General features: G+C 37.6%; 1 protein-coding gene across 1 annotated transcript; it reads left to right on the plus strand.

The window, feature by feature from the left end:
- Positions 1-15,283: 15,283 nt before the first annotated feature.
- LOC127431624 (heparan-sulfate 6-O-sulfotransferase 1-B-like) lies at positions 15,284-97,413 on the plus strand. The gene is made up of 2 exons (XM_051682151.1): positions 15,284-16,825; positions 93,930-97,413. Exons 1-2 carry the CDS (start codon positions 16,305-16,307, stop codon positions 94,630-94,632), a joined length of 1,224 nt encoding a protein of 407 aa, XP_051538111.1. The 5' UTR covers positions 15,284-16,304; the 3' UTR covers positions 94,633-97,413.
- The last annotated feature ends 46,766 nt before the right edge of the window (positions 97,414-144,179 follow it).

Here is a 144,179-nt window from a genome sequence, read left to right on the forward strand (position 1 = left end):
TGCTTCAAATGAAAGTTTGTAATGGTGCGATTCACCTCTGAGATGGTTGGTGTGGACAATGGATAAGAACTCTATAATGAAGAATTTTATGAAATCCCTATGAAAGAAATAAATGGTAAAAATAATTCCGAAACGGCTGAAAAAGTGGGTGAGCACTGTTGCGCTCTACTATTGCCCATTCAATAACTACTTCCCCACTGTTTTCACCATGTTCATGAATGATACCTTAAATCTACAGCTTGATGAGAAAAGGTGTGCTATTACTTTTCTAAATAATCAGACTTACAATCTTCTTTTTGCAGATGCTAACACAGGTGAAAAGTTGTATTGACCGAAATTGAAGGAGGGGCTTAAGCAATGTCTTGGGGTCAAAATATCACCTGTGGTGGGCTCTTGGGCTAGTTTTTGACTTCTAAACGTAAAAATCTAAACTTGCTGCAAATTTGCCGCTCGTTATTTTTACATGCAAATGAGCTTGTGATTTGCCGCAAATGTTTGCCAGATGTTTGCAGCTCTTCACCGGTAGTGGTGAACCTCTGGCAAAATTGTCCATTGGCAATAATGGACAATTTGCTGCAAGTTTGCCACAAAGCTTATTTGCATGTGAAAATTATCTGTGGCGAATTTGCGGCAAATTTACAGTGAACTCTCAGTTTTTGTAAGGGGGGTGAATCAAGAGTTTTTCAGAGATGGTGCAAGGAGAAAGTTTGCCTTGTGTACGTGTGATGTGAGAAGGAACGCCAACGGAGTGAGAGGACTAAACAAAGAAGGGACGTATATTCAGCGCTCAGCATGACAAACTGTTTGCCTGGATTCAAAGACTGGACCAAGCCGTCACACAAATTACTCGTTCTTAAAGTTGACTGGCATAAGCAGGGAGCTGCCAACCCGCCAAAGTACTCAGCAACCGAGTTAAGACAGAGCCAAGCAGCATCTGAGATGCCAGGCAATTGCATAAGGCCTTCAGCCTGCTCATTTCCCCATTTTGTGACTCCTTCTGCATCCTGCAAGCCTCACACACACTCGGGTACATGTGAACACTCCTAAAGCAGCTATCTGGGGTCAAATCGTTCATTTTGACAGGCCTGTCTGGTGCCCAAATGATTCAATTATTTATTTAATTATTTATTTTAATTTAGTTTAGGGGCCGCTACAGTTATGCCCTCACAACCCACTCAGAAAATCCTAACAACTGCATAGAAATGCCCAAGCAACCACTTAGAACTTCCTAACAACCACACAGCAATGCCCTGGCAACCGCTCTCAACACCCTAGCATGGTGGAGGCAATTTTGCACAGGTAAGCACCACTCATATTTTCTCCAAAAAATAAATAAAGATCAAGTTGGATTCCTACGATTCCTTTGCATTTGCACCAGTCAAATTCCTTTTGACAGTTTAGAAATTGTAATCTTTTCTTTCCTTGCAGTAACACAGACAGCATTTCAATATTATTTATTTTGTTGAATAACAGCACAAGGTGTTTGTCATTGACCTCCAATGTTATGGCTCAGCACAGATGGCTTTAATTGTGATTTTACAGGCATGATGAGTTTTGCACCTCAAAAAGACAAGTACTTTGGCACTAGAAAATATATGCCCGTGGCTAGCAGAGCATATGCAGACTTATTGGAGTGAAAAGAGCTACCAGGCATTAGGGTATGTGATGAGGTCCACTGTCAACCAATGGACAGCTAAAAGAGTCATATGCTTACTCTGATGAGTAAAAAGTATCACGAGTTCACTTTGTCCTTGAGACAAAGAGAGTCAGAGAAAGACAGTGTGGGTGAAAAGTGAAAGGATGTAATTATCTTTGGGAGAGGGCACCTTCTGAGAGTGATGAACTTATGTGAGATCTCACATATGGAGAGAGGTCTGATTGGCCATGAGCAGAGTGGAGGAGAAAACCTGCACAGGTGTGTTTCTACCAATCTCACAGCCCTTAGGGGGTCAGAGACGAACTACAGCCAGTCAAGAGACACTCTTCAGCATCTTTCCACATGTAACACAAATTACCAACATCTGGCTGTGTGCAAAAAAAGCATTGTCACAGTGTTGCAACATTAGTCCTCCGTGTTGCAACTTTAGTCCTCCATGTTTTCAATTACTCTTTACAGTGATAATTGGAAATATTTCATGGTCTTACAGAGGCCTATATAATTGTAGTATTTCTAAATATCTCATACACCAGGTGGAATGACTCAATAACAGTCTCAAATGTGTGTTTTCAGTGAGACAAACTCTAATTACATTTTGAGAATAACATCAACTTAAATCCTCCTTTAACTTAAAGGTGAAGTGTTTAACTTGTGCTATTTGCGGCACCAAACAAAATTGCAAAAAATAATTATAGATTACGTTCGAAATAGTATACCACCTTTCTTCTCTGTATTATTTCTGCAGTATTTAGTATATCACTGGAAAAAAATGCTTTATGTGGTAACATCTAAAATAACTAGTACGATTCAAGTCAATAATATTATTTAAGATCTCTTAATCAGCCTGACTACATTAGATTACACCAACAAATCAACTTTTAATAGTTAGATCAAGTAGAAATAGCTCCCTAAAGGTATAGTTCACTAAAAAATGAAAATTATTTTCTCACCCTCATACCATTCGAGATGTGCATGACTTTCTTTCTTCTGCTCAACACAAATAAATATTTTTAGAAGAATAATTCAGCTCTGTAATGCAAGTGAATGGGTACCAAAATTTTGATATACTACTCCAGAGTAGGGATGTAACGGTATCATGGTTTCACGATATACCACGGTTTTAAAAAGAGACGATTATCAAACTGTTGACATTTATAATTCATGGTATTGCATTCACGATATTACTTAGTTCCCTATTTGTCGCTTGCCCCGGTCGGGCTCTTGGATGAGACCGCCGGCTCATCTCACGGTGAATTCGACCTCTTATTTGGAGCCCGAGAAGACAATGAGTCATCGAGCGCAGCATCTGAGAGCGGGCTTGTCCTCTCTGACGCGGACGCCTCGACTGGGCTCCCTCCTTCGGGTGTGGTCGCCCATTCTCAAGCCGACGTGGAGAAAATGGACATGCTTACCCGGGCAACCGCGAGCATCGGGCTAGAGTGGAACCCTCCACTCTCCCCTTAACCCTCGCGGCTCGATGATTGGTTCCTGGGCCCAAAGCGCTGCTCACGGCTCCGGTCCCTTTCTTCCCGGAAGTGCATGAGGAGCTGACAAGATCATGGGGGGCACCTTTTACTGCCCGATCCCGATCTTTCAGGTCTCCCACTCTCACTACCCTCGATGGTGGGTATTCGGTGATCCTCCAGGTGGATAAGGCGCTCGCGGTGCACTTGTGCCCGCAGAGTGCTGCCACCTGGCGCGGGCGCCCTAAGCTCCCATCCAGGGCCTGTAGGTTTATGTCGTCCCTGACGGCTAAGGCCTACGGTGTCACTGGACAAGCCGTCTCCGCCCTGCACGCCATGGCTCTCCTGCAAGTTCACCAAGCCAAGGCACTAAAAGAGCTGCACGAGGGTAGTTCTGACCCAGGATTGATGCAGGAAATGCGCTCGGCGACCGGGCAGGCGATGTCCACCCTGGTCCAGGGTCCAGAAGCGCCACCTTTGGCTCAACCTGGTCGAGATGAGAGAGGCCGACAAGGCACGGTTCCTTGACGCCCCCATCTCCCAGGTTAAGCCTATTCGGCGACACCGTCGAGGACTTTGCCCAGCAGTTCTCGGCGGTGAAGCAGTAGATGGAGGCCATTCAACACATCCTGCCCTGGTGCGGCTCAAGACCCCACACCCCATCTGCTCATCGCCAAGGGCATCCTCCTGCAGCAACAGCACTGGCTCCACCGCAGCCTGCCCCCACGGGCCAGCCCCGGCGTGGAGTCCACCGCAGGAAGCAGACAGCACCCGTCTCACGGCCGGCCACCAAGAACCCTAGGAAGGCTTCGAAGTGCCCCTGAGATGGGCGATCCAGGGACGAGGAGATCTGCTTCTACGGAGCCGGTAGACAGACCACTCCATCCCCCGGTGGAGGGCTGGGAGGAGAATATTTGTTTCATTTTTCACCGCTTGCCCAAGAGGCTGCGGTACCCAAAACTTGAACAAAAGAGTGGTTTCCTTGTTCTCTGGGTAACATGTCAGGTGCGCACGGCCATTGTCACAACCGCCATCCACCATCCCATTTCGGCAGGTTTGGTGCTCCAGCGGCGGACCCCCCGCCCCTACGCGCCCAGCTGTGGCACAAACACGCCCACACTGGGTTGGCTCTGACAGACCCCTCCTCGACCAATCTTATGGTGGGTATCACGAGCCAGGTAAGTGCTTCAATGTCCCTGGACTCAGCATGGCCACGGGGCTCGATTACCCACGATGTGGCACCTCAGGCTCCACCCCACCACGAGGTCCCACCCGCCTGTATGTCCGACGTGATTATCCGCTTGGTCCCCCTCGCCCAGTGTTTGGACGCGTGGCTTGTGCTTTCCAACCCATCACGACAGCTGAGCCAGACCGTCTGACTCGGCTAAGTGATTCAGTTTGCCAGGCGCCTGCCTAGGTGCCTGGAGTTCGGTCCGTGTTACTTTCACGTGATCCTGAGACCCCGACCGGGCTATGTGCCCAAGGTCCCCACAACCCCGTTTAGGGATCAGGTGGTGAACCTGAAAGCGCTGCCCCAGGAGGAGGCAGACCCAGCTTTGGCGTTGCTGTGTCCGGTGCGCGCTTTACGCATCTATTTGGATCGTACACAGAGCTTTAGAAGCTCTGAGCAGCTCTTTGTCTGCTTTGGTGGACAGCGGAAAGGAAGCGCTGTCTCCAAACAGAGGATCGCCCACTGGGTCGTTGATGCCATCGTCATGGCATATCATGCCCAGGACGTGTCGCTACAAGCCCACTCTACTAGGAGTGTAGCGGCCTCCTGGGCCCTGACCAGTGGTGCCTCTTTGGCAGACATCTGCAGAGCAGCGGGCTGGGCAACACCCAACACCTTTGCGAGGTTCTATAATCTCCGGGTTGAGCCGGTTGTGTTGTCAGGTCCGAACAAGTAAGTTCCGGGACAGCTGGCCGGGTGTACCACTTGCGCATAGCGCCCTTCCCCTCCCATGAGGTGAAGATGTGTGCATTTGACTCCCAGTCGTGTTCACAAGTTGTGATCCCTGGATGACTTTCCTCCTTTGCGGTTTGCGGAGAAACTCACTGACGGCCCAGTATGTGTACTAACTAGACCCTGTACTGAGGTAGGTGCTCCACATGCAGTGGTTCCCTGAAGGTGACCCCATGTGACATCTTCCGCTAAATCGTTTCTCTGTCAGTAAAATACGTCTTCCTTGGGCAGAGGCCCCTCTGCCCCCGGTCACCATGTTTGTAGAAACTCCTCCCCCCTCAGGTAGGACCTACCATGGGACTTTTCCACATGACATACTTCCGAAAAGACTCGGTCAGACCATGTGATATATTTCCATTCAAAATACACCCCCCTTTTTTTTCTGAGCGGGATGTGGTCTCCGTGGTGTCTTCCCCTTGGGAGTGACGCCCCCCCAATGTAGACATTTATGGCCCCCAGTCGGTTAACAAATTCCACTCTTTTTGGGGAGAAAAAGAGGGAAAGAGGCCATGGCTGGGCTAGCCTGTCCCTATTTTTTTGGGCAGTTGACTCGTTCCCGAAGGACAGTTCGACGCTCATAAGAGTGTTGGGGGAGGTTGCGTGACGGCCTGGTGCGCTGGCTATGAGGCACACAGTGGTCTGCCCATCTCGCACTGCCAGTCCACATAACACAGTTCAGCTAGTTGTGGCATTTTGTATAGGAACCCCTAGTGTCACTACATCAACACAACGTCGAGTGAGTGACAGATAGGGAGCATCCTGGTTACATTCGTAACCTCCGTTCCCTGATGGAGGGAACGAGATGTTGTGTCCCTCTTGCCACACCGCTGAACTACCTGCTGAAATGGCCGGGACCTTGTCTCTGCTCCTCAGCACAAAACCTGAATGAGTGGTTGCATACCAGCTCCTTTTATACCCGTATGTCCGGGGGAGTGGCATGCAAATTCCACTCGCCAATTCCCATTGACCTTTTTTCAAAAAGCAGAGGTGTTCGGGGCTCCCAAGAGTGACCCCTAGTGTCACTACATCAACACAACGTCTCGTTCCCTCCTTCAGGGAACGGAGATTACGAAAGTAACCAGGACGATTTTATTCATTTAAAATCCAAGGAATAAATGTTTCCATTGTAAAAATCAGTTAAATTAAGAGAGAATCGGCTACATTTACGCAACATCATATAAACTTGATCAAATAAATAAATGTCTACATCCTCCTGTTTCACTAAACGGTCACTTTATTTTAAAAGCCACATGCATAGAGAGAAATGCCTAAGCCTGAACCTTTATTTTCCCCTGCCAAGCGGCTGAAGTCTGGGGTGTGGGAATATTTTGGTTATTTAAAAGACCCACAAGGCACCATCAGTGATGGTTAGCCAATAGGTACACTTTGTGGAAAAAGTGTTGGCTCAGGCAGGGAACACTTCAAACCTGAAGAGCCACATCCGTGATCATCCCAAGGATTTTGCGGAGATGAATGTAAGTGAAAATACAGTCTATAGTCTAATAAATTATTAACCCCTTTTCATAACACTCCCATTTCTATGACTTGTGATTTTCTATGATTTCTATAAGTCACGTTTTTGTTCATCATCTGAAAGGTCCTGTGACTTATAGTCTGAAGCGACTTATATACATAATGTATATGTAATTAATGCCAGCCATTCAAATGCACACACATCAAAGCACATAAACACTCAAACAGATGAAAACATCAGTCATAGAGACGGTAGAAGCATTTTAAAGTGGACAACTCAGAAAATTTTGCCTTTATAAAGTACTTTATAAAATATTTTATGCAACCAGTTTAAATATTCTGTCCATCATAACAGCATAGAGGGTGCAAATATCAGAAATATTCACAGATAGACAGTCTCTTATATTAATGAATGAATAGAATACAACAGGCATACTGTTTATTTGTATACAGCATAGATTTACAAATAGGGTGACCAGATTTTTAAAGCCTCAAACCAGGACATTTGTGTGTTTGGGGGGGATGCATTATCATTTTCATATATATACATATATATATATATATATATATATATATATATATAAAACAGCATTTTGCTTTTATTTAGTACTGCCATGAAGATGCTATATTTATGTGGCATGGGGGGGCGTGGTCATGTGTCGGTCTGCGGGAGAGAGAGCAGTAAGGCTCGTCACCTGGCTCATAATTATCTCTAACACCTGTCTCTCATTATAGTGATGGCGGAGGGAGACTTAAAAGGCACGCCAGAGCATCAGAGAAAGGAGAGAGTGACCTTAAGCACAACATCCAGAGCATCTGGGAGTGTGCCACATTTATTTAACATTGTTTTTTTTGTTTTTTTTTGCTCCCAATTTGGAATGCCCAATTCCCAATGTGCTTTTTTTAAGTCCTCGTGGTCGCGTAGTGATTTGCCTCAGTCCGGGTGGCGGAGGACGAATCCCAGTTGCCTCCGCGTCTGAGACAGTCAACCCGCACATCTTATCACATGGCTTGTTGATCATGTTGCCACGGAGACATAGCGCGTGTGGAGGCTTCACGCCACTCACCGCGGCAACCACGCTCAACTCACCAGGTGCCCCACTGAGAACGAACCACATTATAGCGACCACGAAGAGTTTACTCCATGTGACTCTACCCTCCCTAGCAACCAGGCCAATTTGGTTGCTTAGGAGACCTGGCTGGAGTCACTAAGCATGCCCTGGGGTTCGAACTAGTGAGCTAGCGAACTCCAGGGGTGGTAGCCAGCGTATTTTACCACCTTATTTAACATTGTTTATTTATAATGACGGTTACCGTCGTGTGTGTCAGAAAAACTGCCAATTAAAGAACTGACCTTGAACCTGTTTCATTGTCTCCTGACTCCTCCAGTGCCCCGAACTAAGAACATTTTCACAGTGGTACCGAAAACCCGGCTTTGGAGGAGAACACTATTATGGATTCCTCACCGCTGGGCGAAGTCTTCAAGACCCTCACCAGCATCCAGCAGTCACAACATCAGGCCTTCATGGAGGTACGCCGGGAGCAGGAACAATGCTTTCAACTCCTGCTCCAGGCACAAGCGGTTGACCGGCAGGTGCTCCGGAGCTTGATCGCCAGGGAGGAGGCTGGCGCTGCGACCTCCTCGGAGCCTGTTCCACCGGTGGCCCTGACTAAGATGGGGCTGAACGACGATCCGGAGGCCTTCCTCAACCTCTTTGAAAAGACCGCAGAGGTTTGGAGGTGGCCTCCTGATCAGTGGGCGGCCCTCCTGTTGCCCCTGCTCTCCGGGGAGGCACAGCTGGCAGCACAACAACTTCCCGCCACCAGCTTCCTGGATTACAGCCACCTAAGAAAGGCCATCTACCAACGGGTCGGTCGGACCCTGGAGCAGAGTCGACAGCTTTTCCGCTCTTTGTGCTTCGGGAAGGACGGCCGCCCATTCGCTTTTGCGCAGCAGCTCCGTGACGCCTGCCAGAAATGGCTGCTGGTGGGGGGAACCCGCGGCATCGTGGAAGTCGGTGATCTGGTGGTACTGGAGCAGTTCATCTCCCAACTTCTCCGAGGCATGTCCGAGTAGGTCCAGTGCCACCGCCCGGCATCGTTGGAGGAAGCCGTCCAGCGGTTCTGACCCTCCGCTACTACCTGCTGGGGTGGGCCTTCGCCCTCTGTTCCGATCACGCTCCTCTGCAGTGGCTCCACTGCATGAGTGTGCCATGAGTGTCTGGGAGTGTGCCACATTTATTTAACATTGTTTATTTATAACGACGGTTACCATCGTGTGTGTCAGAATAACTGCCAATTAAAGAACTGACCTTGAAACTGCTTCATTGTCTCCTGACTCCTCCAGTGCCCCGAACTAAGAACATTTTCACAATTTGGCATAACAGATACTCACATTCCATTTATGCCACACAAGTCAAAATAGTAACTGAATTTACACAAATGATCCCGTTCAAAAGTTTAAATTCCCTTGGTTCTTAATATGGTGTGGCTTTATGATATAGACATCCAGCTTTTGACACTTAGGACAACTGATGGACTCATACACAACTATTACAAAAGGTGCAAACTTTCATTGATGCTTAAGAAGGCAACACAAGAACCAAAGAGATGCAAACTTTTAAACAGGATGATTTGTATATTTTAGAGTAAATTTTCTGTAATGTAGCTTTTGAAGGGCAGTACTACATGAAAAAAAAAAAAAAAAAAAAAACTTTTATCTCTTATATTTGTATACATTCTAAAAGGGGTGTGAAACTTATATAACAAAAAGGGTATGCAAACTTCTGCACTTAACTGTATATATAGTTTGTGAAAATGTAAATTTTATTTTATATTTTGTTTTTCACGGTTTAACCACATCGCTTTTTAAATGTACATATTCCATGTAGCCTATTATATCCATATGATGTCAACTTGCATGTGTAATTATGAAATGGCTTGACATGTCAGATACTCATTTTAACACAAAATTCACAACATTGTAACCTAAAATTCAAAATACATTCCCCACATCTCAAGTGCTTGTACTATGTAAAAAGTGCAGTGTAGCTGTCTGAATGTGACATTGTCTGATTTAGGCTACCTCCGTGCTCATGGGGAAATAAACATTCACAGTGACAGTAAAACACATCGCTTACGTTTTCACATGCCGCGGCAAGACATGAAACGGCTTCTTTTAGCTCGTTGTTGAAAATACATTTTTGTTTGGCCATTTATAACTTGCGCTGACTGACAGGATGACAAAGAGCACGAGCGCCAAGCACATGACGTCATTGCATGGTTAATCCAATCGTTAATCCAACACGGTGTGATTTTAATGGTTTTAAAAGCCATATCCTTGGCTACCTTTGATTAGAATACTGACTTGACTAAGAAAGCCGCATAGGTGAAAAATAGAGAAATTTTAGGAGAGGGGAAATATGGGACAAAACACAATTATTTCAGAATAAATCGGGACACTAGAAAAAGTGCTTAAATACGGGACTGTCCAGGGTAAAATGGGACGTCTGGCCACCCTAGTTACAAAGCATAGAAATCTGTATTTCCTGAGGTAATTTAATCTTCATAACGTAGCGTGTTATGACTTTTGAGCGTATAAAGGGAAGTCGGGTCTGTGGCAGCTGCTCCCGGTCCTAGTGCCTGCCCAATACAATCTCTGTCAGTGCAATTTATAGAGACGCGAATTATATGTTTTTTCTCTCTCTCTCTCTCTCTCTCTCTCTCTCTCTGAGCTACGCGATTTTGACCAGGTGTGACTTATATTCAGGTGCGACTTTATTTCTGGAAAAACGCCATATCATAAATAAATATTAAACTGCTAATAATTTTAGCAAGGCACTTTAATACCGTGATACTATAAAACCGCTGTATTTTTTGTGAAGGTTATTGTATTATGAACATTTCATACCATTACCCCTACTCCAGAGGTTAAATCTACGTCTTCAGAAGTGATATGATAGATGTGGGTGAGAAAATCAATATTTAAGTCCTTTTTTTACTATAAATTCTTCTCCCTGCCCAGTAGGTGGAGATATGCAGAAAGAATGCAAAGCGCCAAAAACAAAAGAAGAAGAATGTGATAGTAAACGTGAAAGTGAAAACTGGTAGTAAAAAATGACTTAAATATTGATCTTTTTCTCACCCACACTTGTCATATTGCTTCTTAAGATATAGATTTAAGCACTGGAGTCTAATGGATTATTTTTATGCTGCTTTTATGTCTTTTTGGAGCTTCAAAAATTTGGTACCCATTCACTTGCATTGTACAGACAAACAGAGCTGAGCTATTCTTCTAAAAATCTTTGTTGTGTTCAGCAGAAGAAAGAAAGTCATACACATTTGGGATGGCATTAGGGTGAGTACATGAGATGTTGGTGATTGCCGATGATATTGTAGGTGTAATACCGGATACATTTTGTTAAATTGTAATAAATGACATTAAACTAGTGTGCTGTTAATGGGGTTGGGAGTAATGGGATTATGTATTTCAAATACAAAATATTAGTAGCTGTATTCCACAACAATAACAATTGAAACTAAAAAAAAATATTTTGATTACTGAAGAAATGACTGAATTTTATTGTCATTTTTCCATTTAATATTTAGTCTATTCAGTTGGAAAACATTTATCCATATAAATGAAGCAACACAAAGAGTGTTTGAACAGCAGTGAAACACTTTATTAAGATGTGTTACATTCATAAGAGCAAACAGAGAACTAAGTTTGAAGTAAGTTTAGAGCAGCAGAAATAGAAATAAACCTTGTGTGAATTGTCATGTAAACGTTTAGCTTTATGCTAAGCTAAAATGCTATTTCTAGCCATTTTACATGCACCTGTTACCAGACATGATAATTTTTTTTTTTAAATAAAGAAAATACACTAATACATTTTTAACACAAGGCAAAAATGTTATTGTTGATGAGAATTTATTTCCTGTAAAAATATCAAAAAATTCTTAAAACAAGATTAATTTGATCAAAACTAGTTAAAAAATCTACTAGTGCTGAAGAAGTAATCCAAAGTATTTAGATTACATTACTGATATTGATTAATCTAACGGAATATGTTACAAATGACATTTTACAGCATGTATACTGTAATCTGTAGTGGAATACATTTTAAAAGTAAAACTCCCAACCCTGGCTGTAAAAACGCAATACATCTGCTCACTTAGGCATTACTTTAAACTATATAGCAAAGAAGTGATTCTAAATATGCAATTACTAACAAGTGCTCTGGTCTCACGCATAACATTCTAAACAGCTGTGTATGACCTCATGAAGTGTTGAAATAAGATGAAACTAATTAAGCAGCATGATTCCAAACTGCTGTCACCCCATGTAACACACTTACAATGACATGCACAACATCAGATCAGTCAGTAAGAGGGTGTAAAATGCAATGGTACAGGAAGCGTTTCCTGTTCTGTGAATTAGCTATGCAGATGTGCACTGCTCATATCAGTTCGGCAGCCAAAAGCAACATACCTGAGTCTGCTCACAGATGAGTCTGGAAAATGTTTTTCCTGATTAAACAGAAGTTTCCATTTGTGTGGAGATGTGCTGCACATAAACTGAGATATCTGAATGGCTTAATGTCCTGCATATCGATTTGATCTATAGATTAAAATTATTTTATTTATTTACAGATATGCATTTGACAGTGTATTCAAGCTATACATTTTATAAGAATATGAATCCCCTGGTAATCAAACCCATGACCTTGATGTGGTTAGGGGCATGCTCTACCAATTGAGCTACAGGAACTAAATGAACTGCTCGTTTTAAAACAAATAAGGGTTTTGGTGGAAAACTGTATTTTTTATAGTTTATCTTGCATCAGGAAGAACTTTTGTATGTGTGATCTTTCAAAACTACGTGACATGATTGGCAACAATGGTAAATGTGGTTGTTTGGTGACACTAAAAATGCAAACATGCAAAGCACGCATTTGCTGCATAAACTCAACAAACTTTTGAAATATTTCCTCATTTGAACAAATGAATGCAAACCATCTGCATAATGAGGCGTACTGATTTCTAAACAGTCCAAAAGTGACATCAAGCATATTTCATCTTTTTCATTTGGTTTGCCTGGATTTTCCACAGTGATCATCTCTAGATCTAAACACTACTGTGTTTTTTCAATAAGTGAAATAATTATAAGCAGTTTAACTGGGGTTGGGTTACTTTGCCCTTGCTCATTATAGGAACTTGAACCTATTTCTTGCTTCAGTGCTTTCACCCCTAAAGGCAAATAGTAAGGTTAATGCCAGAGATACTCAGACAGTGTTTTGAGGTTAAAGTCAGATGTGAGGAATTACACCAACAACACAAATTGTCCATCTCAGACCCTCTTAAAACAAATTTATTTAAAACCAAGCCCCTAAATCCTCATGCAAAAGCACTGAGAGAAAAAGAAAAAAAAGCATTTCATTGGGTTTGGATAAACAAAGAAAGGTGGAATAGACACCTTTAAGCTATACCTAAGAAATTCTACAAGTTTTATGAAGAGAAAGTTCTATACTGAAAAGGGAAGACAAAAAAGAAATATCATTTTTACTTTGTGGGGAGTCAGATGAGCTCAGGCCACTGAATGTTCTATGGCCTTAGTCATCTATAATGGAAGCTCAATTAGCAGCTATTTTCTGTTTGGAGATTAAAAATGAATGTAGTTTGCACAATCAATTTTCATTATAATCTGTCAGGAAAGGAGCCATATTCTCAAATGGGGTTACTACATTCAATGACTTACTGTAGGCCAGACCAAGAATAGAGTACGTTCTTCCTCTCTTGTCAAATTTTTAAGTGCAATAAATGTAAAATAAATGCATAATCTGTCTAAAAAATGATCAAAGATAACTGCACCATGTCATTGCCATGGATAATTTGATGCTACATTCAGTACCTTATGTTTGAGAAGCTCAATTAATATACACTTTAATGGACTTATGTGTCTGCTGATTAAATATTTGCTAAAAATGAAAGGAGAGAGTTCTTTGAAAGTAAATGTTCACAATCTGTATTATGCATGATTTCGCAAAAAAAAAAAATGTTATCCCATTTTCTCCCAATTTGGAATGTCCAATTCCGACTACTTAGTAAGTCCTTGTGGTGGCGCAATTACTCACCTCAATCTGGGTGGTGGAGGACAAGTCTCAGTTGCCTCTTATCGCATCTTATCACGTGGCTCGCTGTGCAAGACACCGCAGAGACTCACAGCATGTGGAGGCTCATGCTATTCTCCGTGATCCACACACAACTTACCACGTGCCCCATTGATAGCGAGAACCCCTAATCGCGACCACGAGGAGGTTACCCCATGTGACTCTACCCTCCCTAGCAACCGGGCCAATTTGGTTGCTTAGGAGACCTGGCTGGAATTACTCAGCACGCCCTGGATTCGAACTCATGACTCCAGGGCTGGTAGATGATTTAGCAACATTAAAAAATCTGTGATGGCCTCACTACTTTAAAGAATTTCATTTACTTGCTGATGGACTCTCTTACCATAGCAAAACATTGCTTAATATTGCTGATCGCTTCACTGAAGTGAAGAGGGTGAAATCATCTCTCTATTATCAACAAATATGCTCGGGATCAAGCAATACATTTTAGTTGAGCTGACATAGACATTTTACTATAGATACAGCATGTAGTCATCGTAAACTGCACTATGAGGCTGACAAAGGTGTGTTTAAAGCTTACATATTTGTGTTTAAGCTAAAAGGGGTCAAGGTCATGCTTCCTAATGAAATATTAGACTGTCAAATGGAACATGATTAAATGCCTTTATCATGATGGGAATTTATTGATGGCAAAGCAGATTTTAATGGAACACCACTCAGAGACTGCACAGAGTACATGTCTGTGTGGGTTCCCTCACAGTCACGACAGCCACAAGTAACGTGAAGTAGGCTTATTTCTAAGCCTTATTGTCTCTGATACTGTGTTCCGAAATTGAACCTTTAAGACCTAAATATATTGATTTACTTGCACTTAGGCTTAAATTTGCCTGAGATTTAGAAAGCCTCAGTGTTTAAAACCCTTCCTGTTTCATATATCACCCTTGCCCATCAGTCTCTGCCAGTACTTTTATATGTTTAGAGTGCTTTGATAAATAAGATATCCCTGCCAGAACTATAAGATATTTGAGCAGAAAATCAATCAAGCACATAATGCCAGGGGTTCTTATCTCACTCTTTGCAAAAGCAGCTGTTATTTAATCTGCCTTATAATTAACTTTATGAATTGGTTTATAATGCATAGTTATTCGTGATATAGAATTTAAATATGATGTGACAAATCTCCCCCCACTTTTTCTTTTAAAGATAAATTCACCATGAAAACTGACAATGACAGAGTACATGCCCATTGTTGGCCCTCATAACCTTCTGTGTCGCCCCCTATCGGTTCTCAAAGATTTTACAGCACTAAATCTGAATCTCCTCAATTACTACAGGTTTGATGTTTTGGTTCTCGTAGCACATTGTCTTTTTCTTGGCTTTAAAACAATCACTGTGGACTCAGTGCAATGGCATCAAGTGAAAGACTAGTTACATATTTTCACTTATAAATCCACCATCAGTCATCATATAAACAGTCCACACATTTGTATACCTAAAAAAGAAAGATGTTTCTTTATCAGTGTAAAAATATAGCCATATATTTTTTTAAATTACATAATACAAAAGTAATTGTTGCATGAAAGTTTAATGCATTGGCTTTATGACTAGCATTAATTACTGTTAAAAGGAATAAAAAGTTAAACTCAATCAACAACATTTGTTGCATAATGCTGATAACCATTAATTTTTTTTTTCATCTTGTCCCTCCTTTTTGTAAAAAAAAGGGCAAAAATCTGGGTTACAGTGAGGCACTTACAATGGAAGTGAATGGGACCAATCTGTAAACGTAATACAGTAATACCCACTGTTTCAAAAGTATATCCACAAGACATAATTTTGGTGTAATAAAATCACTTACTAATGTTTTCTGTGTAGTTTTATCCAATTTTACAACTTCGTTGCCATGACCGGCATAAACCCCAAAACTATTGTAAAAACGACAATTTAAACAACTTTACAGCTCCTATAATACACATGTTTTAACAGAAGAATTAGTGCTTTTATAAAGTTATAACTTCCCATAAGCATGCAAAAATCAGCCCCAATCACTTCCATTGCAAGTGCGAGTGCCTCACTGTAACCTTGATTATTGATTCTTGCTGTCGAACTTGTATTGAACCTAGAACCCACTACAAATTAATGATTCTCCAAATTACGTTGCAAGCGTGCGCTCCAAACGAAGCATTTAAGTTCCTTTCCTCATAGTTACTTGTGTGAGCTTGATGTGTGTGTTAGTGCGGGCGTGTGCGGGTAAGGGAATGTGGGTGTCGCTCTCGTCGCTGTGTAGAATAATTATATTGAGACAAGAGAGGCATTTTCTGACTGGTGGCTCCAGAAGACTCAACAACTCAAGATTGGAGTGCTGCTGTGCTTTGGTCTGTAATAGGGGTCCCGTTAACGGATTTCATCGGAATTTTCGACAGGTTGTACTAGTGCACAATGTGGATACAATGTATCCAAACATGATACGCTGTCTCCAGATCTGCAATCCTGAACTCTTAAGTGGACCTAGACCTCAATACCTATGATGATGTGTCTATGGAGAGAAGGCAAAGGTGCAAGCCACCAAAGAAGCACCAAGGACTGCCTGTTTGTTGTTGTCTGAGAAATGATAACAAATGAACGACTCAGAAAGGAACATGGTTGAAAGGACCAGTAAATTTCTGTTGATCGTCGTCGGATCAGTGTTCTTCATGCTGATTTTGTATCAGTACGTGGCGCCCGGAGTGATCAACTTAGGCTCCCCGCACGGGTACCTTCTGGGCGAGGAGGACATGACCATTTTCCCCACTCCGGATCCCCACTATGTGAAAAAGTACTACTTCCCAATAAAAGACCTAGAACGCAATATAGATTTTGAAATAAAGGGAGAAGACGTGATTGTGTTTCTCCACATCCAGAAGACCGGTGGGACCACATTTGGAAGGCATCTGGTCCAAAATGTTCGGCTGGAGCTGCCGTGTGATTGTAGACCGGGGCAGAAGAAGTGTACTTGTTACCGTCCAAACCGAAAGGAGACCTGGCTGTTCTCGCGTTTCTCCACCGGCTGGAGTTGCGGGTTGCACGCGGACTGGACCGAGCTCACCAACTGCGTACCGGGAGTTCTCAACAAAAAAGAGAGCAGATCGAAAAAAATGAGGTGAGTTTTATGGCACTTTTTTATTTGGCCCTGTTACATTGATAGCGCCTCCAGCCGTGAGCTCTGGAAATCACAAGGTTTCAGAATATCTCAAATGTTTGCTTCATCGTTGGCCATGTTATGATTACATTGGTGTTTCTTGGAAAATTGACCCAGGTAAACCCCTAGTCGTGAGTGAACAAAACAAACTTCGTGTATCCATTCTCGCGCATTTCAAGTTGTTGTGTTATTGTTACTCGAGAGGAGTTTACATGAGCAATTTTACGTAGAAATGTAATTATGCTGCGTTCCACGGAAATTGTGAATAAACAATCCCCAAAATTAACGCTTTTCTTTTGGTATAACGATCGGAAAACACTACTAATATGTTTTTTTTAGTTAGACACATTTATCCAAATTAACTTTCAGTACACGTATTACGGGACAAGCTCCCCTTGATCGACCTGAGGTAAAGTGTCTTTGGGGCTGTTCAAGACGAACATGTTACTAAAAAGCTAGACGGAGCTAAACAGATAGAACACAACGCAGGTGTCTCGAGACGAGTTTTTAACAGTTTAAGCTCTTTTTGACTCGACGCTCCTGCGCGAGACGCCGAAAAAACAGCAAGATGTGGCGAAACGTCCTTAGACATCCTTCTAGAGCAGTGATTCTCAACCAGCGTGTCGGCACCCACTAGGGGGCCTCAGTACACTTCCAGGGGGGCCTCAAGAGCCCTTAAAATTATTTAACAGATGATAGATTATTACAGTTTTTGTATAATTATTATAATGCAATTTACTGAAAATGCTAAAAATGTAATAACTCCCTTCAACAGCTTGCTTTTTATGAAGAATATACAGTTCTAGACATTTCTGGAATCACAAGTTTTAAGAAAATATCTTCTAATAGATATATTATAATAAAAATATCTAATAGTCCCTTTCCCCTTTCGGGGTTTGAGCCTACACTGTAAAAAAAAAAAAGAAGAAATATGTTAAATTTATGGTAAAATAGCGGTAGCTGTGTTTGCTAGAAATTGAACGTTAAACATACAATGATCATGTTTCAGGCTTTACAGGATTATTATTTTGATGCCTGTATATTTTACTGTTCACTACCATTTATATGATAAACTTCACATACTTACGTTCTGTAACTAAAAAGTCTGCTTTCACTTTAAAAATGAATTGTTAATCACTGTAGTAACGACAGAAGGCCGCATGATGACTTAAAGTTCATCAAGAGTGGCCCTTTCAGGAGCAATAGCTAATACGCGGGTAGTGCACAATAAAAAAAATAAAATAAAAAAATAATAATTTCACTGTAAATTTACCAATATTTTAAATTACTTACATTTTACAGTGTATCTATATGAAAAATAACCATAATTTCCATGAGAATACCATCATTGCTACAGTTATTGTGACTGAAACATCACAATTAATTAATATGCAACTTCCTTCAAACAGTGTAATAAGCTTTCAAAGTCTTTCTTTTTTTATTTATTTTTTATGACAGTGGTGGCTTATACAGAGTTACACAGTTTTATTGTGGTCACAATAATTTTATTTTTTGGTTAATCTTTGTAACAGATGGGCTGCTACAACCTTTCCATTTGTAGCTGAGAGTTTTAACCACAAGGTTTAATCACCCCTACTTTCACCAGTTGAACCCAAAAATGAAGTGGCTCAGTCATGAAGTGGCTCGGTCTGTAATGTTTTAGTAGTTTTATTAACTGCATAGAAATTATATCTTTTATTAGAGGTAGACTGATATATCGGTTTTACCGATTAGTCAATGCCTATAGCTGCAGATAGTACAATGACTAGAAAACCAAAGCAGTTTCAGTTTTTTTCACAAGGAAGCTCTCCAGGGGCCGGTTCACCAGCTATATGTAACCTAAAACTTAGCCTAATTTTGGCATAAATGGGCACTAAGTCACAATTTACACACTACTAAATATTTGAGCATAGGATGTAACCCTACGTATAAACTAAATGTTTACGGAAGCCTCCGACCAGCAGTAAGGAATGGAATAAAAAAGCAGACTTATTTAATGCCATCAATGAGCTCATGTTTTGCTTGACAGGCTTCAGTTCTTTCGACATATATGATGATGTTGGCATTTACACTCATTTATATTTACGGGAGAAAACATTATGTTAAAAACATACTTCTTCAGCATGAAACCGATCCAACGGTGCACTTTCCTGTGTACGCCGCCCGGTGTCAAGTTTCAACATGTACGAAATATATAAAATATTAAAATGAATAAATGTCTATTTTTCCAGCCTGTTGTATAAGTAATTCTATATATATATATATATATATATATATATATATATATATATATATTTCAGATACAGCTATTAAATATTTTTATTTACATAGTCTAAATATACCATTAATTAAATCTTGTTTTATTACATATTGTATTTGAATGGGGATATAATTTATTACAACTGACAGTTACGTGAGTATACAAGGTTTGAACATCAACCGTAACTAGATCAAATTGAAATTCACGGCTTTTTAACACTTCTGTGTAGAAATCTGAAGACTGCTTATTGGATCAATACAGGTTAACGTCATATTATGCGACTACGCATTACTTTACGGAGAGTTTACGACCTACTAGTTAAGTCTTGCCTTAAGAACAGGTGGTGCAACCAAATTAAGCACTGACTTAGTTACAAACTAACTAGTAGTTACTAAGCCCTTAGTGTGAACTTTATGTCCTAACTTACGTGAGAACATACGCACAGCTGGTGCAACCCTACCCAGTTGTGTAACCAGATAACTAGTCAGACACACAATGGGCTGTGTTTTAGCACGTCTTCCTGGAGAGCTGAAATAACAAGCTTATTTCTTAGTATCTTACCATCCTGGACAACTTAAATGCGTCTTTCATGACTTCTCAATGCATCTGGGAATCACTTGCCTTAATGTGATAATGGACATGGTGACTCATGTTTCAGAACAACTGTTTAAGTGAAAAGAGAAAGAAAAAGACATCTTAGAACTTGTTTTACCTTTCACTTTCCCAGGTGGTTTTCAACGGATTCTTTGGCTCTGGTAGGGGGTTTTGGGGAATGACTAAGCATTCCAATGTATTTTTAGCTAATGGCCTGCTAACCTCTTAAACCTTTCATCTTTTTTGTTGATTATAAGATAAAATTGCACTTTACATTAAAGACCTTTTACTGGTTTTGTGAAAACTAATAGATCCACAGGTATTTGTGAAAGATCACAACCATTAGAGCTGAACAGGCACATTCTGTCTGTGGTTGACTAGGCTGATGAAAATTGGGAATTTCATGGATGGTTATGTTCAATCACTGAGAGAGAGGGTTTAAAAGCTGGCCCGTATAGCCTAATAGGTTCCCCGCTGGCTGAGTGCATCACACATGCCTTGACGCACAGGCCTAAGTGACTCGCACTACCAGGAGAGCCATCAGACATTACAAGCTGATCTCAACAGCCCCATGCCATCAGCCACAGCTTCACTTAAATAAGTTGAGCACAATTCACACTCCCCTGCTGTTGACGTGTTTTCAAGATGGAATCGCCATGTGTTCAGTGAATACAAAGTGCTTTATGGTACACAAACAGTTCACAGGATAGAAATGCACAGTTAATATGACCCTGTGCTGACATTAGTAATGTTGAAAATATGTCTGATTATTTTTTTTTTTTTTTAAATCTCTAGTAAAGATTTACTGAAACAATTTCTATGCTGTGAAGAAAATGCTATGTGCTTCAGCTGGAAAATAAATACTTAAAATTAGATGAATATGTTAACTGAGAGATTTTAATATGAGTTTACAACTAATATTCAATCTAAAAGTAATGTTTTAGTAGTTTCAGTAACTACACAGAAATTATATCTTATATTAGAGATATACCGATATATCAGTTTTACTGATTAATCAGTGACGATAATTGCTTTTTGGAACTATCGGCAATCAGCAACAATTAATGCCGATAGTTGCCGATAGTTTTAGTTTTTATCCCTCTGTGTTCCTCTGTGGTCGGCACAGGAAGATTCTACTATTAGAACGTCTTGGTTCTACATTATAACAGCAGCCTCTAGAGGTGAAATAAAAACAATCTCTGACACTTCATGGGGATTTGCTATATCTAAATTTGTCATAATTGACAAAATTCTTCCATATTTTATCCTCACTTCAATTCAAATATAAATTGAAGGGAGGGCATGCAAAGAAAATTGTGACTATATAGAAAAGTGAACAGTCAGTACATGTATTGTGTCAACAACATTATATCTAGTTTATAATAATTAACCTTATACCTCACTAGACCTCGTCTGGTGAAATAGGCCACATATATACAAAACCTTTCATCTGCTGAATATATAGGCTATAAAAAGCCAAATTTGGTAAGTAGCCTACATAAAGGTGCTGTAAGCAATTTTTTTTTTTTTCATGGAAAGGTATCCAAAAAAATAAAAATAAATTAATATTAATGAAATAAGTACTAGACTCTGTAAATAGCAAATAAAAATGTGTCCGCAAGCCACGGACACTGACGCTTTCGACCTGTCAATAATTTTGCACGTTCTCATAGTATTGTAGTTGCAGCGAATTATTGAGGCTTACTTCCATTTGTAAGCCGTGATGTTCAAAATGGTGCTGCTAAATTTGCTGCTGTTGTTTTAGGTAACCGTTTCTGCATGATGTCGTTCTCAATAAAGCTCATTTGTTAACTTTTGAGTGTGTGGTTTTGGAAAGATGGAGCATGGCTAATTCAACGTTTCAGTCTTGTGGAAGTAGAATGGCTGAAATCGCTTACAGCACATTTAACTATAGAGTAGGGCTGGGCGATTATATCGAATATTAACGATATAATCAAGATAATTTTGCTGACGATGTAAAATTGGTCAGTATTGCAATGATTTTAATGTGCTTTCATTTGGCTGTTAAGTTTCATAAAGAGCGCATCAGTAGACTTATTTCACGATCCTTCAGGGCTGCACAATTAAAATAACATCAAAATGGCGAGTTGGTCATATGTGATTATTAATCCACAAAAGGCTGTGATTTAAAGACAGAGAAATGGTCTGTGTGTGATTCAGAACAAACCGGTGATGCGCTGATCTGTGTGCACCTTCATGGGGGCGCTCTCAGATCAGTTCACGTGCATTGTGAAATCAAAGTAATGCAGGTTCAAACATTCGTGCAATTCAAAACATTAGTAACAGTTACAAGTTATTATACAAATCTACAAACGCAGCACAGAATAACAGAAAAGGAGGAGATTACAGCGTTTCATGAAATGCAGAACATTGTTGAAATAAAAGCTCCTTGTGAAGTTGAAGTAAATAATGCTTTTTATTAAGCTACCATGTATCATTGTGTATGAAATATAAATATAAAGTGCATATCAGTGAAAATGATTCAATTTCATTTTCCCTTGTGTTTATTTAATGGAAAACGAATTATTAGATTTTTATTTAATCTACTTGGCCACAGTGGCTGTTTGGATGAAATGATGGTTCATCTGATTAAAAAAAAACAAAACACTTTTGAGCAATTTTCGAGCAAATACATATTTATTGAGATATATATCGAATATCGTCAATAGGCTGAAAAATATTGAGATATAATTTTTTAAGACATATCACCCAGCCCTACTTTAGAGCACTGTAACAGAACCAGGTCTCCGTCATTTAAAAATAAGAGTCCCCAGTGTGTTTTGGGCATGTATATTGTTAAATGTCCCATATTATGCACCAACTCCTAATTTTATTTTTGGTTATTATTGGGATTTTGGTTCGACAATAAACCAATTTTCTTTTTTTTCTTTTTCCTTCTGTAGCATCTATGTCTGTGCCTGTTATAGTAAGGAAAGACAAAAAAAAAAAAAAAAAACCTTTCAGCCGATTAAATGGTTATCAGCCTTTTCCACCATCTTAGTTATCGGTATCGGCAAAATCCTCTGTCAGTCAAACGCTATCTTGTATATCCATTAATCAAAGCTCTGATCTTTTCAGGCTTGCAGAAAATCTTAAAGGGGTCATGACATGCCTTTTTTAAATTATTATTATTATTTTAATATGTTCCTTGAGGTTCACTTATAATATTAGTAAAGCGTTTTGCACAAAATACAGTAATATATTTGTAAAACATGATCATTTTCCACCCTCATTCTGACCCTCTGTCAGAATGAGGGTTTTGGTGCTGCTTTTCCTTTAAGACTTGACGGTAAACGCCCAATGTTTTGATTGGCTCTCTACTCTTGACTGACCTGCTCTCACTTCTTGCCATCTCATTGCAAACTTTTTTGCTTATTACTTCATGAAACATTAACAGAATATGAAAAATAGCACATAGTTATTTACAGCAAAGGATCACGATTAAAACAAGATCAAACACGCCTAAATTATGAATTATGAGCGTTATGAATTTTCTAACGTTATGACTCCTCACTATTCTATATGTATGATGTTTTAACCTATTCCCATTAGGATTATTGTGATCACATTTCATAAGTTATACAGTGGAACTGCCACAGACGAGCGCTGTAATAAGCATCTGTGAATGAGACATGCATGTCCACAATACACACACACATAACACACAAACCACCGACACAATCGCAGTCTGACTGCTAGCATAAATATTACACCATGTATACAGAGATTAGCGTTTGCAATGGGTTTTTTGTTGTTTAATGTTCGTTACATGCTGTTAATTTATCAACTCATTTTGATGTAATGCATTTACATCTGTTTGAAGTGTATTTTTCTCTCTCTGTGAGCAATTCAACAGGATTACCATAAAATCTCATATAAATGAGCACATACAAGGGGTACCGTAAATACGTATATAAATGGGCACACACAAGAATTACCATAAATACTCATATAAATGGGCACCATACAAATAATGCAATTGTGTTGTCATTTATTTCTCATTCAAATCAGCATACATTTGTAATATAGGCACATTTCTGTTTCTAGTTACATCTGGCAAACCTTAAATAGCAGTGGTTAAGAGTTTCTAAGCTTCTAAAGCAGTGGATCTCAACTTTTTATTTTTTTTATTTTTTATTTTCTTATGAATGCCCCGCTACTTCATTCCCTTACCCCAGCCGCACATCAGTAGTCTTATTATTTGCTTAATTTGCTCAATGCAACTTCGATGCATTGCATCATTTGAAAGTTTGGTTAATAAATTCAGCAGGCTTACACATCATGAATGTGAGACTAAACCTTGCGTTTCTTAAATTTAAGCAGATGGAGGGCTATATCTGGGGCCTATAAAATGAAAATGCAAAGACAGAAACTAATAATAAAAGTGGGATTGTTATTATATTTCAAAAATAAGTGAAAAGACCAATACTATTGCATATTTTGTCCCACTGAAATGCTCATTCTACATTACAGCATTGATTTTGTGCTGGATGTTAATTTACTGGTATGAGTAACAGTAAGGTTGTCTTTAACATTTATAAAAAGTAAAAAGTTAACACCTAATTTATGTGACTAAATTATTCTAACAGTGTGACTGAGTTGGAACTCCTTTCATCAGGTTCTTATTGATTCAGATTCTGTCATCTCTTGGAATTTCTGAAGGCAAACAAAATCAGTTATATTTTCTTACACTCAAACAATTTTTTTTTTTAGCCTATTTTGTTTCTAGGATTTATGTATTTCTATTTAATTTTCAAAAACAAAAACAAAAAAAGTGTATTTTGCATTTGCCCTTATGGACATTTTAAATATTAATTTTTTATAGTTTTAACAGTGGTATTTGTAACAAGACCATAGTAAGCACATGGAATCATGGATCATCTTTACTACCGTGGTTAGATGTAACACTCCCCTAATGTAGCCTTTGACAAATTTAATAGAGCTGAAGTAGTGATATGATAATATGTATTGAATCTTTTTCTGCCTATAGTACAGTTAGTGTTACTATAGTAAATTCAAGGGTGGTCATGTAGAATTCTGTGTCATGTAGAATTCAAATGGTTTCCGCATCTCGTACCTTGCTTCCCACAGGTTCTCGCTATGCTGCAATAATCAGAGGTGCGTGTTTAAGAGCTCGAGACTGGTCTGTGAGTAAAAACGCACCTGCTTTGCACCCACACTGCTCTGTCCATTGAGTCGTATCCACCTACCACCTGTGACTTCGCCTGTCTATTTGATGCTGCTAAACCAGATACTTCAGATGTGTCGCTAGACTTCAGAACCAGATGAACCTTGGTACAGGGGCAGTGGTGGCTCAGCAGTTAAGGCTCTGCGTTACTGATCAGAAGGTTGGGAATTCAAGCCCCAGCACTGCCAAGATGCCACTGTTGGGCCCTTGAGCAAGGCCCTTGACCCTATCTGCTCCAGGGGCGCCATATCATGGCTGACCCTGCACTCTGACCCCAGCTTAGCTGGGATATGTGGAAAAAAAAAGAATTTCACTGTATATGTATAATGTGTGATAAATAAATAAAATTGTAATTGTATTGTACAAATGCATACCAACCCGTAAAATGGAGTCTAGATAAACATTTTAATGCAAACAGGAACTTGATGATAAATTTGATTAACATGACTGATAAACACCTCCCATTTGTAACCTAATGCCCCCCTCTCTACTAATTTGCTCTCAGTGCCCCCTGGCATCCTTTGAATGGCCACTGGGGCAGTACCGCCCTCGTCAAATGAGTATATTTTAATAAGTTAGAAAGCAGTTCCAGGTTAAAAGGTTTAAAATTAAAATCGATTATCGTATTGGTCCAGAAATTCAATAGCAGTGCAACACTAGTCGATAGTTTGAGAATATATCATTTATATTTAGTTGCTGGTTGACCACTGATTCTAGTGCTATACTAGCACTGGTGTAATCTCCTTCTCTTTAATGGGTAATATGGTAGAGGCAGTAGCTCGTTATAATTATCATAGTGCACAGTAAAGGTGTATTATCTGTTCTTTCCTTGGGTAATATCTAGATGTCACACAAAAACACATGCACACGTTTGTGTGCTGAAAAGAGATGGAGCAGTTTGAGTCTCGACCAGAAATAGAATAATGTTAGTTTGCCCTTAAAGGAAAATGTTGTAACTGATAGTTAGGATAGGGTCTGTGCTCCACTGAATTAATGTTGCAGCAGGCAGATGGCTGGAGAGGTGCTGTATAAAATTACTGGTCAAGAGGTTGAAATTGACTAATTATAATTGCCTTCATAACTTTTTTTTTGTTTTGTACATGTTACTTCATATCTTGTATTAGTAATACAGGATAGAATATATGTGACGTGAGTTGGTCAGCAGAACAGCTCCAGATAGCCAGCAAAATGTCTAAGCAAACTCAGCATATTGGATTTCACAGTGTGACTGTTTTTGCAAATATAGAAAAAGTACTATATTTTTGCTAGGGTATAGGATGTTCTGGGTTGTTACCAGGGCGTTTCTATGTGGTTGTTAAGTAGGCTTGGGATTGATGCCTTTTTCAAGCACTGATAATCAGTAGATTTTCCAGATGATTATCGATATGCACTCACTGAGCACTTTATTAGGAACACCTTTACACCTACTTATTCATGCAATTATTTAATCAGCCAATCATGTGGAAGCAGTATAATGCATAAAATCATACAGATACGGGTCAGGAGCTTCAGTTAATGTTCACATCAACCATCAGATTGGGGAAAAAATGTGATTTTGCATGATTGTTGGTGCCAGATGGGCTGGTTTGAGTATTTCTGTAACTGCTGACCTCCTGGGATTTTCACACACAACAGTCACTTGAGTTTACTCAGAATGGTGCCAAAAACAAAAAACATCTAGTGACGACAGTTCTGCAGACGGAAATGCCTTGTTGATGAGAATGGTCAACGGAGAATGACCAGACTGGTTCAAGCTAACAGAAAGGCTACGGTAACTCGGATAACCACTCTGTACATTTGTAGTGAGCAGAACAGCATCTCAGAAGGTACAACACTTCGAGTGTTGTGTATATCGGGAGTTTTTTTCAGATATAAATAGGGCTGTTCGTTACATCTTTTCAAACATATTTCTCAACACAACTTTGGTAAAGTGTTAGCGGCAGGGTAAATTAAAGGTGGTCGTGGACCGAACAAGTCTGGTGGACGAATTCTAAACAATTATTTTCTACAAAGGTACGCACACCCCGCCAATGCTCAGCATCCAAATTTTGCAGTGCCACGGAGCGCAACTTGCATAGTTTTCCAATGAATTTGACCCAAATCATTATTGAACGATAAAGATTATTTACTATAGCCATCACTGGATGATATATTTTGAATATGTATCTGTAATATAGCCTACACAATGTATTTTCAGTTACAAGTATGTTAATGGGTAATGGAAATGGGCTGAACTGGAAAACGGGGCAAACACACAGGACCCACTGGACGGGGAACAGGACCGACTGGAACAAGACCAACCAACAGGATGAACTGGAAATGGACAGCACACACGAGGAGACTAAAATAGGCAGAGAAATCTACAGGTTAACAAGACAGGACAGGTGTGACTAATAATGGGCAAACAAGGAGGCGGGGTATGACGTAAGACAGTGAGACATGTGGCAATACAGAAACAAAACAAAGCCACATCCTCTCACAAGACAACAAAACACCCAAATGGCATGAGCGCACACCACCAAGACAATAAGGCGATATACGCCCATGCCAACTGACAAACAAGATGAGAGCATGCATAGCAACGGCAAACAAAGTGATGCCACGCATTCTCACACTAAACGAAACCTGAGCTTACATCGCAAGGCAAACGCCACGCGATACAATGGACGACAAAAACAATACAGGACACCTGTGCGAGAGTTCGGTCACACAAACCCGAAACCTCAGACCGAAGTTACTGAACCTCAGCACAACGTGAAGACAGCTCGTGACCCGGACGTGCAAAGTGAGCGCAACATGCGTCAGCAGTCACGAGAGACAGACTAGGGATGCCCCCGACCAAAGATTATCCTAGTCGACTAGTAGGCGTTAATTTAAGCCATTAGTCGACTAGTCGCACGTTTATGATATTAATTTAATTACTTATATATTTTGGGGGGCATCAGAAAATGGTTTGAGCTCCAGGTCTGAGAAAGAATGTTATAAGTAACATTGCTAACACTGTTCTACATTAAAGAGAAATACTAAACCATAATAATGAGCCTTTAAAATATAAATTTTACAAGCGCACGCACGAAGCGAGCCGCAGCGACATCGGCAAAAGCGGTAATGATTCTGAATGTGTCAGAAAAACCAGCAAGGAGACTGTCTGAACATTTTGTTAATTTATAGAGAGAAATGCACATTAGGGTTTTGCAGACAGACAATGATCTCGGGGATCGACGATGGTCAGAGTGATCGCCAATAGCTGATGCCTTTGACGATGTCAAGACGATATTTGGCTCGCTTTCCCATTAATGTATAAAATTATTATTATTATTATTATTATTATTATTATTATCAAATTAATATTACAAATAATTTGCCCGTAGACACGCACATGTAAAAGGTTCTCACTCTTTCTTTGTTTCTGTCTTTTGAATTTTTTTTTTTTTTACAAGAATAGTATCGTCAACCAGTGCTGTAAATGACCTCTCAGACATCTCAGCTCAGGAGGTGCTTTGAGTTCAGTTCGCAGAGCAGTTCATTGTGAACGCAGCTCTGCAGCCTATATATCTGTGATTAAATCATAAAATAATACAAAAACACATTCACCTCGAACCATGATTTATATTTCAGTGATTATTATCATCATTATAATTATTATGTTTACATTTATAATTGTTTTTATGTCTTCATTTGTGTAAGTAATTTTCCACCTGCATGTTTAGATGGATACTTGCCTGACAGTAATGGAAGGTTAGCTACTTGTATATACGATTTTTTTGATCACTTCATTATTTTATTTGCGTTTTCGTTTCGTTTGGAGTGCAATTTGAATTTAGAAATGTAATTGATTACGTTTTTTAATTAAATTTAACTTTCAATGCAAAATCACTAAAGCAAGTATATTCACCGATCCCTCAGCCCCAGAGTTTCTGATGTAATTGGATATTGCGAGAGAATATATATATATATATATATACGGTGCATCTGGAAAGTATTCACAGTGCTTCACTTTTTCCACATTTTGTTATGTTACAGCCTTATTCCAAAATGGATTAAATTCATTATGTTCCTCAAAATTCTACAAACAATACCCCATAATGACAATGTGAAAGAAGTTTGTTTGAAATCTTTGCAAATTTATTAAAAATAAAAATTTGGAAAGCACATAATTTAGGCTTCTAATTTAAATATTAGCTAATTTTATTATATTGATGCCTCAAAAATATATAGATAAAATTACTTGTCGATCAATAATCAATATATTTATATTTAATGACATCCCTATTGCTCAGGTATTCTGAATGTTTTTTTTTTTTTGGTTTTTTTTAGCACATTGCTCTCTGGTTGGTAGATGGTTGCCTACTGACCCAAATAATTGTTTTTTTAAACCTCTCCCAAGTCTATTTTGTACTCTGGTCCCTAGATATAGCTCAGGTCTCTCCTACTATATAAGTCTATAGGATTATTTTTTATATTTTATCGTTTCTTCAAAAGGCTGCACCATTTGAGTTATCCTTCATGTCTGAAGTGCAAACAGTGCAGTATGGGTTACATGCTGAAGCTAATACTTGGGGTTGGGTATTTTTCAAAACCCCTGACCCAAAGTATGAGCAATAATAATAGTGATGCTTGCCTTCGCAAGCAGCACTAATAATTATGTTTCAGGTTTTGAAGAAGACTCAGTATTCTGCCCTGTGCTTAACCCATCACCCACACACTCTGTTAGTTTTTACCTAAGTACACAGCCATTGACCTCTTTAAGCTGAATCTGTCTGTAACTCCTGGCAACAGACTGTTTTCATCATCTGCATGCCATGAGAGTTGCTTATCTTAACGATTATGCAGGAAATAGCAGTTTAAAGGCCACGGTAGCATCTATAAACCTTTATCATTATCAAACCTCTCCTTCAATAATTAGTGATTATGTTGCATTTATTAATCCATGAATTGTTGTAGTACCACACCTCTCTACTTCCTAAACTAATGTGCAGTTCACAGTGAAGATTTAGTGAAATGCTGCCGGTCACAGATCTTGATCAGGCAGAATGGTGACATACATTTAGAAAGTGCTGCTTTTGTGCCAAAAATGGGTCTCCAGCTCCACTGGGAACTGTTCTGGGATATTATGTCTTGGTAAAGCCTCTCTTTGGCTTGAAATGTTATAAGAAAATTTATTCTGGACATCAGTGCTGATAATCAGTACTGCAGATCTGCAGACTTATTTTCCATCGCAGCTATTATGAAACTAGATCACAAGGCTTGGGTGTTGTGGGTGGTTGCCAGGGAACTACTATGCGTTGCTAAGGTGTTCTGAGTGATTTAATTGCATTGCTGTGGGGTTGCTATGGTGTTGCTAATATGGTGCTGCTTACTGGCCCAGTCAAAAGATCCCACCCCCAAGCCACTATGATGTTCTGGTCCCTAGATATGTTACGGTTCCCTCCTTCTGTGTAACTATGGGATTTTTTTCACCTGTTTTATCTTCTACCAGATGAAAAATCATAAGTCTGATCACTTTGCAAAGTAATAGCACACCTCTTCTCGGCAAACATCATGATTTGAGGTATCATTCATATCCAAAGCACAAATGATGTAAGACATGTTTGTTGAAATCCATAACCCTGAGTACATGAGCAATAGTGTGCAGCCTTAGTTCATTATGAATTGCTTTGATGTAAATATTTAGCCCACTAGAGTGCAGTTCCTATTTTTAAAATACTTTGTGCCTTTTCACCAACATACGGCCATTAAATTAGCTTTCAGTTCAGGATGTACTGCATGATTAATGCACTTTGTGTATTAAAATAGAGGAACACAGAGCAATGGGGCCGAGGGGTCAGGTGGACCCCTAGGATCAGGGGTTATAAATAGTCTCTCAATGGGCGAATCCTCTTCGCCACACTCATGTAATCTTGAAGAAGGTCCATGGCTGGTAATAATTGCGGTGCTGCTTGCAGGATATGATTTACTGTGAGCCAGAGAGACAGGATAGCAGCCTGTGAGGGAACAGGCCAGCGGTAAGCCACTAACTACCTGTCCACTGAGACAAATGAGGACCAAATTCTCCAAGACTTTCCCCTGCTCTTATTTTCTTGTCATGCTCTTTGCCTTCCCCACTGTATCTACTCCCCTTGCTGTTCTCATGCTTTATGGCTTTTCTCTCTCTGTCTTTCTCTGTCAATATAAAGTGTGTTAGTTTATGCATTGCTGGCACTGTGGAATGTATAGCAGGGTGATCTCATTAGTTTACATGTGATATGTTTACATTGACATTTCTGTACATTTTGATAGACACTGAAATGTGCACTGTCAAAGTGTTGACACAAATGTTTTAGTACAACTCCTCCAACACAATCACAGTAATTTATCAGTCAATGGAGAAACTTTGTCGGAGAAAGACAATTTATTTATCAATAAAATCCAGATGGGACTAATTAAAGTAATTTGCATTCTTTGCATTAAATTAAGTCACTACATTAATTAAATGTGATGTCTCTAAAGTTGTTCATAAATAAAAGGTTTACATTTTAGATGCTGTCAATACTTTGATATACTATGTTTCAGTACCTGTCTGAATGAATGAAAATGTAGCTTTACATACACTTTAAATGCTATTAATGATATTCAATAGATATATCAATAATTATGTATTTGTTTTGAAATTGCCTATTTTTTTATTTATTTTTTTATTAGAAGAACCATAATTTCAACCAAATAGCCATTGTAGCCAAGTTGATTCAAAATATTTAATGCATGAATTAAAAATCTAGTTAAAAATCATAATGGGATGTTTAACTTGTGACAGATCCAAAGGTTAGGAATTGTGCAGAACTTTACTTTCACAATGCACGAGAAGAGCTCTGAGAGTGCTGAAAACAGCATACCATGAGCCCCGAACGTGCACACGGAACAGTGCGTAACCCATTCACGCTTTTGTTTAATAATCACCTATGACCATATAGCAATTTTGATGTTATTTTGATTAATTATGCAGCCCTGAAGGATCGTGAAATTAATCTAACGATGCGCTCTTTGGGAAATCATTGCGACACTCACAGTATTGCTTAATTTTACATCGACAGCAAAATCATTGTGATTATATTGTTAATATTCAATGTATATCCCATTCCTAATTCCCTAATTCTCCATTCATCCTGACGAAAGCGTTTTCTTTCTTTTGATGTAAAACTGCACACTTATCACCTACCTGATTGCTTAGTAAAATGATGCCGCCTGCTGTAATACAACTCTTAAGAGCCTTGACAAGTGTGTACTCTAGGGAAAACTAGACTAACTGCAACTACCTGGCATGTAAGTGTAATGTCAATGGTTGGACCCCTTCAAGGCATGAATTTCCTGATGCAGGCATGAAGCTGGATGAACTCTGGTGGCCTGTAGTGGCGGTGAGACACAGGATGTTCGTAGTTTAATTGAATCAGATGTTGTCATGCTGTGAAGGCTCACGGTTCAGTGAGAGCCTTTCAGACGCACTTTGGAGGTAATTGGAGGACATTTCTCTTCAGCCTTACTTGTTCTTTAAGGGATTTATATTAATAAAGGCTTTATCAATGTAACACTGATAATATTCGAATATCACACAGATGTGACACTTTCAGGCCCACCACTTTCCTGGCACAAGGGATAGCATATGCCTCATGGTCTCTGAAGCCTAGTCTCACATAGCCACACTGCTGACATTCAGCATAAAGTCTGGTACACATTGCAGCTTATTATGGCCAAGAACCACCCATTAACCAGACAGGAAGGGGGCATCTAAGCCACAAGCAAAGTGACCAACCAGTATGCTTTTTAATGTGACCTTTAGAGGTGAGTAAATACAAAATCGTAAGTAGCCTAACCCTACAAACACCATTGTGTGCTCTTGTTTACTTGCTAGTAAGTGTCTCAAACAAAACTCTAAATATCTTGCAAAGATTCAATGTCGTAAACTTTGGCAAATCCAGTTATAAAATCTTCCTCTGAAGCACTCATAGCCCTTTTCCTCAGAAATTGTGATGTTCTCATGCTGAGCCTGTGCTCCGCTGGTTCACGGCCGGGACAGTCTGGAGCCTATCGTAAACCGGCCATGCTTTTCCACTGACATGAGAGCTGAATGGTGACATAACGAGTTACTGTCTACATGGTTGTTTCACATGACTGCTTCAAACATAAACAAACACGGTGCATCACAGTGTGTTTGTATACAGCTTTAACTCTTGTTTTTGAGGACAAATTTAAACATGCGGATTAATACAATCCATCGTTATTACATTACTCATCAAGATAGTCAGAGACGACGTCTACGCTAAAGACGACAGGTAATGTAATTACATTATATTGTATGAACTATGGCTTAACTTGCTAAGTTCTGTAAACTGTTACAGTGGAATCATTAACACTGGTGTAGCAGATGGTTGTATTTGGATGTTTTCTCTAGTTTATCTCAGATCTTCGTAATTATCATATCACAAGTAGAGCACTCGTTTCGTCGTGTTACCTGAACGCTTTTGATGTCTGATAATTTTGTGGGGTTTTTATTGTTGTTATAGAGCGAAGAAGTACTACTTGCTGCTGTTGTTGTTTGGAAAAACTTTACCATGGTGAGGATCGGTTCCTACGTAGAGACCAGCAAGCATTTGGGGCCAGTGCAGAACCAGTTTTTCGGCCCCAGAATGGCCTTCTGCAGTGGAAATGCACGGAACAGTTCGAGAATTCGCACTGGCCCAGGAACCCGCACCCAAACCATGTCGGTGGAAAAGGGCTATCATTGTCAGAGGGCTAACTCATTACCATGTATGCACTACCTTCTAAAATCTTTTCCAGCAGACTGGAAAAAAATCAGTCTGTAAACATCTGGAAATTGTGTAAAGAAATGGAAATTGGAAAACTTGGAAAACTTTGAGTGCCACATTACAACGCATGACCAGAGTGGAGCGTGGTAGCAGGGAGAACGCTGAAGCTGACGCTTCACCCTATAGAGTTTAATGTATTGTAGCAACACTAATGCAAGCAAATTTTGTCATCAGCACAGTCAGTGCGGCCTGACTGTGTGCGGCCCAGATTTTCTCGACCTGCGGACATGGCCCTCCCCTGGGAGCATCATCAGCGCATGTACCTGCCAATTGCTGGGTTTCCATTCAAAATGTTTAGCATTTTAAATGCATTTCTAAAAATTCAACTTAAGAAAATACAAATTGTTGCACGTTTCCATCCACTACGTAATGCGCATTATCGTGAGGGAGCCGCCTCGTCATGATGGAGCAGCTGAATGACCTCTCCCTGCATTGGGGACAGTTTTATTTGAAAGATTGGAGCATGTATCTAATTTTATTAAATGCATCCACGAGACACAGCAGAATAAGTGTAATATCTGATATAATGTGGGCTGATATAGCTGCAATGCCCACACACTGCCAGTCTCCGCATACTTGCAGTGCCCGCTCTCAAAACTGTTCTGGCGGATTGTGAGGACCCACTTTATTGACCAGCTGTGGGTTAATCACTTCTGAATGACAAGCACTATGTTTAAAGAATTGTGTGCCAAGGTCAGACCTTTCAGTGGGCTAGTCACATCAAGATATCGCACACTCATAACACATGCATGAATGGTCAAAACACATCATCGTTTTGCGAATAAACTGTTTCCATCACCTTAATGCACATTTTAACTAATGCGAAACTCTAGAAAATCCACCTCCTACTAGCGCACAAAATTTTAAGCGAATTTAGAAAGTTTTTTCACACATAAAGCATTTCCATTCAGTGGGTTTCCATCCAACAATTTTTATGTGCATTATGAAATTGTGCATAAGAAATCCTGAATGGAAATGCTTGATATGCGAATGAAGATTCTAAATTCATTTAAAATGTAATGCGCTAGGAGTAGGTTGATTTTCTAGAGTTTCGCATTAGAAAAAAAAAAAAAAATCTGAAAAGTATTGTTTGAAAGACAATGCTGTCAGTCTGGGGCAATCCGATCCGGAACGCAGAAAGACTAAGTATACCCGGACCTTAAGTCTTTGGTGCTCAGGTGCTTGTAGGCAGCTCAGTATTAAGGTCAGTTGGTCACTGGATGTACCTTGAACCTTGAGATGCTAGCAGTGTCTGTGGCCACACATTGCATGATGGCATAGTGCACAGCCACGTCCCTATGAGCCGGGACAGCCTTAGTGTGTTAATCCAATCAGATCAACTGGGGATTAAAGGCAGTTATCTCCAAAGAAGACCATGGAGTTATGCTTATCTCTTTAGCGATGTGTGCTGGGGCCAAAGCTTCTCTCTCTAATGAGAGGTTCTGTATAGAGTTAGTTCCTTTGTTTATGCGGTGTTATTACATACAAAAGAGAACATACATGATGATGTGACATGTTTTGGGACAGCAGTTTTCACAGAAAGGGTTTAATCAGACCTCAACAAACTTGAAAGTCCTTTCTTAAAATTGAAACTAATGTCCATACCAAACCAAGCAACACTTATATTTCCAGACTAAATCTCATTCAGCATGAAAGCTGAAATTGATGCTTACATATGCGTTGCACTTTTAATGGTAAAAAGTCCTGCTTGAATGCTCTCTGCATTGCCTCAATGATTATATGACTGATCTCCACATCATTTTCTGGGACTCAGTGCTGTATGAAATTGAATTCAGGGAAAGCAAAGACCACAAGCTGGGGATTTAGGACAGCTAATTATTTTATTTCACTAAAGAGAAACATTTTATTAATTCCTCCCTTTTGGGAAAAGCAGGGTTAAACCAAAGGAAACTTACACTGACCTTGCCTCACAGGAATAACACAAAGTTAGAGAAAGCTCATTGGTCGATATGGGGCTATATGCAATTAACTCGGATATGGAAATGGCGAGATGTGATGCGATAAACCTAAGATTGATGTGTCAAATCAATTACAATTGTTTTTAAGTAGATCTATAGCCAGAAAATAATGACACATCAAATATGCATGTCTCCTGTTCTTCCTGGGTGAAATGGATGGATGAATGGATAGATAAAATAAAACAAAATAGGTTTGTCACGATATCAAAATTTAAGTTGTTGGTACCAGTGAAATTTACCAGTGAAATAGTAAATCAGAAGTTCTCAATGCCAGTATACTTTCTCCTGTATTTTTAGGCTAATCCAAATCTGGAAGCCTATCACAAGGCGGTCTAATAATAACTTAGGGGCCTATTATGACAATGACGTGCAATCTGTCCAATTGGACAATCTGTCTTTCTCAAAGGGTGCAAGCAGACTGGAGAGGTCTAGATCATTAAAACACAGTCTTATTAAAAAGGGTGACGAACAAGAGCAGTTTGCCCAGTAGGATTTCATTACTGAATTGTCAAGCTCATATCAACATATGCATGCACACTTAGTGGTGTGGCTTTTTTTTTAATTTATTTTTATTTTTTTTTAATGCTTTTTTTAGACCACGTTGGTCATCATTGGTGAGACTGGACTGCACAGGTTGTCTTAGCCACATCTAGGGCCACACGGAATCTGCTCACTAATTGTGGGGAATATCTGCAGAATACACTGAAATATGTTTAAATGCTTTAAAAAGAGCACAGAGAACTACACTCTAATGGTAGTTGAAAGCATGACCCAATTAGCCCAAGTCTTTTTTTAACCTTTTTGCCACATTCTTGATGCCTGCACAAATATCTGGACAGTAGTGTGCAGAAAAATTCTGTCCCTTGACTGAAACAATAGAAGGAAGAGTGATAAATGAATATGTTTTAAGGAATAGTTCACCTTAAAATGAAAGTTCTGGCATCATTCACTCATATCCTAAAGGTGATGTTCTGTAGGAGGCAGAGTGTTGGCCTCAGTCACCATACACTTTCATTGCATCTTTTTCCCATACAATGTAAGTGAATGTTGACTGAGGCAAACATTCTGCCTTACATCTCATTTTATGTTCCATGGAATAAAGAAAGTCATGTGGGTTTTGAACAACATAAGCGTGAGATCCAGTGAAGGTGTACTATGCCTTTAAGGTGGCAAAAGGATGTGAAGGAACCTGGATATAAGGAAAAGAGGTAGAGAATAAGGACGAACAGGGTTGTTTCAAAGTTCCCAAATGGTTTGTTTAGAGCTGCATAGTTGGCTCTGATACACTGGATTCACTCCTCTGCAGACATACACCTCCTACTGCCTCTAATACGCTCAGACCGTCAACATGCGTACTGTAATTCCAGGCTCCCTCCGGCTGCTTTCTGGCTTTACTGCAAGTCCTGGACACACATCCTGCAATCCTGCAGTGGACTGATTCCTTTTGCATAGCGTAAATCTCCCCACACTGCTGCTAATGCCCTGAGCACTAAGCTTGGAAAGACAGCTCTTCATCAGCCCAGTAGCGGGGCTTCCAAACCACCCCGTGACACAGCTGATTCTCTGCACAAACCACATCTGTTAACCCAAAGTGTAAGATGTTAAATAAAGAAAGGAAAGGCTGAGCATGTGGAAATTGATAATTTGGCACGAGTGTAAAGTGTTTGCTGTTTTTAATTTTTTCCCTATGGTTGCTGAGCAGATGTCTTCACCCAGCGAGAATTAGGTTTCGTGAAATTTGGGCTGGCATTGTAATATTACACATCTGGATGCAATTGTCTGATATTCTGTGCTGATGAATAGGGATTTAAACCAGCACATTTTTTTTTTTTTTTTTTGTATTTTGGTTGCTGGTACTCAGCATGGGATGCTTCTTAAAGGGATAGTTCACCCAAAAATGACAATTCTGTCATCATTTGCTCAGCCCCATGTTGTCCAAAGGTGTCTGACTTTCTTTCCTCCATGGACCACAAAAAGATAAGTAAGGCAGTATATTAGTCTCAGTTGCCATTAACATGCATTTTTTCCATATACAAATAGTGGAAGAAAGATGGATGAGGTAAGTAAATGATGACAGAACTTACATTTTTTTGTTGAACAATCCCTATAAACTCATATTTTTGAGAGGAGGGATTGGGGTCTGGTATGCAAACCACATTGTGGAGATTCCCACCCTCCTGATCTTGAAACAAGCCGAGCCAGAGAGGGAGGGAGGGGAATCAAATTCATGCATAACTGGAGATATTATTACCCATTTATGGACCTATTTATACCTCTGTTGGCCCTGCAGTACACTGAGGGGAAGTGAGGTCACATATGTTGAGATTGCTGCAGGCTGGTTTACATTCTACTGTGCATGTTTTATTAATACCATGATGGAGGTCTTCAGAGTGTAGAGCTCCAGTTTGCATGCAGCGGCTTAGGAGGATGTGGGTGGGAGCAGTTATATGTCTACCTGAACATGGAACAGAAAGGCAATAAGCCATGCTGGGTTTCATTGTAGGGAACTTTGTGGTTTGGATCTGAGGTTTGTTTAGCACCAAGGGTTAGGTTTGAGCTGTGTAAGCGTGCCTAGTGGTTGTTGTTGGTGTTGAGATTGAAAGGGAAAGAAAAAGGGGGATAGAGGGGATTGGTGGAGAAAGAGAGAGAGGGGTGATAGATAAATCCAGACTGTGATGAAAAGACAGGAGATTTACAGTGACCTCCAAAACTGTCTGTGAAGAGTAATTGTGAGAGAAGATTGATGGTCTGTCGCCTCCCTTCAAAATCACAAAACCTGCAAAAACTATCCATCTTTCCATCCATCCATCCATCCATCTAATCATCTCATTTTTGCACTTTCTTTATGACTGCTTTAAATTAACTGTTGACTGAAGCACACTATTTTTCTAGTCATAGATATACATAAGATTTAATATATACACTACCGGTCAAAAGTTTTGAAACACTTGACTGAAATGTTTCACATGATCTTAAAAATCTTTTGATCTGAAGGCATATGCTTAAATGTTTGAAATTAGTTTTGTAGACAAAAATATAATTGTGCCACCATATTAATTTATTTCATTATAAAACTAAAATTTAATTTAAAAAAAAAAAAAAGTTTTTGAAATTGGTGACTTGGACCAAATAATAAAGAAAAGCAGCCAATAAGTGCCCAGCGTAGACAGGAACTCCTTCAGTACTGTTTAAAAAGCATCCCAGGGTGATACCTCAAGAAGTTGGTTGAGAAAATGTCAAGAGTACATGTCTGCAAATTCTAGGCAAAGGGTGACTACTTTGAAGATGCTAAAATATAACACCGTTTTGATTTATTTTGGATTTTGTTTAGTCACAACATAATTCCCATAGTGCCATTTATGTTATTCCATAGTTTTGATGACTTTACTATTATTCTAAACGTGAAAAAAAAAAAAAAAACGTATATATATATATATATATATATATATATATATATATATATATATATATATATATATATTATAATAAAGAGTGAGAGAGAATGAGTAAGTGTTTCAAAACTTTTGACTGGTAGTGTATCTTTCTGTCTAAGAATTGTCAACTGGAAATCATTTTTATATGTTCTACCTTGTTTCACTTGCTTTATTTTTTAAATGAACCACTGACTAAATCATATTTTTTTTTCTAGTCATAAGATTGACATTGCAAATCTTGTTTCCATTGCTCATGAGAGCACATATAATATATATGAAGGTAGCACTTTCCCACACCCAAGATCAGTGGATGTTGGTCGTGTAACTGTTTTGTTTGAATCATTTCTTTAGTTATGAAGATGTCACTCAAAGCTGAATTGTAAAGCATTACAAATGACTCTCTAGTAAACTCTGAATTCCCAAGCTAATATTTTACTTTTGCAATTGGAGAACTTTATCACATTATGAACCTATTTTAAAAGCAAATTTGTTGATGGAAAAGAAACCATCAGTCATTTTTTAGAGGAAGCCTCTCAATAATAAAGGTGAAGCTTTCAACATTTGCTTCCAAGATTGCATATATAAATAAATAAAAAAAGAAAAGCCAGTAAATTACAAGACCATGGATTGTACAAACCCAGAGAGATGAAGTACTGTGTCTGCTGCTTCATCTTCTACTGTCCTGCATTATTCAGCCATTTTCATTTAAATAACTTCGAACACCAAAACATGGCATGGGGCCAATGGTCTCAAGAGCAGTTACGGGATTCAGTACTACTTTATAAAATGCACTTTAATAGAATAAGTGTCATGTCCAACTGAGGATGATATAAGTGACTTGAGGATGCTGATGTTATGGAACACGAGAGAGCCGGTCTCAATATTTTAGATTTGTCGGTGTGTGTGTTTGTTTAATTTACATGGTTTGACCCTTTATGAGTATGTGTGGTTTTTAATATGTCTGGATCTTTATTGCCATTGGGAAAGTGGGAGCTTTTGTGAACTACTCTCTAAATTGACAAGTAGATTGAATTCGCTGAATGGATGATGAAATGCTATTGAAATATAAATTTTTTGCATTAAGGTTGAGCTGCCGGGTAGGGCCGCCCCCTCCCACATTTCCCAGTACTGCTTCACTTAAAGAGGAACTGTCAGAGATTGTTCACTGCACAGCTGTTCCAGAGAAATGGAGAGAGAGAGTTCCCATAAACTGACACATTTCTCATTGGATTAAAGTTCTATTGAAGCTGCTACTTGGAACAAAATTAAAAGAAACAAAAATAACAAACAGTCCCACTGCAATAACATCAAGTCACTCCAGTCTTGTGTTACTAAATGTTCTTTGGTGTTGCCATGTGTTATGTGTGGCTAAAGTTGGGTTAAAGGGGAAATAAAGTATGGGAAGTTGTTAGATTTTTATTGAAGAAATGTTGTCATGAGGAGGCATGTACGCCAGCCCTGTATAACAAGCGCATTAAATGAATTGTTGGAAATGCAAATCCATTTCAACAGCATCTGCAGACTTGACCAGTGCAAACAAATTAAGTTCCACCTGTTTGTTGCAGTGAGCTTGTGCAGGGAATGTGGGCAATTATTCCTTTACAAGCAAACAAAGTGCCTCTGAATGTCTGCAAGCTTTTTCTTTTTCACTCTGGACTAAAAGGAAAGTTAAGACACATAATTTGTCTATCAATCATTTTTTCTCACTCCTTTTCTGTTTCAATAAATAACTGTAATCATTCATTTACTTACAGTTCTGACATGCAGTTTAGTCAGTGTGGACTCCATATTAAAGTTGTTGATGAAACCTTGGCTGTGATGGACAGAAGTATGGTCTATGGTTTTGTGCCTTGGTGTTGAACATTTAATGTTAAAAACACTGAAAATGTTTCCTTTACACAAATTTCCAGTTGCCCAAAAAAATCCGTAATTTTAATGTTTCATCGGTCGATTAGCTGATGAAACTTGTATGCTTTGCACTAACTGAAAAGCCACATGCACTTATTTTTAATGATAGTGTATTTTTGGATATATGTTATTGTTTTTAAGTAACACATTTCTAGTTTCAACATTTTCAGACCTTTGTACTTCAGACCTTTGTTTTGTTGGACAATAAAGCTAGCTTCATACTGTTCCATGGGACCCACATTTGGTTTTTGACCATAGAAAATGGGTAAAATTGAACAGTTTACGCATGGATACATGAGAGCCCCATATCTGTGGCATTTAACCATATAGGGTTTTAAATCTGAAGACACCAAAATAATGTTTGCTCTGAACCAGAATCTAAAAGGATATTAAGATATATTTAATACTTCTAGGCACTTGGAAAAGCAACATAAAAAAAGTTTTTTTTTTTCCCATTTTTGGACTGACAGCATTGGCATATAATGCTACAAGGGTCGATGAATTCAACTGATTTAAGTAACAAACAGACCTACAGTTGCAATCAAAATTATTCAACCCCCCTGACTAGCAATATGGTCTGGTGATGTGAATTAAAACACATCAACTAAAACCTCAGTAAACAGTCAAAGTAAGTTTTTAATACACATTTGAGTGATTTTGAAAAATAACTCTAATTCTTTACACAAATGTCATGTCAAAAATATTCAACCCCCAATGTCAATCATTTGTGGAGCATACTTCACCCTTAATAACATCAAATAAAGGTTTCAGGTAAGTGTCCTCAGGCTTCGGACACCTCTCTATTGGAATCTTTACACATTTTTCATGAGCAAAAGCTTCCAGCTCATTGACATTCTTTGGTTTCTGTGCTGCCACTGCTTCCTTGAAATCCCAACAAAAATGTTCAGTTTAGTGTCATATGCCCATAACACCTTCTTCCAGATCTCCACAGGTCTTTTCAAATTCCTTCTTGAATATTCAAGTCAACATTTCCCTTGGTGAAGTTTTGCTTTCTTCCACACCCAAGAAGGTTGCTGTTGTACCATATTTTTAAAATGTATGAATGGTACTGCCAACTTTGTCTGTTGGAAATTGAAGTGCCTTGAAAATGTACTTTTAGTCATGGCCTTTCTTGTGTAATGACATAATCTACTCTATTAGATTTTATGACAGCTTATTTTTAAATGCATTTTCTTTTTTCTTTTTTTTTCTTTTTTTGCATAGAAATACATTTCTGCTTATGACACTACACTTACATTTTAAAACTTAAAGAAGAGCCAGTGTAGAGTGATGACTTAGTTTTGTTTTAAAACAATTACTTGTGTAGCCTTACATATTTAAGAAACAGCTACATGAAATAGGGGTTGAATAATTATGGCATGGCTGCATTTTTTAAAAATCCTGCTATTTAGAAATATTAGTATAGTCCAGTTTATAGTATAGTCCAGTTTATTTCAGTCATAGATCTCAAATAGACATAAATAGGGGGGAATAATTTTGATTGCAACTGTGCCTATCACTGTGTAAATATAAAATAATGACACTGCCATCTTTATAAGGTTATTTTTTTATCTGTACTTTTGCTCTAAAATTGTAGGCGAAAATTGTCATTTTGACCCCTCTACAAAATAATGGATTACTCCGTAAATATTGATCCATATCATTTAATATTTTGGCTTTCATCATAATTTGTGTTTTTATCTTTCTTTCTTTTTTTTTCTTTTTTTTTTTAAGAAAAAAAAAAATCAGCCTGGGAAGTTTTTTTTTAAATTTGGTTGATTTGACATGGAATAACTCTTAAAAATATGACATGCCAAAAGAAATCTAGTTAACCAGAAACTCAAAACGCTGTTTAGGTTGAAAGTGATGGCATGTCTACCCTTCACAGCCTCGTTTGCAATCGCAAAAAAATGAAATATGGTGTCTAAATAAAGGTTCTTGGGTCTCTCAAAGAAGAAAGGTCATCCTGGTTTTCTAGTTCGAAGGCATACCTTGAATGATTCTTTTATTAGACTGGTTTGGTTGTGAACATTGAGTAAGGTTTAACCTGGGTGAACACAAGCAGATCCAACCATCCATCATTTTAATCAACAGAGTGTGTACACCATAGTACCAAGCACAATTTCCTTAAAACCTCTGACTTGGATCTTTCAAAAGTTTGTTCATTGAAAAAACTGCTGAAGATTTTCCTCTGAAGCACCTCGGCCACTGCTGTGACAGCTCTTTGTAGTACATTGATGTGATTGGAAGCTAAACATGCAGGCTTTCTAGAAGATCAAATGACAGGAGTTCTTCATCCTTCCAGTGTACCATGTTTCCCTTGACTCAGTGCTCACATACTAAAAAGTCACATTTTCTTTTGATTTCTTGTCGTTGCCTCTCTCACTCCATCACTTTTTCTTTCGTCTTGTGTTTTTCTTAGTTTGTGCATGGGGTTTGAAAATGCGAGTAGGTGCAGTGCACGTTAAAGGCCTTGAACTTCAAAGACGCATCATATCTCAGTAAAAGATTTAAAAGTCTCACACATTTTCACTATTAAAAATAATAATAATAATAATAATAATGTGTGTGTGGGTTTACTTTGGGGACATCCTCAAATGTAAAAATGATTCTCAAATAAAGTAAATAAAAATGTAAAAAAAAAAATAATATATATATATATATATAATATATATAATATATATAAAATCTTTTACTGGTAGGGTTAGGGTTATGTTGCATTCACGTCCTGTCGTAATTACTGTTACCAAAAGATGACAACTGAGATTCTACTTGGAGCTGTTCACATCCTCATACTCAGAAATCATTAGTTTCTATGGCAAGGCTCATAACGGCAAAACGGATACTTGTGAAGATTTATTTTTGATTACTTCAAAATTTAGGCTAATCACTACATTAATGAATTTGCCTCTGTGTTCTTGCATAATGTTTTAAGAACAAAGAAAGCACTCCAGGTAACACTGGCTATTATAAAATGGCATATTAAACAGAAATATAGCCTTTTGGTACTTTTTATATGATTTCGCGACGGAGCTTTCATAGAATTCCAAGTTTGGCACATTTTTCACTAGTCAGAATCTCAATATTCTGATTTGCATGCACCATTAGTCTGTAACAATCATTTGTTTCCTTTTCAAGTGTATTTAAATTGTCCATTCATTCCTATAATAGCATAATACTACCAGTTTATGTATGTATCTGTGTGATTGCATACACAGTATGTGTGTACTTGCATTTACTGTTGCAATCAAAATTATTCAACCCCCCGACCAGCAATATATTCTGGTGATGTGAATTAAAACACATCAACTAAAACCTCAATAAACAGTCAAAGTAAATTTTTAATGCACATTTGAGTGATTTTGAGAACAAAGAGTTCAGTTTACCCACATTTTTAAATAAAAAATAACTAATTCTCTCCACAAATGTCATGTCAAAAATATTCCCCCAAAGTCAATCATTTGTGGAGCATCCTTTATCCTTAATAACAGCAAATAAATATTTCAGGTAAGTGTTCTCAGGCTTCGGACACCTCTCTATTAGAATTTTTACAAATTTCTCATGAGCAAAAGCTTCCAGCTCATTGATATTCTTTGGTTTGTGTGCTGCCACTGCTTCTTTGAAATCCCAACAAAGGTTTGCAATGGGATTTTAATGATGGACTGAAAGGGCCATTTAAGGACATTCCACGACCTATTCCTGAACCAGATTTTGGACAGCTTGGATGTATCCTTGGTGTTATTGTCTTGCTGGAAAGTCCAGTGATCACCGAGCTTCAATTTACACACTGAAGGCATCACATTTTTCATGCCAAAATGGCCTGATACCTGAAAGAATCCATGGTGTCAGTCACTTAGTCAGGATAGCCGTTTCCTGCAGCCGCAAAACACCCCCATAACAGGACTGACCCACCTCCATGCTTGACTGTGGGGATGGTGTTGTTCTTGTCATCACCTTGTCATCTTACTCCGTACTGCTGACTCATGGGTTTAAAACTCATTTTCAGTTTAGTGTAATACGTCTATGAAACCTTCTTCCAGGACTCCATAGGTCTTTCCTACTTCTTTCCTATTACTTCTTGATTATTCAAGTCAACATTTCCCTTGGTGAAGTTTTGCTTTCTTCCACACCCAAAGAAGGTTGCTGTTGTACCATATTTAAAAAAAAAAAATTATGAATGGTGCTGTCAGCTTTGTCTATTGGAAATTAAAGTGCCATGGCCTTTCTGGTGTAATGAAATTATCTCCTCTATTAGCTTTTGAGACAGCTTATTTTTAATTGCATTTTTTTGCATAGAAATACATTTTTGCTTACAACGCTAAACTTTAATTTTAAAACTTAAATAAGTGCCTTTGCAGATTGATGACTTAATTTTGTTTTAAAACAATTACTTGTGTAGCCTTACATATTTAAGAAACAGCTACATGCAATAGGGGTTGAATAATTATGGCTGTATTTTTAAAAAATCCTGCTATTTACAAATATTAGGTTATATATTCACACTGTGACTTTGAATGTGTCACTTAACTGATACAGATGTAAAATTTAAAAATTCTGGGTCATCAGAAAAAAGGTGGGGGTGGGGGTGTTAATAATTTCGATTGCAACTGTATCTGTGAATGTATGTGTGAGACAGTAGCAGGTGCCACTGTCGGGGTCCCCGTGCTTGTAAAACACAAGAGGTGATCAGTGATTTATTGTGTCAGTTATCACCTTTTGTTTCCATGTAACTGTTGCCCAGATGGTCTTGCTGTTATCTACACATTGTAAACTACACATTAAAGAGGAGACATTCTAGAACTCCTTATGTGCATACATGCCGTTTTAAATACATGACAGAAATCACATCATACATTCTTGTTATTTTTTGGCATTGTGCATTGCTGAGGCATTTTGTGTGCATTTGGCCTATATTGCTATGCTTAGTGTGTTCCTTAGTGTACATGTATGTGTGCATTTAAGGGTGTATGTATATACACATGTATGTCTTTTTATGTGGGTACATGTGTGATTGTGCTTATGCTGAAGCTGGCAGCTGCATCCTGTCATTATTTACTAGCGTCAGCGTACCCTGTGAGTCTGAGTGATGGCTTTAACCTCCTTTAGCAGGTGTTTAACGGAGGATGAGCCAAAGCCTCCATCACTTTACCTCCAGTTTCATTAAATCCTCAGACCGAAGCTTTTAACAGCAGCTCACAATGGACCGAATAAAGCAGAAATAAAATTTAAGCATCTTTTATGGAAGCAGTGGCCTTTCAAGGCACTGAGAGATGGAAAAAGAGCTCAGCTTGGATTCTTCCTAAGGTTCTGCCTGGAATAGGATTTACAGAGGGCAGATATTTACTTTTTATCAGGTCTGCTTTGAGCTTTTGTTAAGAACATATGTCGTTTCAAATTTTTTTTTTTTTTTTTTTTTTTGACTGCTATGAGTTGAGACCGAGTACATAATTACTATTTACTGTTAATGCAACTTCCAAATTTCCCTGATGTTGTTTTGTGATTTAGGCCATGTCCACACTAATACATTTTAGTTTAACAAAATGCATCCTTTTCTCAACATTTTGGCCTTCCGTCCACACTGAGACAGCTTTTTTGACAGTGAAAAACTGAGCTTTTTTCGAAACGTTCTCTCAAGTGGATACATTTGAGAACGCAGACTTCACGTTGTAGTGTGGACAGGGGAAACAAAGATATCTGAAAACTATGACAAATTTGTTGTCACGTGACGCAGTCATGTGATCTATTCAACCAAAACAATCAAGATGTAGGCCCATGTTGTAGCGGTGTAGTTGAGCCTAATATTCACTTTGATAGCGTTGTTAAAGATAAATGTTACTTTGTACAACCTTCACATTGCATTCCTTCAAAGATGATGGGAAGTTTACTTTGAATTGCTATCCGGCGATGGAACACGAGGACAACTGTGTTTCAGTCCGTACATGGAACGGTGATTTTAAGGGGATTTAAGAGTTTTCATACATTTCAGTGTGGACGAGAAACTTTTGGAAAGCGCTTGATTACGCCAGTGTGGACAGAGAGCGTTTTGAAAACTTAATTTTCAAATTTATCTGTATTAATGTGGACGTAGCCTTAGTCAGTCAGTTAAGATTAATTTATATCACTGCTTGTGCAAACAATGTACTTAACAAGTGCAGCAAATGGAATAATGAGAAATGCATTCAAATTAAAGGTGCTGTAAGCACTTTTTTTTTTTCATGGAAAGGTATGCAAAAAGTTTTCCTACTCCCTGAAAGATATTAATGAAATAAGTGTTATGAGATATCTCGCTGGTCTCTGTAACCACTTTAGACTCCGTAAACAGCAAACAAAATGTGTCCGCGGACAATGATTTTTTCTGCCTGTCAGTCATTTTGTGTGTTTTCGTTATATTGTAGTTGCAGGGAATTATTGAGGCATAATTCATTTTTATGCCATGTTGTTCATAACAGTTGTCAGTTGAGGGCGCTATTTTGCAGCTGTTCTTTTTAACAACCGTTTCTGCTCTCAATAAAGCTCATGTTGATACCTTTGGAGTTCGGGGTTTTGGAAAGAGGGGGCGTGGCTAATCCAACAGCTCAGTCTTGTGGAAGTAGAATGGCTTAAATCGCTTACAGCACCTTTAAATAATAAAAATAATAATAAAAAAATTCCAAACCTGACTTTCTCTTGTGGAACACAAAAGGAGAGATTTTGAAGTATTCAAATGAAATATTGGCATATGGCATATTGGCACATTCATATGTATATTCAGACTGGCTACGCTTGATGTCAGTGTATGCTTTTGTTGTATGGAAAAGAGCAGCATGAAAATTCTTTAAAAAATATCTCTTATTGTGTTCCACGGATGACAGAAAGTCATACAGGTTTGGAATAAATTGTCAGAGTCATTGTATGTGTACTGTTAGTGACTGTATTTTTAGTCCTCTCTGTCTCTGTCCAGCCAAACTCTGAATATACCGATTGGCCCCAAAATTAGAGGTCAGAACAAACCAAAGCCACCATTCACATGCTAACAATGCTATTCAATTTAACAGAGTATCTCATACTAATGGATAGGGTATCGATTATAGTTGTCATGTTAAGAAACGTCCAGGGACAGGCTTCGTTTTAAACACAATTAAAACTCGATGGCTAAAGGGTATTTTCCCTCTTAGCTGTCAATAATCAAATGTTGTTCGTAAATGGGTCTCTGAAAGATAGGAAGTCAATGCAAAACACTTACCATCATGTGGTCTATTGGTAGAACATGTGTGGAGAGTGATTTTCCATTTGTTGTGTTATGCAAATGACCTTTAACGTCTAGTTTACGTTTGTCCTTTAGTTTGACTGGAATAAAAACATGAAATGGTATTTGCAACGCATTTAACTTTCCTAATGTGACGTTTCTTATTAAAAAGAGTAGTGCCTTACTATCCCCAAAGTGAGAAGTGAAATATTGTTTTAAGCTGAATTTATGTAATTGTGTCAGAAGAATTAGGACATAGAGTGATATAAGGAACATGAAACAAGCTCTACTGTATGTACTGCTAAATTTTGACATTTTGATTTTATGGTGTCTTAAAATGCATTTATCCCTGTCTTTTGTTTTTATAGCAAGGCTTTGGTTGGTTTAGCCATGTCTTATTCTTGGTTTCTCTTAATAACATGCTCGTCATACACCCTTAACTGTAAGGATGTAATTAACTCAGACTCATTTCAGTGAGCAGCTTTTTGTGGTCTGCGGCGTGAGCTGGGAACAAAGCTTGACAACTGAGACTCTGGATTAACAAATCACTGTGTCATGATCTATAGCCGAACACTATGATAACATTGGCCATAACGACGTGATGATCAGACATGTTTTTTTTGTTTTTTTTAGGTCAGGCAGGGAGGATAGTGGCAGGTGGCACCATGGTCCAGTGAGACACTTTTGTCCATTTTTACATCATTCTACATGTTCTATGTCTGTTGCTCCAAGAGTTGCGACATCAGTTGTTTTAGAGCCATCTGGATCCACTCACTCTTATCTTGTACATCTCTTTCTTCTGTTGAAAGGTCAGTGGTCACCAGGAATCTGAGCCTGCATGTGGGCTAGAGTGGTTACCACCATCAACATTAGTCCTAGAGGTCAAATGTCAGACATGGGGTTAGTCCCTTAATGGGGATGAAAGCAGAGGTCTTCTTTTATGGCGTGCCGCCTCCTTGTAAGAATAATTTGATTGCTTTTCCAGGTCGGCCGGAGGCATCTTGTTCGTCACTGATGGGGGTCAAAAATGGGTCAACTCCTATAACTGTGATATATCACCTATAGGGTTGTCATGACACCAAAATGTCAGTAGTAATTCATTCAAGTGAAATTTTATGATTTCAGCAAAAATCGCAGTTACAGTAAGGCACTTAATGGAAGTGAATGGGGCCAGTCCATATACACCAAAATGCACACAGTTTCAAAATTATAGCCTCAAGACATAAACATTATACATGTTAATATGATTTTAGTGTGATAATTTGCTTACCACCCCATTTGTGTAACGTTATATCCAATACCGGGATTACAGGGTTTGCTGGCATAATGTTGTCATGACAAGGAACTTATAATATATAAAATATACAGTTAATAAGCAATTTTATCACACTAAAATCATGTTAGCATATATAATGTCTACGTCTTGTGGCTATGTTTATGGTCACTTCCATAGTAAGTGCCTTGTTGTAATCTTTATTTTTATTTTTTTATAGTAAACAAAAGGCAAGTCAGAATATATATATATATATATATATATATATATATATATATATATATATATATATATATATATATATATATAATTTAGTAATCAACATTATGCCAAAAACAAAGCTGTTGATTGAGCTTAACTAGTATTAAAAAAGAAACCATTAGAAAAAATAAACACAGTAGAACACAAATTAAGTAAACAGTGATTACAATTTTTCAGGTATATTTGCAGTAAGTAGTGTGCTTCACAAACATGCGTACAAATATGCAGTGTTCGAAAGCGCACAGGTGCCGGATTAAATCTGTGCTTGGTATTACCGATACTGCATAAAAACTGGTATCATTACTTTTGTGTCAACTGGTGGATGTTCTGGTACTATTGGCATCCCTAATCACCCAGTCTCTGATTTAAAGACCTCATGTATGACCATTACAATTGCAGGTTTAGGTTCCGACTAAGCAAAATTGTTCTGTTAGTTTGCTGCAGTTCTTTGTGGAGACGCCAGCTTACACTCACCTTTTTTTATATTCAGCTTGCTGAGATGAGCTTTGCCATTTAAATCCCATTAGGTTGATTGATTGTTGATCTGTGTTATGGTAAATGGCAGTGTTGGGTTGGTGCCCCTTTTCATAAACTCAGTTTTAAATCTAGCAGAAAGGTTCACGCATCTGTTCATTTTTCATCCCAGCGGCTGGCTGAGGTTCATTGTGGCTGCGGGGACCATATGGGTGAATTACCCAAAAGCCACTGGTTCATCACCTGTTTTTTTTAAAAAAACAACACTGGCTGAGAGTACTTGAGTGGGCAGAGAGAGAAGCAGTGTAGTAAATCAACAGGTGCTGAGAATGTCTCCTCTTCATGAGGAATTCAAGGTGTGTTTGACAATCTCCAAAAATGTCTGTCTACAACTTTTCTGTCTAATAAGTGCTAGCACTGTCTGGGGGCATGTGGGTTTCTTTAATGCGAAAATACAGGACTCTAGTCTTATTCTCAGACAGACCATTAATAGGCCATCTGATTCATATTGTATTTACATTTCAGGGCCGGAAGCACCATAGAAATTGTGGGGGACAAATCCCCCCAATATTTAGAATATTGGTTTATTTAATATGGCTTCTCAATTACCAATTCTTATACATTTACAAAATGACAATGACGAATCATCTGTCTTTATGGAAAAACCTTTTTATAAAACAGTTTTTCAAAACACATTGCTATCTTGATGTCAACTTGAATATTCATTTGGCTTTGGATCGATGCCATTTTCACGTATCGATAATTGGAAGATTTTCCAGATGATTATCTATTTATATTGGGATTTTTTCAGATGTAAATAGGGCTGCCCATTGCCAGGGTTGGGTAGTAACGGAATACATGTAACGGGATTACGCATATAAAATACAAAATTTTAAAAACTGTATTCCACTACAGTTACAATTTAAATAGTTGGTAATCAGAATACAGTTACGTTCAAAAATGATTTTAATTACTGAAGAGATTACTTCGCATTTCATTTTTATTTGTTTAATTTAATATTTAGTCTATTCAATTGGAAAACATTTATCCATATAAAAGATGCAATCCAAGGAATGTTTGAACAGCGGTGAAACACTTTCTTATAATGTGTTATATTCATACGAGCAGACAGAGGGTGCTTTTACACTGTTATTAGTGAAAAGGTTGATATGATGTCATTGAGGAAAAAGATATGGTTGTGTACACTGTGGGGTTTTGCAGAAAGTTTGGAGCAGCAGAAATAGTTAACTTTTTTTAATTGTCATGTGAACATTTAGCTTTATGCTAAGCTATAATGCTATTTCTAGCCATTTTACATACATCTGTTACCAGCCATGATAAAAAATAAATAAATAAATAAATATATATGTGTGTATATATATATATATTTCTTCAGTAAGACCTTTGATATTAGGGCAAAGATATACTGCAAAAAAACGTATTCTTGATGAGAATGGTTTTTGTTTTTCCTGAAAAAAATATAAAAATTATAAAAATAATAATATTTATTTTAATAATTTTATAAATTGTAATTATACATTTACTTTGCATAAGATATGCAGGCTTTTCTCAGAACATTTATATTTATGGTGTATTTTGTTTTAATGTACTGGCAGGTGTTTTTTTTTTTATTTTATTTATTTATTTATTTATTGTTGTTAACTTGTTTATATTCAAAACAAGTAAAAACAAAAATCTGCCAGTGCTGAAGAAGTAATCCAGAGTATTCAGATTATGTTACTGACCTTCAGTAATCTAACAGAATACGTTACAAATTACATTTTACAGCATGTATTCTGTAATCTGTAGTGGAATACATTTTAAAAGTAACCCTCCCAATCCTGCTCGTTGCACAAAAGCCTTTTGTCTTTTCAAACATATTTCTCAACACAACTTTGGTAAAGTGTGAGCGGCAGGGTTAATTCGCGTACTGGATGTGTCTGGCGGACGAAATGGTGCATTCTAAAATTTGAAATAATTGTTTTCTATGAAGGTATGTGTTCACACAACATGGGCTCACCATCTCCAAAGGCTGTTTAAAATTCTGCAGCACCACAGAACTCAACTCGCATAGTTTTCTATTAAATTCGACCCAAATCATTATTAAAAGACATTTAGCCTATTATTTACTCTAGGCATTACTGGATGTTATATTGTGTATAAGTTTCTTTCACAGAGCCTACAGAATGTATTTTCAGTCTTTTGTGGTTTGACAGCTTGAATGTAAATCTATGTAAGGCTACATACAGAGAAATTGCATAATAAACATCACCATTTCTAATCGTTCAGTTTGCAGTTACACCAGTTTCATACACTAACCTGCAAACTTATCAATGTTACTTTAATTCTTAATGAAGTACAATAACCTTCGCAACTTTGGACTGCCATCAGCTCGTAATGTGTGTGATATGCTGCAACTGGCTTCAGTAAATGTTATGTCGCCCCCTTGTGGTCTCCCAAAGATATCACGCTAGACTACATACATTGGAATGACACTGGCAGTGAATTTAAAGCACACAAATTAGGCTTCTAATTTAAATGTCAGCTAATGTTAATATATCAGTGCCTCACAAATGTATTGATAAAATAATATGCCGATCAATAATCAATATATCAATATTTTATAGCATCCTTAGTATTCATCATTCTCTCCAAAACTAAGTAATGCTTTGGACAAGATTTTAATTAGCTTAAGGTGAATTTTGCTTAATAGGCCATGGAAGTAAACTAAAGTTTTGAAAGTTTTATTTTTAAATCAAAATCTGATATCGCAATATCTTTTATGAAAATTTTGTCAAGGGATTCGTTACATATTGCCCTGTTTTGTAGTTAGTAGCAATAAAACTAGATTTCCTTTTGCACAAGCGGAATAATCTGATTTACCCGGCCCTAAATGTCATGGAAAAATATGAACTATGTTTGGTCAATTTAAATGTCTAAGTGGTTGGTACTTTGACAAAATAAACTGCAATATGGAACAGACTTTATGCCGATAGTCAAAGGTCTGGCTACTCAAGACTTATAGGACTGATAAACTGATGGTGATGATGGTTGACTCCCTGCTGCTTGTAATCCAGATTCATAGGTTCATCTTTGTTTGATGTCCCTCGATTCTCAGATTATCCCTGTGGAATCCTGTTAGTACGATGTTCACACTACTAATCTGAGCCTAAAACATGCAGCAGAGATCTCATATTCAAATCCACACACTGCCACCTGCTCATAACGCACTGAGATCACATCTGCGATAGAGGGAAATGGGGAAAAAAAATAATAATTTCATTTGACCTCATCAGATGTCATTTTTCTTCAGTGAATGTTTTACTTGCTGCTTTCTCCTTTTGTCTGTCTCACTGTTTTTTATCTCTCTGATTGAAAAACAGATGTGACATTAAAGAGTACCTATTGTGGTTTTTAAATGTGCCTAATTTTGTTTTAAAGGTCTCATACAATAGATTTACATGCATCCAAGTTCAAACAAGACTTTAATTTGCTCATAATTTAAATTGCAGCATTACCTTTTTTTCCCCTAGTTTCAAAAACAACTCGTTCAATGAGCCGTTCTAAAGGATTCATTCTAAATTCCTTTCAGAGAGCCTTCTCTGCTCTGATTGGTCAGATGTCCCAGTCTGTTGTGATTGGTCTACCGCTTAGTGTAGTGTTTGAGGGCGGGTCAAAGCTGTTTGCGAGCAGCCAATGAAGACCAGAGGTGGGTTTTTTGTTACCAAATTTCATATAGTACAGGAAGTAAGTCTGGAATTACTAACGACTCGTTTCAGGTGTTCAGAGTCGGTTCTTTCTTTTGGGAGTGAATAACTCCATTTGTCGTGCACTTTGATTTTTGAAACTTTGCAGACTTTTTTTACATTCACAACCAGCTATATAACACACTACATGAAAGGTGATATTTGAAAAACCATAATAAATGCTCTTTAATCTGTCACCATCTAGCAACGTCTGTAGGCAAAAACTAGCTAATTTCACAAATCAAACACCATCCTGATCCAGCTGTACTTACTTTCTTAATTTCAATAGGTACTACACCTTACATTTATATAGGTACTTATTTATTACAGGGATGTCAAGTCCTCACGGTGAATCAGAGAGCTTTGATTCTGAATGTGGTTTGATGGCATTTAGGAGAGCAGGGACTAAAAGGACTTTAGTAATAGCAGCATTTATTACTAGATTTTAACATTTTCTCAAGAAAATGTGAGTGGTAATTACCCATGCAAAACTCACCACCACAATGCTTGCTTGATCTGGGTGGTTGCTAGGTTGTTGTCTGGTGGTTGCTAGGGATGTTCTAGGTGGTAGCCCACCCCTAAGTCTCTGTGATATTCTGGTCAAAATATAGCTCTAAGGGATTTTTGCATTCTTTATTGTCCGTCATGTGAGAATTATAAGTCCAATTGCACACACAGTGTGGAACAAGTTTGTGCTGAAGTTTAATACTTAGGGTTAGGGATTTTATCAGACCCCTATAACTTTAGTATGAGCAATATAATATAATATGTTGTACTTTGTTTAAATGATACATGCTGGTCTTTCTCTGTTTGGTTGAAATCGATTTATGACAATTTTTTCTCTCTTTCTTTTACATGTTGCTCATCTCTGCCATTCTACTCAAGGTAAGAACATTTTATATATATATATATATATATATATATATTTTTTTTTTTTTTTTTCAGGCTTATTCTCCCCTTTGATTTTTTCCATCCTATTTCTGTTACTTAGTGGATCGGAGGTATTTAAAATGTCTCTGATCACAGTGCCAATTACAGTGGCCCTTGGGAACACAGGGCCTTCTGTGTCAGTGTGTCTGCCTTGAGACCATATGGGTCTCTGGTTTACTGCCTGTGCATTTGTCTGTCATAAAACACTAAGATTATCTAGTATTCTTTGATGTGGACGACTGTAGACAAACACACATGGTTATGTAATCTGTGTATTTTCCTTAGACTTCTTTCCCTCCTTTTTTCCATTGCTACTTTCCTATTTTGGTTTGATTTTCTCTGATTGGCTAGGATTTTGTTGGAGCATTTTTGTTTTTAGTGAGGGCAAAATAAATCTTGATGTTGGAAATTTGTCGTGGCATGCTGGGTACCCCTGCCCACAGTTAAATCTCATTGGTCAAAAATCTGGCTCCATAGCTGTATAACAAACATGTTTTGATTGGCTGTGATTTCGCCTCACATAGCAGTTTTTGCTTTCAATATGAAAAGTAAAAAGAAAGCTTGTTTTGTTGCGCCTAGTACATGTTAAAGGGATGGTTCACCCAAAATGTTTTATTCTCTCGTCATTTACTCTCCCTCATGCCATCCCAGATGTATAGGACTTTCTTTTTTCTGCTGAACACAAACAAAGATTTTTAGAAGAATATCTTAGCTCTGTAGGTCCATACAATGCAAGTGAATGGTGGCCAGATCTTTGAAGTTCAAAAAAAGCATATAAAGGCAGCATAAATGTAATCCATGTGACTCCAGTGGTTAACCATATCTTTTCTATAATATTCTATAATAATACAGTGACAAACATAGAGTCAGTTTCAAGTGACTCATGTCATCATGATTTATATACATGCATACTGAAGAGATCTGCTTTCATTATATAATACAAAAGACAATGTGGAATCGACATGTTTTTCCACTGGTCAGACTTAAGCAATGTAATTTAAAATTAGTCTGTGTTAACTGCTTTGAATAAGATTGGCTTTCCATAGTTGTTGTCATCAGACAGTGACACCTTCTCTATAGTAAAGAAATTGTTAGATGTTTGTGTGTCTGATATTAGAGTTATTTGCCCTTGAAAACATCTGGGATTAGGCTTGGGAACCTTTCTTTACAAAATACCGGAATCGGATGATCTTCGTGACTTTCGGTTCCGTTATCAGTTCCCCTGCGTACATTTTCCACAGATGCGGCTGGAACGCCGTACTGAAATACTCTGAAAGTGTTTCCAGCAGCACATTTCTGCAGCAGCGCTGCCCTCTAATGGGTCAAAGGCATAAAACACACAAACAAATGACACTTTTGAGGCAGCTCTGTTGAATCTACAGTGTGAAACGGACAGCGCTTCTGGTATGGTCCAGTTCCCGAAAGAACGATTTAGATGAGCCGGTTCTTTTGAATTTACAGCGCGAAACATACAGCACTTCCGGTCTAGTCCGTTATAGTATTAATCTTACACTGATGTGCAAGTTATGAATGTCCAACTCGAAATTAAATAAGAACTGTTGAAGTTTTACAGGCTTGAAGTACAACATTAGACAACAGAACACAGTCTTAACTGTTTCTGGAGCTGTTACTGTTATGTCATGTGACTTTAGACCTGTGAGGCTTTAATCAAGCAGTGCAGTTACTGACCGGTTGTTCATGTGACAATGTTTAATTAAAGATTCACGAGTTTTGTAATACAAGGTATTTTAATGAATGAATGAAATATGCCATCACATTTCTTGATTGATTAGATACAGTCCAGATATAGCCTAGATAAGATCAATTACTGGATTGGATATATGTATCTAAAAAGACAGAAAACACACCTTTTACAAGAATTGTATTACATTTATTTCTGATTTGTTATATCTGCTCTGTAGAAATCTTAAAGGATCTCATCATTTGGCAACCGACTGCAAAGGAGAGTAAATCCAATAAGAATTGCATTTCTCATTTTCAAATAATTCTTCCTCAAAAGTACTAAAATAACTACTGGAATTGTTACTGGAACCGTTAAGGAACTGGAATCATTAAGAGGAATCAGAACCGGAATTGTTAAATTCCTAATGATTCCCATCCCTATCTGGGATATTTGGTTGTAGCAGATAATCATGCCCTTTCATTGCCTGTCCAAGGGTAAATCAAATGATGTCCAATGTCTGAACAAGTTCCTCTGGACGGATATGAGTTCAAGGGTTGCATTCCAACTTGCCCTTCCCTTTACACTCAGCAAATGGTTAAGGGTTTACTTAAAGCAACGACTGTTGTTACTGTGCAAATGGATGCATTTGTTTCATGCAAAACAAGACCAAAAAATAAACAAAGAACAGTGCAGCTGTCCATCATGTCAGGCATCCAAATAGTCTGAGCTGTGTTGTGCATAGGCAGGTTTAGGATTACATCAAGTCAAATGGATTTTGTTTGGCAACTGTTTTCTGATTTGTCGAAAGTTTTAAAAAGACTATGTGTGGAAGTTGAGCACAATATTCATTCTCTTCTAAACTCTTTAAAGACATTTAATGAGAAAGTGTTCACACTTTTCCTACACACCCTTTCTGTTCTTCTTGAAATCAGTAAAGTTACAGTGGAGTTACACCACCATATCTCCACCAAAAGACAGCCCTTTAACTGAGGGATCAAAGCTCCAGAAGTTTTGTCTCTGCCTCACTGAAGCTAAAGATCAGACAATAAGATAGAAAGTGAGATTTTAAGACCAGAAACGGAAAGAATGGAGATCCATTTGCTGGATCTTATTTGACCATTCGCTAAGTTCTGTCCCACTTGGATACCATACCAAATCTTAATAGGTCCCATAGGATTGAACTGGAGCATGATATTCAAGAACATGTGCTCATAAATGAAATGGATGTTATTCTTGTGTGGGCTGAATTTGTGACATGGCAAAGCATATTTATCTGGGCCGCCCCCTTTTTTTTTTTTTTACATGATTAACAACTGTGCAGTCTGTGAATCAGAATGGAGGCAAATGCTTATCAAGCCTTATTTGATAGCGATTATACCTGATAACATTAGTGTAAGTGAACAGAACTGTTCCTTACAGAAATTCTATAACATTCTCTATGGTACTGTGAACTCTTTAGTTACCATCACAATTACTATGACCTGAATCAAATAAGTGAAAAAACGTTAAGTTAATAATATCAGTTTGCCTTAAAGCCAATGTCGGTGTCTTGGCTGATATAGTGGTTCATTTGGGGATTAGGGCTGACACATAGTTTATTCCACAGCATTCTCTTCTCGAAACTTATTTAAAGGATTGGAAAAGAGAAAAATATCCTCCTTAGATACCTTGTGTAGTAATATAAGTGCCCTGGCAACAGTGTTTTAACATATTTTTGGGATAATTTCGGCATAATTCAGTTTAAAACAGTCCAAACACACAGGACTTACATTGACTAACATTAGAAAAGAGCAAAAGCTAGTCAGATAATATGGCAACATTTGCTAGAGTAGGATTGGACAATAACATTTTAACCTACTGAGACCCCCGCATGACTTCTGTGTGCATTTTCCATTTCATTTTTTGATTTGTAACTAGTAGCAGCTAATAAACAAGCAAAAAAAAATAATAATAATTATTTTCTAAAAATTGATGTCCTCGTATGTGGACAGCGGGACTAAGTTGTGAATTTTTTAAGAAATACCAACCTGTAGAAAGTCAGATTTTTTTCATCAAAAAGTTTATTATGTGTCCAGGAGTGTTGGTTATTCATGTTTTTGAGACATTATAGACATTAAAGATGATTTTATACAATTATACAATTCTGAATATATGTACTGATTATCGTTGTCTCATGTCTGCCAAACATGTTGAGTGGTCCAAACATCATCTGCAGCCCGAAACTGAACTTTTGGTTGGATTTTAGGAGTGAGTGCACTTAGCTGCATAGGGAAGCTATAGGATGCACCCTTGCTCCCTATTTAGTGAATGACTTAACCTCCAGTTTGCTGTCTTTCTGCACTGGTCTCATAACAGTTTAAAATGCACCTTATTTTCATCCTAACTCCATATAAAGCCTCTGAAAGCAAATTTTTCAGCTTCTGGATACATTTATTCTCAATGTGAAAATGCAGAGTAAATATATAGGAATTCATTTACTAATGTTAATGAATAGCGCCTTATAGTACAGTGTTAACAAACAAAAATATAAAAGAATTTAGATTAAAATGAAGTGAAATGACCCACAGATTTGTTACTGTGACAAGTTATTCAAAATAATGAACATGTTTTTGAAACATCTGTGAGAAAACTGCTCCACAGCACTCATCCGAGTACTTCATGTTTAGAAGAAGCCTTAATTTTTGTCACACATTATACATTTGCACATATACAGTGAAATTCTCTTCTGCATATTCCAGCAAAGCTGGGGTCAGAGTGCAGGGTCTGCCATGATACAGCGCCGCTGGAGCAGATAGGGTCAAGCGCCTTTGCTCAAGGGCCCAACAGTGGCATCTTGGCGGTGCTGGGGCTTGAACCCCCAACCTTCTGGTCAGTAACCCAGAGCCTTAACTGCTGAGCCACCACTGCATCCATCAGTGTGCCAAAGCACGAAAAATAAACAAAATATTTAAAGCAGCAAATCAAACGAAACTAGAGATGCTACTCTTACAAGGTTTCAGGTTTCATTGAAAAGAAATTTAAGAGGTTCCTTACCAGAGGCACTTTTGTTGCCGCTGCGCCCATAGAAGCAGTTCACGGAAATCAACGCCATGGTGTTAGGTCACATGACTCCATGCGTCAGAAGTTTAACCCTTTAATGACTCCTTAGAGTGTCCTGAACAGTATGTAATGGGTTTAAATGAATTTAAATTATGCGTTGTGTATAGTGAATCCAAAACAGCGAGTCCTCGCATGAGGCCATGGGGTCACACAAGCTTAAAGACAAGGCATTAGAAAAAAGCAAAGGAGCAGTTTCCATCTATTCATCATTCTGTCCAATTCACCATCCGTTCACCTCTCATACTCCCAACTGTTTCTCGATCTTTTGTTGTCTTTTTCTTTGTGTGAAGATATGAAATCTGGTAATTGTAAAGCCCATTTAGCATGATCCATCTGTGATCATCAAGCTCTGTGTCAACTGCAGAGCGGATGAAATATTAGCCTAAACTTTGTGAGAATCAAATAATGATGATGCCTGATAATTGGAATCCTACAAATCAGATCCTTTTTCACTAAAAGAGAATCACATCTTCTGCCGCGCAACCCCTTCAGTCCCTTTGGCTGTGCTTTACAGTTCCCACAATTTTTATTTTAACACTTATTTTTTCCATTTTGTGTTTTGACCATGTTGTCTGGTCATCTTGTTTTTTGTCTTGCCTTCTAAATGAAGTCATTTGTGTTTCTCATTGTTCTTGTTTTTTGTCTGAAATGAGCAGTGCAATCTCTGATGTTTCTTGCTTTCACTCTAAAATGGTTAGTTAATGTAGGACGATTAGGACCTTTAGGGTTATGGGACATAGTTTAATTTGTGACATTTATCACAAACACAATTTGAACCCTGGACATGTGTTTGGCAGCAGTTTAGAAGGCTGTGTAATCAGCGGCTAATTAAAAAATAATCTCAAAGGAACTCCAGCCATTAGTTATGTACTAGAGTTCATAAAGCAGTATTACGAAGGTGTTTCAATAATTAAGGTAAAACAACCTCTCATTTGACTAGATACAAATTGAATTTCAGCTAGTGTTGTGCTCTTTACACATAGAAATCACATCACACTGCACACCTCAACATTTTCACATCTGTTGCATGTTCATGTGCGCTATGAGAGAAACTTGTTTAGGTACAGATGTTCATAAAAACTTGCATTGTTTAGTGCAAAAAATATTGCAAGTTCTTGTGTGAATGTGTGCCACTGTGAACAAGCTTTTCTCATGGCGCTCATGAACGTACAATTGATGTCGAGATTTTCACTGAAAAATTACCTTAAGTCCTATTGTGTGCCTTCAGAAGGCTTGAAATATTACGCACAAGTGAACTAATATTGAACTATGCATGAACTACTTGTATGATATATATATATATATATATATATATATATTTTTAGATTTAATGTGAGGTACTATCCACTACCAAGCTAATTTAAGTAATTTATAAAAATATCTATCCCATAGAAGTCTGCAGGCATTTTAATACATAAAGTATCAAATCCCAAATATCAGATCAATAGGAATAGATCAAATTAAAGGAATAGTTAACCCAAAAATTAAAATTCTCATAATTTATTCACACTCATGACATCCCAGATGTGTATGACTTACTTTCTTCTTCAGAACACAAACATTTTTAGAAGAATACCTCAGCTCTGTAGGTCCAATCAATGCAAGTGAATGGTGACCAAAACTTTGAAGCTCCAAAAATCACATAAAGTCAGTATAAAAGTAATCCATAAGACTCCAGTGTTTTAATCCATGTCTTCTAAAGCTGTTCAATCAGTTTTGGGTAAGAATAGACCAAAATATAACTCCTTTTTCACTATAAATCTTGACATCAGCAGTCTCCTTGGCGATCATGATTTCAAGTTCGATTACACTTCATAGTGCCACCTTGTACTCCGCGCATGCGTCATGTTACGTCCCGTGTTATTTTGTGTACTTTTGCTGCTGTCCATCTGTGGGTGTGGTTCATTTTCTACTAGGAAGTGTAATCGAGCTTGAAATCACGATCATGTGAGGAGTTATATTTTGGTCTGTTCTCACTCAAAACTGATTGAATAGCTTCAGAAGACATGGATTAAACCACTGGATATGGATTACTTTTATGCTGCCTTCATGTGTTTTTTTAGAGCTTCAAAGTTTTGGTCACCATTCACTTGCATTGTATTGATCTATAGAGCTGAGAAGTTCTTCAAAAAATCTTCGTTTGTGTTCAGCAAAAGAAAGAAAGTCAAACACATCTGGGATGGCATGAGGGTTAGTAAATGATGAGAGAATTTTCATTTTTGGATTAACTATTCCTTTAATCTGACCTATTGATTTGATATTTGGGATACAGGTACATTTACATGAGATGTCTTGACACTTTATTTATTGAAATGCCTGCTGACTTCTATATGTTAGCATTTACTGAGAGGGTTCCCAGTCAACTGGTGAGGACAATCTTATTCTAGGGGATTCTGGCACCATATCCCAAGGGAAAAAGGAGGTGAGGGAATAGAAGCCCTGGGGAAACTGTCATTAAACTACAGCGTTCATGGCCCATACGTTTCCATGTCTTATCTTATAAGTGAGCATGTCTCCTACAGGCTTTGCATTTACAGTAACACAGATTAGCTCCAGACATGTTGGATCTAGTCTAATATCCATCGCCCTCATTGGATGCTTCATCTTACCCTTTAGCTCCGTTATCATATAATAGGAATATAGATTAGCCCAGCCTCACTCTGTGCTCATAAAGTGCAAAACATGGCCTCAAGATATGACTGCATTACAGGTTACAGGACTGATGTGGAGAAAACATGCCTCATTGCCTGGGGTAAAGACAGATATAAAAAATGAGACTGATTTATGATTATGTTAAAACTCATTTTAAATGATGCAAGGTGTATGATTGATAAATCTAATTGTGAAGCTGTAGAGATTTGTACCTGTGAGTTGTGAGGTCAGTGTACAGTTGAATAAGTTGAAAGCTGCGGTTGTAGTTCTGCAGAAAGAAAAACATTTTTTTCCCCCCCTTTTTAGTCGGACCATATAACTTAATTTATAAACAGTATTTATAAAATATTTTTATTTAATTATTATATATTTGTATAATTTATTATATTAATAAACATATTTAATATATAATATAATAATTATATTTTATATAATACTATCATATTTATAAGGTTCTATAAAAAATAATATCTTTGTGTTATTGATTATGCTTAATTGAAATATTTCATTAAAATATTATTTACATTATTATCATTATTATTTTATTATTATTAATATAATAATAATAATAATAATAATAATAATAATAATAATAATAATGATAATAATAAAAATTAAGTGGGTAAATTGGAGCAGATAGTGAAGGAAAAGCAGATTATAAGTACCCAGCATACATGGAAACACCTTTAAGAAGTTTTGAATACCTCATGAAGTTGGTTGAGAGAATGCCAAGAGTATGCAAAGCTACAGTGTAATCTAGGCAAAGAGTGGCTACTTTGAAGAAGCTAAATATATATTAATTATATATACTAAAATATATACAGTCCATTCAGAAAGTATTCAGCAGCCCCTTTTTTTCACATTTTGTTATGTTGCAGCCTTATGCCAAAATGCTTTAAATTAGTTTTTGTTTCACATCAATCTACACTCCATTCCCCATAATGACAAAGCAAAACCCAGATTTTTGATAACTGCAAATTTATTAAAAAGAAAAAACTGAAATATCACATTGACATAAGTATTCAGACCCTTTGCTATGACACTTGAAATTTAGCTCAGATGCATCCCATTTCTCTGGATTATCTTTGAGATTTTTCTACACTTTGAATGGAATTCACCTGTGGCAAGTCTATATAAGGTCTCAAAGCTGAAAATGCATATCAGAGCAAAAACCAAGCCATGAGGTCAAAGGAACTGCCTGCAGAGCTCAGAGACAGGATTGTGTAGAGGCACAGATCTGGGGAAGGTAACAAAAATGTTTTAGCTGTATTGAAGTTTCCCTAGACCACAATGGCCTCCATAATTCTTGCATGGAAGAAGTTTGGAACAACCAGGTCTCTTCCTAGAGCTGGCCGGCCGGCCAAACTGAGCAATCGGGGGAGAAGGGACTTGGTAAGAGAGGTGACCAAGAACCTGATGGCCACTCTGGTTGAGCTCCAAAGAACACGTGTAGAGATGGGAGAAACTTGCAGAAGGACAACCGTCACTGCAGCACTCTACCGATCTGGGCTTTATGGCAGAGTGGCCAGACCGAAGCCACTCCTCAGTGCAAGACACATGAAAAAGCACCTATAGGACTCTCGGACTGTGAGAAACAAGATTCTCTGGTCTGATGAAATGAAGATTGAACTGTTTGGCCTCAATTCCAAGTGTCATGTCTGGAGGAAATCAGGCACTGCTCATCACCTGCACAAAACCATCCCAACGGTGAAGCATGGTGGTGGTAGCATCATGCTGTGGGGGTGTTTTTCAGCAGCAGGGACTGGGGGACTGGTCCAGAGTGCTCAGGACCTCAGACTGGGCTGAAGGTCCACCTTCCAACAGGACAATGACCCTAAGCACACAGCCAAGACAATGGAAGAGTGGCTTAGGGATAACTCTGTGAATGTCCTCATTGGCCCTGCCAGAGCCTGGACTTGAACCCAATCGAACATCTCTGGAGAGACCTGAAAATGGCTTTCCACCAGTGGTCCCTATCCAACCTGATAGAGCTTGAGAGGATCTGCAGAGAACAATGTCAGAAAATCCCCAAATCCAGGTGTGCAAAGATTGTCGCATCATACCCAAAAAGACTTGAGGCTGTAATCGCTGTCAAAGGTGCTTCAACTAAGTACTGAGTTAAGGGTCTGAATACTTATATCAATGTGATATTTCAGTTTTTTCTTTTTAATACATTTGTAAAGTTATCAAAAATGTGTCATTATGGGGTATGGAGTGTAGATTGATGTGAAAAAAAAATAAAAATAATTTTAGCATAAGCATAAGGCTGCAACATAACAAAATGTGAAAAAAATGAAGTGGTCTGAATACATTCTGAATGCACTGTACATAAGTTTCAGTCATTCCAGACTGTCCCGATACTTGGTGAAATAACCTTTCCCTCTCTTCAAACTGACTCGAGCATCGTCTCCTCAAAGATCTTACACTGTGTTTGTGTGGATGTTCATTTAACTTTAAGAGATTCTTTTTGGTGACTTTACCTTGACTGTAGATCCCAGGCTGCTTTTTGGAGTAGCCTGCAGAGAACTGTCAATCAAGTTGATTGACAGCGAGTCTATGTTTGCACCTTGTCTTTTGTAGAGGAGACTTTTCCCTCTTTCCATTCATGTGTGCCACTCTCTGTTCCTGCAGTCCATGGCACTAATAAGTCTGTCATGGTGGCCTGTGAAAAGTCACACTGCATGTGTGTGTGCATGTGTGTGTGCTATCATAGAAAAGGTGGCACCTCATTCCTCAAACAAAGACTAAATAAATACAGACCTATGAAGCCTGCAGTGCTGCCTGAATTGAACCCGATGTGACTTCATAACCCCAGTATAGGAGGAAGCACTTACATTTTCAGACTCCTCCACTACTCACGTAGAGGAACCACCATCTCTCTCATATGCTAACTGCTCATAAATGTTAAACGAGCAGCATGTGCCAAACACATACAATACTGCTGTCCTGCCAAGAACAAGTGAATGAATGGGAATGGTTTAGGTTACAATTTGTGTGCATGTGTGTGTGTGTCTGTTGTGGGACCACCTGTGAAACTTGGCAGACTCTCTCTGAATTCAATAAACACAAAGGACATGGAGTTTCTTGAGCTGTGTGGTTATGCAGAGCTGAAACAAAGGAATGAAGCTTTAATTCTTTAGTTTAAGTTTTTTAGGTAGTTCATCCTAAATGAATATTCTTTCATTTACTCACCCTCATGTTGTTCCAAACCAGTAGAATACAAAAACAAGAAATTCCGAAGTATGTACATACTTTCCTTTTCCTTACAATTAAAGTGAATGGCATTTAAGCACTTTTCAACCATCTGGCTCGTTGCGGAATGGCCATGCCGTTCTGTACTAATCCTGGCTCATCGCCACGGTTACAGTGAATTTAGGATTAGAATGGACTGACTGGGCAAATGACCAATCATGAGTCGCCACGTCACTAACCGTCCTGAGTGTCCTGAGTATGGTTAGATAACCCAACCATGAAAATGGTTGAAAAGCACTTACTGTTTTATTTTGAAATCTTTTCATTCTGAGAACTCAGGTCTGATGTGAACTGATGTGTTTTTTTCGCTCACAACAGTGAAGTGCTGGGTGTTCCTGCCAGCACAATAATTTGTTGATGCGCCTCATGGAAATTAAAGTGTGTGTGTGTGTGAGAGAGAGAGAGAGAGAGAGAGATTGAAGGTGTTAATTCACTAGGGCCTTGCATCTCAGCTTCAGGCCTGACTGGTGAGCTCTCTTAGTGGAGGTGACAGGCTGACATGAGGTAAGGGGTCTGACTGTGGCAGGATCTCCACCCCAGAGCTGCTTTGTGGCCCCGGCAAATGCTTCTCATTCTCAGCTGTCATCCGCTGCTCACAGGCAGACTGGAACGCAGGGATCTCCCCCACCCAGAGCCCTGGAGTGCAACATAACGCAGTGCTCCACCCCTTTGCCACCCGTGTGGGTCTTTAGAGCAGGAGACGGAGCACAAGCCTCCTGAGATATTCACAGAGTACACATGAGTCGCCACTTAGATGCTAAAACTGCCCTCTTTTTAAAGCTGATAATGGGGTAAAACCACCCCTCTCTCTCCCCCAGTCAGCCTCTAGAGCTCTGATGAAGTTGCTCGGGTGGTGTGGTTCAATCTCAGAATGCAGTTCTCAAAGGGGATTTGGAAGTGTAGATTTAGGGGCCGTTTACACGGCAAAGTTTTCAACTAAAAACAGAAAACTTTTTATGTGTTTTGGCTGTTCGTTTACACGACAGTGGCATTTTGGGGCCTGAAAACGCAAACTTTTGAAAACTGGTTTCAAAGTGCTAGTTTTTGAAAACGATGCCGTTATCGTCTCCGTGCAAACATACAAAAACTCGAATTTGTGAAAACAATGACGTCATGCGCACGCGAATGACATGTTCAGTCTATAGGCATGCGCGCGAGTACTTAAACAATGGGTGAGACATTCAAAACTACAATGGCGGACTACAGGACTGTATTTGTGCTGCTCAAGATTTTGAGTTTATTAATGCTTCTCCAGCAAAGTGTAGATTTACTGCATCACTACTACGACCAGCGATTGTCATCTTCATTGTTTGTATTCACCGCTCTGCGGAAGAATGCTTATGTGTGCAGGCGCATAGTGTTTCTTTACAAAGTGACATCGCCAACTACTGGCCTGGCATGCATAATACAGCGTTTTTAGTCATTTTCGCGGATCCGTGTGAACGGGGATTGTTTTGACAACATTATCATCTGTTTTCAAAAACGCAAAGGAAAAACTTCCATTTTTAGTACATCGTTGTCGTGTAAATGTACCTTTAGGGATGAATGCTATGACTCATTCATTCTTTATCACACTGACACTCCCAGAATGTAAACACAGAACACTTCCTGATAGCCTTTAACCAATTACCTTGCTATATAAATAGGGATATATAATAGACTTTCATTGTTTTAAATAAAACTACTACATACTTTACCTAAACTACCTTAACTTTCTACTTAAAAAAATAAATAAAAATAAAATAAATATTCACAAACCACTTCATTTTGAAGACTTCCCCTTTATTTTCAGATTTAGCTAACTTCTTGGGACATTTTTCACCAATTTTGTCACCAAAGTAATTTATATTTGACATATACACTCACAGATCACTTTATTAGGAACACTATGGTAAATTCTAGAGACTGTTGTGCGTGAAAATCTCAGGAGATCAACAGTTACAGAAATATTTAAACTAGTCTGTCTGGCACCAACAATCATGCCATGGTCGAAATCATTGAGATCAAATTTTCCCCCCATTCTGATGGCTGATGTGAACATTAACTGAAGCTCCTGACCCGTATTTGCATGATTTTATGCATTGCACTGCTGCCACATGATTGGCTGATTAGATAATCGCATGAATATGTAGGTGTTCCGGTGTTCCTAATAAAGTAATCAGTAAGTCTCTCTCTCTCATATATATATATATATATATATATATATATATATATATATATATACAGGTGCATCTCAATAAATTAGAATGTCGTGGAAAAGTTCATTTATTTCAGTAATTCAACTCAAATTGTGAAACTCGTGTATTAAATAAATTCAAAGCACACAGACTGAAGTAGTTTAAGTCTTTGGCTCTTTTAATTGTGATGATTTTGGCTCACATTTAACAAAAACCCACCAATTCACTCTCTCAAAAAATTAGAATATGGTGGCATGCCAATCAGCTAATCAACTCAAAACACCTGCAAAGGTTTCCTGAGCCTTCAAAATGGTCTCTCAGTTTGGTTCACTAGGCTACACAATCATGGGGAAGACTGCTGATCTGACAGTTGTCCAGAAGACAATCATTGACACCCTTCACAAGGAGGGTAAGCCACAAACATTCATTGCCAAAGAAGCTGGCTGTTCACAGAGTGCTGTGTCCAAGCATGTTAACAGAAAGTTGAGTGGAAGGAAAAAGTGTGGAAGAAAAAGATGCACAACCAACTGAGAGAACCGCAGCCTTATGAGGATTGTCAAGCAAAATCGAGTTGGGTGAACTTCACAAGGAATGGACTGAGGCTGGGGTCAAGGCATCAAGAGCCACCACACACAGACGTGTCAAGGAATTTGGCTACAGTTGTCGTATTCCTCTTGTTATGCCACTCCTGAACCACAGACAACGTCAGAGGCGTCTTACCTGGGCTAAGGAGAAGAAGAACTGGACTGTTGCCCAGTGGTCCAAAGTCCTCTTTTCAGATGAGAGCAAGTTTTGTATTTAATTTGGAAACCAAGGTCCTAGAGTCTGGAGGAAGGGTGGAGAAGCTCATAGCCCAAGTTGCTTGAAGTCCAGTGTTAAGTTTCCACAGTCTGTGATGATTTGGGGTGCAGTGTCATCTGCTGGTGTTGGTCCATTGTGTTTTTTGAAAACCAAAGTCACTGCACCCATTTACCAAGAAATTTTGGAGCACTTCATGCTTCCTTCTGACCAGCTTTTTAAAGATGCTGATTTCATTTTCCAGCAGGATTTGGCACCTGCCCACACTGCCAAAAGCACCAAAAGTTGGTTAAATGACCATGGTGTTGGTGTGCTTGACTGGCCAGCAAACTCACCAGACCTGAACCCCATAGAGAATCTATGGGGTATTGTCAAGAGGAAAATGAGAAACAAGAGACCAAAAAATGCAGATGAGCTGAAGGCCACTGTCAAAGAAACCTGGGCTTCCATACCACCTCAGCAGTGCCACAAACTGATCACCTCCATGCCACGCCGAATTGAGGCAGTAATTAAAGCAAAAGGAGCCCCTACCAAGTATTGAGTACATATCCAGTAAATGAACATACTTTCCAAAAGGCCAACAATTCACTAAAAATGTTTTTTTTATTGGTCTTATGATGTATTCTAATTTTTTGAGATAGTGAATTGGTGGGTTTTTGTTAAATGTGAGCCAAAATCATCACAATTAAAAGAACCAAAGACTTAAACTACTTCAGTCTGTGTGCATTGAATTTATTTAATACATGAGTTTCACAATTTGAGTTGAATTACTGAAATAAATGAACTTTTCCACGACATTCTAATTTATTGAGATGCACCTGTGTATAGTATATATATATATATATATATATATATATATATATATATATATATATATATATATATATATATATATATATATATATATATATATAGACTTACTGATTACTTTATTAGGAACACCGGAACACCTACATATTCATATTCATTCCTACATATATATATATATATATATATATATATATATAAGACAGCATTAAAGGGAGAGATAGTAACTGGGATTAATGTTGCAAGCCAGACTCAAACTGGTGTCCCCACATGAGCACCACAGTTCAACCTGTCTGAAGCATTAGCACTAGCTGCTGTGCCAGAGCTCCTACCCACACTTTCTTTTTGACTAACATGATTGATTTAGTACAGTTCTAAAGAGCCATATAAAAACAAGTAAATCAATATTCATATACTTTGTTTAATGTGAATATAGACCTGACAAACAACATGTCATGGTCTGTTGATTTACTTCAACCATGCAGTCAAGAAATGTATTGACATCTGCATGGACAGTACTCTAAAATACAACCTTGCCTTCATTGTTTTCATGTACACTCTTTGTTGGTCCTGGCCTACAGTTAATTGATTATCTGTAAATAGTAGGAATGGATCACAATAGTCAACTAGTTTTGATGTTTTTAGTGGTGGTGCTTTGATGTGCCGTGTTTTAGCTGCTAAACTTTTTTTTCACAGTAAAACCCTCTCTGAAAAGTTGCTTCTTTAAATACGTCCTTTAAATTCACTATCACTACAGCTATACACATTTAGATGGATGTCTTTGACAGTTGTTGCATTTTTGACTGTCCTACCATGAGCGTTATGTTTTTTAGATGCCATGTTCATATTTTAAAACATGCTATGAGACTCCTGCATTCTGCTCCATTCTGTCACGCCCCGTCTTGCTGTTTTTTAACGTAAGAACACATAACCAGCCTAACAGATCATTTTCATATTTCCAGATTTGACACGTGGAAGTAAATTATAGAGGGGTAAACGTCTATAGAGGTACATATGAGACCAAAGGAAATATTATTTTTGTGTTCCAGGGTAATATTACTCCAAGAAAAATCTTATAAATGTACGTTAAATAACAATAAAAAAATCAAATAGAAAGGTTGCAAGATTTACGCTGCTAAATTAAGGCAGAAATGTGTAATCACAGTCTGTGAAAAGGGTCCATTATACAGGAATTCTTTAAAGGGGTCATGACTTGCCTATTTTATTATTTTCCTTGAGGTTCACTTATAACATTCTTAAAGTTTTTTGCAAAAAACAAAACAGTCATATATTCGTAAAACAAGATCATTTTCCACCCTCATTCTGACTCTGTCAGAAACACTCGGTTTTGGTGCTGCATATCCTTTAACACTTGACAGTACACGCCCACTGTTATGATTGGCTCTCACCTTTAGATTGTCCTGCTCTCTCTACTTGCCATCTCACTACTCACTGCAGCTGGGTTGTTGTGGAGGCGGTCAGATGCAAATGTCTATCACAGTGACACCACAATGTGGAGGAAGTAGAGAACGAGTTGTTATGACAGCTTGGTTTCAATAAATGCTCCTTTTGCAGTGAGGAGGACGTTTTGAGTTCTGAAACTTACAGTATGTTTTTTAATAATACAATGACTTATTTTATGTCAAAAGATCAAGCAAAATTTGATTCTTCATGTCATGACCCCTTTAAGACCGATTAGTTGTTCAAGCTACTAGTTTATTTTGAAAATAGGTATTTGCACATCCCCAATAGATAGGATTCAAACCCAGAGCTCCAACAAATCCCATAATTGTAAGTTTTCCTGTTGTACATAAGGCTGATCTGTCTTGCAGATTTGGTCACTATTTGTCTTCTCCTGTTTAGCGGAGCTCTGATTCAAGTTCAAGTGTGCAAAGAGATGTCGCAGAATGTTCACAGTGTTTCGCTTGGCCCGCTATCGTGATTACACACACTTGTCCCTTACTCTTCCTTTATGCACCCATAAATCAAAAGACAGACAGTCTGAGAATAATTGGGTTGTTAAAGGCCAAGACTATCTTTTAGGAGATCACTATTGAATCAGTTTCTGAAAGTAGTCCTACAAATGAACGCAGCCAATTGTCAGATTGATAGCGGGCATGTGGTTAGTCTGACCATCTTTTACACACACCAGAGGGAGAGTCGTCCCTTCCATACGAAAACGCACACAAACCGGGTTTTGCTCACTATTCTCTTTCCTATGGCTCTTTGTGTTGTGGTATTCCTCTTTGTTCTATGTATTATTGTTTAAGTGGTTTATCTGGAGTCTGTCATCGGCAGTTCAAAAGACTAATGCATTCTTCGCATTACTGCAGCCCTGCAGCTGTGCCCATAACATTGCAGATCACAGCTCCGTTACATCAAGGAGTGACGAATCCTATCTCTTCATTGTTAATCAGATTTTTTTCTTACCATCTACAACTGCGACAAGACATTTTGTCATTTGCTTGTTTTTTTGTTTTGTTTTTTCTGTTATGTCATGCTGGGTAGCCTTGCCCATGATGAAACCTAATTGGTCCAGAATTGTTCCACATTGTATATTAAGCAACAAATATATTCTGATTGGCCATCATTTTGTCATGTCTTACAGCATTTTTGTTTTCATTTTTGTTCACTGGAAACATCGCAACAAATAATCAGGCGTTTCTTCAATTTTGGGCACTTTCATGTCCCAGGGGTTGATATTTATTAAAACAAACATATCTTTACTTTATTTATTTATTTCCCGTATTTATTTATTTATTTATTTATTTATTCTTTCATAAGGTCTCATTTGGTAAACAAGTGTACTTGATTACCAAGTCTACAAAAGTGTCAGTGAAGAGCATGCTTGAGACAAGAGATGTTTGAAGAAAACAAATAAAATGTAAGGTAAAAATCACTCTGTGTCATTTCCGTGTCAAAGTCACTTCCACCATGGAATTATATTAAACGCAGTACAGTAGGGGTGCACTGACGTATCATCTGCCAATATTTATTGGCCAATTATTGACCATATTAAAACCATAGGCAAATCGGTTTCAAGCATGGAAACACCGATATGAAAAACCGATGGTTCATTTATAATTAATTATCATCACACTTTGTAAAAACTATTTGAATTCAAATGCACAATCCAGAAATAATGATAGACATTAAATGTAAAAGATTTTACTCACATTTACTCAAATTTCTCGCATTAATGAGAAAAAACGTTACAGACGTGACCGTTGTGAAAGCTTACCTATGAGATTAAACCATCCAAAATGCTTTGAAACCGGCAAATTTGACTTCTGAGACATTGTATGGTATCCATTACCAAAATGTGGTCTTGTGCAATTACAAAAGCTTGAAAGGCTGTGTTTAAAAATAGACTGCAATCAGTGCTTCAGTCAGCATTGTGTGAGCAAGTGGTGCCCCCTAGCGGTCTGGATGGCATTTTCCATTATTCATTACACCACTGTAGAACTTAAAAGGGCGATTTGTTCCTTTGGTGAAAACTTTGTATTTTTCCATGATATGGTTGACATTTCTGTGGAATTGCATATGCAATAAAATAACCTAAAAATAACCTTTTTTTTTTTTTACATCAGTCATCATGCTATGACATTTAGTTATTTCTCTCTCTCTCTCTCTTTATATATATATATATATATATATATATATATATATATATATATATATATATATATATATATAATGTTTTTAACTTTTTATCTTCTATTTATATTTTGTTGTGTCTCTCTTAAAAATGTTGGCCTGACGTGTTCAACAGATCCAATCCATGTTCAATAGAAATTATGTGTTGTTAGAACAAACGTTTTGTACCTCTTTGTACATTTTTAAAACATAATTCCTGAGCAAAACGGTGATCTGATGACAAAATAAGGCAAAATATCGATATCAGCATCGGCCAATAGCTTTTTGTAAAAAAACAGTATTGGTATTGGCTAAAAATGTTAATATCGGTGCATCCCTACAATACAGAATTTAAAATGACGTAAAAATTACATTTGTGGAGGGATTTGTCAGAAACAAAAAATACAAAAATGCCATAAATCTCCTGAGATATGCGTACATTTTGACATTGTTACTAGACATATTTAAAAAAAAAATTGTGAGTATAAAAACATTTTTTAACCAAGACTTTACTTTCTAGGTGTCCACAGTGCTAAATGAGCATGAAGTTGAAGAAACTTCCATTTGTTGTCAATTTATACCAAACCTAGTTAGGACATGATGTTATGCTCTATTTTTATATGCACACTTGATTCAGAACAAATAGCCCTTCAGAGTGATCTTATAAACACATAGACCTCGGAACTGTGGCCTAGTGGTTAGCATACATTGTGCTGTGGTGCTCACAAGGAAGATGTGGGTTTGATTCTGACTCATGCAGTATTCAAATTCCACTCTGATTCCACTTCTCCCCATCATCTCTTGTTATCTGTCTACTTTCACTATGAGTAAAATGGCAAAAAGTCCCCCAAAATAATAGACACATGCTTTGTTTATATGAAAGCGACTTTGTTTTATATATATATATATATATATATATAAAAGAAATCACACTCTTTTTGCATTGAATCACTCTATCCTGCTTACCCTCACAGATACACACTCAGCTGAATCAAACAAGAGGTGAGGTAATTGTGTCAGAGAGGTTCATTATCATACTAAAGCAGCAGAGAGAAAGACAGAAGATGGGAGGAAACAAGAGAATGAAAGAGAAGTATGAGGCGGTACACCCCTCGGTTTGTGAGTGAGGGCTTTCTCTTTTTTGGTTAATGGAGTTCAGCTGAGGAGGGGTGTCAGTCTGGCTTTTGCTGAATATTCTTTCTACTCCACTGAAATGAAACCACTTTTCCCTCTGTCACTTTGATCAACTCGCTGCAGTCTTCTTCCAATGATGGATGAATAACAGGGAAATAAGATTAGTGAAGTGTGTTACCACAGAGCAAATGACAGGTGAAGGGCAGCTTCCTCTCGCTTGCTGGCAGGGCTGATCCGGTGACAGACTTTGAAGTTTAGTGGAATCTCCTCTTCATGTGGAGTTAGGATGGATGAGGGCACTTTAGACTGAGAAATGGTTTTGTCTCCACTCTGAAGTGGGTGAGATTACAGCATTTTGGGTTTTTTAATCCTTAGCGAACGTGAGATTACGAACACCAGCACAATGGAAAGGGAAATATAGGAGAAGTTTTTAAAGTATTTTAATACCGTTTACTTGATGGTTACACAAAATGACATTTTTAAAGCCATTAAATCCATTGTGTGGCAATCATGACAGCAGATAAATTGACAGTGGCACATTTTGGCCAAGGTTATTGGTGTTCTGTACATTTACCTTTTATCAAATACCCTTGCTTATTCTAGAAACGTATCTTTCTAACACTAAGCGATGTTTAATTGCTAGGAAAAGTTGGAAAGAATAAGGTTAATTTGATGATAGTCACTATATTATCCCATTCCATTTATTAGCACAATTAAAGGGATGATATTGATAATATGTGCTCTTGTGGTATGCTCCTGGCTACAGTGGCACCAAGAATATAATTTGATTTACCATTTATTGTGAGATGCCAAGAGCTCATGCTGAAATTATGACTCAGTTTAATGGTGTCATTAATCTTTTAGTACATGGAAATGAGTCATTAAATGTGCAATGTATCTACTGTCTTTGTCTCCATTACATTTCGTCTGTTATCATTTATCCATAGTCTTGTTTCGAAATCGCCAGAGCTTGTTTACTATTTCCTGCATAGGCCCATTCAAATTTGATTATAATAATTATTTTCTACCAAACTCTTTACTGTGTGATTGATTCGATAGAGTTCAAATGTGTTTTTCAGGTTTATTGAATGTGTGGTTTAGGCAAACTGTGACTTTCTCCTGTCTGATACTTTTGTTGTTTCGACACTATAGACATCAAAAGCTCTAATTTGAGTTTTCAGCTACTCTTGAAAGCCCACTGGTTGTTTTGATGGATCACAAGGAGGCCCAAACACACTTCACATGTCATCCACTTCTAAAGGTGTCGTGATTTGAAGAAAAAGCTGAACGGGCCATGTGTCACCTGTCACCCCGCTGAAAACTCGACTAGCTTTCAAACCCACTGAGGCGTAGAAGTTCTGCATGCTGCCTACACAATCTGTATGCCTGTGTTGCACAGGCTAACATTTCTTGAGTGCTTTGACTGTATTTCTTATCTTCGCTGAGTGACTGTGGATGTGTCCCACTGTGGAGCGCCAAGAGACCGAATTCCTGTTGTCCACCACAGAGACAAGTACTTGAGTTTAACCGCTGTCCTTGGTGCTGAACAACTGCCTGGATAAAAGCTAGTTTTATTTCAATGGTGCACTCATTCAGCAGGTGGAAGTGAGGTCATTATGATTATGCATAATCATGAGAATCCATTTCCTTTTTTTACGACCCATCAGAACAGTAGTATTTAAGCATTAATTCTGAGCTCTGATTCACACTCAAGTATAGAAGAAAACAAAAGAAACTGTGGCTGTGTAGAAAACATACAGTAGAAGAAATTAGCGAAAATGTATTGTTAACTTAGTTATCAGAATTTATATTATTCAAGTACCAGTTTTTCACATGCAGAAAATGAAACTGTATATACAGTTGTACTATATTGTATCTAGATTGCTGTCTCTCACAAATGCACACTCAATCCTGGATGTGGCATTTTAGGTGTTAGATTGCGCTCAATTGATATGGAGTAATTTCTTGGAAAGATTGGAAATGTTTAACTCAGATGAGAGACAGACATAAGAGCCTCTCAGACATCTTCAATAATTACTGAATCATTCCTTTACCAGATGAAATGTATGTCAGCATTGTATAATGTACACAGTAGTCACCTTTTCTATATGTGTATCTGTTTCCTTATAATATATATATACCTGTATCTTTATGTTTATCTGTCTAGATAGACCATTTTTTAGAGGGAGGTTGAAAGGGAGAACACGTTATCGACCGGGTGTAGCCTTCACACGCTGTTCACACCCTGCAGACAGATCTATATTGATCAATATGGACTGTATCTGTCTAGATCCATCCCTCAACCAATCTACCATTCCATTGTCACATAAGTGCACCGGTCAGCACGCCAGACCCGTGGGCTGCAGAAACCAAGCCATTAAAGGAATAGTTCATCCAAAAATGAACATTTGCTGATAATTTACTCACCCTCAGGCCATCCAAGATGTATATGACTTTCTTCATCAGAACAGGATTTAAGATTTTTAGGATGTATCCCAGGTTTTTAGCTTCATCCAATGCAAATGAATGGACACCAATTTTGATGGTCCAAAAAGCACACTTAGTCAGCATCAAAGTAATCCACACGACTCCAGCCAATCAAGTAACATCTTCTGAAGTTAATCGATACGTCTGTGTGAAAAACAAATTGCTAATTAAAGTTTTAAACTTAAATCGGCACTTCCTCCAGCTGTCTGTAGCTGTTTGAATTGACCTAACTCTTGCATGAAGTACGTTGCTCTGTGGTAAACATAGCGGAACTTATGAATTCTCGCGTAAATGCACCAACGTGATGACGTCACGCGACAGCGACGGGAGGCATTGAGTGTTTACAGGAAGTTAATAAAGTTTTAATTAGTGATTAGTTTTTCACACAAACGTATCGATTCACTTCAGAAGACATTACTTGATTGGCTGGAGTCGTGTGAATTACGTAGATGCTGACTAAGTGTGCTTTTTGGACAGTCAAAATTTGGTGTCCATTCACTTGCATTGGATGATGCTAAAAACATGGGATACTTTCCTAAAAATCTTAAATCCTGTTCTGATGAAGAAAGAAAGTCATATACATATTGGATGGCCTTAGGGTGAGAAAATTATCAGCAAATTTTTATTTTTGTGTGAACTAATCCTTTAAAACTGAGCTGATTAAACAGTTAACAAGCATTTGTTCTGCTAGAGTTACCAGACCACTGAATGCAAAAGTCAAGGCAATTTGCTGATTAGCAGATAATGATCTGAAGGCCAGAGCACCTTGCTATGTGATAACCTGACTGGACAAGGTTTTTGGTTGTAATAAAAAATGTCTGGATTCTTTAATTCCTTTTTCCTTGCCTTCTATATTTTCTTCCTTTCTATATTTCCATTTTATCCTTTTTCTTCTTTCCTTTCTCCCTCACCTTCTTTCCTCCTGTCCTTTTTTCTTTGCCTTCTTTTGCCCTTTCCTTTCTTTCTTTCCTTTTAATTTATTTTCCCTTCCTTTTCCTTTTACTTTCCCTTTACTTGCGCTTCCCTTTCCATTGCCTTTTTCTTTCATTTCCTTTTTCATTTTTCTTTCCCTTCACTTTAATTTATTGTCCCTTTCTTTTTCCTTTCCTTCCCTTTCTTTTTTTTATTTTCCGGTCCATTTCTTTTTCCCTTTTCTTTTTGTAACGTGCAATAGTGAGACAAACAGACCCAAATGCAGGGGAACAGTTCAAAGGATTTATTTACAATAAATGTGAGCAGTCACTGTGGATGTCAGGGATCCAGGCACCCGCTGCAGCAGCGGGGAGAGATGACAGAGAAGCACGCGCAACATGGCCACGCGGGGCAGTCCATGAAGAGTGTGTTCGTAGAATGAGTGTGTGCGTTGTGGAAGTCAGGAATAGATTAGTGGAATCCTCCAGTGAAGCTTAGTGAGATGCAAAACGACGCCCAGCAGGGTAGGGCGATCTAGCTCCCGACACGCGGGCAAAGACGAGCTATCCTCCGTGGAAACCCAGCTGACACGCAGCGAACTGGAAGGCAACCACACACTCAACACGCGGGCAACCAACAGATACACGAGACTGGACCAACTAGGCAGAGAGAGTGAGGTTAGTTACTTCACACCAAACAGCAATGCAAAAGATACGGAGAACATGAACGACTTAAGAAGGGAGTGAATTAGGGGAGAACAGGTGTTGCTCGGCACACTAATCAGTGGTGTGATCAGCGTTCCCCTGGGAACAATCAATGTTCCCATGGAAACGCCGATCATGCACGCCGGCCGTGCCTGCGAGACATGAGGGAGAAAAATGACAAAACAACAAACCGGCAAACTCACCGGAGCCATGACACTTTTCTTTTCCCTTCTCCCTTTTTTCCCCCTTTTCTTTCCATTTCTTTATCCTTATTTTCTTCCTTTCTATATTTCCCTTTCATCCTTTTCTTTTTTCTTTCTCTTTTCTTCTTTTCTTCCTTTCTCACCTTTCCTTTTTGATTCCCTCTATTTTACTTTCTTTTCCTTTCCTTTCCCTTTTCTTTCTTTTTTCTTTCCCTTTCCTTTTAAATTTTTTCCTGTCCATTTCCTTTTCTATTTCCTTTTCACTTTTCTTTTTTCCCTTTTCCCTTTTCTTTCCCCTTTCCTTTTTTCTTTGTCGACATTGTGCATAGGTTAAAGTGTGCAAGATCGACAACTGGCCCTGAATGGGCCTCCAAGGCCTGTCTGCTTCCATCAATCTACAGGCATATGAAGGTCTCTGTCTCACCTCCTACCAGGGGCCTTCAATACGTTATAGCACAAGGCCAATCTTCATTTGAGGCTTCAATTTGTCTTTGTGTTATCTTTCTGCTGGTTGCTCTTAGCTGTCATGTTGATGGTGGCTGTGGATTAAAATGACAGAAATGCTGAAAGAATTCACATTATGGCTCCATTAGCACATTCTTTATTGCATAGTGAGAAAATACTGTAGACACTGCAATTATCCAGGAGTATCTCATGTGTGACAGGCAACCTGCGGAGGTCAGAAATGCTTATTAACTTCAAACTGTGTCATTTCGCATCATCTCTTTCTTATGCGTGTGGGTGTGCACATGTATGTCTTAGGCATTCTTTGTTTTATTGCACTGAATTTGGGTACTTGTGTTAAAACTAAAGTAAATATTAACTGTTTTTTGTTCAAATGTGGAAGAGTGGACAAGCTTTTCCTCTGAGTGTATCTTATTAGTTATCATACTGCTGAAAAAAAAAAAAAAACAGTATATATGACTGTTTACACAGGACTCGTTCTTGCATCCATTTGCACTGTTTTTATTTTATTTTTTTATTTTATTTTTCAGCTTCTAGTACTACGAATGTTCAACTTTTAGTAATGCTTCTCAAGAAAAAGCTTCCTGTTTCATTCTTCTGCAATGTGTCTTGCCATTTTTCAACACAAGAACGCATCCTGTGTGACCAGAACCTGTGTTGTGTTTTGGATGCTGTTCTATAATGAGATGCTGGTGTCCCCATCAGGCTTTCTAACTAGCTTAACCAGCAAGATGTTGTCAACCAGTTGCACCAAGAAAACGATGATAGGTTAAACAACATGGCTGTATCGGTCCACCAGGTAAACCAGCACCAAACCAACACTGACTAGCATAAAAAAAGAATAACCAGTCAGTCATACTGGTTTATGCTGGTATTTTAATTGCAGGAAGAGTAAAGGCATATATTTTAGCAAATAAAAAGGAATCAGTAGTATAAGGTAGCAGAGGTACTGTAAAGTAGAACAAAGCTCAATAAATAGACTGTTGAGCCTGACAGTATGGAGAACTAACTGCACCACTGATATGCATTAGCTATAATAGAGGAAGAAGGGGGAAAAGCCTCTGGCCTTCTTCTAAACAGCTTGAAAAAGAGGAGCCGGAGAGAGAAAGAGTGGGGTGGGGGGAGGCAAAGAGAGGAACAGCATCTGCTTTGCACCTCGGTAGTTTTAAAAGAGAAAATAAAATGAGGGAAAAAATGCTGGATGCCGTTGATTGTTAGTACACCTTTCTGCGTGTCACCATAGCAACCTAATTAGAAGGGCAATAGGATGAATGCAGGGGTTGGTTAGAGACGGCAAAAACAGGAGCAAAAAAAAAGAGTTCAGAAGATCAGAAAAAGACCAGGGAAGGAATGGTTCAGCTGGTGTGATTTGAAAAAGGGAGAGAGAGAGGCAGCCTGTCTTTGCCTCATCATCAGAACAGAATTCTTCCTTGTCCTTTTGTCTTTTTAACCCATATTTATTATTGCTATCTAGTTATTGTATTGTACTTTTGTCTTTGTTAATTAATTTTTTATTAAAATATTTTATGTATTTTGTATCTTTATCCCATATTTACTATTTCTTTCAGATTAAATTTTTTCGGTAACAATTAACAATATGATTTAATTAATGCATTGTCATGAACTAACAATGAACAATATATATTTTATAGTATTTATCTGTTAATTTTAGTTAAAATAAAATACAATTGTTCATTGTTAGTTCATGTTAGTTCCTAATGCATTAAATAATGTTAACATATACAACTTTTGATTTTGCAAGTGCATTACTATGTTGAAATTTACATTAACCGAAATTAATAATTTAATAAATAATCGTATTGTTCATTGATAGTTCATGTAAACTAATGTTGTTAACTAATGTTAACAAAAGGAACCTTATAAAGAGTTAATTTTTTTTCTTTATATTTATTTTATTTTATGTATTCTAATTATTGTCTTTTTAATCCATATTTATCATTACTTGTTTTTTTTTTTTTACTTTTTAATTTTGTTTTTTTACTTTATGCATTCATTATTGCTTTCTTTTTTTATTTTATATTTATTTTAAGAATTTTTTTTTTTTTTTATGTATTTTTGTTCCTTTAACCAATATTTAGTATTGCTTTCTTGTTATTTTGTAGTTTTGTATTTTGTATTTTTAATTAATGCTTTATTTTTATTTTATTTTATGCATTGTTGGTCTCTTTAACAAATATTTACTATTGCTTTCAGTTATTTTATTTGTTTTTTTGTTCTTTATATATATATATATATATATATATATATATATATATATATATATATTTAAATTGTGTTGATATTTGTATGTATTGTTTTTTTTTTAATCTTTAACCCATATTTACTATTGCTTTTTTATTATATTTTTAAAATTATAATTTATTTATATTTATTTTATGTGTTGTTTTTATCATTGTTTTATTTATTGTAACAATTAATCAATTTATTGTTGCAATGCAATATTTTTTTTATTTTTTTTATTATTATTATTGCCTTCAGCTTACCTGCAACTGTTTGGCAGCACAAATGTAACATTATTTATCATGCAGTAAAACATGGCCAAACTAAAAGTAGGAGAGAAGATTTCAGTATAGCTAGTTCAGAACAAAGGTTTCTGTCTTGCACTTCCAAGCCCCCTTCTGTCCCTCTTTCTCTCTCTTTCTCACTCTCTCTCTCTCTCTCTCTCTCTCTCACTCTCTCTCTCTTAGCTTTCTTTGTCTGTCTGGTAAGACTAGTGGTCTAAACATGCCACAGGTAAGATGCTAAACATATTCCATCCTCATCTACCATCAGCACTCCCTGTTTAACCGTAACCTTGTTAACCCAGGAATCTAACACTTAAAGGACACTTTGTTTTAAAATAAAAAATATGATTAGTTTGTAAAACAAAACAGACAGAGAAGGCAGAGTTGCCTCTGGTGTTGAAAGTAAATTTGATTTTAGTCCAGACTGTGCATGTTAAATCGCAAGAATTGGAGAGATTGTGTTCCATTTTATTCCAAGTTGTCCTGGAGATTTTGCGGAAGTCTGCTGGTCAGAATGGAGTCAGTGAAGGTGAAATGGAGGGATATCCCCCTCAGGCCGTTGTGGGGGTCTTTTCGCTCTAAACATTCCTCACATTCTTTCTGCTTATTGGATCAGAACCGTAGAGGTCCTGGTGGAGAACTCTTTTATTACGCTCTTAGAGACTTGCATGGGTGGTGGTCTGATTTGTCTTACACACTCTCTCTCTCTCTCTCTCTCTCTCTCTCTCACACACACACACACACACACACACACACACACACACGCAGTCCCTTTATTTGTCTGTTTTTCCAAGGGGACAAGGTGGTTTCATCAGGTTTTGTTTAGGACTTTACTTTCAATATTACATTTTTGGCAATATAAAATTACGTTTTTAATTCGGAGTAAATTCGAGAGACTGTTGTGCATGAAAATCCCAGGAGATCAGCAGTTACAGAAATACTCAAACCAGCCCATCTGACACCAACAATCATACCACAGTCTAAATCACTGAGATACATTTTTTCCCCATTCTGATGGTTGATGTGAACATTAACTGAAGCTCCTGACCTGTATCTGCATGATTTTATGCACTGCACTGCTGCCACATGATTAGCTGATTAGATAATTGCATGGATGATTGTTGGTGCCAGACAAGCTGGTTTGAGTATTTCTGCAACTGCTGATCTCCTGGGATTTTCACACACAACAGTCTCTCGAATTTACTCCGAATGGTGCCAAAAACAAAAATCATCCAGTGAGCGGCAGTTCTGTGGACAGAAATGCCATGTTGATGAGAGAGGTCAACAGAGAATGGCCAGACTGGTTCAAACTGACAAAGTCTACGGTAACTCAGATAACCGTTCTGTACAATTGTGGTGAGAAGAATAGCATCAGATGTGGGTTGGCGCTGTTTTGGCGGCACGAGGGGGACCTACACAATATTAGGCAGGTGTTTTAATGTTGTGGCTGATCGGTGTATATACAGTATATAAGTAACCATGTGGTTAACACACACAAAAGTCATCTTCAGAACAATATTTTAAACTTTGTAATGTCTATTTCAACATAGCCTATATTGAAATAGACATTACAACGTTCAAAATATTGTTCTGAAGTAGGGTTGCCACGGTGTATGGTGTTACCAGTTTTACTCGGTAGAAGGGACAACACCGGTGTGAAATTTTATACAGGTGGAAACATTATGAATGGAACTTCCAATATTAATACAATAGCCTTACGCAGTGTTTCTCAACCACTGTGCCACTGCACGTGAAATATTGTCAAGTGTGCCATGGAAAATTATCAAATTCCACAAAATAAATCAGGGCTCCAGACTTCGAGTAATTTTGCCACCATTTTTCCTAACAGTGCGATTAAACTTTGCAAGAGGTCGCACTGGTGCGACTACAAAGTTGGCCGACTCTCTGATTGTGCTGTCATTTTTTGTTGTGTATGAGAAATATCAATAGGCTAACGTTCCAAACGTGAAAGGAAACCGCTCTAACCGGATCAGTCAGCACTCACCTGTGCAGATACAAACCGATGTCATGAAAAGTCGTACATAATTTACGAGTTGGCTATTCCGTATGGTCTCGCACGTTGTTGGTTGCATAAACTCATACGACTTCATTACTTGCAAATTCCCGGATGTCTATTGCGGAAGAAAGCGCGAGTTCTGCGCACAAGGTGTTAAGCTGTTTTGTGTGACAGAAGCAAGTAATTGTCGTGTATTAGATTAAATGATGTCCGGCGACATCATTGGCTGTAGTGAAAGTCGTAGGAATTCAAACGAGTGCAGTCGCACGATATCATGTAGATGCTTCACAAATATCTTTGGTTTAAGTTTTTTGTTTTTTAAATAAATTAATTTAATTTTCAATGCAAAATAACTAAAGCCCTTCACAGCTGTTGAAAAGCCTTCTTTCAAAAAGTTGAAAAACACAATTTTAATTTCACTTTTTTCAGTTTCATTTGAATTTTTAGCTTAAATAAAAAACAAAGTGCAAAATTTGAAATCAAGCTGCCTTGCGTTATTGTGTAGGCTATTGTTTAATGAAAATTACCCCATAGTACCACCTAGCGTCCAACCATCGGTAATACCGGTGTTAGTTGGTTTGAATTTGAACATCGCTCCAGTGTGGAAATTATGATACCGTGGCAAGTCTATTCTGAAGAAGACTCTTGTGTGGGTCGTAATGTAAACCACATGGTTACTTATTAAAAATATATTGTTTGGAGCAGAAAGTTGGGACCTGTCCCAAATGGCACCCTACGGCCTTGCAGTCATCCTCCGTGTTCAGACTTCGGTGACATCAGCGAGTGCAATTTTTCCACAAGTATTTTACTTTTTGCTCTTAACATTTTAAATCTACTTGGCAACAATGGCTGTTAGGTTAAAATGCCCCGGTTCCCCAAAACACGTGGTGTCACATTAGCAAAGTGAGGTGCTTTCAGGCAATTGTGACCTTCAAGAATTTGCTCTTCTTGTGCTTAAGTAAACAAAATGTTTTTTATTTGGTTGTAAAAATATATAATAATAATAATAATAATAATAATAATAATAATAAAAGGATTTCTCTATCCTCATAGCACCTCAAAGATGAGTCAATTTGTTCAGTCAGTGGTTAAACGTCAGGCCATACTAGACTCTCTCAAGAGGGCATTGTATTATGAGAAGGATTTATGAAATCCTGCATTATTCTAGCCTGAGTCCCTCTCCAGTGTCCAGTCCTTACCTATAGTCACTCCTGGATCTTCTGTCATACATAAACATGAAGATCTACATGCAACAATAAGCTCTAGCTTTATTAAAACTCTGGATGACTAGATCAGTGCTGTCTGTCTCTCTATATTTGTCTATATCTATTATCTCTGGAGTTCACCTGTAAATGCCTTAGACAACATACGCACAAGTCATATGAAATAAATTTTTCAGGTAGTGACATATTTATGAGAGTTTTTGGACATCTTCATATCCATGGGGATTTAGAACAAATCTTATGTAAAACAAATGAGAAATACTGATTTTGTGTCCAGAAGTTTCTTTTTTTAATGCAGCTGTGGATATATCCAGCCCTGAGCTCCATGTAATCACTCTTTACTGCCGTCTACTCTGGTCCACATGATACCCGTCACAATTCACAATTATGATGACTGCTTTATAATGACAAGAGGTCATGCAGGGTTCCTCAGTGTGTTTAGTGCTTGCTCTGTCCTTGCACATTTGGCAGAGCTAAAACCTACTAGGATCTTTCCCAACTGCTAACATTTCAAGTTATTTATCACCAGCTCTGATGTGGAACACCTGCATGGGTTTAAGATAGCTGCTTTACGAGACCCCAGGTAGGACCTGCAGGAGGTTGGCACATCCTGTCTGACTTATTTACCACCTCTCCAGGAGAAGACATTCTCTCTTTCTCTCATGTGACTGTTATTGGCATTTTACATTTACATTTATGCATTTGGCTGACGCTTTTATCCAAAGCGACTTACAGTGCCCTGATTACAGGGACAATCCCCCTGGAGCAACCTGGAGTTAAGTGCCTTGCTCAAGGACACAATGGTGGTGGCTGTGGGGATTGAACCAACAGTGCTTTAGTCCACTACACCACCACCACACCATTTTACAAGTAGATGAGAGTGGAAGGTTGGCAGAGGTTTTCTTCAGTTCATTGAGATCAATGGTCTTGCTGTTCCTCACCTGGGCCCATCTATCTGTGGGTAGCAAGACACTGTTTGATTTACTGAGACTACTCTCGTGCATATTTCCATACAGCAACCTTAGTAGTGATGCTTACTAAAGCAAGAATCACTATTACTTATTTCTGTATTTGAATTTTGCTGCCTTACTGATCCCACTGTGAATTCGGCAACAGCTGAATTCTGTCTGTGCTTAACAAAACTGGTATCACTGCCACAGTGGCCGAAGCTAAAAGTGTTGTTGAGTGAATGAGCTGTGGTTTTTGTTGTAATTGATATAATACAGTCAACAGGAATGCATATTTTATAAACTCTAACCCCAACCCTAAACCTAACCGTCGAAGGAGTCAAATGCAACCTCCCAATTATGCATTGTATCGCATTGTATTGTTGACTACAGTATATCAACTCTAAATTCATGCTGGTCTTTTAAGCTGGGTAAAATATCATAGAGATTGGGGGTGGGCTCTTTTAACTTGGTCCAATTAGCAGCCACCTAGTAACCACATAACAATGCAGTAAATCCCACTCATTGCATGATTGCATTGAGGTGGCGACTTTTCCAAGCATCACTCACATTTTCTTCAAAAAATGTAAAAATCAAGTTATTTATACCTCTCTCTCTATCTTTCTCACACACACTGGCGTCTTTATCTGTCTCTTCCTCCCACATCCCAAGACGAAAGAATCGCCGCTCTTTGTTAGTCACACTCTCTCAGCTGTTACGGCATGTAACATGCAGCAGTGAGCACCAGGAAAAAGGTGGAATTTATATTTATCCTGATGAAAGGAGTCGTGGTGCCTTTGATAGTCAGAGAAATCTAGCTGAAATCCCCCCACCCCCACCCCACCCCTACTTTCACATGTTTGATGCTGTCATGGGTGAAATTTCCACCAACTGCTCGTCTCTGTGCTCTAGGCAGAAAGCTTCTTTCACTCGCTTTCTAAAATTACGGAAGCATAAGGAAGACTCTCTCTGCTTCTCTGGTTTCCTTCCACAGCTTGTCTTCTCCTCTTTCTCTTTTCCTTTTCAATTTAGTCACTCCATCAATTTGAGTATGTTCATAGATGAGAGTAAAAATAACTTGTTTCTGAGGATTTCATAAATCTTCATTTATCTTCATATGACTTTGATGGCTCTTTTCAGACAATTTTGTTGTATTTTTGTTGAGAAAATCAGCTCTTAATTTATTAGTGTAACTGTCAGTTTATCTCCCTGACTTTCGTCTCATTTCAGCACATGGTAGCATGCTAACAGCTAATTGTCACGTTGTATCACATGCTAATGTGCATGCTGCATTATGTATGTTAACCATTAATTTAAAGTGTGACATGTTAAGCCAGTCATAACTGGTTTGCCGGTCTTAGCTGGTTTAAGCTTAAGTCTCCCAGTCTTGCCAAACTAGTGATCAGCTAATTTGATATAATTTAATCACCAGGTGTTCTTCCAGCCTGACCAACTGAAAAGTTCACAAACCCCCTCTTAGCCAACAGATGAGCCTTTTGGTAGTTCATGGATCAGCATCTCTAGAGAAACATTTCCATTGTGAGACTGAGGATCTTACATTTGTTTCTCTCCTTTTACCTATAAAATATTTTCAACCTGGTCTCATAGAATGTTACTATATGTACATTTTTGCTAAATGAGTTTTACTATACATGGCTTGTTCTACATATTGTTTCAGTTTTCTGCTGAAATAAACATGAGTCACTACAACAACGACTTTTATTCACTTTCACACAAATCGTGTAAAATGGCATATCAGTTCATAAACACGTTTCGCTCTGTTCCTCATGCAATGCTTTCTTATGACATCAAAGCACTATTACTTTAGCGTATAACTTGAAAGTTGATTCATTTTAATGTTTGCATTAAATAACCAACTACATTAACAAGCTTCTCACACGATTAAATTCGTGATAGCTCAACTGATAGAGTGTTGGACTTCCTAGCCGAAGGACCGGGATATGAGTCTAGCATAGCACACGAGTTGACACGTCAGCCGAAAGTGTCATAAAAGCACAACAAAATGATGAGGTTGGTCAGCAATTCACATTTGCATTTATGACACTATCGGTTAGGTTTAGGGTTGGGAGGTAGGCTTTGTTGATTTAAAACTCGATAAAGCATTAACCTTAAAAACCTCATCTGTTTGGAAGAACATTTAACTCACTTGTAGCACCACACAGTGGACATTTCATCTCGAAACTCCTGCGATATTTCGCATTCATTTAGCAGAAATGTTGCCACAGTCCTGTAATTTTCATGAGATCAATCTGAATATTTTCCCAGCCACTGAATAGCATTTCAGTAGAATTATGTCCTCTGCTTGTAGCTATGATTGCATCACTGCACATATAGCGGGCCAATTCAAAATTCCTGTGTTGTAGTGGAGGCCTTATATCATATAACATTTTAAGGGTCAAGGTTGTTTCAAATGCTGATTATCATAATATAATCATACCAAAACACTTACTATCTCATCGGCATGGATTTACTGTACCTGTGTGTCGCCACCCATGTGCTACAGGTGGATAAAGTAGGCTATATTTTGTGTAAGTGCATTTTGTGCGTGTACACAAATTTTCAAAAGAAATGCTTGTCTTTGTCCAAGTTTTTTGTACTCAGTCCTTACAGAGTAATGGATTTTCAACTGAACCATCCCCAAGGTGACAGACTGAGTCATTTTGTACAGTCTATTGCATTTACAGAGAGAGAAAAAAAAAAACACTATCCCATTCAACACTCAGTTTCGCAGTAGCTAGGTAGTCAACACAGAGCTGAAATACTGCTATCATGCCCATCTGTGATGAAAGTCTGAAAAATATTCACCTGGGCTGTCTTTGAGATATCCTACTTGTCATCTTCAGATTCAGCTTGGCAGGGGTACTGCTCAGAAGGCAAGCGTGTTAAACCGAAGAAGGTTGGAGGTTCTGGCGAGGTGAGGTAACCCTGTGGACACAGTCAGCAGAGGTTCTACAACAATAATGCATCAATGCTCCACTTCCCTAGTTATACGTATCATTGGGAGTGGAATACACTAAGAAGCCAACAAATAGAGATGAATGGCATTCCGGATGTGTGAGAAGGAAAGAGAGCATCGTCTTTCGAGAGGGTTATTTTCTCTACTTTCTTTGTGTGAGGCAGAAAAAGTGCCCCCACTGCTGTTTTGTGTCTGGTCTGTCAGAATGGGTGACTGGTCTTTGTGCAGTCATCATATATTTGAGAGGCTGATTTGCATGTGGAGTCGTGTTAGACGGCATGTTGTGGCAGTTCCTCTCTGAGCTGTCAGCTTGAGGAGGAGTCTTCCAGCATGCTCGCTGTCTTTAGCTCTGACCTTGAACTTCAGACTTTCCAGCAGGCTGTAGATTCTGTCTCTCTTAAGAGCCACATTTCCTTTCCCAGGTCTCAGTGGGAGAGAGCAGGGCTAAGACCTCAATAATCAGATTTTTAATCAAGTTGTGGAGTGTTTTAATATATTTAGACTGTGTAATTTAAAGTCAGTGTGTAAAAAAATACCTTATTTACTTTTTATACATTTTGCTGGACTTATTGTAACAGATTTATTGGTACACAGTCTTCCAAGGAAAAAAAGTGTCTTTGTAATCTTATTTCAAAATTATTTCCTCTGCCTCTGAAACGACTTTGCTTTAAAGCTGACATCTTCAAGTCCTCTTATTTTTTTAACTCCTTTCCTCAAACCACCTGGCATATAGAGACCAATTTTCATAATCCAGTTAGTACCCAATGAATAAAATCAAGTCCCGCCCTACTTTTTTTTTTTTTTTTCTCATTTGATCCTGTTTTACTTTTAAATACATCACATTATGAAAGTAAAATGGGTTGCAAACATCTCCATGTTGTCAATAACAGTGGATTCAAACTATCAAATATGTTATAGAATCATGAAGATTAAATCTATAAAATAGATAATTCTCACACATTCGTCAAGAAAATATCCTTGTCATATGTAACTCCAAATCAATACAAAAATATATACTGTATGTGTGTGTGTGTGTGTATATATATATATATATATATATATATATATATATATATATACATATATACTAAATTATACATTGCAAAAACTAAATGAAGCCGTCTTTTAGGACCAATAATTTTTCGCATTGTGACATTATTTTCAGGACACTTAAACACATTTTACCCCCCCAGTTAACACGTCCATATGTTTTTCTATTCCCATTGTTTTCAGTGATGATTCTCATTACCCAAACAGTCATTTTTTTATATTTACGTTTACTATATTACAGTAAAAAGATGCTGTTATTCAAAATCAGTGAACATTAAAGGCAGTGCCAAAAGAGAAGTACTATAATGTATACATACTTTGCTATTTAAATCATATATCTTTCTTTTTTCTTTTTTTTTTTTTTTCAAGTTGTAGTAATGAGAAAATCATAACGACCATCTTTTTCTTTTTTCTTTTTTCTTTTTTTTTTTTTTTTTTTTTTGCACATTGGAGTAATGAGAATTGGGGTGTAAAATGTGCAAAACTGTCCTCAAAAAACAATGTCACAGTGTAAAAACTCTTAATGGCACTAAAAATAGCCTTCATTTTCTATATGAAACATAGAATTTCTCATTTGCTTCTTTTGATTTTGGAATAAAATTGGACCAGGACATATTCTTGACAGGTTATGTGAGAATCACGCTTTTGTGTTGACTTTTTTTGAACAAGGTTGCTTTAGTCCAGCCAACATTGGGGTCTTGTAATACAAGCTGATAAAACTGACACTTACAAACAACTGGAACCACTGTTCAGATTTCTAGGCATCCTTTTGACTTTGCCAAAGCAGCCTTACCCACAATCACACACACATATGCTAAAATCATTCCACCAGAGCTGGCCTTAACTGGGGATTGATTCAATTATAAAATACTTTTATAAAAGAGACTTGTACTCAATAGCTTAATTTATAAGTCTGTGCACTGAAACAGTTCAGGCTCCGATAATGTGACCTCAGTTACGTGTGAGGTGCCCCTAGTCTCGGTACTGGGCCCTTTCTCATTAATAATGAGGCTATTGCAGTGTGTGTTATTAGTATTGACTGGTCTTACACAGAGGAGGCAGCCAGTTATTGGCTGTGGTTTGGATCTGCCATGTGTGTTGATGGTCCTAGATTTAAATCTCTGTGGAAATAGGAGAGTTATTAAAATGGGAGACTTGGCACTGTCGAGAGATCTCGGATGTCTCTCAGGCTCGCAAATGATTATATGCCTACAGCTTCGTCACCAAAAAGTGAGAGAGAGAGAATTAACAAAAGAGATTTGAAGATACAGAGAAGAACTTAAGAGTCTCTTGTAAGCAGTTTTTATAGTAAGAACTGATAACTTTTCTTAAGGTGGTTTCATCACTTTCGTTATCTGAGTGCTTCAACTCCCAGTAGAGAACAGCATACTTCCTGTCTCTCACTTCTATCTATATCTCACATCTCTTGCACTAAAAAACCCTGAGCCTGTGTCTTCGCTTTAGACCCCCATGACCGTGTGTGAAAATTTTAAAAAGATGAATTTATTAATTTAGACAGAAAAGGGAGGAAAAGGTCAACTAAAGACATTTTTAAGGATGCTTACACATCCTGATCTTGCTTTCTGCATCATGTTCTTTCACTGTGACAGAAAAGGTGTTGATGTGCTCACAAGCATCCTCTGCTTTTGTTAGGGTCTGGTTAATATATGTACACTGCCGCCATGTGTTCAGTGACGGTACTGCAAGTACAGTGTAAGGGCATTTGAGTGTTGGCTGGATTGCTGTCTATTGGCCATAGGCAAGATGATTACACAGCATATCTCAGCACCCAGCGATACATTGGGAAGTGTCATGTGGGTCACCACCAATGAAATTCAGCATCGCCCACTGTGTTTGTCTAATCAGTGATTTAATGCTCTTTTTGAATGTGAAACCAGCTCTTGGGCACTTGGCTGTTGTTTGGAGGGTCTGATTTGTTTGCAAATTTTGTCACAGGGGTGTGAAGAGGTAATGTAGGGTGAAGAGGAAATTGAGGGACCTGAAACCCTTTAGACCTGCACAGCTGGAGCCGGTGGTGACAGCGGGGGTGTTAAACCTAGTGACTGAGAGCTAAATCTCGCTGTCTTCGTTTAGACTGAGATTACTCTGTGGAAAACCACCTGCTAGCTTGTTGGCAGCACTGGTCTTCTTCCTACTTCACAACTCCTTCGTGTAGCTCTGCCAAAAGTTTTCTTTTCCCTGTGTTCTATCACTCTGAAATTTTTTTTTTATTATTATATTTGTCAGGAAAAGTCCCTCTAGCGTGCATGTAAGCAATGTTTACAGTACGAACTGAGGACTTTCCTTGAGGTTTCATCACTTTCGAGTGCTTAAACTCCCAGTGGCACATGCTTCCTGTCTCTCACTTCTATCTATATCTCACCTGTTTTGTGCACTTAAAAACCCTGAGCCTGTTTTTCGCTTTGAAAGAATTCCAATATTTCAGAAGAAATGCCTAGCTTCAAGTTATGATTGTGCAAGGAAATTATTTTAATACTATTTTGAAAGTAATCCAATTTTTTTAGAAAATGCTAAATGCCAGAAAAGTATTAATCCAACATGGACACAAAGATTGCATTTCTATGAACCTGATATGTGTTTTAAACTATATATTTTTTTAAATATTTCCCCTTTTTGTCACATCAGACAAACTTATTTGTCAATGACCCATGTACACAACGCCTGGCTCATGCTATGTTACAGTGCAAGGTCAGAGACCTGTACATCAGGTTTTCCTAAACACTACCAGACTTGTATGGAATGTTCCAGCTCTTTTGGTTCCCATGTACAGTATGATAATTTTTCAAGGTCCATCAATCAAGACAGGCATCTAGTCAGACAGGAAGTGAAGTGGTGGGAAAGGATTAAGACATACTGTAGATGCCCTGGGGTCAGAGGCATTTATAGTGTCATGGTTTACACCTGTTACTTCCCATCTTTCAGAACAGTGCAATTGTTTAACAGTTAGTAGACAAATAACTAATAGACGTAAGATCATACTGTAAGGTTGTATTGTGCCGAGTTGATTTTTGGGGGGAATTGGTTTTAAAGGTGCACTCAGTAATTGTTTTCCTCATTAAAAAAGTTTAAATCCTAAAGACATGAATTGTCATTTTGCAATGTATGTTAGAAATCATGAGCACTCACATTAAAATGAAGACTCCAGTCATATCTGTAACCTTATAAAAGCTGTTTTATCTACATGGAAAGGGTCCGCACATGGGGGCTGCCATGTTAGAATCACATGACCAGCCGAATACTACTCGCTTAATCTCAGTAACCGTATTGTTATTTGACACTTTCACTCATTGATTAAAATAATCATGGCTGACTGTGAATACTAAATTTCTACAATGGCATCTGAAACTGAAAACTATTGATTTTAAATTATGCTGCATCCAAGCCGCTAGGTGTCTGCGTAAATCCAAGATTACACAAAGACAAACGTTACTTAGTGCAACTTTAAAGTTGATGTTACTTCTTGATGTTAAAATTCTTTCTCGTATCCCAGCTTAATATGCAGAGTCAAATGTAAGTTAACCATTACTACCGGTAGGTTGATTTCACCTAAAAGTGGCGCTATCCTTGTTTGTTTGAGCAGCCTGTTCAGACTGATACAGCAGCATTAGCTTGACCAGTAGTTTTAGAATTTTTGAATTTTGTCAAATTTGGGGAGGGACCTACCTGTTCGTACAACCAATTAAAGACAGGGGGAGTTTCCTGGAATCTGTTTGCAAATAATGATTATTTTTTGCAATTATGTTTGGTGACACTTCAGCTTTAAGTTTTTTTTTTTGTGTGTGTGTGTGTGTGTCAGTTATCATATTATAATGTTTCTGTAGGAGTGGGCAAAATAAACAAAAATTTATATTGTGTTATTTTGGACATTTTTGGCTGATAACGATATACAGTATATCGAGTTATACACATTTTAATGGAAAAGTGATATTGTGAATAATAATTATCTGTAGCATAACCTAGAATGCGCATTATGTACCCTGCGTAACCACGATATAGAAGAAACTCCAAAATGTATACTGGTTGACACATTTCAACTGGTATATCATTTTGACTAGTATATCACTGTCCCAATGTATCTGCTTTCAGATAGCTAGTTTTCATGCATTGAAATGTGTGAACACATAACTAATGGAATTTTCCTTTCCTTTTGTGTCTCCTATAGAAAATTCTACTACATCACTCTGCTGAGGGACCCTGTTTCTCGCTACCTAAGTGAATGGAGACATGTTCAGCGGGGGGCGACGTGGAAGACTTCCCTGCACATGTGTGACGGACGAACGCCTACGCCTGAAGAGCTACCGCCATGTTACGAGGGCACTGACTGGTCAGGATGCACTCTGCAACAGTTCATGGACTGCCCCTACAACCTCGCCATTAACCGGCAAGTCCGTATGCTCGCTGATCTCAGCCTGGTGGGCTGCTACAACCTCTCCACAGTGCCAGAGAAAAGGCGTTCTCAGCTCCTTCTGGAGTCAGCCAAGAAAAACCTACGAGACATGGCTTTCTACGGTCTGACGGAGTTCCAGCGAAAAACACAATACCTGTTTGAACGCACCTTCCACCTCAAGTTCATCCGACCATTCATGCAGTACAACAGCACGCGGGCAGCTGGCGTGGACCTGGATAACGACATGATACAGCGCATAGAGGAGCTAAACGATCTGGATATGAAGCTGTATGACTACGCCAAAGACCTGTTTCAGCAACGCTATCAGTACAAGCACATGTTGGACCGTCGGGAGCAGAGATTACTGAGGGGACAAGCATCTTTCCACAGCCTTTTCCGAGAGGAAGGAGCCAGGGGAGAGGGTACGGCACGCCTGCCTACTGAGGACTACATGAACCACATTATCAATGGGTGGTAACCACCCACCCCTCTCCAGAGAGAGAGAGAGAGAGAGACAGAAAAGAGGAACAGTAACAAGGAGAGGGGAATAAACAAGCCCAAGTGGAATACCCATTCCCAGATGGGAGAGGTCAACGTTTTGCACAATCTCTCCCATCGTTTGGTCGTTTATACTCAATACAAGCTGTAATTTGGGACCAGAGAAGTTCTGTTAAAGCAGAAATGAGTCTGTGAGCATTCTGCGAAGCGCAGCATGTCATAGGCTTTTTAAATAAACATTCTAGCGTAATGCTAATAATAAATTATTCTCCAAACATCCATCCAAGAACATCTCTCTGGAACTCAGTGCTGCAGTTTTTCATTTCACATGAGAGTGATTGAAGTGAATGAAACAGGTATTATATTACCTGAGAATACCTGATATTCACATGAAAATCTGAGAATCTGTAGACTTTCATGAAAATGAAAAGAGATTGTTTTTATATATAAATATGTATAAATCTTCGATTGCCTTTTTTAAAAACCTGGTGTGAAGTGCAGCCAATCACAAGTGATTGCAAATTACTAACAGGAGTTGTGACAAGAGTATGTTTTTATAGATATATCATAATATATAACACAAGTTTGAGTGTGTCAAACAGAGTCCCACATGCCCTGGAGATTGTGTTAGCGAGAAAGCCATTCCTGACAGTCACATTAGCTCTGTTTTAAAACCCAGTGAGCTGTCTCCGGAGGTCCGACGCAAAGGCTGTCCCAAATGGAAGGTAACTTAAAGGAATATTCTGGGTTCAATACAAGTTAAGCTCAATCAACAGCATTTGCTGCATAATATTGATTATCACAAAAATAAATTTTGACTTGCCCTTCCTTGTCATTAAAAAAAAGCTAAAATCTGGTTTACATTGAGGCACTTACAATGGAACTGAATGGGCCCAATCCGTAAACATTAAAATACTGTTTCAAAAGTATAGCTACAAGACGATATGCATATTTACATGATTTTAGTGTGATACAATTGCTTACTAACCTTTTCTGTGTAAAGTTATAGCTAATTTGACAACTTCGTTGCCATGATGTCAATGTCAACAAACCCTAAACCCTAAAACGACTGTAAAAATGGTGATTTAAACAATTTTACAGCTCAAATAATACATGGGTTTTAACAGAAGAATTAATGTACAATAAGTGCTTTTATAAAATTATAAGCTTCACATTTCTGCCTTTTAAACCTTCCAAAAATTGGCCCCATTCATGAGAGACGAGTCAAAATAATGTTTTTGTCGTAATCAACGTGATGTCACAAATGCTTCACTTGTATTGAACCTGGAATATTCCGTTAAGTTTTCTGCCTCTTGTTTTGGCCAAATTCGAACAGTATCGTATGTATTCTTCATAGAGAAGATAATCCCATAAAGCACTGTAATGAGCTCTGTGAAAAAATATTTCAACTCGATTCCATGACAAGTTTAAAACTATTTTAAAAATAAAGTGCGCTGCACTTGAAGAGCGCTATTTGTGTGGCATGCAGAGTTGCGCCCTATGTAGAGCATTCCAAACCAGTCACTTAAAGGTGCACTTAGTAATATTCTTGTTTATGTTGCGGTGACACCTAGTGTCGTAGATGACGGATCACGCAAAAACAGACGTTCTCAGTTACCGATGTCATTGCTAAATTTATTAATTTATTTTGTGAATGAAAGTGTCCAATTTCAAGGAATTGTCGAGATAAAGCGAGTAATATTCGTCTGGTCAAATGATCTCAACTTGGAGGCACTCATGAATGTGCGCCCAGCACCATCTGTAGAATCAAGCAACTATTTCTCTTAGAATGATATGACTACAGTCTTCATCTCATGTGAGTGTACATCATTTTAAACCTATTTTTCAAAAATACTATTCTACTATTACTATTTTCTTCTGTTGAAAGGTTTAGCAGCAAAAAATTGAGTGCACCTTTAAGAGGTTCCTTGTCGGTTATAATTCTGCCATGGAAAGCAGCTGACTATGTAGGCAGGAGGCAGCAAGACAGCTCTCTAGGTTTTGGAACAGATCCACTGTATCCAACTGAGTCATTTCTGATACCCACTGTGCCGACTATGCCCTCTTGTACAATTTTTTAATATATTTTTTAAGCATGTGCTGTTTATACAGTGTGTACTGTTCTTGTTTGTTTTTGCACATTTACATTTGCTGTGAGATTAATCCTAAACACCCAACACATTTTGCCTCTTGAATTATTTACCTTAAATGAAAAAAATATATTCTCTTATTTGTTCATTTGCTGATTATGATTCACATCTTATGCCCTTGCTAATTGTAGAGTTTGCGATCATGTCGAATGTGTTAATTGAACTTGCACTGAGCATGTTGGGGCCGGACGTCTCCCACAGATCTCGTTTGGTTCTGCATTTGTTGTGGATGTCTACAGAGGCTCCTTAACTCCCATCTTCCCACCTCCTTTCAGCCGAAGCTATTGAAGCCATGTTTAGACCCATTTGATAAAGCCTTTATAAAAGAGTGAAATGGATCATATGCTGTGTCTGGATCTCAAACTGGCAGAATATGGAAGGAACCCTGCTTTAATCGAGAGAATTGAGTGGAAAATGTTACCATTATGTTTTTAAAGAGTGTGTTTGTGTGTATACGTTCATGTATACAAATGTATATTTGTGTGTGTGTGTGGGTGTGTGAGCAAACTATTTTGAGGTGTCTCCAGTTTGCTTCCCAACAATGTTCATTACTGTGAGTATTTCTGTTATTCATAACACCTGGATGTTTAAAATTACCTATTAAAAGATATTTCCCATTTTTAAGATGTGGTGAGTTTGGTTCTTCTATTACAATGACCACATTTACACGCACTTAAGAAAAAGGTTTGTTCCATTGTTTTTGCAGAAAGCGGTGTTCTAAGATCGCAGAATTCTTAAAATACGCGGCTTTCTCGCAATAAGCTGCTTTGTGGTGTCTATGTAAACATAGTAAGTATTTTGTTCTTGTCTTGTGGATTATCAATTTTCTTTAAGCAATGTTATATGGGTATGTATACATATATATATATATATATATATATATATATATATATATCAGAATCAGCTTTATTGCCAAGTATGCTTACACATACAAGAAATTTGTCTTGGTGACAGGAGCTTCCAGTGTACAACACAAAAAGAGCAGCAAGACATAGATAATAATAAAAAATAAAAAAAAAATTGTTATACACATACGTACATACACATACAGACACACACATACATACATTCACACATACACATACATAGTGCAGTCTAATACAAATCTGTTATGTACAGTGCAAATACAAATCTGCACAGTGCAAATGTTTTTTTTTATTATTATTATTATTTTTATTCAGAGGAATGAAATTGCAGAAGAGGTTGGATGTGTTGGATAAATATAAAAAAAGACTAAACTGTGTATTGCACATAGTTATTGCTCAATGGGGCAATTTAACTGTTCATGAGAAGGATAGCCTGAGGGAAAAAACTGCTCCTGTGCATGACGGTTCTGGTGCTCAGAGCTCTGAAGCCTCGGCCAGAAGTCAACAGTTCAAAAAGGTAGTGGGCAGGGTGAGTGGGGTCCAGAGTGATTTTTCCAGCCTTTTTCCTCACTCTGGAAGTGTATAGTTCTTGAAGGGGGGGAAGGGGGCAACCAATAATCCTCTCAGCAGTCCGAATTGTCCTTTGTAGTCTTCTGATGTCTGATTTCGTAGCTGAACCAAACCAGACAATTATTGACGTGCAGAGGACAGACTCAGTGACCGCTGAGTAAAACTGTATCAGCATCACCTGTGGCAGGTTGAACTTCCTCAGCTGGCGAAGGAAGTACAACCTCTGCTGGGCCTTTTTCACAGTGGAGTCAATGTGAGTCTCCCACTTCAGGTCCTGTGAGATGGTAGTGCCCAGGAACCTGAATGACTCCACTGCTGCCACAGTGTTGTTTAGAATGGTGAGGGGGGACAGTGTTGGGGTGTTCCTCCTAAAGTCCACAATCATCTCCACCGTTTTGAGCATGTTCAGCTCAAGGTTGTTTTGACTGCACCAGACAGCCAGCTGTTCAACCTCCCTTCTGTGTGCGGACTCATCATCATCTCGGATGAGGCCGATGACAGTGGTGTCGTCTGCAAACTTCAGGAGCTTGACAGAGGGGTCCTTGGCGATGCAGTCATTGGTGTAGAGGGAGAAGAGTAGTGGGGAGAGCACACATCCCTGGGGGGCACCAGCACTAATTGTACAGAAGCTGGAAGTGAGTTTCCCCTGTCTCACAAGCTGATGCCTGTCCGTCAGAAAGCTGGTAATCCACTGACAGATAGACAAGGGAACAGAGATTTGGTGTAATTTATTCTGGAGTATAGCTGGGATGATGGTGTTGAAAGCCGAACTGAAGTCCACAAAAAGGATCCTTGCATATGTCCCTGGTCTGTCCAGATGTTGCAGGATACGATGCAATCCCATGTTGACTGCATCATCCACAGAACTGTTTGCTTGATAACCAAATTGGAGGGGATCTAGAAAGGGTCCAGTGATGTTCTTCAGATGGGCCAATACCAGTCTCTCAAATGATTTCATGACCACAGACGTCAGGGCGACAGGTCTGTAGTCATTAAGTCCTGTGAGTTTTGGTTTCTTTGGGACAGGAATAATGATTGAGCGTTTGAAGCAGCATGGGACTTCACACAGCTCCAGTGATCTATTGAAGATCTGTGTGAAGATGGGGGCCAGCTGGTTAGCACAGGATCGAAGACACGCTGGTATATGTGTGTGTGTGTATATATATATATATATATATATATATATACACACACACACACACACACACACCGGCCACTTTATTAGGTACACCTGTACATCTAATTATTCATGCGATTATCTAATTAGCCATTCGTGTGGCAGCACAACAGTCTCTAGATTGTAAAGAGAATGGTGCGATGGAGGCAATTTTGTGGGTGAAAATGGCTATGGCCAGGCTGTTCCAAGCTGACAGTAACCCTAATAACCACACGTTACAACAGTTCTATGCAGAAAAGCATTTCTGAACATACAACACATCGAACATTGAGGCGGATGGAATACAGCAGCGGAAGACCCCTCCGGGTGCCACTACTGTCAGCTTAGAACAAGAAAGTGAGGCTGCACTGGGCACTGGCTCACCAAAACTGGACAGTAGATGATTGGAAAAACATAGCCTGGTCTGACAAATCTGGATTTCTGCTGAGGTACACAGATGGTAGGTCCACTGCAGCCTCGGTTTTCTGTTCTTGGCTGACAGAAGTGGAACCTGACGTGGTCCATCCGCCTTAAGGTTCGACATGTTGTGCATTCTGAGATGCTATTCTGCTTACTACAATTGTACTGAAAGGGTTAACTGAGTTACTGTAGCCTTTCTGTCAGCTCGAACCAGTCTGGCCATTCTCCGTTGACCTCTTTCATCAACAATGCGTTTTCGTCCGCAGAACTGCCGCTAACTGGTTGTTTTTTTGTTTTTTGCACCATTCTCTTTACACTCTAGAGACTGTTGTGTGTGAAAATCCCAGGAGATCAGCAATTACAGAAATAGTCAAACCAGCCCGTCTGGCACTAACGATCATGCCACGAGCTAAATCACAGAGATTTTTTTCCCTATTCTGAAGGTTGACTGAAGCTCCTGACCCATATCTGCATGATTTTATACATTACACTGCTGCCACATGATTGGCTGATTAGATAATCACATGAATAAGTAGATGTACAGGTGTACCTAATAAAGTGGCCGTTGAGTGTATATACAGGTATATATATATATGTGCAAAAGTTTTAGGCACTTGTGAAAAATGTTGCATAGTGAGGATGTCTTCAAAAATAATGAGATAAATAGTTTTAATTTATCACTTAATGTCATACAAAGTCCAGTAAACATAAAAAAAGCTAAATCAATATTCAGTGTGACCACCTTTGCCTTTAAAACAGCACCAATTCTCCTAGGTACACCTGGACACAGTTTTTCTTGGTTGTTGGCAGATAGGATGTTCCAAGCTTCTTTGAGAATTTGCCACAGTTCTTCTATCTATTTAGGATAGAAGCAATTAGGTCTCAATTGCATCTGCCCCTTTATGTAATCTCAGACTGATACGATTTTCAGTAGGGGGCTTTGTGGGGGCCATGAAATCTGTTGCAGGGCTCCCTGTTCTTCTATTCTAATCTTTTCTTTTTGCAAAAGTAATGTTTGGGAGTCTAACATTTATGGTATGGTCATATTGACACACTAAAGCTGAAGATATAAATAACCATCTTAAGACAAATGCTTTCGTGAAACATCTTATGTGCCTAAGACTTTTGCACAGTACTGTGTGTATATATATATATAAAATGGTATGCCGTGCATTCTTAATCATCCTCAATTAGGCCACAAAAAATTTAACGCAAGTACACAGACACAAAAGCTTAGAAATATAAAATAAAAAGACCTCACTTTTTTACAAATTTTTACAGTTTTCTAAGTTGTTTACTGTTTTGCTATTCTTACAAATATATTCTGAAGAGACATTATATACACTGTAAAACAGACTGGGTTTCTACCTAAACACTATCTTCTATCTCCAACAACACTTAGGTGTTGGAAAAATCTCAGGTTTCCACTCGTGATGTCCCACAGAATGGTGGTTCTGTTGTTTCAGTTAATCAGCAGCTCTTTCCTGAGTGTTAATTATCTTTTAGAGAGTATGTGACTAGTTATGTGTGTTAGTGTCCCAGGAATTGGCTCTGTTATGACTAGCACATTTCCTGAACAATTTTGCGTCATCACTCTTAGTCTGATTTCAGTGACAAACAGTAAGGAACCCTAAACTGGTGTGATTAAAATGTCTACTTTAAATTTAGTCCTCAGCTGCAGATATGCATTTGTACACACGCACGATTGCACATATTCCATACTTTAAACAACAATTTTTCAATGAAGTGCATTATTTTACAAAATATCAAACCAAGTGGCATTTATATTAAAGATATTTCATACATATTTGAGGCAAAACATTGCACGAAAAGTTTGTTAGGTTTCACATAATCAGTCAGTGGGTATATTTTGCAAAATGAAGAAAGAAAATGCATTTAGACACATTCTGGCTGTCGAATGTAGTGGGACATGTCCATAGTTAATGTGATGCACTATATCTGTGGTTACTCTACTAGTATACCTATGTGAGGGGAACTGACTTCATACATCCTCAAAAAATTACCTTGGAAGCTGTTTAAAATAATGGCTCCAAAAAGTGGTTAATTCAGAAAAAAAAAATTTAAAACAGAAAAAAAAATATTCAAACATTGTGACAAAAAGTGTCACTATCTATTATATATTTATTCTTATTTAAGTATTTGAGAACTTCTCTTGACTCATCCCTTACATTTTTTTTAATATCACTCTTTGCAACAGCAGAATGAAATTCCTTATAAGGGCTTATCTGGCCAATAAGACCCTATTCGGATTCTTTATAATTCTTACATGATTTATTATTGTTCAAAACCATTTCAGAACTTAAACATGTATTCCAATGTTGGGTCAAAAATGCATATTCCAGTTTTAAGTAAAAAAATCAAACTATTGCAAAGTTTATTTCTCTCTAGCCTTTGCCTGTCTGTGTTTCTCATCCCCTGAGAGAGAAGCTGAAATAATGAGATGTTCCTCTCATTATTTCAAAGGATGTGCCCCTCCCCTTACCTCTCCACTGGGCACTGTTCCACTGTTACCACAACGATCCAACTCTACAGATCCCTATGGACGGGCATTTACCTCTTTTGTTGTTTTTATTGTTCTTTGTGTGACTGGTTAGATTTGTTTTTGTGTTGGTGTAAGACACAAAGTTCCATGATGTGGACTACAGGTTTGTTCTGATTTCAGAGGAAGCAACTGCATGTTGCTGCTACGTTCTTAAAGGAATAGTTCACCAAAAATGAAAATTCTCAATGCAAGTGAATATGTCCCAAAATTTGAAAGCTCCAAAAATCACATGAATGCAGCATAAAAAGTCATTCATAAGACTCCAGTGGTTAAATATATATCTTCAGAAGCAATATGATCTGTGTGGGTGACAAACAGATCAACATTTAAGTCCTTTTTCTATAAATCTCAACTTTCACTTTCAGATTCATCTTCTTTTGTTTTTGTTGATTTGCATTCATGGTGCATATCGCCACCAACGAGGCTGGAAGGTGAGTTATAGTAAAAAAGGACTAGCTATACTACACAATGGGTGGCATGAGGGTGAATAAATGATGAGAGAATTTTCATTTTTGGGTGAACTATTCCTTTAATGTCTCATCCTTCTTGCATATGTGAATCAAATGGGAACAGTATGTGTAATAAAAGTAATAAAATAAAAGTATTTCAATGGCTATAGATTTTATGCTATTAAACTATTTGTTGGAGCTGTGTTGCATTATAGGCATGTGCACCTTCAGAACAAACGCACCATAATCATCATGGAACGCTGGTTTGAATCTGGCCTATGTCATGTCCTGATAAGCTATAATTCCTTAACTATTCTGTTAAACAAAAAAGCAAAAAAGCCCATAAACTGAAGAACAAAATTCAAGGTAAAAGAATGAAAGACATGTTTTGTTGTTGTTTAACATAGCACCTGATCGGTTATTTACTGATGCAGCTTTCTGTCAGGTATGGGAAAACACATCTATGAAATGACCAGAGCGACTGGATCCAGAGGACAGGAGCTGATCTCAAGGCAAGTGTATTAAAGTAGACACAGTCTCAGTGGAAGGAATTTAGCAGCTGAGTGTATATTTAGCCCATTCAAATTACATTTGTCTTGTCTTTCTCATTACATCCTAAGTGTGCCCATGACATAGATCATTTACACATTCTTTCACCCAGATTTCAGAGGCGCCCCAAAAAAGACTGAATTTCCTCACACACACGCAGGCTTTGTCCTCAAGACAACAGACCAAATCGAGCTGTCTGACCCAAGACATTTGTTTATTTAATCACTTAGGGTCAAATATACTTGGGCTTGAGTGTTTCTGTATGTTCTTTACACCCATCAGAATTATCAACTAAATGAAACTTACTAAAGCTGTTGAGACGTGGCTGCACTGATGACTGTCTGTGATATGGGACAACTACAACCATATAGCCATAAGACATTCTCTTCATGGACACTAGAGGGAAGCAAAACACTACTAAAGGTGTTGGTTTGCATGAGAACTTTGGTTTTGCTGTCATTTTTTTCATTAATGTTACTCATTCATTTTTCCCATGTATGTGCAGGGTTGGGAGGGTTACTTTTAAAATGTATTCTACTACAGATTACAGAATACATGCTATAAAATGTAATTTGTAACGTATTCTGTTTGATTACTCGAGGTCAGTAACGTAATCTAAATACTTTGGATTACTGCTTCAGCACTGGTAGATTTTTTTCACTTGTTTTGACTATAAAAAAATCTGTCAGAACAGTAAGACAAAATACACATGTTAAAAAATCTGAAAAAGCCCAAATATCTTATTGCTTCAAATTTTTGTTGCTTCTAAAACAAGATAAAGGCAAATAGATCTTGTTTTAAGGATTTTTAGATTTTTTTTTTTACAGAAAAACTATACAAAAATTCTCATCAAGAATAAGATTTTTGCCCTAATATCAAAGATTTTACTAGAGAAAAAAATTATGATCTAACATGGATTTTCTTGATTAAAATATATGATTATGCCTTGTAACAGGTGCATGTAAAATGGCTAGAAATAGCTTTTTAGCTTGGCATAAAGTTAAATGTTCACATGACAATTTATACAAGGTTTATTTATATTTCCACTGTTCCAAACTTACTTCAAAATGTACTTCTCTGTCTGCTCGTGTGAAAGTAACACATCATAAGTGTTTCACCGCTGTTCAAATGCTCTTTATATTGCATCATTTATACGGATAAATGTTTTCCAACTGAATAGACTAAATATTAATTTGAACAAATGACAATAAAATGCAAAGTAATCTCTTCATTAATCAAAATACTTTTTGAATGTAACTGTATTCTGATTACCAACTATTTAAATTGTAATTGTAGTGGAATACAGTTACTTATATTTTGTATTTAAAATACATAATCCTGTTACATGTATTCACTTTCTCCCCAACCCTGTGTATGTGTCCGTGTCAACATCAGGTGTGGGTAAGTGTTGATGGGAGAACGGGGCTAGTTGTCGATATTCGATATTCATTTGGGTAGGATTATTTTTGAAAGTACACTGATGGCCAAAAGTTTGGAATAATGTACAGATTTAGCTGTTTCGGAAGGAAATTGGTACTTTAATTCACCAAATTGGCATTCAACTGATCACAAAGTATAGTTAGGACATTACTGATGTAAGAAACGGCACCATCACTATTTGAAAAAAGTCATTTTTGATCAAATCTAGACAGGCCCCATTTCCAGCAGCCATCACTCCAACACTTTATCCTTGAGTAATCATGCTAAATTGATAATTTGGTACATGAAAGTCACTTGCCATTATATCAAACACAGTTGAAAGCTATTTGGTTCCTTAAATGAAGCTTAACATTGTCTTTGTTTTTGAGTTGCCACAGTATGCAATAGACTGGCATGTCTAAAGGTCAATATTTGGTCAAAAATGGAAAAAAAAAGAAACAGCTTTCTCTAGAAACTCATCAGTCAATCATTGTTTTGAGGAATGAAGGCTATACAAAAAAAAAAAAAAAAAAAAAAAAAAGACAAAGGACAGCTGTCTCTAACAAGGACATAAAGAGATGTGGAAGGCCCAGATGTACAACTAAACAAGAGGATAAGAACACTAGGGTCTCTAGTTTGAGAAATAGACGCCTCACATGTCCTCAGCTGACAGCTTCATTGAATTCTACCCACTTAACACCAATTTCATGTACAACAGTAAAGAGAAGACTCAGGGGTGCAGACCTTATGGGAAGAATTGCAAAGAAAAAGCCACTTTTATAACAGAAAATCACGAAGAAAAGGTTAGAGTGGGCAAAGAAACACAGACATTGGACAACAGATAATTGGAAAAGAGTGTTATGGATCTTAACCCAATTGAGCTTTTGTGGGATCAGTTAGACTGTAAGGTGCATAAGTGCCCGACAAGACAGCCACATCTATGACAAGTGCTACAGGAAGCGTGGGGTGAAATGTCACCTGAGTATCTGGACAAATTGACAGCTAGAATGTCAAGGATCTGCAAAGCTGTCAATGCTGCACATGGAGGATTTTTCGATGAGAACTCTTTGAAGTAGTTTAAGAAGTTCTGAACATTTCTTTTTTTCAAACTGTAATAGTAATTGTTCACGTTATTAATGTCCTGACTATACACCGTGATCAGTTGAATGCAACTTTGGTGAATAAAAGTACCAATTTCTTTCCATAAGATCAAAATCTGTACATTATTCCAAACTTGTGTATATATCTAAGTTTTGTTTAGACATACACCTTGAAAACTAGGTTACAAAAAAGCCATGATTGATGCCACAATAGCAGGGCAATTACATTGAAATTCATACATTTGTTGATTTTATACATTTATAACATCTAAAACACATATGAGGACGTGCCCCGACCTGACAAGAAAATATATCTTTATTATATGGATCACTCTTTCCTTAATGTATGGCAGTGAGGTTTGTGTTTACTTAATAGTTTACCCAACAGTTACAGCAAAAATATATTGGAACTGTAGTTTGGAAGAGGATTCCAAGAGGGTAAAAGTACTACACTTGCAGTACCACAGTTGTAATGGCTTTCTTGTTAGTACTGATCTTAATGGAATCTATATCATTTCCAAAACCTTACACTTACTTGGATATAGCCTTTGTGACAATTTCCTGTGTGACATCTAGCCCTGGAAAGATATATGTTTGTGTGGGAATGATAGTATAAATGGGTTTGGAATCAATTTAGCCTACCTTACTACAAGACTCTAGATGGACATTTAGATTATATCAGCAGGGAGTTATATTGAACTCACATAATGGTAATGAAAAGTTATTACCAGTATTAACCTTAAGATGGCGCTGTAGGTTCAATTTTGGCACAAGTTCTATCTCGTGTGAGATTCCATTGCAATGCTGTATCGTGAGTGTGTTTGTGTTTTGTATATGAATTTGGCACTGATATAACATTCTGGCATTTTTATATATCATTCACTTACCTATTAAAACAATGTGTTTTCTGTTTTCCTCTCTGCCTCCCTCTATTCCATGAGGTTTGATGTGAAGGGTGAACGGCTTGCTTTTTTTAGCAACCGACTCCTTTACTGTAGTGTAGACCAGTGGTTCTCAACCAGGGGGTCAGGACCCACAAGGGGGCCTCAGAACACTTCCAGGGGGGCCTCAAGATTTCTTAAAATTATTTAAAATATGATAGATTATTATCATTTTTACTGTATATAATTATTATAATTCAACTTACTGAAAATGCTAAAAAAATAAATAAAAATAAAAAATAAAAATGTAATAACTCCCTTCAACAGCTTGCTTTTTATGAAGAATACACAGTTCTAGACATTTATGCAATCACAAATTTTAAGGAAATATCTTATAATATAAATACCTAATAGTCTATATGGGGGACCTTCTAATATTTTCTCCGACAATGGGGGGCCTTGGAGTCAAAAAGGTTGAGAACCACTGGTGTAAACTATGTACCAGGATGCGGATGGGGTCAGTAGCCCATAAGATTTAAAAATTTCCTCGAAGTCATAGCAGTTGCAGAAATGTGGCAAAAGAGTGAAAAATAGAGTAATATCCAAAACAATAATTCAGGTATTTCAATTTTATACTATCAACATCTCCCCAATCCAATTTCAGTCTCAAGACGAACAGGTTTTTCATTCATGAACGAATTTGATGTCAATGAGTTTTGAGGAATCACCACCTTGTGGGGTTTTATATCCATGGGCACATCCATTTTCTGGAATCATCAGCTAATAAAAATTAAACTCATGGGAGAATATTTTATCAATAATTTCAAAAATTAGAGTCTGAATCCAAATCCAAATTTATAAACAATTATTCAAATATAATATGTGCATGTTATTATAGCAGTGTTAAAACCACAGATAGTTTAAAAACACAAACAACCCCTTTCCATCATACTTGATATGTTCCTACTCCCATGATGCAACACTACAGTACAGGTATAAATAATCGATTAAAGTATTTATCGGATCTTTTAACAGTTCCAAGATGTCTGCCATTGTGCTGCAAATAAGTAATTGCATAAGTCCAGTTAAATGCTGCCTTCATGTGCTATCAGAATGATCCTACTTCCCACTTCTGAAGTGATAATTATGAGTATGTCGTGTTCAAATGCTTTGTTGTCGGAAACAAAAGGAAACATGGACGACACCAGTTTCACATACATATTTCTTGAGGAATTTTATTTTGACACCACAATACATATTACGCAGTTAGCTTGCTGGTGATAATGGAATTTTGGTTAAATACAAGCTAATTTCACGGTGTAAAAATTTACAACATGCATCAAATGGTTGCTGATATACATAAATGAATATGACCGAAATGACAAGCGCTAACAGTTAGCTGTATTTAGAAAAATTTATAAAACCGTACAGAAACCGTAATCTCCTCCACCAAATTGTAAGTTTACATCTCCCCTGATAGCACACGTACATCACCTAAACGTCTATTTGATGTGTGGGTTTATATCTGGAAGATGTATTTTTTAGGTTGTTTGCTCATCTGCAATACGTCTAAAAAACATTTCCTCTTGGATGTCAATAAGACATTCAGTAGATGTATTTGAGACATTTATGATTAAGAATGTTTGTTAATCTGATCTTTTTAAGATGTTTTGCAGATGTTATTTAGAATGTGATGCTTTCAAGATGAAAATATCTAAAACAGACATCTCAGAGACGTACATGTGCTATCTGGGTCCTCCCAGCTCAGAATCACGGGCATCAAAATTGTCTTTGAGTTTCTCAGGAGTAAATATGACTTGAGGGGTCGTTCATGTGCAAATTCCGAGTGGGAAACTCATATAAATGATAATTCTGAAAGCATGTAAAGGAAGCATAAATGCAAACCGTTTTTATTGAAAGAATGTAGAGAACATTCTTGTGCAGTGGCCAGTCTGATTCATACACTGGTGTGTGTGTGTGTGTGTGTGTGTATGTGTGTGTGTGTGTGTGTGTGTGATCCATTTTAGCAGCATCCGGCAGTGGAACAGATGTTGCAACACACTCTCATGGCGAAATCGTTAGGATTTGTGCAACTTTTCTAAATTTGGCTAATTCATATGATATCGTGCGACTGCACTCCTTTGAATTCCTACGACTTTCACTACAGCCAATGACGCCGCTGGACATCGTTTCCATCTAATACGCGACAATTACTTGCTTCTGTCACACACAACAGCTTCCTATCATGTTTACACACTCTGCTGATTGGTTAAGTTTAGATAAGGGGTTTGGGTAAGGGCATAATATTAATAAGTATGTCCTTAATGCCTCGTGTGCGGAACACACGCTTACTTCCGCATTAGACATCCGGGAATTTGCACGTGATGAATTCGTACAAGTTTATGCGAACAACATCGTGCGAGACCATACGAAATAGCCAACTAGCAAATTATGTACGACTTTTCATGAGAACACTTATGTCAGTGCATCATGATAGTCTTTTTTAACATTAAGCCTCCATTGTTTGCTTTAAGGGAAATATGGGGAACAGAGAGCAGCTCTGTGACACTAATATCAACACAAGTGGCTGTCTACAGCCTACCTCATATTGTTGAGCATAAATTGAGTCAGCTCAAGTCCTCCATCTGTTTACCTTCATTTCAATCAAAGATTATATTAATGTGAACTAATTAATTTGTGTTTAGTGTCAAATGCCACATGCTCAAATCCTCACCCTTGAATAAAATGTATGACATAGGCCTGTATTTTCATTGCTTTGGGGATTTTACATGCTAAATTGAAAACAGGGTTTTATCACATTTAAAAATGTATTTTGCTAAATATTTAGCATTTTAGAATAGATTACTTAAAGTTTAGGGGCATGACCATGTTGTGTTTGAATGTTTAATTCTGAAACTTCATGAACATTTGACCCGGGGTTCTCAAATGGTGAGTTGTGACACCAAAAATTGGTCACAGGTCTGTTCTGACAGAGAGAGAGAGAAAAAAAAAATGCTAAATTCAAAAAACTATATAATGTAGCATATTTCTATGATCATGCGTATTTATGATAGCAAAAAAAAAAAAAAAAAAAAAAAGAGGGCCAATCAACTTCTAAAAGTCAAGTCATTTTTATTTGTATAGCGCTTTTCACAACACACATTGTTTCAAAGCAGCTTTACAGAAAATCATGCTTTAACGGCTGAGCAAATGAAACCGTAACATCAATAAAGTCTTAGAGTGATCATTGTGTAGTTTGATTAAATATGATTGTAAATGGTGTATAAAAAATAAATAATTAAATAATAATTGCATTTAGAACCCCAGTGAGCAAGCCGAAAGTGACTGTGGCAAGAAATACAAAACTCAATAAGATGTTGTTTAATGGAGAAAAATAACCTTGGGAGAAACCAGTTCCCCTTTGGATAACATCATGAATATAATGCCAATGTTAGTTATTTATGTGCAGTGCAAGTCATGGTTTAAAATGAGTAAACTAAGTAAGTGTTAAGGGCCAGTGTTTAAAAAAATAAATAAAATAAAAATAAAAGATTTTTATGAACTTTAAGATTAATGACTAATGTCTTTGAAGTCCATCCTGGATTAACTGCAGAAGTTCACATAGATGCATTATCTTTTGTTAGTTGGCTGATGAAGGCTTTTGTTGGCAATTAATTGATAGTCTATGTATTCCATTTCAAGAGTGTAGTCCATCGATAAACAAAGGTGATGCAGGCAGAGATAAATGATGAGGTGCATTGCAGTTCAACCGGCAGGTCATTTCAGTGAGGTTCGGTGGGGTCCATTCTAAATCCAAGGTTCAGGCAGTGGCATATGAAGTATCTGTTGTCTTACAGTTGGAGTTGGCATCAGTTCATCCTCTGAAGTCTATCATAAAAGTAAGAAGAAAATGTTTAATAGTTTGAGATAACTATTAGTATTTACAGCATCCTCGAAAACCACAAACTATGCAAGGTAGAAGAAAATACAACCGAGACTTCATTAAATATTGGTAAGGAGTTTGATAATGTGCTGAGTTATCACTTGACTTTAAAATCTGGGTGCTGAAGCAAACCCAGTTGAAATGTACTTCATTGAAAAACATTTGCTATTGTGCATTTGTCATTTGTGCGTCTGCAATTTCACGTTGATCAGTGCTTATTCGCAATGAGGCTGCAGGACTACAAGACTTTAACTAGATGGTGAGAGCGAGTAGAATGGGATAGACAGAGAAAGAAACTGATACATGTATCTTTCCTCCACTATCTCATGTGTCTTTCTATTTGTAAACCAGTGGGTGTCTGCTAGGCTAATGACTCCTGCTGAAGCTAATGAAGAGTGAGGCTGGAAGATTCTGTGCTGATTTTGCTTATCACACACTATTGGATTAACGTTAGCATCCAGCTGCCCACATCTGCAGTCTCCATATTTTGGTCCCTGGAAATGGCTCAGCTCCCTCCTTCAGTGTAAGTCTATGAGATTTCATCTTTTTTATAGTCCACCAAGGGCATATATTCCGGAGGGATATGGGGTAAGGGTATCCCCCCAAATCTACGCCCTTGTAATCCACCATGCGAAATAATAGATTTGATAGTTTAGAAAAGTAATAGCATGCATCTCCTTTGAGGTATCATTCATAGCACAAATATGTAGCAAATGTATAATGAGCAATAATAACTCCAGTAGAAAGCACCACTAATTAGTCTTACAGACTAGGCTGTTTTGAAATTAACAGAATATTTTAATTAATGCTTTTTAAAATTGGATAATTAGATAAACATCCAAAATCAAAGATCAAGAAACCATAAAAAAGGAACTACATCAGGTCAGGCCAGAGAATTACCAATTTAAGCTCTTAAGGGAATAGTTCACCCAAAAATGAAAGTTCTCATCATTTACTCACCCTCATGACATCCCTGTGTGTAGGACTTTCTTTCTTCTGCTGAACACAAACAAAGATTTTTAGATGAATATCTCAGCTTTGTATGTCCTTACACTGCAAGTGAATGGTGACCAGACTTTTGTAGCTCCAAAAATCACATAAATTAAACATAAAAGTAATCCATAAGTCTGCATTAGTTAAATCCATATGATGTGGGTAAGAAACACATAAATATATTTTTTTTACTCTAGATTCTCCATTTTCACTTTCCCTTTCCTAAGCACTCATCTCCCAGAGTTCTTCTTCTTGTGTTTTTGGTGATTCGCATTCTTCATGCATATCGCCACCTATTGGCAGGGAGGAGAATTTCTATGGAAAAAGGACTTAAATATTGAACTGTTTCTCACCCACACCTATCATATAGCTTCTGAAGACATAAATGTAACCACTGGAGTCTACTGGATTATTTTATGCTGCCTTTTTGTTATTATCGAGGCTTCAATGGTCTGGTCACCATTCACTTGCATTGTGAAGACCTACAGAGCTGAGATATTCTTCTAAAAAATGTGTGTTCTGTAGAAGAAAGAGAAACAAACACATCTGGGATTTCATGAGGGTAAGTAAATGATGAGATCATTTTCATTTCTGGGTGAACTATCCCTTAAACTTTAGTAGCATTTAAAAAAAACAATTCTTTCTCCATTCTATTACAGAATACTGGCATAAATATGACAGGGAAATAGTGCCATAACATTGGTAAAATCTTTTTTCTTCCCTGCTGAAACCCTGTGGTAGGCTGGCAGTGGCTGAAAAATTCTGATCAGACATGTAATAGTGCTGTAAGAGTTCGCCTCAGCCCTTACCTCTGAATTCAGACCTGCATTACTCTCATTTCAATTACAGATCACATTACCCTCATCATACCTCACTAGAATACCAAGTCATAGGATGATTACCTTTCTTCCTCCCTATCATCTGGAGAAAAATGTGACTTTCTTTCTAAAGCTACTCTTGGAGTTTCTTGTCTCGAGAATGTTGAGTGGTTTAGCATTTAGATAGCAGACTTTAAAGAAATTAAAGTATGAAGGACAGAGAGAGAGAGAGAGAGAGAGAGAGAGAGAGAGAGAGAGAGAGCGAGAGAGAGAGAGAGAGAGAGATAAAGAGAGAGAGAGAGAGAGAGAGAGAGAGTAGACTCGGTTGGGATAAGTGACAAATCCTGACTGAGACTTTGCCTCTGCAGAGAACAAAGAGAACTGAATTAGAATGAATATAACAGAGTGAGATTCATTTAGAATTCTGTAACATCCAGTTTCAAGTACTTTAGGATCTATCTATCTATCTGTCTATCTGTCTGTCTGTCTGTCTGTTTGTAATTGTATGATTCAGAAGACAGTTGGACTAGTAACTATTAAATGGGTTGTATGCAGTGTTGGGTGTATCCGATTACAAAGTAAATAGTTACTGTAATCAAATTACTTTTTAATTAAAAAGTAATGTAACTCATTACATTTTAAACTCTTGTAATCAAATTACATTTACTGACTTTCAATTAAAGTAATTACTTTTAAATACATTACTTGCGCGAAAGTAATATGTACTATATAATACATTTAAAATATTTACATTTATGCATTTGGCAGACACTTTTATCCAAAATGACTTACAGTGCGCTTATTACCAAGACAATCCCCCTAGAGCAACCTGGAGTTAAGTGCCTTGCTCAAGGACACAATAGTGATGACTGTGGGGATTGAATCATCAACCTTCTGATTACCAAATATGTGCTTTAGCCCACTATGCCACCAACACTCAAAAATATGAATTCATATGTATGTCTGTTAGCATTTCCGCGACAGCTGAAGGGTGTGCAACAATGGATGAGAAGGAAATAAAGACATTTTGGATTTGAGAGGAAAACCAAAAACTTTTTTATGAAAAGTGATTTAGAAAATAACATAAAAGTAAAATAATTAGTAATGTGATTACTTTTTTAGATGAAGTAATCAGTAAAGTAATATGATTACATTTTTAGAGAATTAATTAGTAATTTGTAGTAGATTACCTATTTTGAGTAACTTTCTCAACAATGGTTGTCACATGCTAAGGCCTACTTGTCTTCTCCATGTTATAAACCTTGTAAATATGCAGATAAGAATGTTAGCTCAGGGTTTGCAGATGTACAGTACTTCAACCTTCAAACCATCAGAACCTGAGGAGGTTTCTCTTAAACACAGCACTGAGGGGAGGGAAACTTCCATGAGGGTTAACATGTAAACTGTCACTTTTAAACAAAGGCTATGTTCAGACTGCAGGCAAATTAGATTTTTTTTCTCAAATCAGATATTTTCAGGCAGACTGTCCGCACTATTAATTGCAAGTGATCAAATCAGATTTGCACGTTCAGACATAACCAAACCTATCTGCATGGGTTGCTTTGGTAACGATGTAGGCGTACCCACGTGACGATGCTTTCAAAACAGATGCGGGAAAAATGGAGATGCATCATCTCGCTCTCCAAATAAGCACCCCGTCCAGTGCAGAACTCCTCCGTCGCAGTAGAAAAACTCAGCGATGGAGGAGACTGGTAAATATTGTGATGTTCCGTGCTGCAGTCACCGATTTTTGACGTCATCGTTATGTGTCACATTAAGAGTGACGCAAAAGACCATTTGAAATCCGATTTGAGCAGCCAGAGCATCCGGACTGAGACTCATCTGAAAAAATCTGATTTAAATCGCATTTGAAACCACCTCCCAATGTGGTTTGAATCAGGTTCGGAAAAATCCGATTTCTTGTGTTTTTTTGCTGTCCAGACTATCAAAACTCATCTGGATACAATCTGGATTTTTAGTGGCAGTCTGAACATAGCCTAACTCTTTGTTTAAACAGTTACTATATCACTTAGTATATCATTAACAATTTTTTAGAATAGAGTATAAATGCTTGCATGTTAAATGTTTTATGGTCCTTCCAAGACATTCCTCTGCATCAAAAAATCCAGATATGGAATTTGAGGAGATATAAGAGGAATAAGTGAGTGACAGTGTGAAACAAGACATTGCAAGGATTTTCAAAGATGTTGCGTTACTCTCTGAAATTATGGAACAAAAGAATAGATGTTATTGAATGAAGGGCGAAGAAGGGGTGTGCAGGGTGACAGGAGTGTCTCTAATACACTGCATGCTGATGTTGATGGCAGTGGCAGGTCGGAAGGCGATCGTTCAGTGTGTGTGTGAGAAAACAGCAGGTGGGTTCATGTTGGGGTCAGGGTCAACTCACTGTCACTTAACAGAGCTTATGTTTGCCTTTAGGGACTGCACAAATCTCTCCACCTCCCCTTTTACATTTTACATAACTTATTCATTCTGACAAGAAATGCCTCTCCCTATAGTCTAGATACTAAAAACATCTGACACTCGGCTACAGGTGCGGTGTTTTTCTACTTGTGCATTTCATATTTGCAAATGTTTTAAATAATTGTGGTTGGAAGCTTGATTATTTTTAGTGAGATTTAGTGACATTTGATTGAATTATGTTTTAAAAAAAATCTACAGAAAATGTAAATGCTTTGAGTAAGTTACTGTATGTGTAATATTAATAAAATAAAACCTATAGGCAAAAAAATGGAAACAAACTACATTAGTTTACCACATTTTTGCTAGGTTTTAAGACTGAACTTTGGATCCTTGGGGCATATATGTGTGGCAGCGGGGGCATGGTCAAGCATCCGTCCGGAGAGAGAGAAAGTGGTAAAGGTGCATACACCTGAGCCAGATTATGATTAACACCTGTTTCTAATTGCAGTGAGTTTGGGGAGAGCGGTATATAAGGGACCACGCCAGCGGAAAGAAGGGGAGAGAGTTCCAGACTGAAAAGTGCTGTGACAAGGGTTAAGCTGTAAAGCCATTTTTGAGTTTATTAAAATTAAAGACTTACCTGTGAGTGGAAAACCCAGTTCCCTGTGTCCTCATTCCCCTCCTGTTGTGAAGTGTGTTACAATTTGACAGTCACATCTCCTCTTTGGTGAATTATTTACTCAAAACTAACGTCAGACTTAACTCTAAATTCTGCGCCACTTAGCAGATAGAGAAAGAGATGCTCTTTGCAGAATGTGATATGAGTTTCTCTCTTTTTTGACATTGCGATTTGCCTATTTCATCCCCACATTTCTCTTTCTCTATTTCTCTGACTGAAGAACAGACATGTGACCTATAACCTCCTCCCAAAAGGCAGCAACTGTCTGTAAGCCTACCTCTAAAAACCCTGAATAGCATATACTGTAATAACAAAATAAAAATCAGTTGGTTTAAGCCATGATCTGTCACCACTGTACCCTTGAGCAAGGCACTTAACCCCATTCTCCAGTGATTGTCATGGTAACAAGTGTACTTTGGATAAAAGCAATTGACATCTTGGTTCTACTTGACATCATAATTACATATACCAATACACAGTTAGTACAATTCAAAACTCAACCATCATGTCTGTAAAAAAAAAAAAAAAATGTTTACTTTGACCAGGGACACTACAGTCTTGAGATTAACCAGTATACTGTAAGTACTGATTTTAACTGTTAAAACTCTGCTTAAAAGACCAGCATGCTTTTGTGATGGTGTTCCCACCAGGCTCCTTAAAGGAATAGTTCGAATGAAATTGATTGGTGCAGAGGTGCGGCCTTATGGTGAAAGGGTTGATCTGAAATGGCCCGATTGTGTCGATCACTGGGTAGTAATGGTTCGTTTGGTATGTGTGGCACGATGTAGGTAACGTGGCCGTGGATGCTTAGACGCATAGCTTAAAAGATGTTTGGATAGTGGCGCTTGGATAGCACACTGCACTGTTTGCGTTGTAGTGGGAGGTTTAGTCATACGGCCTGAAAGATGGCGCAGTTGCTGCACCTGGACAGCGCGTTTGCTGTTTGTGATGTAGTGGTTGTTGCATGGCCCGAAAGACGCCACAGTTATGGTGCTTGTACGGCGTGTTGCGCTGGTTGCAGTGTAGTGGGAGTTTGTCACATGACCTGAATGACGCCACATTTGCAGAACTTGGACATTGCGTTTGCACTGTTTGCAATGTAGTGGGAGGTTTATTCGCACGGCCTGAAAGTCACCATGGTTGCGGCACCTGGAGGGCACATTGTGCTGTTTAGGGATGTATGCCAATAGTAAACATGCTAATGTGGTAAACATAGAGTCTGAGGACGGCAGAGATTAACTGCTTGCTAGATTAAGTGCCAGGAATATTTGTGAAGCAATGACGGGAAACGAGCTTGCATGTGCGTAGGTACGACGTAATTTAAGTTGGTTTGTCATGAAATTAGAAGGCACCTAAAACTACATACCCAGATAAATACCATAGACTGGTATTTATTTAACTTAGGCATATGTTTGGCGTTTTGTCGATTGTTTCCAACGTAATGCGAGTAATTTTGTTTACTCTGAAAAATTTGCCGTGGGGTGACTCGTCTTTTTTGATAAGGACGTATGAATCCTTTGGAGTTTGTACCTGAGGGATAGATTTAATAGATGCTATCTGGGCGCCGTTTGCAGTAGTGAGGTGAATAAAACGACTTGTTTGTATTGATGAAGTATAAGCGAGGAGCCGAGCTGAATCATCTGGCATCGATTTAAGCCTGTTTCTTTAAACTTGGTGGATCGTAAGATTACGAAAGATTGCTGAATGCTTTCTTAAAGTCATGTATCCATTAGATTCTATGGTTGAGCTTGTTAAGAGTTTGTAGTCCGATGATTCGGGCAAAACTAGAAGACTCTCTGTAAATGAAATGTAATTTGTGAACTTTAGACTTAAAACAAGAAAAAAAAACCTACTTGTTATAAAATAAACTTGTTTTCCCTTTGAATTAAGTTTATTTTAAGAATGTTTAGATAATTTTACAGGAAAACAAGACATAATACTTGTCTTGAAAATCATTTTTGCAGTGAATGAACTTGCTCCTCCTGAACTTTGTTAATAAAACACCATTTAAAGTGAGTCACTATCAACTGCATATTCATAAAAATTTCTTCTTTTGTGTTCCACATTACACAGCAAGTCATACAGGTTTAGAACAACATGAGAGTGAGTTAATTGTGACAGAATATTTGGCTGAACTATTCCTTTGACTAGCTTAACCAGAAAGACTTCCTTCCTTGGTCAACCAGACCTTCACCAGAAGGATCATCAAAACCTAAGTTTTGCTGGTGAACAGCATGGCTAGGTTGGTCTACCAGCTAGACAAATACTAAACTAGCTGAAACCTGTCTAAACTAGCCTGGAAATTCATGTTGGCACTGTATAAGCTGGTATTTTCAGTATGGAACAACTGTTTCCCAACACATATTGTGTTGGGAAATATGGTATGGAATGTCAGGTTTTCTGAAACATTTTGGACTCAAGCTGGAAGGAAATAATAAACAATAATAAGGAATAAAGGGAGAAAAAAAAAAAAAAAACATGTAGCAGAACAATGAACAGTTACTCTAACAGCCATTGGCTATTTTGAAGAACCATACATGCTGTTATTTAAAGGTATGAGAGTCCACATTAACTTTCCTACCAGGTGGAATTTCTGCAGCAAGTGGCAGTTGTCTTTGTCAGTCATAATCTGAAAAGCCCCCACAGAAATGGCTCTAAATTGCAACATCCAAGAAAACCTGTGAAACAAAGGTGAGATGGATGAGAGCAATTTTATCAGCATGGCTCCCTCTCCATGGTTCCTCACAGAGACCTTATTTCAGTGAAGAGCATCTGGCAGAGAGAGTGGACTCTGCAGGTGGCCCTGTCTGAGAGGAGGAAGGATGGCAGGGATGCATATCCATTGAGAAGAAAGCCCCCGCTTTACTGATTAAACTTCCCTGGTTCCAGTTCTGTCTCAATGACGCCATGTCAATTACCCACAACTCTTTCCACCACCTGCCGCCTACTATCCTCAAATTGCTTGTAATTAATGCAATTTTCCTCATTGGGCCCAATAAGTGGTGAGCTGGGGAAGCCTCACATCATTAGCTCATACTCCGAGAATTGGGCAGTGAATTTAGGTAACATGCCCTTTGTGACTTGATTTGCCATTCAGCCCTGCTGGGTTGCCTACACACGGAGTAATTTAATCAGCAGAACACATCATTGTTTGGTTGTTTTTCCACTCTTTGTTGGTAGAGTCTGACCCTAAGCCTGTATTGATTCGGAAGCTGATGAGTGTGTGTTATGCCAGATTGTCTAATGGGCATCACAGCTGTTTGGCGGTTGCAGTGCGAGTATTTAGCATTTTGGAGTGACATGTTAAACACATTGATCACAAGCTTATTGATCATGTTTGATTACTTTGCCCAACAAAGCAAAGGAAAGAACAAGGTAGCACATGGTGTTATAATAATATGAGCAGTTTTGGAATTAGAACACCAGGAGAACAGCTTGTGTTATTATAGTGTCTAAGGTGACCTATGACCCTGGCCTTGCATTTCTTTGTTTCAAAGCACTAGGATATGCATAATGTGCATATGTCTGTTAAAGTTCCATCCGTCCATCCATCCATCAATCCAGGCTTACTTGGTATACTGTAAAAAATGTCCGTAATTTTAATGGTAAAAGACTGTAAAAATGCTACAGTAAAAAAAACAAACTTATAGTTACTGTAAAATATACATACAAAAATGTTAATATATTTAAAAATACAATACTAAAATGCTGTAAAAATAAAAAAGATTTATATGTAAAAAGTATAATTTTCCCATATAACTAATGGTTAAAATGTATATTTTGTTTAACAAGAAAGTACATTTACTTTTTACGGTAAATTATTGTTAAAATTACGGTAAAAAAAGTAATCGGCTGTTCCCAGAATTCCCTGCATGACCCATTACATTTCATTATATTTTATGGGAATAGTTATTTTTCTTCTAATTTTTAATATCAGTTATGTATTTTGGGGTGTTCTGTGTTAAATTTTATGTAGTTTAGCTAATGTTTATTGTATTTTAATTTGTGTTACACTGAGGGTGTTAAGTGTTTGTGTGAGTGACACTGAACACACTTTTTTCTACATGTTTATTGGTCATTGCTCTTGGAAAGGCCACTATTGATGAACCTCATGTCATCATGTGCCCTTCTGTAATTATTATGGTGATTAATAATACATTATAAAGTGAAAAGCACATTTTTACAGTTTCCGAAGGGTAATATATATTAAATTTATCATTTAATAATATAAACGATGGTACTGCACTGTAAAATATACAGTAAAAACAAGTTTTAAACTGTAAAATGTACAGGTTGTTCTGTAAAGTTGTTTACATTTTTACTGTATTTTTTACATAATTATTCTGGCAACCACAGCTGCCATTTGTTTTTTGTTTTGTTTTGTTGAAACAATGGGCTTTTTTTTTTTTTTACAGTGTACCCTATGCAAGATAACACATGAACAATGAGGAAAAAAACAAACTTTTCAACAACATACTAGTTCTTTCTTGATCAGCAAGCTTTAACATTTTAATAATGTCTTTTGTGTTCCAGGAGGGAAGAGTTATATGAGTTTTGAGTGATTCGATTGAACTGACCAAATTTAAATGTGAGCGGCTGACACAGAAAATATTTTTTTTTACCTATAAGAATCATGTATTGCAGTTATCAAAGATACAAATATTAATTCATTTATGTATTTATTTACTTATTTATTTATTTGAATGGAATTAATTTATTCATTTTGGAAGTCACGTTCAAAATCCACTTGGGTTTTAAATTAGTTTGAATAGGCAATTATGGGTTTTCACCAATTAAGGCTCTGTGTTTGAACCTTTACAAATTTGCTGGTTAGCACAACAGCAGTCAAGAAGAATTTTTTTTTTTCTCAACCAGTGCATAAACAATGTTAAATATGATGACTGTAGAGGCAGTATGAAACCAGACTCAGTCAGAGAAGGGTATTTTCACAAACAGGCTATAGATCAAGAGAGACAATGGGCACAATTACCAGGCTGAGTTAGAAGATTTCCTCTGAGCTGTCTCAGCTGACAAATCAGGTTTAGATTTACTTCTCAGGGCCAGACATAAAGCACTTCATCATGCCAAGAATTAGAGAATAAAAAAAACAGAGAGTGAGAGGATAATTACATGTGTACTATCAGCATAATAATGAACAAAAAACAAACAAAAAAGTGGTATATGTTCTCATTTTAAACATAAAAAAGAACAAATTCAGAATTTGATTGCTTGAAATCCTACTTCTTAACAACCTAAAATATTGCATCAAGAGCACATGTAACCCTTTTTATTTTCATATTATAAGTATTTCACTCCATCACAAAAGGAAAGTGAAGGGATAATTTTGAAGTTATTATATTCTTTCACTTTCACTCTGAATTTTGAGTACCACTGAAGGATGTCTTTCATCAATGTAAATAATTGAGCCTTTTTTGTACCATCTAGTATACAGTGGTCCAAAAGACTGAGACCACATTGAAAATCTCGGATTCAATATTCCATTTAAACCTGGAAATAACAAGAAAGGGATTTAGGAATTTGAAAAGTTTTATCATGTAAAATGAAGGGGGAAAAAAAATAAGATTCTGCACTATTTCTAGGTCATAAATCATATTTAAGCAAATTTCTGACATTCACCGTGTTAACTAAAAAGGTTGGATTTCCTTGGGCTATTGAAGCACATAAGATGCTCTTATCTTCTCAAATTATGCTGGATGACACGGATCACTAGGTTTTGCACAAACTTGTAGATTCTATGCCAGCCCAAAAATGAAAATTCTCTCATCATTTACTCAACCTCATACCATCCCAGATGACGTTCTTTCTTCTGCTTAACACACACACACCCAAGAAAAAGGATTTTTCACAATACAAAGGAAGACTCCAGTGGTAAAATCCATATCTTCAGAAGCGATATGATAGGTGTGGGTGAGAAACAGATCAATATTTAAGTCTTTTTTTTTAATTTTTTTTTTTTTTACCACAAATCTCCACTTTCACTTTCACTGTCAGATCTGAAAGTCACATGTGACACCTGTTTAGTTTGACTTTCACATCTGAAACTAAAAGTGAAGATTTATAGTAAAAAAAGGACTTAAATATTGATCTGTTTCTTACCTACACCTACCATATACACTGGCGGCCAACAGTTTGGAATAATGTACAGATTTTGCTGTTTCGGAAGGAAACTGGTACTTTAATTCACCAAAGTGGCATTCAACTGATCACAAAGTATAATCAGGATATTACTGATATAAAAAAACAGCACCATCACTGCTTGAAAAAAAGTCATTTTTGATCAAATCTAGACAGGCCCCATTTCCAGCAGCCATCACTCCAACACCTTATCCTTGAGTAATCATGCTAAATTGCTAATTTGGTACCTGAAAATCACTTGCCATTATATCAAACACAGTTGAAAGCTATTTCTTTGTGTTTGTTTTTGAGTTGCCTCAGTATGCAATAGACTGGCATGTCTAAAGGTCAATATTAGGTCAAAAATGCCAAAAAAGAAACAGCTTTCTCCAGAAACTCATCAGTCAATCATTGTTTTGAGGATTGAAGGCTATACAATGCTTGAAATTGCCAAAAAAACTGAAGATTTCATACAAAGGTGTACACTACAGTCTTCAAAGACAAAGGACAACTGTCTCTAACAAGGACAGAAAGAGATGTGGAAGGCCCAGATGTACAACTAAACAAGAGAATAAGTACATCAGAGTCTCTAGTTTGAGAAATAGACGCCTCACATGTCCTCAGCTGACAGCTTCATTGAATTCTACCCGCTCAACACCAGTTTCATGTACAGCAGTAAAGAGAAGACTCAGGGGTGCAGGCCTTATGCAAAGAAAAAGCCACTTTTGAAACAGAAAAACAAAAAGAAAAGGTTAGAGTGGTCAAAGAAACACAGACATTGGACAACAGATAATTGGAAAAGAGTGTTATGGATCTTAACCCAGTTGAGCTTTTGTGGGATTAGCTAGACTGTAAGGTGTGTGAGAAGTGCCCGGCAAGACATGTCCACACATCTATGGCAAGTGCTACAGGAAGCGACAAAGCTGGACAAACTGACAGCTAGAATGCCAAGGATCTGCAAAACTGTCATTGCTGCACATGGATGATTTTTTGATGAGAACTCTTTGAAGTAGTTTAAGAAAGTTAAACAATTCTAATTGTAATAGTAATTTGTCACGTCATTAATGTCCTGACTATACATTGTGATCAGTTGAATGCCACTTTGGTGAATAAAAGTACCAATTTCTTTCCATAAGCGCAAAATTTGTACATTATTCCATACTTTTGGCCACCAGTGTAGCTTTAGATGATATGAATTTAACCACTGGAGTCTTAAGGATTACTTTTATGCTGCTTTTATCTGCTTTTTGGACTTTCAGATTTCTGGCCACCATTCACTTGCACTGAAAGGACCAGCAGAGCTGAGATTTTCTTCTAAAAATCTTTGTTTGTGTTCAGCAGAAGAAAGAAAGTCATATACATCTGTGATGGTATGAGGGTGAGTAAATTATATAATAACTTTTAACTGTACTTTTAATAATGGTTTGCACTTGGGCTGGCATAGAATCCACAAGTAATGATGGTAATAAATGTACAATTGTTTTAAATAAGGAAAAAGCTAAATATAAGCAATACATTTTGAATGTAGTAAATTTTTTATATAAAAGCATATGCTGTATAATATATGCTGTATAGAGTATATTTATTTATCTTGTTTCCCCCAACCCCAGTAACACACACACACACTTTTTCTCTTAAACATATCCTCATTCACATTCATGACGTTGGTTGAGCAACAGATAACCATCTGTAGCTGTGTCGGATGGCAAGGCATTGAATTTTACCTCTTGTCAAATGCAGAACCGCATTACAATTCGATGCTCATTTCGCAAAGAGAGCTAAAGATTACACACCAGCACGAATCATCAAGGTATCAAGGGATGAGAATGTAATTTCGGAAAGGGGTAAATGTCTGGCATTATCCAAGCTTAACCAAAAGGTTTCATCATCAGGGGAAATAGATGTGCTTCTAAAAGAGAAAGCAAATATTGACATTTTCAAGGGAAAAATCTGATGGCTGTCCAGGTGTTTGATTTATGCTTGGCTTGCCTCTGATCAATGAAATATGTCCCCTCTGTCTCTGATCTTTCAATTAGATTCCTAACATACATCATAATTCATGTTTTTTTTGGTACCACAATAAAAGTCTGTTTCTGTATTTAGTTGTTTTTTGAATCATATCCATAGCATTTTTTCAAGGAGCACTCAATAATTATTTCCTAAATAAAAAGTTTTTATTCCTAAAGAAATTAACAGTAATTCTTAAATATATGTATAAAATCATGGCCACATGAGTTGAAGACTCCAGTCATATCTGTAACCTTATAAAAGCTGTTTTATTCTACATGGAGAGTGTCCCCTCATGGGGTCTGCCATGTTAGAATAACGTGACCAGCTGAATACTACTCGCTTAATCTCAGTAACTGCCCTGATTTTTGGACACTTTCACTCATTGATTAAATTAATCATGCTGACTCTGAATAGTGAATTTATTCAATGGCATCAGTAACTAAAAACGATTGCATTTGAATGATTCTGCAAGTCCAAGATGACAAACACACACACAATTTTTTTTTTTTTAAATAATAATAATTACTGAGTGCACCTTTAAAGAAAAAAGCTTTGCATTTCTTTCTCAGTATTGCTGCAGACTCCTAAATTCTGTTACAAACCACAGTGAGCTTCCTTGCTGTCAGTTATCTAGCCTACTGTAGGGCTTTACTGGTTGTTTAGATCAGTGTTACTATCAGAAATAATTAATAATTATTTCTGTAGTTATTAATCAATATTTAAATTAATTAATTGGATCTAACTTATTAAAACCTCATATGGGACTCCAGTAAATGTAGTGTGCTACGTTTAGGAGCAAGTTTGGTTATTAGCAATAATCAAAGATAATTATTAATTATTAAAATCAATAGAACATTGATGAGAATCAGTGTTATTTTTTTTTTTTAATCCTTTAAAATCAATACTTATCAAAGATAATCGTTAATTGTTAACATCGATGAAACATTAAAATTAACACTAGCTTATTGATCATTCAAATTCAATCAAAGATAATTATCAATTATCAAAAATCAATAGAATATTAATAAGGATTAACATTGATGGGGCACCACCCTGAAATCAGGGACTAATAACCGAATATTAAAACAGTCTCAATATTAGATTGTTTTCTTAGGAAACTCGACATCCGAAGAATATCGATTTTCGGGAAAAAAAACAATGAATGAAGGTTTGAATCTGAGCACTGACATCCCGTCAGCATGACACAGGTGTATGCAAAACAAACCAAAACACTTCTCTTTGTAATATAAACAAAGTTTATTTATGCAGTAATATCAATTAATAATTAATACAATGCAGTCAATAAACTTCCAACTTACAACTACAAACTACACAGTGTTATGATTAGATATGGAAATAAAAATAATCCTATAACACATAAGGTGTGTGTGTATCAGTGTGTGTGTGTGTGTGTGTCAGTGTGGTTAGTGAGAGAGAGAGAGAGAGAGAGAGAGAGAGAGAGATTATTAAGTGACAGCCCGAAAGCTGATTTCGCGATAGCTGGAGATAAAGCAGCCGTGTTCATCACTCAGAGACGCGGTTTTACGAGCGGGGCTCGTAAAAGTCCTGTGTTATTTGACTCTAATGGATGAACTCAGTTGCTGTCTCACCCGCGATGGCGAAAATGCACAACAATCCAATTTGGTTGGACCACAATACAGCAAAACAAATTTGTGATAATTAATACCCTGAGTATTAATAGTGAGTGGACATGGCGATCCGTAAACTATACAAGCAAAAACCTTGAAACACAAGAACAACACACTATAATATTCTATCTCTGCCCAGACGTAACCTCTTACTTGAATCGCATGAGGACACAGGTAGAATGTGTTTTCCTCTGTCCTTTAACTCTGACCCGGTTCCTTGAGGCTCAGGTGATGACGGGGGCCGTTTCCTCGCGCTGTCGGCGGGCGGTACGGCTGTTGATTCTCGGCGGGCTGGCGGAGAACTCAGAAATGTCGACTTGATTGAAGATGGAAGAGAAATCTCTAATCTCCTCACTTCTGTAGGCCAACGGGTGAAGATGCAAATTGCTCAGCGGTCTCCGGATCTGTTAGAGTGTTCGGTTGATCACAGAGTAATTTCAGCTCGTCCAGCGAGATGGAGATTGCATGGCCACAGTTTCAAGTCGGACGGTACTTCCTTATGCCACGAGGTTGCACCGGAGAGCAGCAAAAAGCTACTTCCGTATTCGGTGAACTAAGTCGCTGGAAGCAACTTTGGAAGCATTTCAGAATTATTTGAAGTCCTGATGATGTCATGTTTGAGGGACGTTATGTGGTGTGCCTCATCCAATAGGAGTTGAGATCTCAATCCTTTAGAGGGCAAGGCTTCATGGATCTGTAGTCTGTTTTGGACTCCCTTTGTTTGATTTTGGCACGATTTTTATCAGTAAAATTTACGACTTAGAAGGAGGGGGCTTGAGGAATGTTTTTTATGACTGTTAGGCCTGCCTTTGTCTTCTATCTGAATAGATGAGGCCCAACACTACATAGGCATCCCAACGAAAACCCAAAAATATATAACTAAACATATTAGGTTATGTTCTAAACTATCCAAAGTAAAACACCGCTTCTTTTCACCATATTGGATGAAAATCTTGGCTAGGTTCAAAATGGCAGACTAACTTAGTACTATTATGTATAGTGAGCACATGAGTGTAAATTTTCTGTATGCACAAAATACCCAGTCATAGCATGACCTACAAAATTTGCCAAAATATGCAGCAGAGCACACTGTTACAAACAATCAAAAATTTAATTGAAAATATAGAATAACAATTTTTATTTCCAAGTTTACTGGACAGCACTAAAATGCAATATGATAAAGTAACACTTTGCAAGACATGTCCTTGTATTTGTATTGGCTTAATGAAAAAGCAAATTCAAGACTGATGAGGATCCTCCCACAGTTTCCCATCAGCTCCCTGAAAATACTCTTCTCTAACAGTGCACTGGTGGTCTGACAGGGACATACAGCACCTCGGCAGTCAGCCTAGGAGGCTGATGAAACGAATTGTGAGATGACAAAGGCAGCGGAATGATATTTGACAAGCTGCTACCATCTCGACAGCATACAGTGTGTCCTGGTGGGATTTCAAGGTGATTTCTGCAAATGAGGACTGACCGAGAATGTCTCCCTCCTGAAATAGCCTGAAGACATCAGCTTGTGGCTGTTAGTTAGCCAGTTAGCCAACCAACCACCTGACAATTACTTGAAATATACACCATCTTCATATAATCTCCATGTGTCTTGCATTGACCAACCTTCTGTCCTTTTATAGAATCACATATACAGATAATATCTGGGTTTCCATCACTATATTTTTAATGGAATTTTTTTGGGGGGATATCGCATAAAAAATGCTGTTTGGTGACACCAAAATGTAAAAAATAATATAGAAATAAATAAATAAATAAAGAATTAAAGAAAAAGAAAAAGAAAAAATAAATGTGCATAAAAAAACACTTGTGCTATTTTTTTTAAATTCGGTAAACTTCAATGGAAACACATTCACAGAATAAATTCCTAGATGTGCATCAAAAAAGTAATAAGATTTAATAATAAGTAGACTAACAATTGAACCAAAATATCATCGCATAACTTCTCAATAGCTGAAATGTAAATTTAATACAATTGAATAAAAACCCACAACTGCTTCCCCTGTGACTAAAATTTCGATTTGTGTTTCTATTTAGCACCAATTCCCCAGACATCACCATTTTGTTCTCTTGAACACATAAAATGGAAACACTGCTTTATGCGCAATTGTTTTTGCGATATCCCCATATTTGCACAAATATCGGTTCACAACTTGGATGGAAACCCTGCTAATGTTTGTTTGCATAAACCAGGAAGTCTAAAATACCTTGAGAAAGCTATCGATTAGCATTCCCATTTATCTCAATGGCAGTGGTATGGCTGCCATGTGACCCCCTCATAAGTATGTGACCTGCATACTGGCATCTTTGCTGAGGGGCATTCATTTCTGGGCACACGTTTTGTGAGCTAATCACCTGAGCCATAAATGCCATGTGACTAATCACTCTGGAGCTTCAGGAAAATGGCGTCCTTAAAACACTGATTGGCTAAAGGCACCAGAAGAGTGCATACAGTCCTAAGGCCTTCACTAGAGACTACTTTGAATTGTGACTTCAAAGGCAGCAGACAGGGAAAAAAATTAAGTCCATTTTACATTACATTACATGTATGCATTTAGCAGATGCTTTTATCCAAAGCACCTTTCATTGCATTCAAGGTACACATTTGATCTGTTAGTGAGTTACCTGGGAATCAAACCCATGACCTTGGCATTGCCAGTGACATGCTGTACCAGTGGAACAACAGGAACCCATTTGACACTTTTAAATGCCCTCCACAAGAATCAGTCACTAGCAAAACATCTACTATAATATAATTAAATATTTACAATTTATATATTGCTTGCTTGAAAAAAAAAAAAAAATTATAATATGATTTATTTCAGAAAACAGCTACATTTGAATGGCCATCCATGAAGGAAGATGCTTTGTCTACAGAATGGTGTATTTACGGCATCTACCAGCAGGGGCACTATAGTCACCAAAGGAAATTAGTTTCTTTTCAATGCATCTACAGGTGGTGATATGTCAGTCTGTCTGCAGTAATGTGTTAAGGCCTGATCACCACAGCACCTGAGCATCTACAGAGTCCAGACACACCAGTCTGACAGAGGGGATGTGATCAGATACCTTCCATGTGCACTGATGGCCTAAGTAAGCAGAATGAATCAGCTCCAAATGGAAAGCAAAAAGTTGAAATAAACCTGCCAGCTCTGTGGCCATCAGATCTGGTGCCAGGACATTAGTTTGTGGCTGTGCTCAGAATGATAAGGCCTGGACATAGGCACAAACAGAATTGGTAAGGCCGCCAAAATGTATCCTTCGGTGATAGACCCAAGAGATGGTAATAAAACATTTCCATATCACATTTGTCTCTAGTCTCTATACATGCATGTAGCTTTGTGGCAGTACAGACCAAGAGATATTAAATGCAATTATTACACAGCTTTCTGTAATACTTGTTTCTAAATGGTCATTCTCTGCATTCTGCCGTTATGATGGGCAACCAATTTCCTAGATATCTTTACAAGTTTAATGTCTCTTGTACTGTATCACTTCACAATATATTCCTTCTTGCATATTAAGATCATTTTAACTCAAATCAATATTAATGTCCATTGATTTATATATTTGGTAAGTAGCAGTGAAATAACTGGGATAAAGTACAGTACAGGTAGCCATTATTGTAGACGTTGTCTTCTGCTGTTGTAGCCCACTCGCTTTAAGGTTTGACATGTTGTGCATTCTCAGGTGCTATTCTGCTCACTACAGTTGTACAGAGTGGTTATATGCTGAATTGCCACTCACTGGACATTTTTTGTTGTTGGCACCATTCTGAGTAAACTCTAGAGACTGTTGTGCATGAAAATCCCAGGAGATCAGCATTTAAAAAAATACTCAAACCAGCCTGTCTGGCACCAACAATCATTCCACGGTCTAAATCACTGAGATCACATTTTATCCCCATTCTGATGGTTGATGTGAACATTAACTGAAGCTTCTGACCCATATCTGTGTGATTTTATGCATTGCACTGCTGCCACAGGATTGGCTGATTAGCTGATCGCATGAACAAGTGGGTGTACAGGTGTTCCTAATAAAGTGCTCAGTGAGTGTCTACTTCACTATTCTAGATTACTATTCTTTATAAAGTTGCTTTGGAACAAGATGCATTGAGAAAAGCTCTATATAAATACATTGAAATAGCAAAATTGAAATATATCAGCCAACATAAGCCCTTTCAATTACTTGTGGGTGAAGTTTTAATTAGATTCAAGTAGACAAAATTGATAAATATCACATTAAAATTTAAGTCCAGTCTCTAGGTAATCAGTTTGATATAAACAAGCAGGAGAAACATCTCTGTGTGAAAGTCCTGAGCTCTGTGCTGGAGACCTCCCTTCTTGCCTCTGTAATTGCCCTCACTTTTTTTATAATCAGGTTAAATGGGGTGTAGAGAGAGTCCTGTCACTGACCCTTCCCAGACAATTCTTCTCTCATTAAAACTGAGAGACCTGAGTCTCTTCTCTTTTCCAACACACTCTGCCTATAGCTAAATTTAGCAAAATGTTATTAAAACCTGTCATTCAAGCTCTTTGTTTTTAGAACTGTATTGCCATCAATATTGCTGACATGATAATATTATCTTATAACAAAATTGTTTTAGACTGCTATCATGTTAATAATCCAAGCAAGAAGACGCATGTCTTGAGGATCACACTAATTGTGAGTAACAGCAACTGAAATGGTGATTTATTGCAAACTGTGGACAACCACAGCATAATTGTATTTATGACCATGGCTGCAGTTGATTTTATGGAAGATACAAAACAAAACACGATATGTTTATACAAAGCATACAGTATATATTATTTCTCAACAACACATTCAGCTTCACATTTTTCACACAGATGTTCAATATTCTGATACTAAATTTGCTCTCACTTTGAAAAATGATATCATCATCAATGAAAACAAATGGGAATTGAAAATTGGAACACCCAACGGATGTAGAAAGGAAGTCCCGCCTTACAGGTAAAAGTGCCAATCACCTTTTAGATACAGCCTATCAATCAACTTAGCCATTTTTATTTTATTTTTTTTTATTTTTTTTTGCGTAACCTGAGGTAAAGAAGTCCAATTTCTGATACCAGTGTTGTGAGATTTTACTGCTGATTTGAAATATGTTCTTTGATCGGAATCTTGACCAACCCTTTTGGAGATTTCGGTCTTTCCCCATTCAAGTAGATAGGAGCTGCACTTGTAAACCGCTTGTTTACATAGAAAAATATCTTCCTGGGAACGTTCCAAAGATGGCTGCTGAGTGTACTGACTTGCTAAAAAGATTTAATCTCACCCAACATTAACCTTACAGGAGTAGTTCACCCAATAATGAAAATGCTGTCATTATTTACTCCCTGATGTCATTCCAAACCCATATGCTGTTATTTTTTTTGAGAAACACAAAAAGAGAATTTCAAAGACTCGTCTCTTTAAATATTGCCAACTATAAATAATAAAACCCCATAAAAGCACCATGAAAGTAGTCCATATGACTTGTGCGCTATATTTTGAGTCATCTCAAGCCTTATCTTCACTTCCATTGTAGTTCTCATCTATAATGCCATGTTTGTATATGTAATTAAAAAATTGTGTCCCGTTTGGTTATTACACAATGTTTTATAAGAGCTGCGTAAAACTGGCAGTAAAACATCTGGCAGCAAACAGGTTTGGAGTAAAAAATCATTCCTCTTCACATAAAAAGTCATCATCTGACATAGTCATAGGATTAATCAAGATTTTTTCTTCCTGTTTAATAACTTGATGATTGTCAGCCAACTTCCTTTGTTTGGTGTTTAACTATTACTCAGTCCATCATGTTCTTTTTTTAAAGACAGATTAGCTCAAATTGTGCTTTTGGACCTGGGTAATTGCTTTCTGGTGAGCTCTGCGGGCCACTGCACTAAATACCTGCACACTTCCATTCGCACTATAATCACACACACATCCCTCCTTTATACAGTATGTCAAAATCAAGATCCCAGTTTATTATTCCCCCTTTTCTAATTTTCCCAGCACCTGAGGGGTTAATCTAGAATCCTAAAAATTACACACCCGCCCCCCTACCACCCACCTGTTTTTAACACTTCATGGCTTCAAGGTGACTGTTGATTATTTGTACAATTTTTTTCCCCTCTTTCAAGCTTTTTTTTTTTTTTATTATTATTATTTGTGCATCAGGGAGAGGAGAGAAAAGTGTCTATCATACAAAATCACGTTTTCTTCTTGGAGCCTGTGGGTCAGTATTGTCCCAGTGGAGTTGTGGGCAAATTACATAAATTAAGTTTAGCCTCAATTTTCTTTGCCCTACAAAGAGCAGGTCACCTTGAACAAATTCAGGCTCAAACTAACATGCAAGCTAATAATTGCCGTGTCTTACTAAGAAAAATGGAACGCCAGTAAACTCGACATTATCCATTTTACCGCCGGTCATAAGTCCTCAGCCAGGGTTTGCCACCTGAGGCGTTGTCTGACATTATCTCCGTTATATGATGACTGAGTGTTCAGACTGTGAGCTACACTGATGTAGAAACTATGAGATTTCCAGATGTGTCATATATTTGCTGTGTTTTCTCATGGGCTGTGGAAACCTGAGCCCTTCTCATTATTTTTGGAAATACCAAACAAATCAGCTGGGCAGCCAGGAAGTTGCAAAAGGGGACAGAGAAATCCGACTGACCTTTCCAGTCACCATGCTTCATTGCAGTGGATGCCTTATGACATTATCTGGCGAAAGTCTGCTAGGAAAGCAATTGGATGAGGTAAATCATTAAAAGCTTATGGTGATGGATATCTGAAGGGGCTTAACTCTGATTCGTCACAGTAGTAGAACATCCTTGCCTTGGTAAACACGTTAAAAAAGTGACTGAGTGATGGAAAGAAAGAAACAGGAAGATAGAGTTGGGCAACGAAAAATTGAGCATTTGAGCATTTATTACATTGTACCCAAAAGGTGATGTATATCATAGTACTAGTGTTGTATATCATGAACAGAGAGCTGTAGGGTTTATCTAATTTATTCCATATTTGTTATTCTGAACTTCGTTAAGCATGCATGTTCTTTGACTACTTAAAATTAATAGTTCTTACTATTACTGAAGTTTTTACTAAAATCTGACTGGATGAACCACATTCATAGTCATGTGAAATACATGGTCACCAGTGACCACACATCAGTTGAATTCTATATCAATGCACTATAGTTACTATAACCATTAAAATAGTAAACACTAATAATCTATATTACTTTTATTTAGACTATTATTATTTAAGCAATATCAAACAAGCAATTTGATTGCACCTGAACAGCTTGTAAATGTAGTTGGTTACGTAATGCAAATATTAAAATGTATTGCCTTACAAGTCATGAACTACAGTATATAGTAAAAGTGTTTAGATGTCATAAGATAACATTGTGTGAGGCACAGGATGAAAAGTGTGTTTATGAACTGATAATCTGCTGTTTTACTCTTGATTTGTGTGAAAGTGAATAAAAGTCATTGTGGTAGCAACTCAAGCGTTTATTTCACCAGTAAAATTGACGAGACATGTAAAAATAATTTTGTAAAAATGTAGGTATAGCATGGTGATTCTATGAAACCAGGTTGCATAATAAGCCACTTGAGGCATAATGTGATTTTATCATGGTTAAAAGCGTTTAGGATTCCCATTGTCCTTAAGAACACCTCTTAACCTTACTATTCTGTTCGGTCATTTTTGACTGAAATACATTTTTCAGATTTAATAAAAATGGTTTTGTTTATCTGAGAAGGCTTTTTTGGCTTTTCCTCCATTTGTCATCTGAAAACACAAAAAAATGTTGAAATTTTGATTTGATAAGTCTAAATGGTTATAACAAAGTGACACCTTTGCTGTTCGTGACCATAGGAAATTAATGGGAAAGACTTGAAATTTTTTTTTTTTTTTTTTGTCAAATACAATATATAAATCAACCACAATGCATAAAAAACATGCACAGAAATAAAGGAGTGAAACTTTACAACATGCAGAGTGTAAAACATACCCCTCCTCCCTCACACACACACTTACATACACAAAAAAATTAATGGGTGACATTATAACAGAGCAATTTTTTTATTTTGTCAAATAAAATCTATAAATCAGCCACAATTCAGCATGCACGAGCATGCATGCACGCACGCACACACACACACACACACACACAGAGAGAGAGAGAGAGAGAGAGAGAGCGAGAGAGAGAGAAATAAATGGTAAAGACTAACACAGCCAGAAAGCAGAATGCAGAATACAACACACACAGAAACACAGGCACGCACGCACGCACACAGAGCAAAAAATAAAGTCTGAGTATTCTGTTTTATACACTAATTGAATTTTCACAGTCCATTGCTGTTCATTTCTGTTTATTACTGTTCATTTTGAATGAACTGTTCAGTGTGACATTATTATTAATTTATTTTTAGTTACTACATTTTGATGTATGACAAAGATGATTGGTAACAAAATTATTATTTTATTATATAATTTTATATACAGTAAGCATAATGTGATATTATTGCAAAAACACTTTGACAAAATAATAGTTTGATAATGTCTAAATATATATCTAAATGCATAACTTGTGATAAAATTTGAACACTGCAGCCATCTACTTGATATTATTGTCATTACATGATTTTCAAGACATGTTATGTATATTTGTTCACCAGATGGAAGCAATCTCCCCTCAATACAGCACACATTCTCATATTTTCTTAATGTTTCACTTAGGTTTTTACTGTAGTAAAGTTACATAAATTTGCTAATTTGCATTTGCAAATGAATGGTGAAATCGGTCTAAAAAAAACAAAAAATCCCAAAAGAAGTGCATAATTTTATTATTTTACTTCAGGGAAGAAGAAATATTATAATTTCTTTAAAAAATAAAAATGACACCTGTACGGTGTCCAGTCAAAAATGACAGCGAACAGCAAAGTAAGTGGCCCTACTTGATCAGAATAGGAGGGTTAATCCAGGAAAACTGACTGTAACACATGGCCTTGAATACCTTATTGCTTTGATACTGTACAAGCCATATGATTCAGTTATCATTGTTAGTTAGGCATAATGTTATTGTTGAAGACCAGTACAAATAATGCTAAACTATGTACAACTCTTACAAGCCTGAGTTTTGCCACTGCAGTTATTCATGCAGTAGAATGTAAAATTACTTTCTCAATATAGTGAACTGCTCTACTTGCATCCTTACTTTATTACATCCACCCTCAAGGGGCAAATAGTCTGCCTTACACCAGGAGCAAGTCGGAAAATTTATGAGAATATTTATTTATTTATTTTGTAAGATAACTATAATTGTCTTAGGTGGCGTGTTAGAGTGCAATAAACCCGATACAGCCACAAACAAACACAAACAAATCCAAGACAATAATATCACAAAGCAGCGACTAAATCCCTGAATGCTCGGACAATGACATTTCTGAATAGCTTACAGAGGATTCAAAAGAATAGATATTGCTCTTTATTCAACTGTTACAAGAGGACAGTGCTGCTTATGATTTCCATAAATATTTCTCAAAGGGGTTGCTGTTATATTGAATAAAGATACATTTTCCCACTCTTTTCTTCGAACTGTAGAGCTACCTCTAGCCAGCACTAATGTAATGTTGGTTATACTGTACCAGTACTGACAATAGAAGACAACCCCCTGTCCCTTGCATTCATAAGAGTATTGACCTGCCTCTGTGGAAAAAAAAAGCCCATGTGTTTGAATAGTATGGCTATTTGTAACACATCCTTTTCCAACAACCTGTCCATAAAAGGGCTTTCACACCCCTCATGTTTCTACAGGTGAAGTCATTGTATCAAAAGCTTCTGGTAACACAGAGCAAAAGTACAATGTAAAGCCTTTCTCTCCATTGCTTAATTAATATGGATCTCTATAGTGAAATGATAATTTATCCTTTTAGATAATCAGTTAAAATAAAAATCAGACAAATGGTGGAGAACAAGTTTAAGAACAGCAGCTTGTGGGAAAACAAGTACCGCCTTGAGCCGATATACATTTCGACATTACTTGACACAGGTCCTTTCATCTCTGATGTGCTGTGTTCTTCAAAGGTAGTACCTCTCTCTCTCTCTACAAATTGGTCAGTCTCACAGTGCCTGTCAAAACATGTCCGAGTCATATTTCCCCCCAGAAAAAAATAACAAATAATATTGTGCAATAAAGGAAGAATTAAAAGGAAATATATATATATATATATATATATATATATATATATATATATATATATATATATATATATATATATTTTTTTTTTTTACATTATTTTCATGACAGTTAAGCCCAAGCACATTACCCCCTTTTATTAAACACATTGTCAAGTGTTTAATAAAAACCAAAATCATTTTGTCTGCTCAGGATGATTTGAACCACTATATCGTTGAAAGGAGAATCTAATGAGAATCACCACTGAGAATAATGCGAATTACTCAAATGTAAAACAGCTGTATCTAAGCGAGGGATGTGCTTAATTGTCATGAAAATAATGTCACAATGCCAAAACTCTTTATGGTACAAAAACAGGATTAATTTTCTCTATGCTAACTATATTTTCTTATTTTTTCCCTGTGAATTGGGGGTCAATTATGACCCAAAATGTTTTTGAGATTCAACAAACAATGCACAGCAAAACTCACTTCCACATCTTCTTGGAGCATTCACGCAGAATAAGGGGCCGCTCACACAGGATGGTATTTAATTTGATTCTTTAGTTCTGATTGCAAAATTTAATAATATCACCTTATAGATATATTTTGAATAAGGGTCACATTTCCTTTTGAAAAATTAACCATGGCTGTACAACAGTAACCATAGTTTAACCATGGTATTTGTATTAAAATCATAGAAAACACTAAATTAACCACAGTTATTACAAAATTAATGATTAATTTCCATAAGGGTTAAAAGGATAGTTCACCTAAAAATGAAAATTCTGTAATCATTTACTCACCCTCATGCCATCCCAGATGTGTATGACTTTCTTTCTTCTGCAGAACAAGATTTTTAGAAGAATATCTCAGCTCTGTTGGTTCTTATAATGCAAGTGAATTGTAACCAGACATTTGAAGCTCCAAAAATGACATAAATACCACATAAAATTAATCCATAAAACTCCAGTGGCTAAATCCATATGTTCAGAAACGATAAGATAAGTGTGCGTGAGAAACAGATCAATATTTAAGTCCTTTTTTAATATAAATATCCACTATCACATTCTTTCAAATTTTGAAAGTGAAAGTGAAAATGGAGATACAGTATATGGTGAAAAGGATTTAATCGCACTTGCATTGTAAGGACAGGCAGAACTGAGATATTATTTTTGTACAATACATTATTAAAATAAGAAAACACCATATTTTATATAAATGAATGGAAATATAGTTATAAACGGCAACAATAAACAAAATTTTGCTTAAAAAAAAGAAGGAAAAGTCCCTTTAAAGCTGCACAGGGCTCAAGTGAATCAGTGAGTCATTTATGGTATAGTGAACAATTAATTTACATGAACCGTCTCACTAAAATGAATCAGAGATCCCGCTAAATATAAGGGAATTGTAATTGTTTATTTCAGTTAACATAAACTGTCGAAAAGAACTGGATTAACTTGAATTATTTGGTTTTCCCAGCACTACACATGAGACAGAGGATGGTTTAAGTGAGTGCGTTTAATTACACCCTTGGCTCCATTGCTGTGTTTGCAATGTAATATGACAAATGTAGCGTTTTGTGACACTACAGCACTACGGGAAAATGTAGCTTGTTTCAAACTACTGTCATGCTACTGAAAAATTTAGGTAGGTTAGTAGCTTTACGACTTAGATAACTACTCCCTAACACAGCAATGAATGCCACATTTTCAAAATTACCTCCTGTGTGAACAACCCCCAACACCTTTTCTAGAGCACTAAACACCTTGTATACATGTATCAACCATGTATTGCCCCACAACCTATAAGATCGGATATTTGCGGGAGAGCTAAGATGTAAACAGACTTGATATTTGCTGTGATTTTCAGCAAGCCAACAGTCTTTTTTTACACAGCCTCAGGCTTGCACCTAGACAGACCCCAGATCATGAAAGCACAGTGCCATGTCATATCCAAAGCAAAGGAAGCCACACATACGCACCTGCATGCTTCAGCAGCGCATGAGAAGGGTGTTTAAAATGCATACTTTAAAAAGGGCAGCACAGTAAATATCCTCAGCGGAGCGCTGATAAGGTCAACTGTCAGTCTTCAGGCACCATGAGGCAGAGAATGTGAAAATGGGACAATTCATTTCCCCTCTTTAAGCTGTCATAGCAGAGCTTGTCATGCATGCCATTACATGGGGCCGGACTGTAACAAGCTCCCTAGGATGTAAAAAGATATGCACATAATAAAGGCACCCACACCAGTCTGCCAGTGATTGACTGCGAGTGCAGCCGTGGGCGACGTCAGGCTGTGCCCACCTATGGCTTGTGAATAGTTTTTTCTATTTATAAAGATATGGAGCCTGCTGTTTTATGACTATGTAGTCTCAGTGAGAACACATTTAGGGCAGAACAGCACACAAACAGTCAAGAACGTCTTGCAGGAACCGTGAGAGAGAGAAGATTTGATCCACATAGGTAGATCTGAGGAGTCACAGAGTATTCAAGTTCTCCCTCAAAAGGTTTCACTTCTTTTGCCCTTTTAAGATACACAGCTGCACACACACTAGACACGTGAGCTGTAAACATACATCATTAGAAAGTGTTTGAGAAAGTGAGGAACCCTTGTCTAGTCTGATTTAGCTGATTGCTGAAGCTAATTTGTCCATTCATTGCCATAAAGGCCAGAGGTCTCTGACTCCCAACAATGAAACCTGTCTGGCCAATCAAAAGGCTGTTTTGGGATACACTGGTTCTTTCTTTATTCCTGCCCTTTCACAACATCCAGCTGAGGCACTTCTATTCAAACACAACACAACAACAAGAACCAAGCATTTATCATTACTCCTGTGAGGTCATCCTTTGACATGCTTACTGTTTAGTAATCTGCTTAATTTAAATAAAACATGGAATGGTATCCACAATGCATTTAACTTCCATAAATATTTCCAATGCAAACTGAATATGAATTGGGAAATAATGTAGGGTGGACTTGATTGGCAATCAATATGTGGACTGATCTCACTGTGAATTCGGCGATAGTAGGCTGAAAAATCTTCAGCTGAAATCGGTATTTGCGCACTGAAATTCAAACCACTGCCCCCAGTGGCTGAAGCGGGAAGTGTTTTTAAACATAAAGTCCGGGAGAAATGTATTACATGATTTACAACTAAAAAATACAACTCGCTTTTAATTCCACTCTGTGGACAGTTCACCAAGAAAATGAGAAGGGTATAGCTGCAGGCATAGCTCCAAAAAGGTGCGTGAGCTCCAAATCGCCATTAAAGATATAGGGAGCCCCTAACCTAACCCTTTCCCTAATCTTAACCCTTTTGGAATTGGCGCAACCCCCTTTTGGAGATTCTGCCGCAATTTGGAGGTCTCCAGCCTGCAACTATACCTACTTGAAGAATACTGTAGAGCTCACATGTGCCCATACATTCAACAACACTTCTAGCTTCAGCCACTGGAAATTGGGGTGGGGCAGTGATTCAAATTTCGGTAAGCATACATTTTGACCCACCATTGCAAAATCAACAATGATATCAGTTTCTTGTTTGCAGTCCACTTATGGAAGAAATTGTTTGACCAACATGTAAAGCAACTAACCACTGTTTGTTCTCTTTTTATCTGCTGTTTAGTGGTGGGTTTATCTGAAATGTTGACACTGAATCTTTGTCCAAGAGTAGAATGGGAGCCACTGTAACCACTGATTTGAGAATTCAATCTCAACTGTTATGCAAAGACACAAACTGTTAATTCCTCTGTTATGTGAAAAAAGCTCCTGCGTGGCAACAGACCCCATATATTTAATTAAACTGTCATCAAGTCTGAAACACAAGCCTGAAACACAAGGCACCACAGTCTAATTTTGCCCACCTCCTGTCTACACTCTGTCACTGATATTAAACAAATATTTTTACTCTGGTGGGAGGCAAATATCTCACCAGCAGACAGAACTCAATGAAGCTTTGAGTTAGAAGAATGAAAGTCAAAAGAAAAGGGAAATGAGTTATTATGTGTAAAAACAAAACCTAATCAACTGGCTTCCAAGGAGCTGTTTTAGTTTGTGCAACTGTATTTATGTCCAATGCTTCTTGGAACACTGATATCAAAGAGCTGCATGGCATGTACAGATTTGGTACACTTTGGTGCCCCTCAGCCATACAACCCTGTTACTACCCAGGTTATTTTAAGAAAAACAAATATACTTTATGGAAAATATATGACTTTATCAATGACTATAAACCAGCATTTAGTTCCAAACAAGGCAGTCCCTACTGAGTGACAGTTTGTTTAGCCTTCATTTATGACAATATTATTATTATTATTATGTCTCTCCTTTTGCGTTCTTGCGAAAGAAAGAAATTCAGATGGGTTTGAAAAAACATGAGGGTGACTAAATGATTCATTACAATGACTATTGTTTGAAAAAGAAAAACAAATGACCTAATTTTTAAGAGTTTCAGATGACATTTTTTTACACTATTCACAGAAAGTGCCGGATACAGTATTCTCTTTTAGCAAACAGAAATATATGCATCTGCATCTTTACAGACACCAAACACCTTAATTTAATCCAGCAAGGATTAATTCTCCCTGAACCTTCTTGAGACGCCCTACAGCACTCTTCCATATGCTGTGCATCACGAGTGGACATTTGTTGCTGTCTGTTTGTTATTTGTTTAAGCTTTATAATGAATTCTCGGATGGAAGATACACAAATGATGATAAATTCCTGCCTCAGACTTTGTGGTAATGTTGTATTTACCAGAAGTCAATCAATTAGCATAGCAGCACGTCGTGGAGGGGAGCGCATTGTGGGAGAAAGAGGTAGAGTGATCTGAAATGGAGATTGATTCTTAAAGGGTGATGCTACCTCTATCACCCAGCTGCTGGGCATGCAGACTAAAGTATGATGGATGACACTGCTTCATTGGCTGGCCGGTGTGTCCAGTAAGCGCTAAAGCAGCACACCTGTTCTAATTTTAATCCTTCCTGTCCAAGAAAATTGATCTTGAGATCTCTGTTTATCCTGGCAGACCATGAAAACAAATAAGCTGAATCCCAAACCTATGACCAGCCTCCTTCTTCAGTGTCTACCAAACTCCAAGTAGTCTAAGAGGTGATGTGAATCTTTGAGATGCACTGAGATCAAAACACTAAAAACCACCTTCCGAGCTGGTCAAGGATGCATAAGGCCACATTGCATTTGTAATTTCAAAGTCATAAGATGCCAATGTCCTGGATTGCATTTGCCAGACGCTTATAACCAAAGCGATTAACAGTGCATGTAAGCTACTTCATCAGTATGTTCCTTCCTGGTATGTTCTTGGAACCAGTAAACTTGCTATTGCTAGTGCCAAAGTCTACCAGTTGAGTTCTTATACAGTAGTTCTTGTACAGATAACATTGGTAGTTGAGCTAGCTGACAACAGAAAAAGTACCCCCTTACTTACATAAATGTACTCATTGTGCCAAAACAAGGGGATTAAATTTTGTCAGCTGGTAGAGCTTAAAGAAAATAAAAACTTGTAGGATCGAATAATTTGGAAAAGCCCATACTTATACATGCACAAGACTTCAAGGTAGATCTTTGGTATGATTGACATCAACATGCAGTGGCACATGATATAGTAAGTGATGTATGTGGTCATGAAATCAGAGATTCTACCCTCTGCGAAATCCGATCACAAGTGGTCACCGGAGATGCATTTGTGATGAATGTTAATACCAGGTGTGAACAACAATCTGTCTCAGCTGAGCACTTGTGATCAGGTCACTCAAACGGATGTTAATGCAGCAATCCGGTCTAAGTCGGATGCAAGGTATTTCAGCTTGATATCTCAGACGTACGACTACATCAGAAACAAAATAACCAATGCTAGAATTTGTTTTGCAGGTTTACGATGACTTTAAAATACAATTTTAAGTGCCATTCAATTGCCCCTATCCAAGTAGCAAGCTGGAAATTTTGACTTTCCGAGTTATGGAATGGAATTCAGCACGATACCAGATGTTAACAGAGCTTTTGTCAAAAGCGTTTTTTTTTTATTTGAACTGTGGCCCCTTGTAAACGCTTCCTGTGAAGTTTCATAAAATTGAAATGTCTCTGGAGACACCAAAAAAGAAAATTTCTTATTAAATATATCACAGTATAGGGAGCCCTTTTGTCTACTCAGCTGACACTATTGAGTCAAAAGAAATCATCAGAAAAATACTACATGGCTAGAAGGAAAGACTCTAATGAGACAAAATGTGATCAATATTTTGGACCTCTTGGCCTTGCATCAATTCTGAAAGGTCAGAGATCAAGTAAGCCTGAGTTCTCTCGTTAAGATGTCATTAACACTTTAAGTGGAGTATTATTGTCTTCTGTCTCTCCATTTCTTTAAGGTTAATTGAGTGAGGGCATGTCCTTTGACTGAGCTCAACATTAATGTATTCCTTTCTTAACACAGAAAATCTCTTGAGGGAGATGGGCTAGTCCCCCCAGTACACATTTTAATTATATTACAATAACTGTGATTGATGCATTTTTTTTAAACTTGAAGAGAGTGCCTGACTGTGATGTAAAGGTGATGTAGGTCAGGCCGGTTGGTTCCATGGCCTGAATCGGGTGTTGGGGGTATGTGACGAGGAGGAGGGCGTGTCCGGGTCGTGAGGATGCACACCTGGTGCTGAGTTGCCCCAATCAGCGGGAGAGAGAGAGATAAGGAGGAGAGACACCAGAGGGAGAGAGGGAGAAACACAGAGCTGTGTGTGTGTCGATGTGTACCGTTTCTAATCAGGCATCGAATAGAGTACCCATTAAAAGTTATTTCAGCCAATACACAGTTTTCCTGACTAACCACTGGGGGACGACAGAATGATTCTAATTGCCGCTTGAAGCAATGTAAAAACTACAAATATGAGCATTCCTGGCGGAGAACAACAATGATTTCAAGTGTTAGTTGGAGTAAAAAATTGGTTAGGCTCAACTTGTGCAGTTGTTGACTGTCATAACAACTCAAAGTGGTTTCAGTATAACTCACCATGGTTCATTCTGTAGCTTCACGCCATTCACCCACTCCTTAAACTTGGACGGGTGAGGAACTGTCAAACAACGTTCATTCAGACTCTCTGAAGTATTGGCACTATAGAGCCACATACTTTTTTTTTTTTTTTTACAATTTTTACAAATGTAATACACTAAACATCACATTATCTGCTAAGAAACATACGCTGACTTGAGTGAAAACACTGTAAACTGGAAAAACGAAAGCATGTTTGCTTCCATTATGAATTGTGGAACTCTTTTTATGTCCTGAAAAAAGGTGGATAAAATTGCTTTGGGGTCCAAGGGGGATTAGATTTTGTGTATTTTTTAAATGGTTTAAGGAAAATAAAGTGTCTACCTTCCAAGTTATACAGTTTGTTTTGCATAACCTGCCTGAATTTGCAGTCTAATCATGACATTACCAGTAGCAGAAACAAAGACAGCCTAAGACATCACAGACACAAAGCTTGCTTCCAGATCCAGAGATGAGCTATTGCAGCTCTAGAGAGCCGGACTACTGTCAGAGCCCACCCAGCCTGCAGGTGCACTTCCAAAACAATAGACAGACTGCCAGAGAGCGCTGTCATTATGAGAGAAAAAGAAAAGGAAAGAGAGAGACACAGACAGTGTCTAATGGAATACTAAAATACTGTTTACTGAATGTTGCACAGTATATATTGTGCATTGTCTATAATTTTTGACAAATAGTTTGTGAAACAGTAAGCAATATGGAACCATAAACATTTTTTCTTTTTTTAAGTAGTAGGCTATGCTACATTGTTGTCATATGACTTCCCTACATGTTTAATACATTGATTGACATTCAGTTATCGTGTCACAAGTAAATATAGTAATTGTGCAGTTTTAAACTATATTGGAGTAAAATGGTCTTTTTGCTGTCCGATCAACTAATACATCGAAAAATAAATAAATAAATAAATAAATAAATAAAATTGCAGATACATATTACTTTCGGTTCATTCGTAAGCGCATTCAAATTCATATCTTTTGTGGGATATACTATGTCGAGCAGTTGTGCTCTATTATGCACATTTTGGTAATGTTTTCTATGCATACAGAAAATGTATATACTGTACTGTGCACAGCATACATGCAATACTGTATGGCAGAAATATAGGATGGTACTATGCTATTCCGAACATAGCCAAGATAGAAGTTTTAGTACTCTATGAACAGTCTTTGTTTATTCAGGTTGTAAATTAAACACAGAATATAATGTTATTGTAGTGTTACTTAGAATATTTTTCTTTTACAACAGGACAAAGACAAATTAAATACAAATCATTACAAGATATGGCTGTCTGATGCAATACTATGCAACGTGCGTTTGTGTGTGCCCTCAGCAGCTAGAGAGAGATTTTTTGTTTGTGCCTCTCACATGGACAGTGAACGGACTGCTTGGCTCATGGTTCGAAGAAAAGTGATAGCGTTTTTAATCCCCTGTGACTTGACTGACAGTGTGACATGAAAGTCAATTCTTATGTACTATACACATGAACACTA

This window comes from Myxocyprinus asiaticus, chromosome 41 (assembly GCF_019703515.2).
Source record: "Myxocyprinus asiaticus isolate MX2 ecotype Aquarium Trade chromosome 41, UBuf_Myxa_2, whole genome shotgun sequence".
Classification (NCBI taxonomy): Eukaryota; Metazoa; Chordata; class Actinopteri; order Cypriniformes; family Catostomidae; genus Myxocyprinus; species Myxocyprinus asiaticus.

What these genes read in the sequence shown, in the direction of transcription:
- LOC127431624 (XM_051682151.1), top strand. Translation starts at nt 16,305, where the DNA reads ATGAACGACTCAGAAAGGAACATGGTTGAAAGGACCAGTAAATTTCTG. An exon ending in AGCAGATCGAAAAAAATGAG is followed by an intron (nt 16,826 to 93,929) that starts GTGAGTTTTATG and finishes TGTCTCCTATAG; the next exon opens with AAAATTCTACTACATCACTC.